Source organism: Diorhabda sublineata, chromosome 11 (genome assembly GCF_026230105.1).
Source record: "Diorhabda sublineata isolate icDioSubl1.1 chromosome 11, icDioSubl1.1, whole genome shotgun sequence".
NCBI classification, from domain to species: domain Eukaryota; kingdom Metazoa; phylum Arthropoda; class Insecta; order Coleoptera; family Chrysomelidae; genus Diorhabda; species Diorhabda sublineata.
In genome coordinates this window covers 13,600,874-13,741,545 of record NC_079484.1, presented here as the reverse complement: position 1 = coordinate 13,741,545, position 140,672 = coordinate 13,600,874, and the positions used below count along the sequence as shown (strand labels likewise).

Sequence of the window (140,672 nt, the reverse complement as noted above, 5' to 3'; positions counted from 1 at the left end):
TAAAATGATCGTGATCTCTAACAATAATATCTGTAGAGGAAAAACCCTTTTCACATATGTGACACATTGTTGTCACACGTAAATCTGGTTTTTCTTCCATAGGTGTAATAGTTTTAATATCTGATTTAATACTTTCAGCTAAATTCGATAATTCATTTGCAAACCAATCCATGCAATCTCTACCTCTGTAGCTCTTGAAAAAACTCAAGTCTTCGTTGTAGCTACATTTTACATAGTAACCAGCACTATATGCTATATGTTTTTGATATTTATTTGTCTTATTATGAAGCTGTGTTTTATCTGTAAATTGTTCTATCATGCACTCAAAGTCGGCATAAACTACAAAAGGCGTAGTTTGTTTATATATATAATTTCTAAAACTAACAGATTCATATTTTAGAAAAGACATTTTATAATTATTTAATTCAGAGCATAATTTCAAGTGGACATTCAATTTACTTTCACTACTGAAATAATTTATGCAGCGATTGCAAATAAATTTTTTATATGTAGTTTTACTTAACTGACTATTAATTAAACGTGGCAAATCTTTGATCCAGCAGTAGTGATATGTGATTTCTGAATTGTCATTATCTATAGGAGGTGCTTTGGAAAATATGTATTTTGAATTAATAAAAGATTTACATGTTTCTCGTGTATTGATTTAGCAAGTCTTACTGGATATACTTTGTAAAATGGTTTTTTATTATTTATTTCAATTAAATCCAAGGCATAGACATTGACGGAAATGTTATTAGATTTTTCAAACTTTGAAATTTGATGCAGGGGCATCGGAGCTTCCAAGTCTTGTGTATTCAAGACTGTGCTATAATATGGATATGAGGAAGTGAGTTCTTTATGATTTTTGGCTGGGTACAAAGCACTAACAATTGACCAATAAAAACATGCTTGGTCAGAATTTTTAATGTTTATGCACCCTCGCTTTTTTTGAATAGGTTCTGGAAGTTTAATATAAGATGAGCCGTTTCCAATTTCAAATTTATTGATATTTACTTCTAAAGAAATAATTTTACTTAATGCAAAACCAGAGTCCCTCTCTTGAAATTCTGATAATTTAAAATTAATTTTATCTTTGACGTTCTCGAAAAACCATCGCTCTATATCGGTCGATACATCGATAATAGAATTTTTAGTCATAAAATAATGGAAACTAGAAATTTCATTTTCACCAGATTTTTTAATGAACTCTCCACAAAAACAAACATAAACTTTAACAACAGAATATTTTTTCCTAAAAATTTCCCTTATTTTATTTTTAAAAATTATTTGACAATCATTTAAAAATTGCGTTAAGTCCTTATGATATAAATTTACTATAAGTCCGGTTTTAATTCTTCTTGTAAATGCAGAAGCTACATTTTCCCATTTAACCCTATTTTTCAGTTTATTATTCAGCCCCATACCTATATTCCTATTTGAAATAAGTTGTTTAAAATGTTTGAAATGTCCTATGTATGTTTGTAATTTCCTAATTGTACCTACATGCAGTCCTCCTTTTTTAATTGTCAAATTACATACTTTAATTTGTTTTTTCAATCGATTCAACCAAATTTCCACATCTCTATCCGTTATCTTATCAAACAATATTTTTCTGACATTTTTAATGACTTGCAGTAAATTTTCAGATTTTTTTACAATATTCATGGTACTCACCTCTCTCTCTCTCTCTCTCTTTGTGTGTCTTAGGCACGTCTGTAGTTCCTCAATTTCAAATGACGCTAGCCGTTGATTTTTTTCAACATCCACTAATCCCTTGAATATAATTCCGTATTTTTCCTTTTCAAATTCTTCAATGACTGGTTTGTAGACACTTGTGACTCTTTGCGGTAAAAACACTACTTCTGTATCTAAATCCAATAAAACTGATTCTCCGAATTTGGAATTGACTATTTTTGCCTTCTTTATAGCCATCAGAGTATTCAAAGGTATTTTTGTTATTGGTTTTCTCTCTGTAATTAGAGACGTTGCGTTAATTTTTTTTAAATCCATCTGAAAAGAGAGAGAGCGCGTAAATAATCATCGAGTATTTCTGGTTGCGAGGGAATAAGTTCCGAGTTCAAATCAATTTTCCATAGGGAATTTTCATTAATAATATATAAATGGTAATTTTCAAATTCACCAGCCATGGCAATGAACATATACTCCGGTGTTATGGCGCATAAATTTTTATCCGATTCATTTGGTTGATGTGCAAGTGTCTTTGTAGTCGGTGGCGGCGCTGATGTGGGTTTGAAAGGATTATTTACATATGTATTGATTGGTCCATAAAGAGCTTCAAGGGCCATTTTATCATCCTCATCCAATTTAGAATTGATACCATGGATACATTATTGCTGTCTCAATATCACTGTGAGCAATTCCTAAAATATGCCCAATTTCATGAATTAATACCATAAGTAGGCTAGTCTGATCTTCTGAACTTGATCCATCCAAACTTAAATCCCACTTCTCATCAGCATCAATATGAAGCTCTATACAACTGTTGCCTTTTGGGAAATAAGCATGTGCCAACACCTTTCCGGGGCCATCAAATGTACTGGAGCACTCACCTCTACCTTGGCAATTTGCTCGAAAATAGTGCTTTCCCCGTACAACTGTAATAGATATATCGGGAGCATAAGGCCGTATTTTGTGTATTAATTCAAATTTAAACTTTGAACTGTTACTCCACACTTCAAAAGCCTTTTTGGTTACTTTAAGATATTCTGGAGTTGCCTGAGGGAAATACCATTTCAAATCAAATTTTGACCATTTTGATTTAACTCTAAAAGAATGATCATCGTCGGAAGCTGCTTCACTCACATTACATCTTGGTCTATTTAGAAGTTGAATTGTATTTTCATCTAATTCTCCCGTTGCAGGGATATTATATCTTTCTTGAAAACTCAACAAATAATCCTCAAGTTTAGTCAAATCATTTTCATTTGCGTACCCGAACCGGTGTAAATACTTCATAGCATACTGTTGGTCGACAACGCATAGTACTGGACATAGTACTGCAGCTAATATAATGATTAACATGATCTTCACTCTTCTGCTATCCTCAAAAAACTAATTTCCAATCACATTAATAACGGAATATATAATTTTTAAAAAACCCTAAGACTTTTAACCGACCTGGTATATCAGCGCTCCCGCTGTTATCATCGCAACGAATCTGTCTCGATTACGTGCGTGATACCTTACATTGACAAAAAATCTCTTTTTATTTATACGTTATACTTTTATGTTACAAGATTAGCGTATAATAATGGTATATATAATTTTTTAAAACCCCAAGACTTTTAACCGACCTGGTATATCAGCGCTCCCGCTGTTATCATCGCAACGAATATATAACTTTACGCATGCGCAAAAACGAAGTCTCTCTCTCTTACACATTGTCTCGCTGCTCTCTCTCTAACACACGGTTTTCCCTATTTCTGTAGTCAGACATACGTTGCTCATCTACTGTTAACCAGTTAAAAAATCAGGTAATTTTTTTCTTTTTATGCCCAAAATTTCCGCTCGCAAAATGGCTGCGGCTTCTTGCAATATATCTTAGTCCTTCAAGTGGGCAAATAACGAATCGTCAATTGTTGAAATGCCTTTAGGGGCAACAACTTTTTTTTTGTTACATACCAAAATTTGAATTTTATCAGCAAATTTTTTGTAAATCTTTTCTTCCAAGTAATGCGTTGTAAATATCGATGTTGCATCAGAGCCTCCACTTAAATCTTTAAACATTTCTAGATACTCTTTATGCAAATAACTTAGAAAATAACAACGTCCTCCATTAATTACATTTTCCTCAATTAAATGACAAATTTCTGTATAAACTGTTGCATGTATTTCTCGGTGAATGTGCCATGAAGTACAGACAGGACTTTTGACGAGTGATCTCTTCTGGTTTCTGAAATTTTGTCGACAAACATCATGATAGTATATTTGACAAGAGGGAATACTTTGTATTTTGACTAAAGTTTCATTGTAAATTTCGGTATCTAGCTTCAATTTTGATAAAATACTTTTTTCAAATTCTTCTTTCTCTAAAATGCGTAATGGTTCATTTTTAGACCGGTTTTACTTCTTTTTTTTGTTACAAAAAAAACAAAAGTTTGGGTTTGTTGAAACAGCAGGATCGGAAGTCTGAACAGTTGATGCTTCCACTAAAACTTCAGATGTTCCTTCCTCCAACGGCTGTTCTGCTTCAGCCTCAATTTCTTTTCCAGCTTCTTCTGTTTCAGTAACACTCACATCTTCTACCAGGGAATCATGTGCGACATTATCACTAATTATTAAGTTATCAGATGATGTAGATGGTTGTTGAATTCCAGACGAAGACGTACTGGGCTGTGAAGGAAGTTTTTTTTGAACATCTGTCGAAAAAAATTTCCTTGTCAGTGCTGTAAATGTCTTATAACAACTACTATGATATGCAGCGTCAAACATTTCGTCCGGTAAAATAATATCTTTATACTTTAAGTCATGCAATTTCCTCAACCTCAAAATTTTTCGGCATTTTGACATGGTTTCTTCAGAAAATAATATTAATTTATCAGTTTATACGGCACTACAAAATACACACTTCAATTTCTCTTTTTCATTCGACATTATGTAAAATAAATTAATTCAATGAACGCAAAATTAACGACAATAAATAAAGCAACACTTTATATTTTATTACATTCACAAACACGAAGCATTTGGATGGGAGTTCACAACTATACTAAAAACATCTGACAAAAACCGTTAGGGTGGGAACTTAACAGAGCCCTCTCAGGTATAAATTTTGAATTCTTTGAATGCTAATAACTATCAAAGAAAATACTGTAGGCTAGAATGAGTACAATAGTAATACATAGGGGAAAAAAAAAGATAGCTTGTACCTACCTTTATGTCGCGAATTTATGCAGAGTTAATTCTAATAATCGATAAGAGACAATCTCAGGGAAGTGAGTAATCGCCTTAATAGTGTGTGCGTTGTTGTTCCTTCCTTTTGGGTTTTAGTTATGATAGGGCGCCAATAACATTTTCTGGTCAGATTTATATCAGTGTGGACCGAAAGATGCACAAAACTACACACTATTTATCAGGAAAATGAAGATTATTGTACGATAATATACGTTGATCGCTAACGTACTAAAAAATGTTCTGGGTTTCATTAACATAAAAAAAAATATACATTAAATATTTTACGAATTTACTGATTAAAATTTGTGAAAGCATAAATGTATATAGTCCTGTTTTATCCAAAATAAAAGTAATTATTCATAGAGTTAGTTATTTAGTTTTCTATAAAATACAACTACTATATTGACGAAGCAAAAACCATTAGTTCAGTGTTCCAAAGGTATAATTAAAACATATAGGCACATCACTTAGATCTTGTGTCAGATATTGAGGAGATATTTAAAAAAGAATTACAATCTATCGTGAGTTCTCGACATATATGTATGTGGTTGGCTTGAATGCTAACCACGTGCTTTTCACATGTCTAGCTTAAGATATTCTCTTCGAGCATGCCAATCCGAATTCATATTCGCTAAACATTGATCTGTCAGTATGACAAATAAGCGAATTCAGGAATTAGCTAGCCATTAGTAAATTAGCAGGCGATGGTGTTTAATTACCAGACCATATTCACACAAGAAAATGAATCTTTTGTGTTAGCAACATATGCTTATGGATATTTGGCGCTCGCCGGAAGGCGCAATGCCATAACTGGCGACAATATTTGAATTTTATATAAATGAGATTCTTTTCGGAATAACACACTATTGGTCTTAATATTTCTAATTATTATTTCTGCTAGCATAACGGTATTATATACCGTTACACCCCCTCTCCTCGGTTTAGAATTTTTTATAAAAAATTCGTAAACGAATACTGAACTAGAGGTTAGTGTACTCTAGGTTAGATAGATGTCTATCTATGTTGAGCAGAAAACCAAAGAAAAATGAATGAATGAAGAAAACAAAATTAGCTAACAAGTTACCATACTATGAGAAAAAATTTTATGATTCATAAGCGCCCGTACTAAGTTTGATTTATCTGTTACGGCTTTCAAAGAAACCTCAATATTGTTACCGTGCACAGGTGGTTTTGAACCATTCGAACAAACTAAATACATATTAAACAAAACAGTAAAGGTACGAAAATTGTTTGTCTAAAAAATTAATATATGGTTCGATAGTTGTCCATTATTTGTATTCGTGATTCTCGAAATAACATAAATGACTACTAAATACTAAATGTTGATCAGCAATATTTACAATGCACAAATAATAAGTTGATTTTGTAATAATACATTATAGTACACACATAAATACATTACAAACTAAAGTCGCCGGGAAAAGAAAAAAATAAAATACATTGTTCAGTACCAATTCAAACAGCGCAACAGAATAAAAACTATTTCATACACTATATTTGGACTCAAAAAAAAAATCACAAAAACAAAAACTAGAGGTTTTTCTTTTCTCGTCTATATTAACACTGTGAAGATAATTCTCGTAATCTGAACATGCTTCGGTATAAGTGTAAGGTGTTAAGCTTGGGAAAAAAATAAGAAACATCTGTAACTCCGGATATCATAAATGAACTAACTGGAAGTACCTGCACCTACTTTTTTGCAGAGGAAAAGATAACCCAAAGGAATAGATATAATTACGATAAAAATGAAAACATGAAAGTTATTCTTTCTTTTCACTACAAAAATGTTAATCACACATAATCATTTTGTGTTCATAGAGATAAAAGGCACAATACATTTTAGCATACACTGTATATGTTTACGAACGATAATTATCAAGTGAGTCATGATGGGAATTTGTCTAAATATTCTTTTAAAAGCATATCTTTATAAGAGACCAAAGGTACAAATTTTTAAAAGAAACTTAATTCTTACCATATACAAATAACTCAAATCTGTCATTAAGACTTTTCTACATGTACCTAATAGTTATTTGTATTACGAAAGAATTCATGTTACGACAGGATCCACCTGATCACTTTGTTTATATATTACTGTTGAATACGGGATATTTCTGTCCATTAACATAATTTCGGCAGGCTACTTCTCAGAACGCTTTTTCAAATGCGGAATGATTACATATATTACTAAGGTACGACACTTGTATTACACGATACAGTAAAATGTGATGCTCTTTTTTTTGTAGGCATATGTTCAATAACACAAATGTTAACTATAGGACGACATTAAAAACAGATATTCATAACTTCCAATAATATAAACGAATAGAATTGTACTTTGTATGTATTATCCGTTTAAAACTTAACTTAATTAAAATATACGACTCGATTTCTTAGTGATTGTAGGTAATTTTTTCTTAAGAATACTAAAACTATTGAGCAAAATATATACAAAGGAATAATCCAATACAGCATAAAAAGTTAGTTGCTATCGCAATCGTTATCTTTTTCGGTTTGAGAATTTTCATCGTCCGAAGTTAAATTGTTTCTGGCAGGTTTTCGTCGAAGTCTGTGAAATTTTCTTTTAAATCAGATACGTGAAAATTACCCAAGTTATTGCCGCTTTTATCAACTATATTGTATATTAGTTTAGACAATACTTTATTAACAATGCATGGGATATATTTCGGCGCAAACTTGGCTGAAAAATCATTGACTTTGGAAGATAAAACGAAATTACGTTTCCAAAGACGGTCACCCACATGAAATTGTATGTCACGCTTTTGCAGATTGTAGTTTTTTGCATTTTTGTCATATGCTTCCTTCAATTTTTTTCTGATGTCCACAAACAATTTTGGTAAATTCTTAATGTCTTCAATGTATTGTGATGTGTCACCAATCGACACTTCATTATTTGCGTCGGTCGAAATAATGCCATACAGATCTCTTGAAAGAGTTACGTTTCGAGCAAAATTCAGGAACGAAGGTGAATAACCGGTAACATCGTGCTGAGCCGTTCTAATAGCCTGTGCAATTTGGTGTATGGATACATCCCAATCTTTATGGTTTTCGTGGATATAGCATCTTAAAGCGGTAATTATTACTTTGTTTGTTCTCTCTGTGTGGTTACTCTGCGGATGGTAATTAGCGTTATATAAGATTTTTTGCACTTTATATTTACTCATTAAGTCTTTGAACATTTTGCTTACAAATTGTGAACCGTTGTCGACAGATACAACCTGTGGTACTCCGTGTATAAGAAATACGTGGTTTTCTAAGAATTTAGTAATGCTGGAGGCAGTTGCACTTGGCATCGGGTGTACTAAACAAAATTTTGTAAACCAGTCCGTAACGACCAGAGCGTATTTATTGCCGTTCTTAGACCTTGGGTAACAGCCAATAATGTCCGCGGAGATCCATTGGAAAGGAAAATTTATATCTTTATATTTACCCATTACCCCTGCTTTTGGTAAATTGCTACTTTTGCACGCTGCACAAATGCTGCACTTTCGAATGTAACGGTACACATCAGAGCGTAATTTTGGCCAGTAATAAGTTTCTAATATGCGATAAAAAGTCTTAGATATACCAAAATGGCTACCGGTGACGTCATCATGACACTGTTTTAAAATTTCTGGACGATTTTTTGCAGGAACAACAATTTTCCAGTTAGATAAGTTAGTTTCTAAAGGTATGTTCGAAAAAATATGTTTATATAAGACGTTGTTTTCGACTTTAAAATTAGGAAATTTTTCGGGAGTTCTAGAAATTTTTTCTAACATTGAACGATACCATTTATCTGGTTTGAAGGTAGAAACATCAATAGTCGAAATCTCATTAACAGAGCGAGAAAGAGCGTCACTAACCAACATTGTGGAGCCTTTCCGGTGTTTGATGACAAAATCAAATTGAGCTAGTCTGAGAGCTAGGCGGGCAAGTTTTCCACTAGGGTTGGATAACTTATGAAGATATTGTAAGGATGAATGATCCGTTTCCAAAGTAAAGACTGTTCCTTCCATATAGCATCTAAATTTTTCAATTCCGAAGATAACCCCAAGAAGTTCTTTTTCCGTTGTAGAAATTTTCCTTTCGGTTTTAGTGAGAGCACGACTGGCATAAGCAATGGGATGATCTAGTCCGTCACATTCTTGATATAATATTGCACCCAGTCCTGTGTCGCTAGCGTCTGTTTGAATGATAAACGGTTTAGAATAATCGGGACTAGCCAAAATTGGAGTGGAAGTTAAAAGAGATTTAATTTCGGAGAAAGCCTTATCTGCTTCAGCTGTCCAGACGATCGGATGACCTTTCTTTCTTCCTTGCAACAGATCTGTAATAGGGGAGCAAATAGACGAGGCATTTTTAAGGATTCTCCTATACCATCCAATCAAACCTATGAGTCTCTTAATTTCTGTGGTATTTTTAGGGGCGGGATAGTTAAGGATAGCTTCAATTTTATCTGGTGAGGTACGTAATCCATTTTCATCCAAAGTGAAACCAAGGTAATTGACTCACATTTTTTCATGTTGATCGTTAATCCAGCTTCTTTCAACCTGTGATACAATTTCTCTAAGATTTCTAGATGGAGCTCGAACGTTGGGGTAGCAACAACTATGTCGTCCAGATAACAAAAGCAATACGGTAGTATAGAGGGGTCGATAATTCTATCCATTAATCTTGCCATTGTTCTGGGAGCATTTTTTAAACCAAAACACATTCGTGTATATTCGAAAGAACCTAGTCCAAAAATTGAAAAGGCAGTTTTAGGTTTAGAGGAGTCTGTTAAGGGAACTTGGAGAAACGCTTTGCGCAGGTCAATGGAGGTGAGATATTTTGCATCCCGAAGCTTATTTAAAATAGAGTCAACCAAATGACAAGGGTAAGAATCGCTCTTGGTGACAGAGTTCAGTTTCCTGCCATCTGTATTGTCCATCCTTTTTTGGAACTAACCACAGGGGTGAACACCAGGGTGAATTCGAGGGTTGAACAATGTTCAACTTCAACAGTTCATCAATTTCTTTTTTAAGGTGGGACTGCATTGTTGGACTCAATGGATATTGTCTCTGACAGATCGGCTTTGCATCTCCAGTATCTATATCATGAGAAATCAAATGGGTTAATCCTAGTGAATCGTTAGGTGCTATGTCTGAAAATAATTCGATAACTCTGTCCAAGTCCGATGCTTGGTGTGAAGTTAATGATTTTTTATCTGAAAGTGTATTTATCGTACAAAGTGACGATAACATAGAGTAAGAAAAATTATGAAAACTTACATCAACTTTAAAAAGTTTCAAAAAATCCATACCCACAATCAGTGCATGTTTTATTCTAGGTATAATTAAAATTTTTAAGTCATGTGAAATATTATTCAAAGATACTGATACATTTATAAACCCTAAAACTTGTTGACTTGTGCCATCAGCGGTAATTACATTCAGTGATTCGTCATATTCCATGGGTAGATTGAGAGAATGCAGAAAGTTTAAACCTTGACTACCCAAAATAGAAGCTGTACTACCACTATTCACCATGGCTAAATATCTTTGTTATTAATTTTAATGTTAAGATACGGTCTATTGTCATTAAATTTTTTTACAAATACTGGACATACTTTGGCATCAGATTTTAAGTTATTTTCCGTTAAAGTATTAAAAGAAAAAGGAGGAATTTCTCGTATTGACTGATCTCTAGATACAGAATTTATTACAACCGGTTTCTCGGCAGATATAGAAAGTTTTTGAGAGATATTTTTATTTTTAAAGGAACTGAAAAAATCGCGTACAAAAGTAAGATAATGTTGCCATTCGTCGAATGAAGTTTTATAATTTAATGTTTCTCTTTCTTTAGGTTTTGCTTTGTATTTGCATGTTTTGTACTTGTCTCTGACGATACTTCTTTTTCTGGACCACTTATGACCGCCAGAGGTTTTGATTGGTAAGCAGTCGAATAGGCGTTTTTTTGTGCGCAAAAATTACATTTGGTTTTCACTACATTTTTCATACCGCAACTATAACAAAATATTCTTTTAATATCACGGCATTGACTATACTTATGGCCGTTTCTGTCACAATTATAACAAACTACTTGAGCTAGAGTTGAGACATTTTGAGAAATTTTGTTTTCCTTGAACTATACTTTATTGGATGTTTTTGCATTGTGTTCTCTGAATGATTGACTACATGATCCGCGAGGGTTGTCGCTTTGGAGCATTCTATATCTTTCTGACCAGGTTTGTGAATCTTCAATTTGCTTGCATAAATTCGAAAGTTCATCAATAGTGTTTGTATCGTGTAAAGCTAATTGGGAAACAAAAGAAGGTAATAAATTTCTACGTATCTTTAAAACACGAGTGGTTTCTTCAGGAATTATCTCTAACCGTTTAAATAAACTCTCCATTTCAGCAATATATAATGTAGCACTTTCCTGAGGACCTTGTGTCCTGTTCGCAATTTGTATTTCTAAATCAAATTGATAGTTACTCGGTAAAAAATCTTTTTTTAATTTAGCAACTAAACTAGCCCATGAGGTAATCTTAGATTTGTTTGTAAGGAACCATGTTAAGGCAGAATCTTTGAATAATTCACAGCTTTTAATAAATAATTCTTCTTCAGAAAGTCCACGAGATGCACGTAACATTTCGATTTGTTCTAAAAATTACATTAATGAACCTTTTCCGTTGAAAAAAACGTTCCATTTGTGTACATCAGCATTTTTATAAACCACATTAGATAAGCCTAAATTCTGTGTTTGAGTGAAATTTTGTGATTGTGAAATACTGTGTGATTGTAAACTCGAATTTTTTGCATCAAAATCAGCTTCCAAAATCAAAATTTTAATCTTTAGTTCATCACTACATTTCATTTCATCTTCGTCAGTAACTAATAAGTTGGAGATTCTGTTTGATATATGATGTAATCGCGCAACGATTTTATTTTGCTCATTACTATTCCCCGTAAATGAAGAAATTAATTTTGTCAAGTCTTCAACAGTAGCGTTTATTCCAACCATATCATCGGCAAAAGGAATTTTATTTGCTTTATTTGAAAAATTACGACCAGCTTTTTCTTGTGCTAATAAACCAGCTAATGTTTTCTTTTTAATTTCTGCTGAACCCGACGGAGAAATACCTCTTAAAAGTAATTCATAATTAACTTGTTCAATAATTAAAAATGACGGATTCATTTTGCAATAAATAAACACTGTCACACGTGGAAACTTTTTTGAAAATTTACGTAATCACCCGGTATAAATAAAATGTCAAATTCCCATACTATGTCCGACACTCAAAGCAAAAACCAGAAAACTCAAAATCCATTATTTATCAAAACGTTTTAAGCCTAAGATACTGTACTATAAAATTTCCAACCTTTAGTTTTTGTGTATCAGAAAAAATGTAACCATAAAATATAAAAACAACTCTACTAACACTTCGCAATAAATCAATATACAGTGCTTTTCAGATAAAAGTATCCACCTTTAATAACTTTTGTAATACTGGTATTTAGAAAAAATCCAAAAACACGTCAATTTATGTTGGAAGGGGCAAGCATTATGGCTTATTTAAACTTACTGGAAAAGCCACCCCCTCACCCCTAGCAGCATCCCCTTTATTTTTTTAAATTACTTTTCATATTTTTTATGTAAAATTTGGATACTCCTCTTTGAGCTGATTTCAAAAATGTATAATACTTGTAGGTTAAAGTGGTTAGTTTATGAGATAAACAATTTTTCTTTTAAGAGCACAAATTTTACTTATTATTTACTTTCACCTTATTTGCCTGTACTAAAATGGGTTGTACAAAAGTTCAAACTCTTTAATCTTTTTAACTGTGCTATTTATTATGAAGCTACAATAAGTGTTCAAAATGAGTACCATTCACTTCCATACAATGGTATAATCTATTTTGAAATGCCTCTCTGACATTGCTTAATACGGCTGAATTTAATTGTCGACATTCATTTTCTATCCTCTCTCGTAAATCATCCAGATATTCTGGTTGGGTAGCATAAACTTTTGTTTTTAAATACCCCCATAAAAAGAAGTCTAGGGGTGTTAAATCCGGTGACCTAGGTGGCCACTCCATCATCTGCCCCCTTCTACCTATCCAACGAGCGGGAAATGTTTCGTATAAAAATTGTCGGACAGGCATAGCATAGTGTGGGGGAGCTCCGTCTTGTTGAAATACCAGTAAATCTTCGGAAAGGTTATCATCATTTTCTATTATTGTTGTAATACGTGGGCCAACCCCTTCCCTGAGTAACTCAAGATATGAATCAACATTTAAATTTTCGTTGATGAAGAAAGGTCCGACAATGGGGTCACCTAGGATACCACACCAAACGTTTAACTTTTGGGGATGTTGTGTATGGAATTCACGCATAATATGTGGATCACTTTCAGCCCAATATCTACAATTATGCCTACTTACTAAGCCATTTAATGACCATGAGCATTCATCAGAAAAGCAAATATTGTTTAACAATTGTGGATTGTTATTGATAATTTGCGTCATTGATTCGCAAAACTCTAGACGACGATCAAAATCATCTTCATTCAACTCGTACACCAACTTAACTTTGTATGGGTGGTACTTGAATTTATGTAGAACTCGGAAAACTGTAGAAGATGAAACACCGATCGCTCTACTTATTGTTGACAACGATTGGGGTTGTTGAGCCTCGGCTGACGTGCCCTAAAATTGCCACTTGGATTGCTTCGTTATTTACGAGTCCCTCTCGCTTATGCACTTTATTGCAAACAGACCCTGTTGTGGTAAATTTCTCCATCAGTTGAATTACATACTTATGAGTTGCATGTCCTCCGTCATGTAATTCGTTAAATATTCTAGCAGCAGCTCTTGCACAATTATTATTTTGGTAGTATAAACCTACAATTTCAATTCTTTCTTGCAAAGAGTAAACCATTTCAGAGAAACAAAATAAATAATGTATCAAATTACACTATCAATAGTGACTACAAATTCTAGTTGACAATGTCAAACTTCAATAAAAAGTAGAGTTTTTTGTTGTTTGGATTTTTTAAGTAGAATAAATAGCACAGTTAAAAATATTAAAGAGTTTGAACTGTTGTACAACCCATTTTAGTACAGGCAAATAAGGTGAAAGTAAATAATAAGTAAAATTTGTGCTCTTAAAAGAAAAATTGTTTATATAAACTAACCACTTTAACCTACAAGTATTATACATTTTTGAAATCAGCTCAAAGAGGAGTATCCAAATTTTACATAAAAAATATGACAAGTAATTTAAAAAAATAAGGGGGATGCTGCTAGGGGCGAGGGGGTGGCTTTTCCAGTAAGTTTAAATAAGCCATAATGATTGCCCCTTCCAACATAAATTGACGTGTTTTTGGATTTTTTCTAAATACCAGTATTACAAAAGTTATTAAAGGTGGATACTTTTATCTGAAAAGCACTGTATATAATATAACTGTAAACCGAAAAGTAAGAAAAACAAAACCACTAAGCCACGTTGAAAAGGCGCCAATTTGTACCTACCTTTATGTCGCGAATTTATGCAGAGTAAATTCTAATAATCGATAAGAGACAATCTCAGGGAAGTGAGTAATCGCCTTAATAGTGTGTGCGTTGTTGTTCCTTCCTTTTGGGTTTTAGTTATGATAGGGCGCCAGTAACATTTTCTGGTCAGATTTATATCAGTGTGGACCGAAAGATGCACAAAATTACACACTATTTATCAGGAAAAATGAAGATTATTGTACGATAATATACGTTGATCGCTAACGTACTAAAAAATGTTCTGGGTTTCATTAACATAAAAAAAATATACATTAAATATTTTACGAATTTACTGATTAAAATTTGTGAAAGCATAAATGTATATAGTCCTGTTTTATCCAAAATAAAAGTAATTATTCATAGAGTTGGTTATTTAGTTTTCTATAAAATACAACTACTATATTGACGAAGCAAAAACCATTAGTTCAGTGTTCCAAAGGTATAATTAAAACATATAGGCACATCACTTAGATCTTGTGTCAGATATTGAGGAGATATTTAAAAAAGAATTACAAACTATCGTGAGTTCTCGACATATATGTATGTGGTTGGCTTGAATGCTAACCACGTACTTTTCACATGTCTAGCTTAAGATATTCTCTTCGAGCATGCCAATCCGAATTCATATTCGCTAAACGTTGATCTGTCAGTATGACAAATAAGCGAATTCAGGAATTAGCTAGCCATTAGTAAATTAGCAGGCGATGGTGTTTAATTACCAGACCATATTCCTTCAATTAAGAAAAAACTATTTGTGAAAAACGTTGAAACTGAATAATTACATTGGGAGAAATTTTAGCTTGAAATTATACAATATTCAATCTAAATAAATCGATTATTATGAGAAAAACATTAGATCTGAATTAGTTATAAACTGTAATTAGAAAATATTCCTACCTTGCGTTTGCCGGTAATCGATGCACATTCGCTCAGCACGGCGACACAAGAAATGAATCTTTTGTGTTAGCAACATATGCTTATGGATATTTGGCGCTCGCCGGAAGGCGCAATGCCATAACTGGCGGCAATATTTGAATTTTATATAAATGAGATTCTTTTCGGAATAACACACTATTGGTCTTAATATTTCTAATTATTATTTCTGCTAGCATAACGGTATTATATACCGTTACAAGCTACATAGACAGTCTATGCATACATCTCTGACCGTGTAGTGACTAAGTTTTGTTATCTGCTGGAGTGTGTACTCAATGAAAACGTCTGCTGTGGCGAATATAAGTTTTTAAGACTCTATTAAACAAAATATATCAATGACAGATCTGGTCAACTACTTTGAAAATTTTATTTTTTTTAGTACTTTCATACCTGTCTGCCATAATGTTTAACGCGTGATAATGATCTGCCATTGTTATTTTTCGATAATAATAATAATATATTTTTAAATTTCTAAATGGCAGACGTGGTCAACTGAATTTAAAATTTGCTAAAAATCACTACCTGTCTTACCTGAGCGCCCGCCGCGTCCACCACTCTGGGCTTAGTGAGTCCCCATCTCATGTATGGTAGGTATAGGGGTCTCAATGTACAAAAGCCCAGGTCTGGTCAAATACATACAGGTAGCTTTTCACTGGCTCTTAGACCAGTTCCTAGTACTAATAATGACCTTGAAAAAAAAAGAACAGAATTAGAGTGAATGCGTAGTATTATATCATGGAGAATAAAATGAGAAAAAACACTTGTTCCTCACGTATTGCATGCTTCATATACATACATATGCTCGCCCTGTAGGTAAAGTTTTGCTGTCTGCCATTATAAATATGAGATCCTAATACTGTCAACAATAACATATTCAAATTTCAGATTTATTAAAATACTTTTGTAACTTTTTATTCCAAATTTATCATTTTTATTTATAAAAATACTATATTTTAACCCTTAACTACTAACCTACCAAATATGTAACGTTGTCACTAACCATACGTCTCAGAGACGCCTATTATAAATGTAGGATATAATTTTAATTTATGGAATTTTTTTATTAATTATTGAAATATGTATTTTATACATTTATTGATATGAAAATTATGTTTAGAAATCAAATTAAAATACAAACTTTAGTGGGGACCAAGATTTATTAACGGAATTTAAAATGTTCATTATTTTGATATTATCGTTTAACCATTCGAAACAAAAATTAAAATACTCAAATTTTTAATGAATTTATTATTATTCTGTATACAGAAAGAGTCAAATTAAAATATATCTAAAAACTAAGTTCATAACATTAAAACTGAAAAAAATGACAATGCCTAAAAATCATCAATTTGACGCACAATCTGTACACATTTTTATCGCACACTCTAGGCAAATAGGATTTTGGCAATTGTAACAAACATACGCCGTTCTTCTCTTTTTTTTTTCTAAGAGCAAAGGGAATAGTTTTTTCTTTTTTTTAACGTTTCCACTCTAATTTCCGGTAGACTTTCAGTACTTGTTTTACCTAGAATATCAAAAATACTTATTCGCAATGTTTATCTTTAAATTTTTCGACCTTCTTTCTAAATGAAGCATTACCAATTGCAGAGCAAGTTTTTTTATAAAATCAGGCCTTTCTTTCTCGTAATTTTCTGGATAACTATTATATAAAATAAATGAATTGACAGTGCTTATATCAAAGAGCCTATAAAATAAGGTAAGCGGCTCCTGCGACTACAAGAAAATTTAGAACATTTTACATCAAGCGTGTCTACTCCTCCTTTTGTTGAATTGTAATCAAGAATTATATGCGGTTTTCCAGACTCTGGATCTTCACTCTTATGGTGATGGGAAGATGATACTACGAGAACAGCCTTATTTTTTTTGGTACGTAAGAAACGAGTGTTATATTTCTGGTAAAACTATCTTTTTTCTATTGGGTAAAAATTGGGATGGAATTTCCTTCTTATTTTTTCTAATAGTGCCAATACATGTCAACCCTCTTTTTTGCAGTATGTTCACAAGTTCTATAGATGTGAACCAGTTATCAAATGTCACATTTCTATTTGTAAAATATATCGGTTGTGTAAGGCGAAGAACACTTTGAGCTGGTTTGCTAAATTTTTTATCCTCATCTGGTAAACCTCTTCCATCTGAATCTTTACCTGTATAAATATACGCATTGTAAAAATATCCAGTTCTTGCATCCGTACAACTCATAATTTTTTACCCAAATTTGTCAGGTTTATTTGGTATGTACATTTTAAAGTGACACCTCCCTCTGAAACCTACCAGCATCTCGTCCACGCAAGCTGACTTTCCAATAGTGTAACAATCTTGGCATTTCTGGACAAAAATATTGATTATTTGTGAAATTGCAGCTGCTGGATCATCTAATTGTCTTATTTTTCTATCATCAAGATTATCAAATCTGAGACAAGTGAGTAAAAAAGCAAATCTCTCTTTACTCATTATGCACCTAATTATTTCTCGACCAGTTCCATCTGTAGCAAATAGAGTATTTATAGATTCATTCAATTTTGTGATTGGTCCATTGAAGTATAATATTGCAGATTTATTCAGTGAATAATATTTTCCAAATTTCAAGTGGACTTGGTTTTTTACCTAATTCTTTAGCTAAAGGACGGAGTCCTGGCAAGTGAACAATAATGTTTTCTTGCAGGCGGCGTCCCCTGTTGGAAATAATAGACTCACTGGACTATTTAAACCTATTCTTTCCACAATAATACTTGGAAATTGTATTATCATTAGCACTCTTAGTAATGTCTTCCTTACTTTCAACTGTAAAGATAATAAGTAATAAACATACACTATACCATTGCTTAAAAATTATTTACCTTCTTCTTCAGAATCCGAATTATGTTCACTTTCAATATGCATTTCTTCCGTACATTCATCTTGAATTTCGCTAACATCACTTCCACATTCAACAAACCCTTGCAACAATTGTTCTTCAAAATTATTTTCTAATAATTTTACAGCCTTAGATGTGGTAGGTCGAGAATCCATCGTGATTTGAATTAAATAACCATACGTCTCATGGACGGCTGTGATTTTTTATTGTAACGTTAACACTAACTATACGTCTGAGAGACGGTAATCGATCTTTCATTCAAGATATTTTGAAAACAGTACCACACACAGTTATTAATTTCTGGCTACTGAATAAATACTTCGTGATGATAAATTACGAGAAAAGACATTGGCCAAAGTTAAAAGGGAGGGGTCATACAACAAATCGGATAAAGCCGTAACGTCTATGAGACGTATGATTAGTAGTTAAGTGTCTTAATGACAGATTTGTTAAAATAATTTTAAAATTCAGGTATTTTTGTTACCTGTACCACCTACGCGGTACTTACCCTACGGCAGCTGGGCTTAGTCCCCATCTCATGTACGGTACGTATAGGAGTCTTTGGTCAAAATTGAGGGTTTGTTAAAATATGTGTTGTTGGCCGATCACTGGCTCTTAGACTGTATATTAAGTCTTGCGATAAAGATGATACATGATGTTGAAAGGTATCGCAATTTCGCCGTTTACGATTGTAACCTCCAAGAATCGATGAAAAAAATTGGAAATCATGGGTGGTGTTGAAGATTCACCTTTTATTAGCCGTTGACTAGTTAAATAATCAGGTATTTTTTTTTCTTTTTATGCCAAAAATTTCCTCTCGCAAAATGGCTGCGGCTTGCAATATATCTTGGTCATTGGTAAGCAAATAACGAACCGTCAATTGTTAATATGCCTTTAGGGGCAATAACTTTTTTTTCTTACTTAACCTAACCATAATTTGAATTTTATCAGCAAATTTCTTGTGAATCTTTTCTTCCAAGTAATGCGTTGCTTCAGTGCCTCTACTTAAATATTTAAACATTTCGAGATACTCTTTATGCAGAAATCTTAGAAAATAACAACGTCCTCGATTTATTACATTTTCCTCAATTAAATGACAAATTTCTGTATAAACTGTTGCATGTATTTCTCGGTGAATGTACCATGAAGTAGGAACAGGACTTTTTAGGAGTGATCTCTTCTGGTTTCTGAAATTTTGTCGACAAACATCGTGATAGTATACTTGACAAGAGGAAATACTACTTTGTATTTTCACTAAAGTTTCATTGTAAATTTCAGTGTCTGGCTTAAGTTTTGATAAAATAAGTGCGTAATGGCGCATTCTTAGACCTGTTTTGCTCCTTTTTTTTGTTACAAAAAAAAACAAAAGTTTGGGTTTGTTGATTCAGCAGGATCGGAAGTCTAAACAGTTGATGCTTCTACTAAAAATTCAGATGTTTCTTCCTCCAACGGCTGCTCTGCTTCAGCTTCAATTTCGTTTCCAGCTTCTTCTGTTTCAGTAACACTCACATTTTCTACCTTTTCTAATCATGTACGACTTTATCACTAACCATTAAGTTATCAGTTTATGTGGATGGTTGTTGAATTCCAGACGAAGACGTACTGGGCTATGAAGGAAGTTTTTTTTTTGAATATCTGTTAAAAAAAATTTCCTTCTTAGTGCTGTAAATGTCTTATAACAACTACTGTGATATGTACAGTCAATGCAATTTCCTTAACCTCAAAATCTTTCGATGCTTTGACATTGTTTCTTCTGAAAATAGTAATGATTTATCAGTTTTTACCGCACTACAAAATACACACTTCACTTTTTTTTCATTCGACATTGTGTAAGATATATTAATTAAATAAAAGCAAAATTAACGAAAATAAATAAAGCAACACTTTATATTTTATTACATTCACAAAACACCAAGCATTTGTTCACAACTGTACTAAAAACAGTTGACAAAAACCGTTAGGGTGGGGACTTAACAGAGCCCTCTCAGGTATAAACCCTGTATTCTTTGAATGCTAATAACCATATAAGAGAAAATATTGTGGGATAGAATGAGTACAATAGTAATACATAGGAAAAAAAGATAACTATATAGTTAGTCTATGCATACATATCTTATTGTGTAATAACTAAGTCTTGTTATTTGCTAGAGTGTGTACTCAATGAAAACGCCTGCTGTGGCAAATATAGGTTTTTGAAGACATAATAAACAAAATATTTCAATGGCAGATCTGGTCAACTACTTTTAAAATTTTATTTTTTTAATACTTTCATACCTGTCTGCCACAATGTTGAGCGCGTGATAATAATCTGCCATTATTATTTTGCGATAATAATAATATATTTTTAAATTTCTAAACGGCAGATGTGGTCCAATTAATTTAAAATTGGCTAAAAATCACTACCTGAGCGCCCGCCGCGTCCTCCACTCTAGGCTTAGTGAGTCCCCATCTCATGTAAAGATTCTTCGTAAACTGATGTAATCTGCGACAATTCATTGAATGTTTTTGATGTTGTTCCACATATAGGTATAACATTTCATTGTAGACGTAGTTTGAGTTACGGCATTACACACTTTAGCGTCAACCATCGTTAGTAACAACGTGTGCTTAACAGTATACAATCTTTGTGCCAGTACAATAGTTGATTCTTCTAACTGGTTTGCTGAATTTTGAATATATGTATATAAGACAATTTCCAATATATCTGTGGTTTTGGTGACACAGTCAATCAAACCCAATTGTGTTTCTCTGTAAGAAAAGAGATTTATTGTTATTAACATGTAAACTAAAAATTACATGAAACAAAAGTATGCACCTATTTAGTACTAAACAAATATTTCATACCTGTAAGAAAAGAAACGACATTTAATGTTATTATTAACAATGTCTGTTCCAAAATCACAAATTAAAATAAACTTAAAAATGAAATTGTTTTCCAGCACACAATCACACAACACGACATTCGAGGTTATGCCCTGCTTCCCATCGATGACAGTGACAGATCATCTGTCACAAACGGACTTTATGTGACGTACGACAAAATAACACGCAAAAGAAAATTATATTTTTCTTTACATCTCCCCTCCCAGCGAAGATAGGAGACTATATTTTCACATGCATGTCTTCAAAAGTAGGCAGGAGCTGGCGTTAGCTTCGAGATGTGGAAAAAGTTTGACTCTGATCTTCTATGGTCAGTGCTTATCTTGAAGATTGAGTTTGAAATTTTTTCTATGATTTTGTAGGGTCCAAGTCTCAATTCATCTAGCTTCTTCCTATTGAGTTTGTTTCCATTTTCTACAAAAACAGTATCACCAACTTTGAAGTCTATATTTTTTCTGTTTTTGTCATAAATTGTCTTGTTGTAATTATGTGATTTGATTGTATTTTTTAGTGCCTTTTCTCTGGCCTGTATTAAATCGTAGTCAGACTTCTTTTGTTTCAGCTCATCTGGCAAAATCGTGACATCTGTGCCATAAAGAAGGTACTTTGGAGCATATCCAGTAACAGTGTGTTCCGTTTCATTGTATTTTTGTACACAACTGTGAGCTACAGATGTCCATGCTTTTTTCTTGTCATGTTCGTTCATCCTGCACCTTATTTTATTGACAAATGTTTGATTTAATCTCTCGTTTAAGCCGTTTGAGAAAGGAGAGTTCACTGCTGTAAAAATTATGGGAATATTATTTTCATCCAAGAATCTCTTGAATTCCTTAGAGTTGATACCTGGGTATTGGTCTGATAATATCAATTCAATGTTATCACTCTCTGCACAATTCTTTATCAGCTTTATGAAGTCATTTGCATTTTGGGTACTTGATGTTAGAATATATGCATATCGGGTGAAATGATCTGATAAAAGGTGTAAATATCTCTTCGTTGATCTGGAACCTCCGAAACCTCCTATGGTGTCAATAGAGCATATCTGAAAAGGTTTTGTAGCAGGACCCAAATGAGACATCAGTCCATATTTATTATGTCCTCTTGATTTATTCTTTAAACATACTATACAACCCTCACAGATTAATTTTATGTTTTTAGTCATATTTTCTGCTGCATACACTGAGCTAATCATTTTCTGCATCTGTTTAATTCCTATGTGGCCTAGATCTGTATGTACATTTTTCATGAGTTCTATGCTCAATTCCTCTGATATAATGATTTTTTCCTTTTTCTTTACTTGCTTGTAGTAAACATTATTTCTTTTTACTAACTTTCCTTTTCTGCATTGTATATATTCATTTTTAATTTGATCTTTTAAGATATCTTCTAGTGTTATTGTATTCACTACTTTCAACTGATCCTCTAGGTTTTCATTTGGATCAAGCACTGGGTTCCTGCTCAGGCAATCAGCTTCAGTGTTGTATCTTCCTGGAGAATATTTAATTTGGAAATCATATTGTGATAAGTAATATGTTAAATCGCCTAGTTCTTCGTCAGTTCTAGACCTTATGTTCATGTTCTCTAATGGCTTGTGATCTGAAAAGACAATGAATTTCCTACCCATTAATAGATGTTGCCAATACTTTACACATTCTTTGACTGCCAGGCATTCCAGATATATAGCTTTCTTTCTTTTTTGGACTTCATTTAACTTTTTAGAAAAATATGCTACTGGTTTTTCTTCATTATTTCCTTGTGGCTGTTTTAGTATTGCTCCTACTCCTAGTATACTGGCATCTGTGTATATGTGAATAGGTAGGTTTGGATCAAAGATTGTCAATACCGGTTGAGAACATAATATTTGTTTCATTTCATCAAATGACTCTTGGCATGCTTCGGTCCAGTTAAAGGTTTGTCCTTTTCTTAAAAGGTTATGTAATGGTTCCAACTTTATTGCTATATTTGGCACATACTTATGATAAAAGTTTATCTTTCCCAGGAATTGCCTCACATTTTTCTGATTCTTTGGAATCGGGAAGTTTTTTATTGATATTAAATTGTCTTTCAACGGTCTAACTGAATTATTTTGTATCACATGACCCAAGTATTTGACTGTATCCGCTGCAAATGTGCATTTAGAGAATTTTAGTTTCAAACCTTCATTTTTAATTGCTTGAAAGAGTTGTTCTAGATGTCTTACATGATCCGAAAATGATTTTGAAAATAGCAAAATATCATCGATAAAACATACCGTAAACTCTTCCAGCTTGTGCTTCCGTATGATATTGCACATTATTCTCTGGAATATAGCTGGAGATGTTTTTAATCCAAATGGTAAGCAGGTCCATTGGTAGTGCCCCTCCTGTGTCACAAATGCAGTTTTGTATCTATCAGTTACACGCAAAGGTATAGACCAAAACGCTGAATTTAGGTCTAGTGTTGAGAAAAACTTGCAGTCCCTTGTCTTTAATATTAGGTCTTCAATAAGAGGGAATGGCTGTGACTGAGGCACAACTATTTTATTTAAGTCTCGAAAATCAATGCACAATCTTGATTTTTTATCTTCTTCTCTTTTATATGCTAATGTGACCGGTGCTGCGAATGGGCTATATGATTCTTCTATTATATTTTTTTCCAATAATTTTGCAATTTGATTCTCAATTTCTTTCTTGTCTTCAATTGTGCAACGATATGGACGTTTACTACAATATTTTTCTGTTAACAGGTCTATGTGTGCTTCATAATCCGTTACCTTTCCTATGTCAAATTTGTCCTTTGCAAATACTGACTTATTTTTTGATATTAATTCATCAATCAATGCCTGTTTTTCAAAGTCTAGATGATTAATACAAATTTGAAAGTCTTTTCCACATATGTCTTCATTGAAGTTTATTAAATTATCAGGTTTTATTTTTATAGAAATTATATCTGAATCTGTTTCCTTAGAAACTGTTCCACTTCTTTGTATGGGTATTTTCTGACTAATTTCTAAGTTTGCATTTTGAACTAGGTAAAACTCTTTTATACAATCTAGTCCCACTAAGAAGTTATAATCGAAATTTTCCTTGTCTATTACAAAAACATTCATTTTCTTTTCCACATCAAAAATGGCTATATCTATTGTAATTATGCCATTTGCCTTTTTAACGCCATTAATCGTTTTCAAATTAGTATTGTTGTAGTGACTGGTTTCCTTATTATTTATTTTTAACAATCTTGAATTTATCAATGAGACATTAGAGCCTGAGTCATAGATCCCAAAAACTTCAACATTCTTATTGAGTACTAATTTGACTTTGATCAATGGCGGCACTATTAGTTTTTTTGATCTTCACACTGCAATTCACATTCCAATTCTGAATTGTTAACGAGCTTTATTTGCTTTTTATCCTTTTCTGTATCTGATTTTGTTCTAAACCAACAGGAATCTTCTGAATGATAGCGTACACCCTTTTTTAATTTTTCACAAATACTACATTTTTCTTTTACTTGCTTGGTATCGTCTTTTTTCTTAATATTTTTTTTCTTTGCAACCAAATGTTCTAATTTTCCAAGTTCACTAAACAAGTCTTTAGTATGTAAAATTTCTTCCTTGTTGATTCGATCAGTTATAAAATCTGGTAAGCCGGCGGCAATTATATCAATAAGTGTCCCTTCATCTATTGTTTTTCTTACTTCTAGTAAAAGTTTTTCTTTTTTAACTGCATATTCTAATAAAGATCCATATTGATATTTGAACGATAAAGCATACTTGCTAGTAGTCCAACCTTTATTTGCATAAGTCTGTATAAAGCTCGATTTCCATTGTAACCACTCGGAATGTAAGGTAAGTTTGATTATCATGGAAGAATACCAATCAGTGCACGATTTTTCAAGAAATAATCTAAAGATTTCAATTCTTTCTTCGTCTTTTAATACATTGAACCTTTCACATTCTTTTTCAAATACTTCCATCCACTGATTTGCATTTGAACTCTTTCCATCAAATTTTTCAATTACAAACTTGTCAGCTAGCTTCTTTATGCTTTGTTTTTCTTTTTTCTCCTGGTTTTCTATTAATTTCTCTAAAATTTTGGCTATAGGATCTTCTGAACACGTTTTGCTTACGACAGTCAATTGTTCTTTGGTAGTTTCCTCTAGAAATTGGTTCTGAAAAATCATATTGCCATCCTCATCAACATATGTTTTTAATATATCCTCTGTTGTTTTTATCCAAACACTTCTAGTTTGATGTCTTTTTTTTAATGTATTTTTCACTGTGATAAAAGTTTTCGAAGTTTGAATATATGTGTGCTGTGAAATAGCTTGGAATTCTTCAGGAATGAGGAAATATTTTTCATCTTCAGTCACAATTGCGGTTATGGCGATATAGTTTGACTTTCCGTCTGTTGTTGGTTTCACTTGAAAAGTAAACTTCAACTTTTCCATTTTGTTAACAATAAATGTCGTTTTATAAGACAATTTCCAATATATCTGTGGTTTTGGTGACACAGTCAATCAAACCCAATTGTGTTTCTCTGTAAGAAAAGAGATTTATTGTTATTAACATGTAAACTAAAAATTACATGAAACAAAAGTATGCACCTATTTAGTACTAAACAAATATTTCATACCTGTAAGAAAAGAAACGACATTTAATGTTATTATTAACAATGTCTGTTCCAAAATCACAAATTAAAATAAACTTAAAAATGAAATTGTTTTCCAGCACACAATCACACAACACGACATTCGAGGTTATGACCTGCTTCCCATCGATGACAGTGACAGATCATCTGTCACAAACGGACTTTATGTGACGTACGACAAAATAACACGCAAAAGAAAATTATATTTTTCTTTACATGTATTGAATTTATTCATTCGTAATGTCTGCATTTTCCTTGACAAACCTAATTCTGATAGAACGGCTAGGAGGGTGTTGGATTCTGCCAAACTACTCGCTTCTCAATTAATATAGAAGTTAATTGCAGTGGCCAAAGAGAACTTTGAAATATATTTGCATCAGAGTCATAATCATTTACGAAGTTCTGTTTGTATTGTGACTGTTGGAATCCATCACATCTCCATTTATAAATCATCGTTAATGAATTGGAATCCTCTTCATTTAAGGTTTCTAAAACAACATCTGAATGTGTTAATAGACAAGTGACAGTATAATTTAACATTGCTTGTAAATTTATTTCCACAGAGGTAGACGTTACAATGAATGAATCTTTATCAGGGTATCATTGTATTTCTTATATCATATTGTTTTCTTGTGAGTCCAGCTTCGGCAAACATAGCTAGTGCTTGCAAAGGAGGCAGTGGTGGAGTTTGGTCTTTATTCTTTTGTTTTGTATAAGCCCCCTTGTATTTATTTGTACGGGATGTAGAGCTGGCTATATCCTTTAATAAATCGTAAGCTTGAGGATTACCTTCAGCTCGTAATTGCATTTGTGTTGCATACATCAATTCCTTTGAGTCCGTAGTAGCACGTAACTTTTCTGTCTTACGCCTACGACTGCCCTCACTGGAGTCTTCAAATTTCTTTAATGGTAATCCTTGTCGCATTTTCACTAATCGTAACAATAATTTACCCTGAAACCATACTTCATCATTTTTGACAAAAAAAGCTTCTTTTCTGTGCGCTGCCAACCATTTTTGTTTAAACTGTGACTGAAAATGAGAAAGCTTGTGATGATTTCATTTATTTGCTTTTCTGAGTAATCGTCATATTTTAACAAAATATTTTGGGCATTGATGGTGTCAAATACATTTTTTCTAATCATTATTTTGACTCCTGAAGGTCCTTAAAGAAAATGAATAATATTAAAAATTATCATCAACGCAAATAAAAACACTCAAATTGAACAAACAAAAACAACAGACTTTAAATGGCATGTACACGCACATCCGCGCAAATCCGCGATTTCCAATTACATATTCTTAATGTTGAATCATTCCTTTGTAAATTGATGTAAAAAAATGATTGGATATTCTTGGAAGTATAAGAAAAACGTTTAAATTGTTTCAAATTTTACATTAAAAACACAAACAAATTTTATACGTTCCGTTGTAGTCTAACTAATTCATAAACGGTCTAATTATTGCTAAAAAATGATAAATATCCTCTTACTTACCTGCTTCAGAGAGATCCATAATCAAAATTGTCTTAAAAATTCAAAACTCGGGAAAAATTACTTTCTTACACAGTTAAATATACGGATGACAGTTAACAAGTCAGAGTACAATTACAAGACTGGCACCTTTTATTGTGGCGTTCCTAGTTAATACATAATTCAGGCAAAGGGATTGACCTTATACGTTGTTGACAACCTAGTCAATTATCTCCGGCAGTGATTATTTTTTGACTGAGATAACTTTCACAAAATGAACTTTTGTGAAAGTTATTAAATCACAATCACTATCGTTATCATCAACCAAATCATCACCTAAATCAATAATATTATCAACTCTACGTCGTTTGATAATGTCGTCGTCTTCATCAGTAAACGATTTCAAATTAATTCGAAGACGTTAACGTTGACGGCCACATTATCAATTCGATTATCGGTACGATTGTCATTTCGATTCAAGGAATCTAGAATTTCGAAGTAAACAACGTTTCTAGTAAAACATCGTCTACCACGAAACTTGAACGAACCTTGTTGGTTACCTTCGTTCACCAATATACGAACATTATCAGCGGAGCCGACACGCGAAAATGCAACATACAACTGACCGTGGGTAAAACAGGGGCCGTTTAAGTAGACTACGGCTTTCGTCAATGATTGACTCTGAGATTTGTTTATGGTAATACCATAAGCAAGCCGAACAGGAAATTGCGTGCGAATTATATCTTTCGGGAGCATAGTATCGCGAGAAATAATTCTTATTCGAGGCAATAGGACTCTACGTCCGATATTAACCCCAGTCAGAATTTCACACTCGATAATATGATCCCCCAAAGATATAATTCGTACCCTAGCTCAGATACATAGTCCATCTTCGATATCAATATTACGAAGAAGCATAACAATAGCGCCGATTTTTAATTTTAATTGATCTAATTAAGAAGATCGGTGGTCAAGTGAAAATCGTCATCTTCTTCCCTTTTATATTCGTCTACGCTATAGTATACTTTAACCTCATTTTCCAACATCCTATCAAGGATCATTTTATTAATGTCATTAACGGCGGCATTAGTAGGACAGAGAATAGCATGTGTGCCATTTTCTATCGAACTAAAATCGTTTCCATAAACAAAATCAATCAATTGATCGATGTTGGATACACGAAGCATATGAGGAATTTCGATAAGATCGTCCAGTAAAATGCCAGAAATTGTCGAATTAGGATGTAAAGTGACGTATTGAATTTTACCGTCTCCCAAATTCAACAACCATTCGGCGAAAGTTCGATTACCTAATTCTTCGTAATTCTCATCGTAATGTCTAGCTCTCATATTGATACTGAGATGGAAAGTACGAAACGAAGACCAAAGTACGCTCCGTTTTAGACACGCATTCACGATGTCTTATGGCCCCCTATAATTACCGGTAAAGTCTGTCTAAAATCTCCACCGAATAAACAACATTTGCCACCCATCGGTAAAGAACTTTTAGATAGATCTTTTAAATATCTATCGACAGCTTCAATAGCTAATTTAGGGGTCATAGGAGATTCATCCCAAACGATCAAAGCCACTTCATTGAGTATTGCCAGGCTTTGTTCTGATTCCAAAGACAACCCCGGCATGGTTTCAATCGTTATATTAATTGGTAATTTGAAAGCTTTGTGGACTGTAGTACCGCCGATCAATAAATTGGCAGCAATACGGGTCCATGCCACAGCGTGAATAGCTTTCAAAAGACAATTATACAAGAACGTTTTTCCCGTTCCTCCAGGTCCATCGACGTAAAATAAACGATGCTACTTTTAAAATTTTCAGAAAGATCCTTTTTTGATCGACGTTGAGATTCATAGGATCGTACTGAAAATTGTCGTCAATTTGAGATTGATTATTAAGATGACGACGACGCAAAGCTATAGGTAAATCGTTATCGTAATTTACACCATAATCATAATTACGATCGCAGTTAATATCATTATTAATGTCGGGAACACGGTTAAAAGCAGCACCACCTCTATTATTATCGTGGATAGGACGTATACCTAACGCTGCAATAGATAAATTTGGTCTATTTCACTTTAATATTTCGTTTATTTCTTTAAAAGCTTCTTTCTCCGCTCTTTGATACGAGGGACGTTTCAGATTCACGAAATCGTCAATCATATCGTCGGTTTGGAAGAAGACTATAATATCTCAAAAAATGGCATTTTTCAGGAGAGCCATTTAAAGTTTTCATATTGATTGATAATGCTCAGTAGGTAATTTCATATTTCTATGATTCAATAATCAGGAGGAACAATGTGAAATGTCTGCCGTGTTTGGATTATTGCATGTCTAAAAACCTCCCCCTTATCTGCCACTTTCATCCCCTCTTCTTAAATGTGATAGTATTCCCCAAAAAGAAATTCAAATACTTTTGAAGATAATATTTTGTTATAACAGGAGTTTGATAAAAAAAACTAATGAATTAAAAAATTTTTATTGTCTAAATCACAGAAAAACATTGTGTTTCATAATAACATGATTGTTAATTGTTAAATTGTTAATTTTTTTTAACCAAATTGAATTACAAAATCATTGTTTGTTCTCTCCCTGTAGATAAGATTACAATTTATTTTTGCAACTTTAAAATGTTAATGATAACGTTATTATAGACTAGTGTAAGAACCTTGGTAAGATGATGTTAAAGCTCAAAGTTAGTCCTAGAAATAGTTAAATTCAAATTCGTAACACAAAATTCTTGTATAATTTTTTGAATTATTGATTAGTAAGTTGTAAAAAGTAATGAAAACAGACATGTAGAAAAAAATGAATAGTTCAACTACAATAACATAACCTCACTAAAAAAAATAAAATAAATATAAGCAATTATAAGTTATCAAAAAACGTTTTATAATACTGAGGCATGACAGCGACAGATTTTTTAGTCTTAGCAAAAAGAGCCAACAAACCTTTCTTTTTTTTTCTCACTTATTCCCACCTTCTTCTTGTAAGCCCTTTTCAAATGTCCAAATGTACCCTGTTCAGGAATTGAAGAAACACGCTTGCCACCACGCTTTTTCTGCTGCAAAACATCCACGCACATGAATTCCGATTGCGCATACGACGTTTTAACTAGAAGATGTCCAGGGTTTGCCTTGGTTACCTTAACAACGCTCACATCAGCAATGCGAATTGTTTCATTATTCTCGTTTTTAAAAATTTCCTTTATTCCCATGTCCTTCGACAATTCTTTGAAATCGAAAAAATCTTTAAAACCCATTTCATGGACAATGTACGGCTTACCATTCTTTTTAGCTTGCCTGACCAAGCTTCGGCTTGTTCGCACTATGCTAGTGATTTAGTCTAGTAGCAAGTAATTTAGTAGCTAAATTACTCGCTACTGGCCCAAAATCGTTCGCACTTCGCTTTAGTGTTTAGTTTAGTTCCAGTACAGTTTACAAGTGAGTGGTGTCTTGTAAGATGAACAGCCTACAGCGTAATAAAGTGAATCAACTGATTAAGTTAATCTTATCAGCGATTTCAGAAGTGGTAGAAGAGGAAATTTGTGTCATTGGTAAAAAGAAGCTGTGGATAAGAAAATGGATCGATAGAAGAGACAAACTAGGAGCTACTAATTGTCTTCTGAAGGAATTAGCATTGGAAGATCCCAAAGAATACTGCGATAGTTTGAGAATATCTGAAAGTTGTGTAAATTTTCTGTTAATGAAAATTCAATCTCAAATTCAGCGTGAAAATACCCTTTTGAGAAGTGCGATTCCTGCAATTACAAAATTACAAGCAGTTCTATACTTTCTTGCTACTGGATGCAGTTTAAAGACACATACACATGTTTAGACTCGGAAAATCAACTATTTCCGAATTAATCATTGAAGTTTGTGAAGCAATCTATGAATCACTAAAGGAATTTATCAAGGTAAGATTAAATAAATATAGCTAGATACATTATGAAACATTTATTTATTAAGACAATAATTTTCAACATTGTTTGATATAACTTTTTATTATACAATAAATGCTTTGTTTGATTCCATCAATTTTGATTATCGACATTAGCGTTTTGCATTGCTGTAGAAATTAAATCTGACGTAATGGTAACGTTACTCTCAGTTTCGTTGTTGTTTATATGGCCAAATGGAAACATATTTGAGGAAAGCTGATAGTCATCAACATGTTCAGTAAGATGAATAGGTAAAACGGCCGAAATACATTCAGTCGCTCGCTCTTCCAAATTATAGTTATTGGTCTCATTATAATACATTGGAGAATCGCTAGATGGTGATTCTGTAGCATACGACGACTGCGGCGTCCCGGGGATTCCGTTTTGTTCAGATGTAAGGTGCTGACGTCGAATTCTATTTAAATAAAGTTGAATATGTTCTTGTGCTTCTAATGTCGATAGTAAAGGCAAAGATTTCAGTTGAAGACCGACGTGCTTACCGAAGACGTCAAACTCATTTTCTACCACTTTTGAGTTAGTAGAGTTAGCTATTTATTTTAGTTGTCTAACCATGCTGGAGAGCTGGGCAATTTTTTTCTTTTTTGCTGGAGGTGGAGGAGGAGATGTAAATTCTCCACCGCAGTATTATTTTGTTCAGTATCTGTACCATCAGTGTGTGAACTACTGGATGCCTGAAACAAAAAAACCTGTGAGGCACTCATGGGAATGGCCCAGGGGGGAAGCATAGCTTTATTTGGCTTTGATTTTATACGTGCAAAAGCCGAAGTGCATAATGAGATAAACGTAAAAAAAAAATAGAAAATAATGTTATAACGAAGTATTCATATTATTTCATGAAAATACAAAATAAATTGTAGGCAATCGTGTATAATAATTTATTTACAAGTAAAATATTATTTTTTTGATATTCCCTCATGTTCTATGAAAGATACAATTGGTTTATGGTAACTTAAGTATGATACAAATGTCAAATGCCGCACAAGTCATTTTGTTTTCAATTTAACCACTCTGAGAATCCTTTCGGTTATTTAAACAACAGTTTTTTCATTTTGAAACGGTTTTTGATTAAAATTGCTGAAAAAGTAAAAGTGCTAGATTAACATTATACGGGAACGAAATGTAGCTGGGCTCTTCCTGTTTAAAACCTTATGCCAACAAAAATCGTAGCTCGTTCCGTCAAAGAGTTACAAGGAAAAGAATGGGTGAAAACATCAAATCGCGTCGTCCGATAGTGTCTCAGAGACTGCGCAATGCGCCGCGCGGTCCCCACTCCTGTTATTATTGTATATTATTGCATTTTCATCCACTTCTACGATATGTTCCAAGTTTCAAATCTCTAGCTCATTTCAAAATTATCGTCGTCTCGCTATTTTCGTCTGGCTCGTTTTTTCTGCCTTCATTCCTCTTCCCGCGAGGTCCAAAGCCTCCGATAAAAATGCTATGCTTCCAAAAATTTTATTAGCATCAAAGTATTCATGATTTTTTTTTCAGATTCCTACTACTACTACCTGGAAAAAAATTGAAAATGGTTTTCGAGAACAGTGCAACTTTCCAGGATGCTGTGGAGCAATCGACGGCAAACACGTCGTCATTAAGGCACCCCCTGAGTCAGGAAGTTTATACTATAATTTCAAAGAGACAAACAGCATTGTCTTAATGGCTGTTGTAGATGATAAATATTGCTTTAGTTATATAGACGTTGGGTGTAATGGAAGGGTTTCTGATGGAGGCGTATTTCGTAACTGCAGTTTGTACCAAGAATTAGAAAACGGTGTTCTACCAGAGGGTCATGTCCTAGTTGGCGATAATGCATTTCCCTTGAAAGAATATTTATTAAAACCTTTTCCAGGAAATCGATTAACACTACAGCAAAAAATTTTAATTATCGTTTATCTCGGGCTAGAAGAATAGTGGAAAATGCGACAAACCAAATCACAGAACAAACAGTATGAATACACAGTAGATACAGAAAATTATGAAGCAGGAGCTGTCCTTCCTGGTAATTGGAGAAATGAACCTCGGAATGCAACCGCTACCAATTTCTTTAAGTAACCGTTCATCCCAAAGATCTATAGATCGTCGGGAAAAATATGCAAATTATTTTGTCGGAAGCGGATCTGTCCCTTGGCAGGCGCGAATGATACATTGAAAATTAGCAGCCCACCAACACCAGAGTTTAAAAATATTGTATTGCACTGCAATAAAATAATAGGTATGAGTAGATAAGTAGGTACGTACCAGATTACTTTCACTTAGTGTCATCAGTGAGGTTAAGTTTCGCAAGGATGCATCCAATGTGTGTCAGTCCCAACGCCTGAATTTTTGGAGTCCTTTATTTTTTTTGCTACTCGCCCGAGAAGAATAGAGTAAAATGGATCGACTAAACTAAATTCATTACTAAACTACTCGACTAAATTTTTAGTGTTCAGACACATTAAGTTAATAAATTACTTACTACTAGACTAAATCATTAGCATAGTGCGAAAAAGGCCTAAATACTGCTCTGGTACGTAGATGGGAGCTCTTTTTTTAAACTACCTGATTGACCGTTCAATTACAGAATGAATGTGATCCCCTTCATTTTGCGTGTGCCCGGCTACAAGAAATTTGTGCGTGATGGAATTTATATTTTCCAAAACTGAAACAGCATTGATATACAAAGCAAAAATATACCGATTTTTGTTTTTCCCCACACAATTATCTGAGTAGAAAATAATATCTATTTTTCCAGTCGCTTTTTCGTTACAAGTTTGCAAATAGGACCAAACGCAGGAACCTATTTCAATGGCCTCCTTGTTTGCAAGACCTTCATGCCACATGTAGCAGAAAGCGTCAGTCGTTTTCAATTCATAAATTGATAGATTGTGAACGTTCAATTTTGATACATAATAAAATGAAGAGGAATCACCTTGTGGGCATGGAAGAGCTGCTTGTAAATCGCATACTGCCACGACAGCATTGGGCGATTCCTTGTCAGTTGACTTCTCAATTCTTGCTAGATCTTTCTCTTGTATGTGTTTGTTATAGTCTTCCAGCAGGTTTTGTTTCTCTTCTTCTGTGCAATTTCGAAAACCTTCACAATAGTCACAAGCGTCTTTTTTGGGAACGAAAAGGAGATATTAAACTCCTCCTTGAAAATCTTATAACACATCAGGTAATTGACATGTGGCTTCTTCACTTCACATAACTCCAAATAATCTCGATGAAGTTCTCTCACAGTTTTCCCTCCTTCTATATATTCCATCTTTGATTTAGACCGGCAGTAATGACTTTCCATTCGGGGGATAGAGCGAATGTGATTTCTAACTTCATCTTTAATGGTGTCAGAAAGAGCCTGATGGTTATTATGTTTTCCTCGCTTTTCAGGTTGAATTACACCAGCCACTGATGAACTCTTTTTCTTTAAAGCAGTCTGAATCACTTGCGAATTAATTCCCAATGTTGCCATGAAAAAATATTTGCAAACACGAATTTTTTCTCCTGATGAAAACGTAAAATAAAAGGCGTTGTTTAGACCACGACTTTTTTGTTGTTGTGTAGGGTATCTATATTTCGGATTTATCCTATCTATGCAAGATACTATGAACATCGTTTGTTGTTGCAAATCTGCCATTGCCCAGTACTCTCTGAAGAGTGTCTGTCGTTGTTCATCTGATATCTTATTCGCACATATTTTTTTTTGTGGGTGGGAAAATCTTCTAAAGATGCCTGGGAACATGCCCAGGTGTGCCGGATTCGTCCGTTATCCAGACGCCTACCTGCTAAAAACCCACCCTCTTCTCCGCTGACGCGAGCGGTACCGCGCTCAGCGAGCATCGCTTCACCCACGTCAGCTTTGCCCTATTCTCCTTTTCTTTCTCCTGTGAAAAAAAAAATAAAAGAAAAAAAAACAAAATGAACAAAAAATAAATAAATGAATAAAATAAATAAGAAATTTATCCTAGTTGTATAAATAAAATTATTGTATAAATAAAATAAAATTAGAAAGCTATAATGTTAGGTAAAAACAGTAGGGCCGAGTAAGGGACTTAACATAACTTATAAATAAAAAAAAAATCCTACCACTATTGTATAAATAAAATTTAAAATTGCTGTATAAATAAAACTTGAATAAAATAAATAAATACTAAATAACTAAAAAATAGGACTACATGAACTGTATAAATAAAAATTCTCTTACCCTAAATGTATAAATAAAATGTTAAAATTGTTGTATATATAAAATTTAAATAAAATAAGACTACCTGAAAAAACTTAACCTAGCTGTATAAATAAAATTCTCTAACCCTAAATGTATAAATAAAATGTAAAATTTTGTATAAATAAAATATATAACTAAATGAATAAAACTGTATAAATAAAAAGAAACTTTCCAACACTAGGTGTATAAATAAAATGTAAAAATTTGTATAAATAAAATAAACTAATAGATAATTAAAATTATTGTATAAATAAAAAAGGACACATACATGGAATAAATAAATAAATAGGTAATTAAAAATTTTTATAAATTAGAAAAACACATTTAAAATACTTCTAAACATAATTCAACCGTCACGTTCTCTATCCTCTTTCTCTTTAGCCTTCATTAGTCCCGTCACAATTTCAATTATCTGGTCGTAGACTTTTTTTTGCTCAATGGCAGCCTTCATAACGGCCGCACAGTCAAAGTCGCCTCCCTCCTCCTTGGACATTTCTGTGGACTCGGCACTCCAATATCACGTGACGCGGGTCCTCTGTCACACCGCAGCTGGGGCATAGATCATCTCTAGTTTTTTTTATCCCATGTGTGTATTTTTTGAACGACCCATGCCCCGTTAGAAACTGTAAAATAGTAGTTGGTTCTGCGGTGTGCACATTTGAACCAGCTTTTCACGTCCGGTATTAAAGTCCTCGTCCACGCGGCTTTGACCTCTTCCTCTTGCCATTCTTGCTGCCATTTGTCCAAACTGACTTCCCTTTCCAATTCTTTTATTTTTTTCTATATTTTCATTGTCAGTTTGGACCCTTTCGTATATCCTGACCCTCTCCTCCACTAATATATGAATAGGGACAGCATCCGCTATCACCTGCAGTGCGATAGCCGATACCGTTCTATACGCGCTGCATACCCGAAGCAGCGGTTTCCTTTGAGCCTTTGTGTACTGCTTTTTATATTAATTTTTTTTCATGACTTCCGCCCATACCGGGGCCCCTTATAGGAGGATGGAGTGTATAGCCTCCAAAGTAACTCTCCTCCTTTGGCTACCGAGCCCACCTACGTTTGGTAGCATTTTCTGCAGGGCGGAAGTCCTTTCCTCCGCTTTCATTACCGCTGCTTCTACGTGCTTCGAGAAGGTCATTCTATCATCAAAAGTCACTCCCAGATACTTAATTGTTTTTTAGGAGTAATGATTTGGCCTCCGAGACCAAATTTTATTTGGTCCCGGGTCCCTCTAGGTCCCCTTAACACAATAATCTCCGTCTTATCTACTGCTAATCGTAGGTCCATCTGCTCAATCCAGCATTTTATTCTGTCCATGTTTTTGTTTACTATATTAACGATGCCCCAATTCATATCGCTTTCCGCTAGTATTGCCAGGTCGGTATTTTGAGTACCGTATAGTATGTTCCATAGGGTCGGTCCCAACACCGACCCTTGGGGTATCCCTGCGGTTAACTGTATTTGTTGCCTTCTCGATACGCATACTCTTCTTTCAGTCAGGTAGTCCTTTACTATGTTGACTAGGTATACTGGGGTCTCTATTTTATTTAGTTCCTGTATTATGAGTCCCCAGTTTGCCGAATTGAATGCATTTTTTATGTCTAGCATTACTAGGACTACCCACCTTTTTTTGGAAGCTTTCGCCGCATCGTGTACCCACTTTGCGGCGTCAACTGCTGATCGACCTCTGCGGAAGCCGTATTGCTGTTTGGAGAGAGCTGTTTTGCTGTCCAGGAAATTTTCTAATCGCATTTTTATTAGAATTTCGTAGTATTTTCCCAGGCAGTCTAACAAACATACCGGCCTATAAGAGGCCAGCGAATCGGGGGGTTTCTCAGATTTGAGTAACAAAACCAAGTTCGCTATTTTCAGTTCCTTGGGAAACTCTTGCCTACACAGTAGTTCGTTAAAGACGGTTTTTAATCCCGCTTCTAGTAAATCGGGCAACGAGGCAATCCTCCCTCAGCTTCTCTATCTCGTCGTTCCACCAATATGGCACGTGCCGATTCTTATTATTATTGTTTGTTTTTTTATTTTTCCTATTCATTGTTATTGATTTGACAGCTGACTGAAGTGTGTCATAGTTCATCACCTCACCTTCCTGTATTTTCTTATTTATTTCGTTTATTACTTCTTTGATGTCTATTTTGTTTTTATTATTTATAAAGTTCATTTTTTTGGTTTTGATTTTTATTTCGAAGGTGATGAACCTGTGGTGGGTAAACACCTGATCCTCGAGGACATCCCAGTTTGCGATTTTCCTGGACGACCCCTCACTAGCAAGAGTCACGTCACTGTGACTCCTGCTAGCGCCTCTTACGAAAGTTGGTTCTCCTTTATTTATACATATTATATTGAGTTGGACCATCCTGTCATCCCATAGGTCGCCCCTCTCATCATTGATTGGGAAACCCCACTGGGACGATTTCGCGTTGATGTCCCCAACGATCAAGTGATTTCTTTGTTTGATGGCGGCGTTCATTATGTTTTTTACTTTTTTCCTGTATTCTGTGACAGGGATGTTGGGGGATATATAACAGGCCACTATCGCAGTTTCGCTGTTAAGCTCTACCACGATGTGGCCCGACTCTCGAATGATTTTCCGTACCCCAACATCCCTGTTTCTAAAGAACACCGCCACATCCTTACTTTTGTCCTGTGCCCACCCGCATCCCTCAGTCAGTTTCTTGTTTGGTTGGGAAACAACGAGAAGATCCGCTTCGAGCTCTGCAGCTTTCACGTGGGTTAGGTCATGCGCTAGCCTGGCCCTCCCCACGTTAATCTGCAAAACCCTGATGCCGTCCTTGTAGTTGTTAAGGGCTATATTTTTATCCTAAAATGACGATTGTATACCTAACCTGACCTAACCTAGCCTATTTCTAACCCTAACTCCTTTCATACACGGCTCCCCTATATTTCGGACAGTCCATTGTATCTGTCCAATGACCCTTTTCTTCGCATGAGAGACAGTACGCTTCATTTTTGCATTCTTGGGCCCTGTGCCCTTCCTTAAAGCAATTAAAACAACTTCCACTCCTATCCTTACCCTTACAGGAGTATGTGTTGTGCCCGTATTCCAGGCATCTATAGCACCTTAGGGGGATGAATCTTTCTTTTATGGTACATAGTTGCCAGTGTACTCTTATTTTATTCGTGGCCCTTACCACAGCCGCCCTTTCTTCTCTCACCGCGACTGTGGCTGTTTGGCCTCCCCCCCTGCTGTCCCTCATGCTTCTTATATTTATGTCATCGTCCTTGAGGCCGGTCCACTCACAGATGGCCGTCTTAAGCTCTTGTGAGTTTATCGACGGGTCCACCTCCATTACCGTAAAGACGGCCTCTCTCCTTTTTATTGTCATTGTCATGTCCCCCATTTTTTCTGTTAGGGCACCTTTCAGCTGCCCCCTGTCCCTTGAGTTTAACCAGGAGGTCCCCCCCCGGTTTTCTTTACCGCCTCTACCTTAATGCCCAGTTCGTCAACTTTAATGTTGGATTTCATGTTCCTTAGAACCTCCGTGTACTTAAGGGAGCCGGTTTTGATGAAGAATGATTCTCCCCCCGTACCCCCATTATTTACTGCTTCACCAGCTCTAGATATAATTTTGTATTTAATTTTTTTTTCCTATTTAGGAATTCTATTATTTTTCTGATTACTGTTTTATCTAATCCCTCCCCTATTACAATAGCCACTTCCTTTTCGGCCCCACTGTTTATTTCCTCCGATATTTGTTGACAAATGTTAAATGTTTCCCCCCTCCCCTCTTCTTCGTCACTTACCTTTGCAATATGGTTGTACCATCTTATTTCATTTTTTTTGTTTTAATTTTATTTTCGATGGTTTCCCACTCCCCCTTACCCAGTTCTTCCCATACCGTCCAAATTTCTTCTTTCGTTCTTCTTATTGTGTCCGCTGTTTCTCCGTTGTTACCCAGCTTTCCTAGAATTACGCATGTTTCCCTCCGCTTCAGCGCTTCTACTACGCTACTCTCATGCCATACTGTCTTGGAGTAGACTTCCTCCTCCCATTCCTCTTTTGCCAGACTGGCCCATTCCTCGAATTTTCCCTCTGCGTTAATTAGTGCTTCCTTTAATTTCTCTGTTCTTTTTTTTCCTTATTTTTTCTTCTTCTTTTTTGCATTTTGATTTTGCTTTATCTTCAATTATTTCCTTGAGTTCTTTTATTTTTCCTAGTACGTTTTTCTCCGTCGTCATATTTTCAATTTCAACCAATTTTTCTATTAACTTTTCCTCCCATATCTCCCCATCCCCCTTCCTTTCCTTTTCCTCTTCCTTCTTCTCTTCTTTTTTTTCTTTCTTTGTTTCGCTTTCTTCAATCTTACTTTCTTCCCTTACCTTTTTTTTTACTTTTTTTCCCTTTCACCTCCTCAAACATAATTTTTCTCAGGATGTCTCCCTCACTAGTATCTGTGGTGGACGTATCCGCTTTTTCTTCTTCTTCTTCGATTATGGTTGATTGTTGTGTTACCAGGTCCTTACTCCTGTTAACTTTTTTATTCTTCTTCTGCCTTAGTATTAACTCCTCTTCGAACTTCCGCCTTTCCTCTTCCTCCTCCTTCTTACCTCTTCCTCTACTGTTCTTCTCTTCTCCTCTACCTTATATCCTAGTTTTTGTTTTTGTGATTTTAATTTAAGTGTTCCATATGGTTCCCACGAGTTGGGTCGAAAGAATGTCCGGCGGGGCAGTGCGCCCTTACCCCGCTAAGGCTAAAATACTCTGGGGGGCACACGTTCAAGACTGACTCCGCGCAGCCATTCATCCCGTAGCCACGGTAGCTCACAACGTAGGATTACGGATTCTTTTCTCGAGGTTTACTCCTCTATGTCTTTTTGGTCTGCGGGCAATTATTGGGGAACGGCATTTGTTCCTTATTCATCACCTATCCGAGAAGGTTGGTCGGTCGTGTTTCCTCTTACAAATGGTTGAGCGACTCATGACCGACCACTCCTTTCGGAGACACCCTATGAGCCATTGGGACGCGTCGTGTCGGGTAGACCAAACCCCATTCCAGGGAACTCGTGTTGAGGATTTGGGCTGAATCAGTTCCTGCCTCCTCAACCCGACCTTCCTGAGCACGATATTGCGGTTTTCGATTGGATGGAATTTCAATTTCTTTAGAAAGGTGTTTATTACTTCTAAAGTATCGCTTTGTTTTTCGCAGTAGTCAGAACTAGCTAACGAATTAATCTCACTCACGCATCCGACGCGGCAATGGGTCGATCACTCCACATTACATTCGCACATATTAAACGGCATTTTTCAACATCACAAGGTGGGCGCATGGTTTTGGCCTTTCTGGTTACCAATGTTCGATCTTTTGTACCACCTGCAAGAGTTGTGGTTTTTATTGAAGAATAAGATTGACCACTATTCCTCATTGTTTTTGCAATGTTTTTCATCCATTGACCGGGATTACGTTTTACTCTTCGAACATTTTCTCGTGGATGATGAACGTTTTTGACAAAACGATGTTTCTTCTTGTTACCTGCGTTGTACTGTTTCACACCTTCATCTAGAGAGCCAGAGCTAGAGGATGAAGAACTACTATTTGAAGAATAATTTGGGTCTTCGTTAGTATCATCTACAGAACTTAGGGAAGAATTACTTGAGCTATTACAAGATGAACATGTCGAGCACGAAGAAGACGAGGAACTTGATAAGCTTCTGTTTTTGATCTGCTTCGCTTCGTCAACACTGGGGATAGGGGAATTGTTTTTTTGTTGGGAGCTGTTGCTTACCTCTGTAGGATTAATTAGCGCTTGGATTATTCTCCTTTTCAGATTCAAGATCAGGTAAAAAATGTTACTCTTTGCTTTTTTGATCGTAGGGATTGCTGTGTCATCCTCAGTAATGCGTTTTCCGTAGCCGCATGTTGTGGGTCGATTCACAACTTCTTGATGACTGTTGTCGTCAATAGGAAATGGTGGTTTCACATTCTCATTTTCTATATTTTTGACGGAAGGACAGTCATGAACTTGATCATAATTTTTTCTCACCAAACTGACGAGGTAGTGTCCGCGGCTTCCCTTCATTTCCTGAAAAAAGTACCAATATTTGCTTACTGGGGTGAAGATTAAAGTAATCCTAAAATTATGTTATGTTATTTGTTAATTTTTAATTTGGGGACTCCTAGGTACGTGCATTTATATCATTACAACATTGGAATCCCATTTCTAAAAAAAAAAAAAAAATTGAAAAAAATACAGCAGAGTCGCGCTAATCCGAAAATCCGGTTAATACGAACACTATTTACTTGTGGAGAGAAAAAAATGCGTCTAAACCTAATAAAATTTTGTTTCAAACAGTTCAAAAAAGCAATTTTCAATGTTAAAGGACGAAAAGAAAAGATGTTTTATCGTGGATTATTGTTGTGAAAATAAGGAAAGTAAAAAAAATACGGCTACAAAATACAAAAAACTGTACGGAACGTTAAAGAGTTATACTTAATTATGTAAATTACAACTATTATGTAGTGTATAAATTTAAGTAATCTTAACGTGTTTAGTGAGAAAATTCGTTAGTCACAAATAAAATACGTTAGTTTCATGTTAGTACACTAAAATGGCAAAAATTCGAAAATAAATGATTGTTTCTCCTTGAAAATACGAATTCATTTGAGATGTAAACATAGTAAAATTTTATAGCTGAAAATACGGAACAATAGAACATAGAATGAAACCAAAGAAAAAACAGTTCTCAGTAGCTTACAAGAATTGCTAATCTGGATTCATTCAGAGAGGAGAAAAAAAACTACGTTACTGACTCATTCTCGAGTACAGTCAATATTACAGAATCATGTTTTCATTGAGTTATTGCCCGATGTTCACGTATTGTCGGTTAATGAAAAATTTTCGTAATATGAACAGGGTTTGATTCCAATTTGTTCGAGACTCTAATATAATAATTTTTAAAAGATTATCTATAACTTTTATGCAAGACTGTCAAATTTTGACTTACAATTAGATAACGACCTGAAATATTTTGTTTAAAACTATAACAACACTGGACTTAAGTATTTATCTTAAAATTGAGTAACATTCGTTTATGAAAGAGTGTAATATGTCAAAATGTAATAATATTGCACAAAAAATAGTAGTTAGCAGACTGCTTACCTTTTTCGGGAAGACAGTTATATTTTGGTTTGTAATAGTTTTGCTCAGAAAAGTGCGATGAAACTCTTTTCTTCACTGTCCACTTTTTGAGATATAATAGTCTTTCACAAAACAAATGAACTTTCTGAAGCGACTTGCTAACTGAAATGTAATGGTCTTTCTCAAAACTTGTCAAAAGGGAGGGGAGATGTCATAGTTTCAAGCAGAGCGCCCAGGCGGTTTGCATAAAAGTACAAGTTAGAAAAGTGTTCCACATAATTTCTCACACGATTTTGAGTTATTCTATCGATAAAACATAAAAATCACATTTTTGAGATGTAACAGACTTCTTCCAAACCGACGATATATTAACAGAATTGATGTCAAATGGCGTTGTATTCCGTAAAACCCTCATCGATTGTGATACAACAGTAGAGTGCAAATAGCTTACGCATTTTACGTGGGTGCTGCTTTAGAACGGCTTCCCTCATAGCTCGTTCGAATTCTTCGGTTCAACGAATATAATTTTTTCTACGGCATGCTTCTTCAAAAGTGTAGTCGTACCGTCATTATCAATTTTTTTTAAATCATCATACGTTATCGCTCCTTTGGTTCGTAATAAGAGCAGTCGGAGGAAAAAAGTTCCATTTGGCCCGGGAGCGGCGATATATCAATCATACAGCCGATCTGCTTACTTACTTGACGCCTGGATTGCCATTTGCATTCTTTATTATTCCAGGTGTAATATCGTAATATTGAGGAATATCGTGATACAAGTACGAGCGACAACGTCGTGTGAATTCAATTCAAAGTAAGCTTCTAACTTTATGCGTGATTGCAGACGCGCTTCAAAGTTATTAGCTTCTTCTGAGCCTTTTTCTATATATTTATGTAGATATTTCATCGTATAAAGGGAACCTACCACTTCGATATTGATATTTACTCAATAGATAAGCATTATAGGATACAATTCGTCTATTTGTTACCCGACAACGATTAGCATCTACATAAATAGTCCGACAATCGTCGGGACGTTTGTATTCTGGTCTCTTATTATCACCCATGTGTAGGGAAGTATGGGTTCTATAGGGTTTGGAATAAAATTTTTCACATTGGCCATTCATCAAGCATTTGGCGAACATATTTAATTGTCCACAAGGTGCATGGAAGCGGAAATATCTGACAAGGCCATATAAGATGCGATGCGTATTTCTATCTGGTATATACGCTTGTACAATAGCATCGACGGTTTCGACGTCCAACACTTTGTCATCGGTTTACATAGTTAAAACTATGTGGGTATGAGGTAAGCCTCGTTTTTGAAATTCGATGACGTAGTGGTAGTTTTTAACGACACCAAATATTTGTTTTTGTGTTAGGTCATCTATTAATTCCAGCAATTTTGCGTGGAATACTCTACAGACCAGATCCGATCTGTTCTCCCATTTTTAATGCGGATCAAGATTATCTATAATTTCGGGCCACCAAGGGTTACACGTCATCGTTATGAACAGATCCGGTTTACAGTGGCGGGCGATGACCGTCATAGCATCCAGATATTGCCTTTGACGATTCCGTTCGCTACCCTGAAATATTGATGGTAATATAATATATCGATTTGCCGATTTGCGCTAAATTGCGTTCTTGACGATTGATATTTATACGACGCAAAACTGTTTCTTGGGCGACTCGAAATTTTTCTTGGTTTTGTCGCAAATACCATAATCTACTAGATTCTATCTTACACCATGCATCAACAATATATTGTTAATACAATTTTCCTCCGCATTGTAAGGTAGGAAAACCTTCACGAATTTGTGTACGGTACCTGTAAAATTCGCCGAATGTAATGCTTTTGGTTTTGTTATTTCGATTTAGTCTTTTGTCAGAATAGACAGTGAGTAACCATCGGATCTGCCAATGGAGAGAGATTTTTTAATTCGTGATGCCTCATATGAGGCTGAGACGCAGAAGGGTTATGTGGATACAAAATTAGATCCACTTGGAGGAGGCTCGTCCCCTTGAAAGACTGCAGCTATTTCGCTGCGGCTTTTGGGCAAATTATAATTTCGACGTCGATTATTGATGTTTCCTTTGGCAACGATACCCACGATTAATCTACGTTCGGAGTCACCGTCTTCATACAATTGTCGTCGCCGACGTTCTTCGCGGATAATTTCTCAGACGGTTTTATAAGCTTGCATATATTTATTACATGTCCGTAATGATTTTCTACTATTCTCAAGGTAGCCGGAGACACTCTAGATTGTAAAAATTCGTTACGATATTCGAGCGCCTCCTCGCTATCGAGAAAATAGTAGTGATTCAAAGTGGGGTTCCTAAGATCTTGAGATTTCGGTATCCCACCGAGCATATGATAAATTTTTCCGCAAATACTAAAGCACCAATGTCCTTGTTCCCCTCGAAAATCAACACAAGGCTGACTGGTTTTAAAAGAAGCCATCGCAAACAAACTGTTGATCGAACGAATTTCTTGTCTAAACTCTGCCGAAGTTGAGTACAAATTTTTTATTGCCCTTGGCCATTGACTCAAATTCGGAGAGTGTAGACCCCGACCTTGCAACAACTCAAACGGACGTTTTGGCGATTTTTCTTCTCGCCAACAAAAAATAGAGCATCGCAGTGAGGACACATTTCATTTAGCGGACCTATATGAAATGGATTCTCACCGAGTTGCTCTAATTGTTGCGTTGTTTGAGTCATCGCAATGCGATGAGTTATTCGTGGTATCTGTGATGTCTTTGTCTTTGCTGAGATGATTGTCGAACGGGAATAGAAACAGGAAGTGGCATCAGTTCATCGTCGGACAATTCCGGTTGTACGGAAATTTGCGAATTATTAATCGTAGAAGAAATTATGTTACGAGAAGTTTGGAACGAATTGGAGGAAGATTATGAAGGTAAAGTTGAAGAAATAACAAAGGAATCCAGTTCAACGACTGATAAGGAACTACCACTTCTTGAACTCCTTTGAGAACGTGTTGAACGTTCAGTCAAGGGAAATCGAGGAGTCATAGTATTATTTGTCAGATCAGTATATAATCGGACCAAAGATATAGTACGATAGCGATTTTATTTGATTGATCTTTTTATATATTTTTCTTATATGTATACTAAATTTAGTGAATATGATTTTTTTTTTCAATGGCATTTTTAAAAAATAGATTTATACTTACTAATAATTTATTATTTTCATAATTTCTTGAGATCTGTAGAATGAAAAAAGACCAGTAATATTTTTTTGAAGTATATTCGAAAAAGAATAATAATTAATTTCATAATTCCTAGTATAATCAGAGTAATTGATTGATTATGTATTCCTCGACTGGTAAATAATTAGTTGAAATTCGGCGGTTTCAAGTTGTATTGTTTCTTATTGGAAACGTGGCAATGAAACACTAAAGTGGATTAACTTGAATATATTTTTTCGAGCTTTCGAATATTTACGAGTATGTATTAATCATTTGGGAATAAAATTATGTTCATATACAATATAAGAAATATGTATAAAAGTATAAAAATAAAATTTTTCACCTACAATAATTAATTAAGATTTTCGGTGGTTTTGAATTGTATTAATTCTTGTGAAAATTTTAAATTCATAGGTTCCAAAACTCTGTATTCAAATTGACGTTGATAGAAATATTTATTAATTGAAATATTGATTCTGGTTACTATAGGAATTTTTATTAATTTTTAATTGGTTAGATAAGAAGAAGTTGTAGTGAATGATGTTCAATATTGATTGGTTAATTTATGGATAACATTAAATTTCAATAGGCTAAGTCGTTATGAATATAACTAAATATTTATTGGTAAGAATATAAATGACAATTAATTTTATAGGTTAGGTCGATATGAGTGAAGTTGAAATTTCTAGGTTATGTGAGGTTAGTTGGTTAGGTGGAGGTTAATGGAGTAGAATTTTTATACATTTTGTTCTCTAAAAATCTGAGAGATATGCATAAATTACACTTAGTTTCTAAAAATAGACGTTTTTTGTAGTTTTTTTCAGTTGTCAAAGCTTTGGCATATTCATTATTCATATTGTGTCCTATATGATAGACATGAGTTGCTAATGAACATCTACCAAGATATTATTTGACGTTTCGACTTTTCTTTCGGTCTTTATCAAAATATGATATTGACACTGATAATTTGAACCTCAAAATAAAAATAAAATCATAATAGAAAATGTTCTAATAAGAAAAAATAATTTTTCTTTAGTTCTTACATATCAAATATGGAGCAGTACTCAATCAACTCAACTCAATTTAAGTTTTTAAATAGTTCTAAATATTGAGAGGTTTGCCCTACGTAGACAGCGTCACAATTAGTACGAGGAACTCGCTATAGAAAATAATTTCTTCTGTTTTTTGGTGTTTTAAATTTTAATTTAATGAAATATTTGGATAACGTATCATGTCTTTTATGGCTTATACTAATATCATATTTATTGAAATAATTCGATAAATGTTGACAAAGTCCTTGCACATATGGCGAGGACAAATATTTTATGTTTTGATGTTCCGTTTCTGTTTTGTTTTATCAATTTATTGTAGTGTCTGTTTATCCTTTTCTTAAAAATGTTGTTTATCATTTTTCCGGATAACTCTTTTCTTCCAATGCAATTTTTGCTTTTTGAATAGCCAAGCTCCAAATTCAGGATCTGATAGTTGGATAGATTTATCAGCTAAACTTATTATCACCAATCTTTTTTGCAATATAAGATGATATGAATTGAAATTCAAATATCTTGATGACCAAGTTGGTTCTGTATACCATTCTGTTCTTATGTTATTATTAATTTTATACAACGTGACATCAAGAAAATTGATTATGATTATTATTTTCTTCAATTTCGATTGTAAATTAAAGTTTTTCGCCATAACAATTGAAATCTTTATTTGAAAACATAAACACTTTTTCTTTTGTTTAAATCTTTATCAAAATAATGTTGATAGTTTCATTATTTATTTTGAATAGAATAACAAATTGTATAAAATTAGAAAATTCAACTATAATTCTAAAAAAAATTATATTTGCGATGGATAAAAATTATCAATAATATTTAATATAATGTTTAGATTATAGTAGAAATTATGTAAAATAATAATTATAAAGGAAAAATCCATAAAGATAATTGAACGATTCACAAATAGAAATTCCAAGTTATATCAGGAAATTTAGAAAAGTTGCAGAAAAGTAAGTAATGAAGTGTTAAAAATAAATTCAAATTTTCAAGTATTTACTGAATTATTTATTGTTCTAATAATGGAATAATAATAAAAGATTATCTAATATATCTCGAAAAATAAAGATATTAGATTGTTATTCATTTCAGATTTAAATAAAATGAAAAATTAAGAACAAAAGAATAAATTATTTTAAAAGAATATTATCTCATATATTGTCGAAATAGTATTTCATACAATATTGTTATAAATATCATAAAATAGAAAATGAAAAATATTATTTAGAAAGAGATATTCAAAATGTGTAAGTATTTTATAAAATAGAAGATAATTTTACCTACAGATATTAAAAAATTTTATGACTAAGAGTTGATGAAATTATCAATGGATGAATAATTGATATATAAAAAGAATTGAAATAGGTATTAACAATATTGAGAGTGGAGTGAATTATTCCATTGTGTTTATTATAATTTGATTTAAAGTACATATATTTAAAATAAGGAAAGAATAGAAGTGAAATAGTGAAATTAGATATGAAGGAATTTTCATTAAATTTTATTGATATGATTTAATAAGAAAATATATATTTTTTTAAATTGACTGGATGATGTACTGCGAAATATTAGACAGAAAAAAATGATTATAGAATGAGTGTGATATAAACTATTTTTCAATTCATATATAGGAAATGTAATAACTTTCAAGGTCAAATTATAATATATTTTAATTAATCGTAAATCAAAATTCGATACACTTTTTAGTCTTAGAAAAATTGACATTTAATGTTGAATTATTAAGTGAAACACTGTTAAAGAATTTTTCCAATTAGATACATGGATAATTGAAAAGCAATGCAAAAAAATATATTTTTCAAATTTACAAAATTATTGAAGGAAACAAAAATGAAGTTGAAAAGGCAGTAGACTTATTGATATAATGTAAAAATTTTAGCATGGGATAGAAAATTGAATTGAAAATGATATAGAAACAGTAAAATGGCGGCTTATAATATATATGAATTAATGTTATAAATAAGAGGAAGTAGACCAATAAATAGAATTAAATTTTTGAAAATTATCACTAAATAGAGGAAAAATAATGATGATTTCAATAAAATTCGCCAAATAATATTTTTTTTTAAACCAAATACCTACTAAACTCCAACTATACAAATAACAAAATAATAAGTTCAAGCAAAAAGACTGATAACTTGTCAAATAAACGGTAATATAAAAAAATAAAAATTGATGATAGAGAGTGTTGGACATTGGCAGAGAAATAATTTTATAAATAAGAAAATGCGAAAATTTTCTAAATATCACTAATGAAATTATAGTATCAATTGAATATGATAATCAATTATAAAATGATTAGGTATTGAAATTTTATTCAACATTATTATAAGTGGATAACTGGTTATAACCGTAGAAGGTTTTCTTTTTATAAGTTACAGTTAATGTTATACAACATATTAAATATAACAGTAAGGAAAAAATAAATTTCAATAGGAAAAAGTATATCAATAAATCATTCAATCAAGATTCTAAAAAACAAGTAATATTACAGGATAAATCTTATACTAGAATCTTTGGAATGAACTTTTTTCACTTATAAAATTAATTATTCCAATGAAAATATGTTATATCAATAGTTTAATCAATTATGTAGTAAAATTAATAATAATAAGAATCATATAAGATTGTTAGTACAATTACGGAACAGCATTATAGAAATAGTTGAAAGATTTACATTATAAATTCAAAGATATTTGAAAAAAGTGACATTCATTTTTGAATCATCAATAGAAATATTATTATGAAATGTTTTCAATCATATGTGTAGTTAATTAGGTATCAACTCAAAATTATATTTTTTATAAAATATAAAAATCATTGAGGCAAAGTAAAATGAAGATTAGAAAAAATGTTAAATAGCTGAAATATATTCAATATCTGATAGTTGCTAATAAATTATTTATAGGTACAAGAATAATATTGATTTTCAATCAATAAAGAAGTTCATCTTGATAAATTATTCGATATACAGAATCACAAAATTAATTAGGTACAAAAGAAAAAAAATAGAAGTATGTATTAAATAAGAACTGTAATATATCGTAGAAATCATGGTGAGATACCAAAATAAAACATTTTTCTAATAAACAGAATGTAATATATTGACATAATCAGAAATTTCAATATAAGTGATAATAAAATAGAAAAAACAAAATGGCGGCGTATAATGTATATGCATTATGGTTGAAAATAAGATAAAGTATACCAATATATTAAATTGAATGTTCATAAATTCATAAATACAGTGATAAGTGGAAAAATTTCGAGATAACTCACCAAACAATATTTATTACACAAAAACTAAATATTCCAATACGCAGTATTAGTGGTGACGTCACAATTTGTAACTGTTTCCAAACAAACATAGATCAGTTATTATTTCCTTATATTCGAAAAATAATAAATTATTTTAACTTGTATACATTCACTAGGACGTTTACTAAAGTATATATTCGACTCCAATCAAAACAGGTACGTTTTACCATATAATTTGAATAAAAAGATAAAACTAACCTAACCTCACTATTGTAATCTTGTTAAATATAATTGTTTTAGATAAAATGTACAGTTTGAACTTTTATTTTGCGAAATCATGTCGTTGTGAATGAAATCAACCTTCCTAAATAATTTCACGGTATACTTAAGAAAATTATAAAATTTCTGAAAAATGTGATTTGTTATACCTACTAAAATATCTGATGAGTTATCATGAATTTCTACTTATAAGTGGAATTATTCAGAAACAGTTAGTTTCGTTTACAAAAATAACAATTGTTCTAATTCTTTTCTCATGTTTTATATCTAATTTTAGCGTTTTTCATCTAAATAATAATAGTGCAGTGTTGGGCACCTGGCTGTAAGCATTACAATGTCAGAGAGCGTTGTAAGTTTTATAGATTTCCAAAGCATCCAAAAGTAAGAAGCAAATGGGTAAAGCTAACAAGGTATATAATGATGAATTTTATAACTGTTTAAAATTTTATTTTTTCACAATATTTGTAGAAGAACAACAGAACCAGGTCCCGGAGCTTTTTTGTGTAGTTGTCATTTTGTAGATGGAAAAAAAGAAAATGGGCCAACCATTTTTTTACACAATGAAGGAAAAATGTTTCACGACAATATCCCCAGAAAAAGAAAAGACCACTTCAAGATGGGTTGGAGTAAGTAGATACCTTTAGTGATTTTTTTATTTCTATTTATTGTTTTATCCATTTGCAGATTGCAAATTGAACCACAAGCATCTACGTCAAAAGAAACAGACGACTTCTCTCAAAGCAACCATGTTATGACAGAAGCAGAAAACTATTTCTTACGACAAAGTCTAGAAAAAGCTACAGGTAGTCTCTCTCACTTATCAGAAACATTCTCCTTTGATCATATTAGGAGTGATAATAACTTGGTCATTTTATATACTGGTTTGCCTACAACAGATGTATTCATGGCTCTGTATCATTTGTTGGAAAAAAATGAAATAAGATATTATTTTAAATGGAAGGTAGAAAAATGAGAAAAATTGATCAGCTGCTCATGACTTTGATGAAATCGAAACAAAATTTTCCACATCAAGATTTAGCAGTAAGGTTTAATGTTTCACAAGGCACAGTCTCAAATGTTGTAACAACATGGGTGCATGCCTTTCATGAAATTTTATTCAAACAATTCATGTCTGAAATACCAGATAGAAGTAAAAATCAGTTGTGCTTACCAAACTGTTTTAGTAGTTTCACAAATTGTAGAATTATAATAGATTGTACGGAAGTTTATACTTGTATAAATCGCCAAAGTATGTCTTCCCAGAAGTTGACGTACAGCTCATATAAGCATAGAAATACATGCAAAGGATTTGTTAAAATTAATCTTTAAAATAATTTTTTATTATGTAAAAACGTGGCAACGCCGCCCAACATAAAGTTTTTTCTATTTTTTTGTATTAATTAGAAATGTGTTGTTGATATATCGCCATTAAAACCCAACTAACACATGTTTTAATATTATTAATAAATAATACAGTCCACACATCAACAATTAGTTTATTTGAACCAGCAAAGAATTTTAAACATTTTGGTCCTTCGAGCCGGATAAATATAAGATAGAAAAATATCTAAACAGTGTAAAAACTATCTGGAATTTAACAACAATCGAGTGTGTCCAGTGGCCCAGAGAAGAGGCGAAGAAAAATATCGAGCGAAGTAACAAGCGATAGTGACTAACTGACTGAACGACTGCAATTCAGGTACTTTTTCCAAACAATTCCTATTGTATTCTATTTTTTCCTTTATCTTAGTATCATTTGTTCTATTTAATCAGAAAATGGTCGAACCTCTTCAATAAACTATTGAAAATTGATTCAATTATTTCAATAAAAATTACAATTTAAATGTGTTAAGACAATTTTAGCGGTATTTTACATCGCAACAAGATATGCGACGTATTTTTCTTACAATTTTCAATTGAACAGTTTATAATAATACAATTTATTTTCTATTCAGTCTAGGCAATTTATAATACAATTTCATTAGTTTGATTTATAAAAATCACATGCAATTATTTTAAAAGATACAAATTACTACTTTACTTACAATTTTAAGCCTAGTAAGAAGGTACAAACAATGTTAAGCAATTGAAGTAGCTATTTCATCACAATTAAAGTGCAATTTTCTGTCGTAGGTTATTTTTTGATAATAAATTACAATTTAAACTGCAATAATGCCCCCAATAGAGAATATTGACCTCACAATTTTATACCGTAAAAGAGGTACAATTAAACAAAAACTTACATTATTAGAAAAATTCATAGATAAAATTAACGAATCAGTTCCAGGATTTAATGAAATACAAATGCGATACGACAATCACTTAAATTTATTAGATGAATTTGACAAAATCCAATCGATTATAGAGTCTAAATGTAAAGAGGATGACTTGGATGAACAATTCAATGAACGCGATACATTTCAAGATAGATATTATGCTGCTTTTGATTTTTTGAAACAATTTATACAAACTTTACAACCACGTCTAGATACAAGCGTTGAACAAAATTCAAATTCAGTTAACAACATTTCGTCGAATAATTTTGATCCTCTTCAGAATGTTTTATTACCAAAGTTAAAATTACCTAGCTTTGATGGAAAGTTTCATCATTGGCTTCAATTTAAAACCAATTTTAAAACTATCATATGTGACAATACAAATATGAATGAGAATCAGAAATTTCAGTTTTTAAAGGCGTCTCTAGAAGGGTACGCTTCTCGATTTATTGAAGGTTTTGACAGTACAGACAAACCATTTGAAAGAGCTTGGAACCTTTTAGGAGAAAGATTTGATAAAAAACAATTCTTAATCGATAGCCATTTCAAGTCTATTCTAAGTGTGCAAAATATTGTTAGAGAAAATTATATACAATTCCGTAAGTTATTAGATGAAATTTCTAAACATTTAACATCGCTAGAAGGCTTAGAGTTAACTAAAGATATTTTATACGACTCCTTTATTATTTATATTGTGTCCAATAAATTGGACAAAAATACGATTCGTGACTGGAAAGAAATGAAATATCATTCTGAATTATCAACTTTGGACGAATTTATGAATTTCTTGAAAGACAAATCTGACATTTTACAATGTTTGGACGAGTCTCAACAATCAACTAAATCCATACGCAATTTAAGTAAGAATAAGAACAATCCAGTACATATGCTTTTATCAACAAATAAATCATAAAATTAAAAATTTGCACTTATGCGAAAATTGTTTACTTGCAGGTCATGATAAACAAAATTGTAAACACGGCAAATGTACAATATGCAAAAGGAAGCACAATACACTGCTTCACAAACAATATAATGTAGTACCCCCGGCAAATAATCCTTCTCATGAACCAACAACTTCGATGAATGTAGTTGTAAACCACAATAATTCAAACACGATTTTAAAAGCGGAAACTTTCACCAATTCACTGTTATCTACCGTCTCATGTCAAATTAAAGACAACCAAGGCAATTTTCATCAAATAAGAGCACTGCTGGATTGTGGAGCTCAATCCAATATAATAACTGAAAGGCTATGTAGTTTACTAAATATACCATTGTTACCTACCAATGTCTCAATTTCTGGAATAGGTAAATCTGTATCTTATATAAATTAAAAATGTTCTATTTATCTTATTCTTGCGTTAATGATCATGAATATACAATTTCATGTTTAGTCCACCCTGTAATAACTGGTAATATTCCATTTGCTTATTCTAATTCTAGTACATCAAAGATACCGGAACATGTTCAATTATCTGATCCCAGTTTTGGATGTCCACAAGAAGTCGATTTATTGTTGGGCGCCAATATATTTTGGGATTTGTTATTAAACGAAAAAATAAAATTGGGAAATAATATGTTAGTTAACACTGTATTTGGATGGATAGTAACAGGTGCGCTTCCAATTGATAATAATAAAACAATCATGTGTAACCTTTCAAGTCATATTCCTGAAGATGACCAGTTAAAGAAATTCTGGGAAATTGAAGAAATAAAAGGTAGTACTCAATTTTTATCTCAAGACGATATTGTGTGTGAGTCTTTATTTAACAAAAATACTTTCCGCATAGAAAACGGTCAGTTTGTAGTAAAATTCCCGTTAAAACAATCCCCAGAACTATTGGGCAGGTCTAAACCCGAAGCAATTAGAAGATTTAAGACATTAGAAAAACGGTTCGCGGATGTTCAATTTAAACAATTATACACCGATTTTATTCAAGAATATGAAACTTTAGGTCATATGACTAAATTAACTATTGAACCCGATGGAATTAAATACTTTTTACCACATCATGGTATTTTAAAAGAAATGAGTACGACAACTCGTTTACGCGTAGTTTTTGATGGAAGCTGTAAGACGTCTACAGGGTGGTCGCTTAACGATCTACAATATATCGGCCCTAAAGTTCAGAATGACATTATAAACATTCTTTTACGATTCAGAACATATAAATTCGTGGTTTCCGCTGATATATCAAAAATGTATCGGCAAATTCTCTTAGATCGAGAACATAGACCTTTACAACAGATACTATGGCGTGATAACCCCAAAAGTAACTTTTGCACTTATCACTTGAATACAGTTACATATGGAACTCGATCCGCTCCATATCTGGCTATCAAGTGTATTAAGACGCTAGCGGAACACAATATGAATCAATACCCCAAAGCCTGGGAAACAATACTAAAGGACATGTACGTGGACGATTTGTTGACCGGTTCTAACGATTTAATAGAATTACAAAAATTATGCAAAGACATATATGATGTCTTATCATCCGCTAATTTCATTTTAAGAAAGTGGATTTCTAATAATTTTCAAGTAGTTTGTGGCTTCAAAGATAACAATATCTCAAATGCAATTTTAGATATAGGTGATAAAGAAAGCTGTAAAACTTTGGGAATCCAATGAGACAATAAAAATGACATTCTAAAATATACAATTAAACAATTTACCCATCGAAACACAATTACTAAACGTCACATTCTTTCAATTATTGCTCAAATTTACGATCCTTTAGGGTTATTGAGCCCTTCAATAGTTATTGCAAAATTAATAATACAGAAATTATGGTCCCTACACATTAGATGGGATGAGCCTATTCCACAAGATATAGAACAAACTTGGTATCGATTTCAGAATGAACTTGGCAGTTTAAATCAATTATCTATTCCTAGAAATGCTATTTATTTAAACTATTTACTTACAGATGTCCATTGCTTCTACGATGCATCGAGAGATGCATATTCATGTTGCATATACTTACGTAGTGTTGACGATAGCGGAAATTATAACGTTCAATTACTATGTGCCAAAACCAAAGTGTCGCCACTGAAGACAATAACAATTCCAAAACTTGAATTGTGTGCTTGTCTTCTAGGAGCACAACTAGTAAATACTGTGATCAATGCCCTCAATTTAAAAAATATTCATTATTGCTTGTGGTCCGATTCTCAAGTCGCCCTATGTTGGATTAACACGGAACCCAATTTATTACAGACCTTTGTTGCTAATCGCGTATCTAAAATACAATCTCTCACGAACATTGAAAATTGGAGCTATGTTAGTACTAAGGAAAACCCTGCAGATTTAGCATCTCGAGGTATAATGCCTAAAATGCTGATGTCAAGTGCAATTTAGTGGAAACGACCTCAATTTTTATTGTTACAATCATCAGATTGGCCAATTACTAATTTTTCAATTTCTAAACACGATCTCCCAGAACTGAGAAAATCTAAAACTATTTTGATCATATCACAACATACAAAAATTTGTGATTTATTCACAAAATTCTTTTGTTTACAACGATTAGAAAGAGTCACAGCATATTGTATGCGTTTTATCAATAACGCACGAAAATCTGATACCAAAGTTATTGGCCCATTATCAGTTGAAGAATTGGAAAACACCAATACTATTTTAATTAAATTATCTCAAATGGAATCATTTTCCGAGGAGCTAGAATTACTTCGTAAAAACAAGCAATTAGATGCTAAACATAAATTTGCCTCATTAGCGCTCTTTATTGATGAGAAAGGAATCATCAGAGTTGGGGGACGATTAAAAAATACTTACTTACCATTTAACATCAAACATCCAATCTTACTCTCAAGTAAACACAATTTTACCTACAATTTTTAATCATAAACATAGTCAATTGTTACACCCAGGACCACAACTACTATTAAGTTCGGTTCGACAATTCTACTGGCCTGTTGGTGGTTCTATATTAGCCAAACAAACAGTGAGAAATTGCGTGAATTGTTTCAAGTTCAATCCATTTTCCTGTCCAATGTCAAACCTACCGAATGAAAGAATTAGGCCTACGCTTCCATTTGAAGTGACCGGAGTTGATTATGCCGGCTCATTCTATATTTTGAACAAACCAGGCAAAGGAGCTAAACTTAATAAATGTTATTTGGCTATTTTCGTTTGTTTTTGCACTAAGGCAATACATTGCGAAATAGTAACTGATTTAACTTACAACAATTTCTTAGCATGCTTAAAACTCTTTGTATCTAGACGAGGTGTTCCCAAAATAATATATTCCGATAACGGGACTACATTTCACGGCACTAATAACTTATTGAAAGATCTTAGTAAATTTTTATTTAACAATCAGGCCTCTATTGTCAATTCTACCAGTCAATATAATATACAATGGAAGTTTATTCCTCCGTACACCCCAAATCATGGCGGATTGTGGGAAGCAGCCGTTAAAAGTTGCAAATTTCATTTGAAGCGAGCTCTTATTAATAATAATGTGACTTACGAAGAAATGTGCACCTTAGTGATACAAATCGAAGGTATATTAAACTCTCGACCATTGTTTGCGCAATCAAATGACCCTAATGACTTGTCACCCATTACACCATCCCATTTCTTAATAGGTCGAGATCTGACCTCGATTCCCAACATTGACTATACTAATACCAACAAGTATCGTTTGACTCGATTAGAACACATCCAGAAACTCTACCAACAATTTTGGCGAAGATTTTCAAGACAATATATTTCTCAGCTACATCAGCAGTACAAGTGGAAAAACGCCCCATCAACTATTTCTGTGGGCACTTTAGTCTTAATAAACAACACCCTATATCCACCATGCCAATGGCCAATGGGAATAATTAGGAAATTATTTCCCGGAAGAGACGGCATTACAAGAGTTGCTGAAGTCCAAACCCATAAGGGACTAATTATTCGTTCCATCAGACATTTGTGTCCATTACCAAGACAAGAAGACATAGACAATTAAATCGATTTATTGCAATCTTAATACAGTGATAGACTTTGTAAACATAGGTATATATTATCAAGTAAATTTCTACAATAAGCTGTTTTGAAGGCATCCCTTCAAAGAAGGGGCTATTATGTTAAAATTAATCTAATTTTTTATTATGTTAAAATAAGTCGAAAACGTGGCAACGCCGCCCAACATAAAGTTTTTTCTATTTTTTTGTATTAATTAGAAATGTGTTTGTTGATATATCGCCATTAAAACCCAACTAACACATGTTTTAATATTATTAATAAATAATACAGTCCACACATCAACAATTAGTTTATTTGAAGCAGCAAAGAATTTTAAACAGGATTAGTAGGTGTTGCACCAAATGGTGTAGCTACATTTTTATCATGTTTATATCCAGGTTCAACATCAGACAAAAAAATTGTCAAAGATTGTGGAATCTTAAATCAACTTAAACCTGGAGACTTGGTATTGGCAGATAAAGGATTCCTAATTAAAGATTTAATGCCTCCCGGAGTTCATATTAACATTCCCCCATTTCTTACAACTCCTCAATTCACTACAGAACAAGTTCATCAAACTGAATGCATTGCTCGAGCAAGGATTCATGTGAAGCGTGCTACAAGGAGAATGAAGGTGTTCAATATATTAAATTTAATTCCACATTCTTTGTTACCACATGCTGATGCTGTGTTTCAGGTAGTAGGGGCTTTAACAAACTTGCAGTATCCTTTAATTAAAGAAGTTGGACCACTTTATTATGAAGGGATTCAAAAGATTGATCATATCGTTAGATTTTGTATAAATAGTTTTTAAGTCTTATGAACCTATTTAACTTGTGAAACATGTTTATCTTTGCATTGTATCAACTTGTCTGTAATATATACATTGTTATTTTAAATCTGTTGTTTTACTTACAAATAAAGTTATTATAGCTAGTTTTATTAAACAGTTCTTTTTACTGAACCTTAATTTAAACATAATTACATATGTGTTTTCATATTAATTGAGAAGAATATATGTAGTCACACTTTTGTAAACAAAATGCCTTAAGGGCAATTAAAATTTGAGAGCCATGGATAGAAACTCTGAAAAGTGACGTAGTGTTTGAAGTTTTCACACTCTAAATAGCTTATTGTTAATCATTTACATTCAAAACTTTCTCTCAATTTAATTCCCTTTGCAGGAAATGAATAAAAATTCAGAATTCTGTTAATATTTTATTACGATAAAATAAATGGTATGAATTTTGAAATATAAAATGTTTTTAAAATATTTAATTTTTTTGTCCATTGTTCACTCCTACCAATTCGTACAATGATACAGTCACTTGGTACCCATATTACTTAATAGCACATATCCTTTTCAGCAATATGTAACGCACCTTGTATTTGGTGATAATAGTGATGATTCTCGTTAATTATCATCAAGTTTTCTTCAAAGTAAACTATGTAGTTTTTGTCTTTTAACACTGGCCTCAATTTTCCAACATTTCTGTGTTTGAAGGGACACTTTACTTCAATTAAGCATCTTTCGCTAACAAACCCATCAGGACTAGCACCCAAAAATCCAAAATAGTCCATGCAAAATCCGGCTGGATCCACTGATAATCCGGTAATTTTTTGAAATAAAGCAATTGCTGTCACTTCATGTTCTTTTCCCCACTTTATCGCTTGTATACCATCCAGCTCGTACCCTTCTAGTAGGCTTGAAAATAAAGATTTTGAGAATTTGTTCCTCCTGCACGCTGACAGTATAGAGCCAAATTTACTACTAGTTATTCTGTACTTTCCAGCAACTAGCCAATTTTCATTAATTGACTGTCCTCTAGTAATTTGTTCAACTTTATTTATAGTATCGATATCTACTCAGCATTTTGATTTTAAAAATGTCTCTTTGTCAGTAGCCTGTATATACTCTAGTGAATATAAAATATCTTCAATATTCTTTATTATGCTTGTCAATTGTGATTGCTCAGGCATAAACAGCCATGTAAATCCAACTGGATTAGAGTATCCTAATTCATTCCTAAAATCTGCCATTTCTTGGGTTGATGCTGGTCTCGAAAAAGCCTGATAATTAGAAAATTTTGGTTTGTAGAGATCACTAATCCTCACAATTTTTTCTCCATCGCCAGTAGGTTTGCGCTGATTCCACACACAGGTTTTGTCAGTAACACTGATGTTGTTGTGTGCATGAAAACATACAGCTGCCATGTGATGGCATACTGCTTGTCCCCTGGGGCAGGAGCAGGTGGCATCCAATATACTATCCTCGTAATCTAGGAAACCTGAAAAATAACATGATTATGCAAAATAACAACGATCTTTTTGATATGACTTCAAAACTCACCTCAACATTATAAGTTCTATTCTTCATACTGGCTGTAACTTCACCTCGAAGTAGGGCAGGGGAAACAGCAGGATCGAAAATCATTTTTTTCACATTGCCACTGCTATAAGAGTTTTCACCTCTTTGTAGTTGGGCGATATTGTCCTTAAAAAAGGTTGCTATTGCAGATAATGTTATAACATGCGTTGATGACACTAGAACAAATAATCAGTATTATTTAATTTGATATATTTCAATATTATTCCAATAATATACATTAATCCAGTGAGCATAACCTAAAATATAGCTTTTAAAATGAGAAAATACTGTATTTTTTGTCAATTTAAATTATTATAACTATTTTTATTTTATCAAGTGAATACGATTACTTACTTTTTAACAATTTTTTTCCTTTAATAACTCCTATAAAACGCTTAAATAATCAAAAATCTAGACACAAATGGAAAATAGTATGGCTACCAGGTTTCTTTAGATACAAAGAATGTTTGTGACGTCACACTAATGCCGCGTATTGTGTGCGCGGACGTAAACAGAGCGAGCATACAGGTTGGTGACTTTATAGACACTCTTAGTAATAGAATAGGATAGGTACATTAGTTAATAATATAAGGAATAAAGAAATAGACAATAACTTAAATCTAATTAATAAAACTGGACTCAAGCGGGATTTACATTTACGAGTACTCGGATCCGAGTTATATTTGCGAGTTGAGTTCAATCGTTTACATTACGTCCGAGTAAATTCAAATCTTTTTGTGTTTAAAAATGGCTCCTTCAAGAAAAAAACGTGCCGCTGTAACTTTAGTATTGTTTATGGTGTTTAAAAAGAGGAAAGAATATGACAAAGTTAAACGAAATAGAACTATTTGGGTTAAACAACATTTACAAGAGCGCCACAGACTTGGAATTGAAGAAAATCTGCTAAAAGATTTGTTAACCCAAGACGGGAAAGATTTTAAGAATTTCATGCGGATGGACTACGAAACATTTTGTATGTTACATATAAAGGTAAGAGAATGATTGGGTATACATGACCTAGCAATTATTATTTATTTAATTTTAGGTTTCCCCCTATATAAAAAAACAGAATACATATTTACGAAGTGCTATAAGTTCTGAATTACGCCTTGCAATAACATTAAGATTTCTTGCAACTGGAGATAGCTATAGGTCATTAGAATATCTGACCAGAGTATCAGCTTCCACAATAAGTTTATTTGTTCCTCAAGTATGTGAATATGTATATGAAGTGTTGCAGCCCCAGTATATGAAGGTATGTATTTAATAAAAGGTTGCACTAATTTTATATATTTATTATAACCAAACATTTTTCACAACTTTTTTTTTATATTAATTCTTAATTTCTAACATCTTTTAATTTACAAAAATCATTAGATGGATAAATAGTCTTCCGTAATACTGGCACTTTCCATTGCTTCAAAAATTGCGTTACTCCCACGATATGTGACGTTGTCAAGTGATGCTGAATAGGTTGACTGAGAAGAATGACTGGAAGAAGGTGTCGGTATATTATATTCTTCTGGAGAAAAAGGAGATGTCAAGCCTGGGGAAACTGTCCTATTTGAATTATTTTTACTGGATATTTTGCGCTGATTCAATATCTTTAATCTTCTATGTGTAATGAGCTGCTGAATGTCCAATTATAGTTGCAACGCATCTTCTAAAGGCATTTCTTTAAGCTGTGCCACGACGCTCTCTCCAAACTTATCAAATTCCGTCGAATCTTCCTTACATATTGCACTTAGACTATTTACAGCATCTTCTAACCCTCTATCTATACATTTGTTTCTTGGCGACGAGCTCGTTTACCACACTGTGATTCCGAATTGGTACTTCGGGGAGTTTCTTGTGTGATTGTTGTATTGTGTTCTTTATTTGTTGATTTTTCCACCTAAAATAATTAAATTTGTAAATTAATGTATACATTCATTTCTAGTTTCCTTGCACAAAAGGCGAGTGGGAAAAAATTGCCAAGGAATTTGAAAACAAGTGGAATTTTCCATATACCATTGGTGCTATAGACGGCAAACATATTGTAATAGAAGCACCGCCCAATGCAGGATCCTACTATTTCAATTACAAGGGCACACATAGTATAGTGTTATTCGCTTTAGCAGACGCAAACTATAATTTTTTATATATTGATGGAGGTATCTTCAAAAATTGTATATTAAATCAAGCATTGCAAGAAGCCACTTTAAATCTACCACCTGATAAATGCTTACCAAAGCCAGTACCGTATGTTATGCTAGGGGATGAGGCATTTGCTCTTTCAAAGAATCTTCTAAAACCATTTCCAAGGAGCAGGCCTTTTGACCCAGATATGCCTGAAATTTTTGTTTTTATTTTGTTCTTTCTTATTGTAAGTAGTTGTTTTTATGTCTCTGAAACATAATCATTTGGAAATTTTCGATTCCCATCTGTAGTTTTTTCAAAAATGACTGTCCTTTTAGAAGGACTGTAGGCACTTGAATACTATAATTTTATTTTCTATAAAAGTAAAATTTTATTTAAAACAAAGTAACATAAATTTATTCAAAAAATAAAGTTTGATTAGATTTCTTTCACATGGTAAGGCTTAAAACATACAACATGTAATGCAGCATCACACTTCTCACACTTGGTGGAGACTTTTTTGTGGCACATGCGACACCTGGTTTGCTTCCCTTGTGTCACAATTAAGTGATCAATACGATCATATCTCATCTCACAGTTATGTGATTGTGACAACTTCGATCTCTTTTCGTCAAATTTTCGTTGGTTTCCTTCTAAAATGGTCATGACTATTCTCCTTCGAAATCCTAGATGATCCAGTTTTCCATTTTGTTCCCTGTCAAGTTGCCATGCATTTTGAACCGCAAGATCTAACATGTGAAATATAAGAGGAATGTACCACTTCTTTCCTCTCAAACCTATTTTGTAGAGACATATTTTGATCTGCCCTGTCAACGCCTCCCATATATTTGTTATAAGTAAATATATTATGAGGTTGGTCTACCTTAATTTTCTTTTTTTCTTTGAGAGAATAACGACTAACTGAATGAGTAGGGTGAACAGGCAAGGCATTGGATGCTAAAGTGACAACGTTATTGTCATGCCATTTAACAACTACAGTGTTTTCTTCGTTAGTTTTGTATTCAATAAAACCTCTACTTTTTTTCTTGAACTGGGATTTATTTGCCAGTGGACATTTTGACGTGCGATTTTCTCTTATGGTTCCTGTTATCTTCAAATTTCTTCTAGTCATTTCACTCAGAAGTGGTATAGTCGTAAAGAAATTGTCGCAAAAAATGTGATAGGGAAAGCTTTGAATAGAATTGATTATGTCGGTATATTGCAGAATCACAGATGGTCCTAAACCCAGTTCCTTATAACAGGGCTTTATTTCTGATTTGGCACCTGGGTACGGCTCTACCCAAATAACATACCCTTTGCTGGTACAACCTGTCCATAATTTGTACCCATAACGTATGGGTTTATCACGTATGAATTGCTTACAGCCATGGCGACCATAATAAGGCACCATGGCTTCATCCACACTGTGATTTTCAGTTACTGGTGCATACTATTGGAATAAACTGTTCATTTTATTTATCAATAATCGTACTTTGGCAAATCTGTCTGTCTTGTCTAAATTCGTGTTATCACAGCAATGTAAATTACTGAAAATATATTCAAAACGATCTCTAGATAACGAATTTATAACAAGCTGATTTTGCGTGTCAGAAGAATTTTCCCAATACATTCTACGTCTGGGTAATTTTTGATAACCAGACAGTAGTAGGATGGCGAAAAAATTTTTCATTTCTTCTTTTGTTATGTTTCCAACCCTATTTTTGCTTGTAGCGTACATATTAGAATAGTAGACAAATAAATCTATAACTTCGTCACCCCAAAATAACGAAAACAATTCAATAACCGAATTTTCATTTTGAACAATTTGTGGTTTTGGAACTTCTATATTATTAGGTGTTAAGTCTTGGTTTCTCCAAGCATAATTTTTCTTCACATATATATGTTGGGAGTTTTTCAGAAGACGTTTTACATCCGACAATGGCAGATTTTCTTCATTATCATCACTACCTGAATCGCTTTGTAAAGAAATATTAACATCTTCTTCAACATTAGGTTCAAAAATTTCTGCCTCGGCTAGAAGTTGCGATCCAGGCAAATTGTTAATATCTAAATGATCTTCATCGCCTGAATCTTCATTAGTAACTTCCTCGCAAGAATTTTTGGGCGGCATAATTGTAAGCGATATTTCGTCATCAAATTCATTGTGATCATCTTCTTCAATGATTTGCAATAGTTCATTCAGAGTGAGACCCCTGTAAAAGAATATCGGTTTGCCTACTGTCCTTCTAGAAGTACACATGATTTTTCTGATACTGATTGATTAAAAACGGTTCTTTTTATAAGCAAGCTGCATCAGCTAAAACCTGATACATGCATGTAAATGTATGTATCAATTTGTCTAAAAGTAGAAACTATTGATAAAATCGTTTTAACCGCATGTGTCTTACATAACTTCTTAAAAAAACAATGCCAAGAGGTTACCCTAAATTACGAGCTGGAAGATATTCCAACAAGTATGAGAGGAATAGCTCATCAAGGAAGTAACAATGCGAGTGAAGTCGCGCATTCAATACGTAACGAATTTGCAGAATATTTTTAAAATGAAGGCCAAATTGATTTTAAGTGGAAACATATTTAGAAATTATTTGATTTTGATTTTTCAACATATGAAAATAATTTATTGTTACTTATTAATAAATGACTAAACACTAAATAATGACTTTCATTTATGAACTCACGCATTTTACAACTGATGGCGTGGAATTTGTCTTTCTCTGCGTAGTGACATCATCCAAAAAAGTCATACTACCAAACCAAGATAAATTTGGTGTGTAAATATCCTCCGTACCAGACCCTGTAAATAAAAATGCAAACAAGTTCTATCTTTGCTTTTATTATTATTGTATTAAAGAAAAGAAAATATTGCTTAACTGGTTTTTTTACCTGTAGATTTTGATATATCGACTTTTTTCTTTTCCTGAAGGTACGTGGAACGAATGTTATTTAATTTTTTCTTCACTTGTTCTATGGTAATGTTTATAATATCCGCCATTGCTTCATAGGCGTTATTTCTTTTGTTAATATCACGGTATTCTTTACACTTCACATCCCATAAACAATCAAAAGATCGATAAATATCAATAAATTGTTCCATCTGTTCCGCCGAAAATTTAGTTTCCGCCATTTTAACTCTCAATAACCACGTTTACTTGGAGACAGGACTCGGTTTGCGCTCTACTTGATACTAACTCGTATCCATAGATAAAGGATAGTGGGATAGATAGGAAACTGTTCACATTATATTTGAACATTGCGACTAGCGCCACCTTGCGGGTTTAGGAAACAGCAACGACTAAAGATTTGGCGGAATGTTTCAAATTTTCAGTTCAAATCAATGTTCAGGTTATTTGGATTACGAAAAGCAAAAATAAAATACTTTCCCTACAATATATTTTTATTAACACTAAGTATATAACTAGATAGGTACTTAAATTATATTCAAACATTTGAGATTTTTCATTTTTTTTGAATATTTTAATTGCTTTTCAAATTTTTTCGCAGCATATATTTTCATCTTATCTGATGATTTTTCAACTTTTTGTTTCCCTTTCACAATCTTATTAATGTTTTTCAACCATACAAATAAATGAAATTTGGAAACATAATAAAGAAACGATTTGAACGTATCATGATCTTCACAACGAAAAACATCCTCTGTAAATTAATTTGTTTAAACCTGAAAATAAAAAAATATTAAACTCACATATTACAAACACAGTATATAATGGACTAAAAATTACATACTGAAACATAAAAAAACTAACCATTTTTAAAATCTGATTATGCCAAAAGTAAGGTATTTAAAGTAAGGTATTTTATGAAGCATTATTTATTAAAAATCAAATTTCCTAAAAATTAAAAATGGTTTTTGTTTAATCTATATATCTTTTATCATTTATTTTACAAAAAAACTTACTTGAAATTTTTGTTGGAGTACACATCATGACCTGGGATTGCATATTTTGTTCTGGTGTAATAAGTTTAGATGAAGAAACTGGTAAAACTTCTTCACAAATCAATTTTGAAGTTGATGGTATGGAGATGTTAACTGTTTCTACTTCAGGTGAACCTATTTGCTCTGATAAACTATGCTTTGAGCGTAGTTTAACCATTTTGGCAGAAGAAACTGTAAAAAGACATATTTCTTTCATTTATCGTAAATACTTATAGTTATTATTAGTATTACTGCTTCACTGATATCCATGAGAAAGAGAAAAGAAAAGAGAAAAATTTATAATTAATAGATTTGGAAATTGATTAAACTCACCTTCTTTCCTGTTAGAAGCATTAAGAAATAGAGAAGGAATTGCATCCTGTTTTAAGGTCGATTTATTTCTGGTTCCAACATAGCGGGCTTCTGCACTAAAGTGAATAGTACAAATAAGGTACGACTTTCGGACTCTTTCCATAGGCTTCACCTTTAAGTCTTCTCGGCCAATTGCATTAATCCAAATATCATAGAGCTACAACAAAATTTTATTTGTTAGTTTTCCTGTCTTCTGTGAACTATTATTACTATATATACCTATATAACATTATGTTGACTTAATTTTTCACACCTTTAAATATAAGCAAAAATAGGCATGCCAGATGTTATGCCGTTTTTGTTAACCATTGTTATTGTTAACTTCAGGCCACATAAAATTTCTCTAAAATATAAACCCTGACATGGGCAAGAATGTATGACATGCACGTTAGGATAAAGTTAATGGCATATTTTTTTACTTACTATTTGATCTTTTGGAAAAATATGCATTTGGGCATCCTTGTTATAATTGTTACAGCCATTAACGCAACAGTTAAAAACCATGTTGAAAAAGTTCTTAATCAATAAGCTTAAAATCAGAAAAAAATGGCGGAATCCGAATAATGAGAGAATAACACAAAACTATAAACGCACAAATCAAACTATCCAATTTACTAAACACCAATAATAACCACAATAGTAATAACGAAATAATAAACTTGTTGCTGTACCTCTCAGCTGATAGATCGATAAATAATTGTATACCATGCGCAATCGCGGAGCTGTGTTGCGCCCTCTGATGAGTTTAGGAAATAAGAATATGTAGTGAACTTTCACGCTCATTAAAGTTACCAGAGCATGCTCGTATCCAAGTGGGAACACTGTACAAGTAAACATTTACATTTCAGAGTTTGTCTCCAAGTAGGGTAACTCGGATCCGAGTACTCGTAAATGTAAATCCCGCTTTAGAATAAGTATAGGGATATTAGAGACATAGAAATAAAACTCAAATTTGAGGGTGTAAGGACAATATTAAAGACTTTACGGCTAAAATTACATTTTAAAGTAATAGGAGCATAGAAGTATTATGTAGGTAAAGCCTACATTACGGGTTACTTATCTCACCTAACATTGAAATCACCGCTATAAATAGGTTACTGTCGTGACCCATCGTTGGAATCTCTATTAATAATAGGTTCCTATCGAGGCCTATCGGTGGAATCTCCCAGATTTTATGGCTGATATATAAATGGAAGGAAACTCAAGCAAAATTGACAGCACTATAAGAAACATGGCCGATGACGTAGACGATTTCACGATGAATACGGGAAATCTATTACCACCTTCACCTCGAACTAGAACCGAGAGCGACAGTTAAGTTCGATATACACTCGAGTTAAATGAAAGAACAAAAAAAAATGAGATTAGATACAAGCTACAAAGACGAACCTCTATCCAGATCTACAACTGACCTAAATACCAAAGGAAAATGAAGCGAATACATGAACAATCTACTTAAATATTCAATTCAAAAATCCAGAGAACTAAACAAATCTATAAAAGACTCAATAACACGCACTACTCCAGAAGGCAAAGGAAAAATCAGCTTCAACAAAAATGATCAATCAACAGTCATAGAAGCAGCAGATAAGTGAAGCGGTCTGGTTAATAATCTCATCGGATACATAGCAACACAAGAAAAAGAGATCTCAGAGATAATCAAAGGAAAAACAAACAATGAAAGTTACCAACAAATTATTAGCGAAAAAATTATACAATTGAAAAACTCCATTTTCGAATTGACTAACCAAACGAAAACAACACAAATAACAACAAACAAACAAACCCACAAGCTGAAAACCATGACCCACACTTTCCGACACTGAGAGCACCTACAAAAACTTACGCGGAATTAGCAGCAAGACCTAAGGCACGAGAACAGCCTCCTAAACCTTGGTCAACACCACCGCAAAACAAAAGAAAATACGAAATACTAGTAACCATGAGAGATGGACAGCACGGGCAAACTATGGTTTGGTTTGGAAGGACCAACACGGCAATAATCATAGGCACGGAAATAAAAGATAAGCACAAACAGATACTAAATAAAATCAAGACTAAAGAATCACTTAACACTAAAGACGCAACAAGACAAACCGACCCAGCCATCATCCTAACAGGGATACAAAAACAGATATAAATACAATTAAGGAAGGGCTATTATTAGAAAACCAAGAACTACAAGAAAAACACGGACATCTACTCGATAACATAAAAATACTAACAAGACCCTGCCAAAACCAATGGAAAGGGAACGTAGTAGTACAAGGACCTTCCGAACTAATCAAATACATCCTGAAACAAGGGTACGTATACTACGACCTAACAAGGATCCTCGTAGAAGAATACACGTCAGTTTCTATATGCTTCAGATGTTGTAGATACGGGCACGTAATGAAGTACTGTAAGGAAGAAAATGTAGCGAACAACACGACGGTAACAGATGCGACAACCACACACTCAATTGCATAAATTGTACAGTTATGAAACTATCACCACGGGCACACCAAGCTAGAGATCCCTCATGTCCTATATACAGGAGAAAATGGGAAAAAATGCGACAACAAATAAACTACTAACTACTACTACTAATCAAAAAATTACAGACATGCTTAAATTTATCCAACACAACACGGGAAGAGGTATACAAGCAACAGACCAGACCTTACAAAAAATGACAGAACAAAACATAGACTTCGGACTTATACAAGAACCAGGCAAAAACATTTGGAACAGTCACAACTATGAAATAATAGCACAAGACAAGACATCGAAAGCCCCCATACTCATCGCAAAAAAATTGAAACCACAGACTACCATCATTACAAACAGAACTGATCGAAACACAACAACAGTTCACCTCAATATAAACCATAAAACTATGACAATATGCAACATTTACGACGAACCAGGAGGCAACTTAAACAAAAGGACAAACAGAAATAACAAATACAAAGAGACAAAAATGACATGATACTCGCCGGCGACTTTAACGCGAAGCACACAAGCTGGGGAGGCGACATAAATGACGAAAGAGGGCAAGATATAGTAGATTGGACGACAAGACACAACATATACATACACAATACATATGACAGCCTCCCAACTTTCCAGACAACAAGAGGAAAGAGTTGGATTGACCTAACAATGACAAAAACAATTATTATACATGACTGGACGGTGCAAGAAGAAGACACATTAAGTGACCATCACTATGTGTGCTTCAGCCTCCAAATACAAAAAGGACAGATACAACAACGCACACAGACTAGAAATGACATCAACAATATAAATACAGAAGAACTAAGTAAATTATACAAAACAAAATAAATAAATCTACAAACGAAAATAATAGAAATCATTCATAATACAACTAAAACGCACAACAAAACAAAAAAGACAAACCAAATATGGTGGACACCCGAACTACAAAGATTAAGACAAGCAACAAATCACCTGCGTAAGAAATATCAACAAGAAAGAGACACAATAAACAGAAGACATGCAGAGCACGAATATCTTAGACAAAGAAGACTATACAAAAACACAATAAAAGAGACAAAAAATACAACAATAAGACAGTACTTTACAAATACAGATCCAGACGGTCCCTGGAACACAGCATACAGGATAATCAGAAACAAAAATAAGTCTAATAATAAATTAAGCACAATCAAAAAAGATGGGACATGGACAATAGACAGAAATGAGACCATACAATACCTACATCATAAATACTTCCCAAACGACAACGAAGAGGAGGACGAAGAAGAACACAAACACATCAGACAGAAGAAATCAAAAATAATTTACGAGCGACGAGATAACCATAATCATAAAAGACATAAAAAACAGAAAAGCGACAGCAACAGACGGGATCAGCAAAGAAATAATTGACATTCTACATCAAGCTGACCCCACTATACTGACAAACATGTACAACGCGTGTTTACAAAACGGACGATTCCCGAGCTACTGGAAAGTGGCAGATATGGACTGATGCATTACATGGAAAACGAAAACAAGATAAACAACAGACAATATGGATTCAGGCAAGGGAAATCAACAGTTGATGCTATAGGACAAATTACGGACAAAATCATGAAAAATAAAAGAGACAAAAAACACACATGTATAATAAGATTGGACCTACAGAACGCATTCAACGCTGCCTTGACACCGACTATTATATAAATACTGAATGAACCAGACACACCGGACAATATACAACAATTATGTAAAAACTTCCTACAAGAGAGAAAGATACGAACAGAAGACATAATGACAAACACGACAAGAGGCTGTCCGCAAGGTTCGAGTCTAGGCCCAGCGTTATGGACAACTCTGATGGAAGGATGATTCGATGAAATAAGACGACATGGACAAACTACTGACGGGGACATAGTTCAAGCTTTTGCGGATGACCAAATTATCTTGATATCAGGAACATTGTTAAATATTATAGAACACAAATGGGCAAAGATATGGTCATCCTGTGAAAGCTGGGCTAAGACAAACAAATTGACGTACAAAGAGAAAAACAGCGGCAATTTTCATTCCCTTCAAACCAACAAGACCACCAAGACTCAGAATAAAAAATAGAACACTTACATTGAAGGATAGTTTAACATACTTTGGACTTACCATTGACACAGGACTTTTGTGGCTGCAACACGTCAAACAAAATAGACAAAAATCAACAGACATTGGACACAAACTATTTATCGTCGCGGGAAGAAATTGAGGTAGAAAACCAAAAATATTGAAAACAATCTACCAAAGGGTAGGTGAAGCCCATGCTACTGTATGGGGCAGAGATATGGAGAAGGCGAGCGAAGGACAGCAGAGTCAGCAAGCAGCTGGCAAAAGCAGAGCGACCGTTTCTGCCGGCTATCACAAAAGCTTACAAAACAACACCAACGTCTGCGCTGTGTGTGCTGGCGGGGATTTCACCCTTGGACATAGATGCATACGCAATCTACAAGACGTACACGGATAACAGACAAGAACTAAGAAAAAATAAGATAAGAACATCAGATTCACCACACCAGAGAAACCTAGCAATGAAATATACCGAACACCAGATACCAACCGACATCGATGTTTTTACAGACGCCAGCAATATAGGTAACAGTAATTCCATTGGCGTATACATTAGAACAAAAAACATAACAATAAGTAAGAAATGTAAAATAGTCACAACACTAAACATCAATAAACTCGAAGCAATAGCATTAAACATAGCCATAGACATAATTGCATTACATATAGATGAATACAAGAACAAAACGATTACCTTCCACACGGATTCAAATAACATTATGTAACAACTAGGAAACGGGAATAACAAAGACAACACGATAATAAAAATAAAACAGAAATTAGAACTAATAACAAATAACAACATCAAGTCTACGTAACTAAACAAAACAGGAGACACAGAGGAAAGCTATAAAAACCCAGAAAATAGTTATAAAACCCAAAAATTAGCTAGAAAAACCCAAAAAATGAGCCATAAAAACCCAAAAATTAGCTAGAAAACTTAAACATTAGCTAGAAGAACTCAAAAATCAGCCATAAAAACCCAAAAATTGCTAGAAAAACCCAAAAATTAGCTATAAAAACTCATAAAATAGCTATAAAACCCAAAAATTCATGGGTTTCATAGCTAATCTTTGGAATTTTATATCTAATTTTTGGGTTTTCATGGCTAATTTTTGAGTTTTTCTAGCTAATGTTCAAGTGTTCTAGCTAATTTTTGGGTTTTTATGGCTAATTTTTGGGTTTTTATGGCTAATTTTTGGGTTTTTCTAGCTAATTTTTGGGTTTTATAGCTAATTTACGAGTTTTTATAGCTAATTTTTAGGTATTTCTAACAAGTTTTGGGTTTTGTGGCTAATTTCTGAGTTTTTCTAGCAAATTTTTGAGTTTTTATGGCTTATTTTTTGGATTTTTCTATCTGATTTTTGGGTGTTCTAGCAATTTTTGGTTTTTTTTGGCTAATTTTCGAGTTTTATGGCCAATTTTCAAGTTTTTCCATCTAATTTTTGGGTTTTCTAGCTAATTTTTGAGTTTTTTTGGCTAATTTTTGGGTTTTTATGGATAATTTTTGGGTTTCTATGGCTAATTTTTGGGTTTTTCCAGCTAATTTTCAGGTATTTCTAACAATTTTTGGGTTTTGTGGCTAATTTCTGAGTTTTTCTAGCAAATTTTTGGGTCTTTATGGCTTATTTTTTGGATTTTTCTATCTGATTTTTGGGTTTTCTAGCAATTTTTGGGTTTTTGTGGCTAATTTTCGAGTTTTTATGGCCAATTTTCAAGTTTTTCTATCTAATTTTTGGGTTTTCTAGCTAATTTTTGAGTTTTTCTGGCTAATTTTTGGGTTTTTATGGCTAATTTCTTGGGTTTTAAAGCTAATTGTTCGGTTTTCTAGGCAATTTTTGGGTATTTCCAGCAATTTTTGGGTTTATGTGGCTAATTTCCAAGTTTTTCTAGCTGATTCTTGAGTTTTTCGAGCTAACGTTTGGGTGTTATGGCTGATTTCTGAGTTTTTATAGCTAATTTTTGAGTTTTATAGCTATATTTTGGATTTTTAAAAATAATTTTTAGGTTTTTCTAACAATTTTTTGGTTCTTGTGGCTAATTTCTGAGTTTTTCTAGCTAATTTTTAGAGTTTTCCTAGGTATAAAAACTATAAAAACTGAAAGAATAGCTATAAAACCCAAAAATTAGCCAGAAGAATTCAAATATTAGCTAGAAAAACTCAAAATTTAGCCATAAAATCCAAAAATTAGCTAGAAAAACCCAAACATTAGCTATGGAAACCCAAAAATTGCTAGTAAACCCAAAAATTAGGTAGAATAACTCGAAAATTAGCCATAAAAACCCAAAAATTAGCCAGAAAAACTCAAAAATTAGATAGAAAACCCAAAACTTAGATAGAAAAACCCAAAAAATAAGCCATGGAAACCCAAAAATTAGCTAGAAAACTTAGACATTAGTTAGAAAAACTCAAAAATTAGCCATAAAATCCCAAAAATTGCTATAAAAACCCAAAAATTAGCTATAAAAACCCAAAGAGTAGCTATAAAACCCAAAAATTTATGAGTTTCATAGCTAATCTAATTTTTGAGTGTTTCTAGCTAATGTTTGAGTGTTCTAACTAATTTTTGGGATTTTATGGCTAGTTTTTGGGTTTTTATGGCTAATTTTTGGGTTTCTATGGCTAATTTTTAGGTTTTCCTAGCAAATTTTTGGGTTTTATAGCTATTGTATGAGCTTTTATAGCTAATTTTAAGGTTTTTATACCAATTTTTGGGTTTTCTGGCCAATTTCTGAGTTTTTCTAGCTAATTTTTGGGTTTTTATGGCTATGTTGGAAGCCGACCGACTAGCGAACTTGCACACAACAGACCAGACGACGTAATAATAATAATAAAAACCAAACAAGACATCAGAACAGAACAATCTAAATTAGCGCTAGAAAAATGGCAAATAAAATGGGACAACAAAACGACAGGACGTAAGACATATAACATTATCAGAACAATAACAACAAAATTACCAGGCTTTACATGGAAAACGACACAACTACTTACAGGACACGGACACATGAATGCATATTATAAAAGATTTCGCCTACAAGACACGGATGGGAACTGCACGCACTGCAACACCACAGAAGACCAACAACATATAATAAACATTTGTTCAATATAACAAAGACAGGATGCTTGAGAAACCTTAACAGGCAGACTAAGACAAAAACAGATGACATACCCAACCCTCAGACATTGACATCACAGACAGACAAATGATCGGATGGATAAATGAATGGGGGGAAACTATGATCATGAACGACAACATACAGACATCGACAGAATGAAGAAAATAACAGCAAAATAACCTGTGAATAATGAATGTACAATAAAGAAAAATACCCCCAGCTAATTTTTGGAGCGCGGTGCTGGGATGGGTTCTCTTGACAGAGGTTCCAACGGGATGGCGTAGTGGTTCTTGGCCTAATGCCGAAAGGTGGGTGGGCCCTTACTCTCGCTGTCTGGAGCCCATACCCTACGAGGTGTGGACCCCACACAGCGGTGGCATAAATCACAGTACTTATGTCCCTATCCACTATCTAGCGAAACCACTGCCAAGGGAACGGGCTTGGAAAAATTAGCGGGGAAAGAAGACCCTGTTGAGCTTGACTCTAGTCTGGCATTGTAAGGAGACATGAGAGGTGTAGCATAAGTGGGAGATGGCAACATCGCCGGTGAAATACCACTACTTTCATCGTTACTTTACTTACTCGGTAAAGTGAAAGGCATATTCTCGAGCCAAGGGTAGGGCTGGGCTGTTGATAAAATATCGATATTATTATTTCGAAATATCGATATTTATTACTAATATTTTTTTGGACGATATATCGATTGTTCAATATTGAAATATCGATATCAATGGTAGATATTTTTTTAAAATAAATTTCTATTTTTATTTTTTTTTTCGTAATTTATTTAATCTACAAAATTATCGTAAACTTAATCTACCGTATTTTATTTATGAAAATTAAGTTAGCCGACATTCAATAATTATTGATTTTTTTTATTAATTAAAAATTAGAATTAAAAAACTATTTTTCAAAAATTCCAGGTATATTTTTTAAAATTTTCTATTCGTGAAAATTTTTGTTTTAATTTTTTAAAAATTATTTTTTAATAAAATAAATTATAAAAATTTTCAAATGTTGTTTGTTGTCGCTGTCAGCGTTCACAGCTTACCATAGTTAGTATCTTTACCTCTAGGCTCTATGTAGATTTGTCTGTGGTTAACATTGAGTGAAGTTAAAAAGAGAGGTTAGGAAAAATTATTGTTTTATTGTAATGTAGCGGTTGAAGCAAGTGTTTATTCATATTAATTTATTAAATATCTAGTTACATACAAATAGTTCAGTGCCGAAAAATGTCTTCTGCGACCAATTCTTCCATTGTATGGACGTATTTTAAAATAGTTGATGCAAGAAATGTTTCCTGCAACTTATGCGGGAAAAATTATAAAACCAGCAGAAATACAACCAATTTAGCAACCCACTTAAAAACGAAATATCATCATGCATATACCCAACTAACTATAAACAAAAGACAAATATTAAGACAGCCACGATTAATAAAGCAGACAAAAACAATAATATGTCGGTAGCGTTGTTACATTATCGAGACCACATACTGGACTTACTGAGAGTAATAGCTTCTCTGACAACCAAGGGGGTCTAGTTATTGAGGTAATGTTTTATTTGCAATATATTAGTGTAAATTTACAATCATTTTCTATAAAGTCCAAAATCTCTAAATTTATGTATTAGGTTAACCACCAAGAGGAGGATACTCAAAGCTTAGATAATATTTCGGTCTTTTCAGGATCACCAAAATTAAAACAACAAACTGTTGTTTGAAAAAAGTGCAAGTTGTGATGGTTAATATATTTGAATTTGTTTTTGTAAATATAAATTTTATACTTGAACTTGTTTATTAATATTTTTTTAAATTTTAGATGGAGGCGAGCGCCATATTGCAATCACCCAAAGTTTAGTCTACATGATCATTAAGGATAATTTACCCCTTTCTTGTGTTGAAAAAGAGGGACTACAACAATTTGTTCGTACATGTCCTCGATATAACTTACCATCAAGATTTGAAGTAAATATGTTAGATCTCTCTATAGTTTCGATTCCTAAAAATCGTATAATATGCTTTTGAAATTTAATACTTATTACAAACAATTGTTTATTTTTAGGTAACTGATTTAATAGAACAAATATATAGTACAACAAAAGCTATACTAGTTAATCATTTACAAGAAACAAGGTACCTTACCATGAGTAGTGACATAGCTACAATAACAAACTCCACAAGATGCTTTCTAATCGTTAAGCTGTCCCTACACTATCACTATCAAATGCTTGACCAAATTGATTGTATCAAGCGTGATTGATAGTTTAGAAGCCCGTTTGACGCTTTAACCAAGCGTTGACGGTGATTGATAGAAATTCTGAATGACTCAAGAGGTTGATGAAGCGGCTTGATAGTGTAGGACAATTTCCGTCAAGCATTGCGTCAGTCACTCGGCGGAAGCCATGGCGTCAACTTCCCAACCCGCGTCTCCCGAAAACTTGGATCGGGAGTTTATTAGTTTATTGATTGATCTGTATCGTGATTGTCCGGAGTTGTGGAAAGTAAAAAGTAAAGACTATTTCAATAGAAATAAAAAAAGTGCGGCACTGAAAAAATCGTGGGTGGATTGAGAAAGTTAAAACCGGATTTCACCGTGAGAAAATTAAAACAAAAAATAAATGTTCTCAGAACTAACTTAAACAGAGAGTTCAAGGCCATCGAGAGTAAAAATATTTCAGGGACGTCTACAGATGACATCCCTGAACCCTCACTTTGGTATTTCAATGAAATATACTTCATAAAAGACCAACTGGAAATCGCACAGACTGATACTTCGGAGGTAAGAATTTTATTTTATTTTTACAGTAGATATTCATATTTATTTTATATTACGAGTAATGTTATTACTTATTCATCTACATTACACAAGGCACTTGCTTTGCCACGGAACTGACCCAGACGTGTTGAAAAATTCGCAGAAGTCATCCCTTATTCTTTTTGCCTCTACTGTAGAATTGCCTTTGGTTCTTTGAAGTTGTACCATCTGTACAATGTCTTGTCTCCATGACCCATGTTCCACAGCACCAGTCCGGACATCGTATCTGTCAATATCCTGAGGTTGCAAATACTTGGTTCTGTTTTTTGAGCATAAATAGTTGTGCAAATGGCAACTTGCAATTACGATTTTTCTAGCTTTCATTGGTTTAAATTTAATGGTGTTTTGAAGTATTTTGAATCTCTTCGTTAATATACCAAAAGCATTTTCAACGACTCTTCTGGATCGTGAGAGTCTATAGTTGAAAATCCTTTTCTCATTCGTCAACGCAGCTCTGTTGTAGGGCTTCATGAATTCAGGGAGAAGTTGGAAAGCTTCATCTGCAACGAAGACGTACGGAAATTGTTTATTAGGAGTGCCTGGTAACTCTCGAGGATCAGGCATGTTAAGCTGGTTCTCAGACAACTTATGCCAAAACAAAGTGTTCTTCAACACACCACCATCTGACACTCGGCCATTTGCTCCGACATCGATCATCAGAAATTTATAATTTGCATCAACAATAGCCATAAGCACGATGCTGAAAAAACCTTTGTAATTAAAATAGTAGGATCCAGAATGGGGAGGTTTTTGGATTGATACGTGTTTGCCGTCAGTGCGCCCGACGCAGTTGGGGAAATTCCATTGTTCTTTGAATTCCTGTGCAACCCGTTTCCATTCATCCGTCGTTTTTGGGACCTAGATGAGAAATAAAAAACGAAACTAGCATTATTTAACATTGTATAAATAGTATAACACTGTAAATAATTAGTTACTTATTAAATTTCTGTTGTGCTTAAACTCGTAAACTTTCGTTCATTGTATTTTATGTTTTTTATTTTTTTAGGAACCATCGATTCCTCATGAAGACTCGCAATCACAAGTCAACTCGGAAAGTGTCGAATCCCCTTCTGACGTGGTTACACCCCGAACTCCCAAAAGAGCTATCACGGGTAAAAGAAGGAAAGGTGTCCCAGACAGCACTGATCAATTAGTGGGACTAGCGACTGAATATTTTAAGCGACCTAAGACTGAAGAAGATATTGTCGCTAGGAGGTGGGCTATGAAATTAAAAAAGTTAGCTCCAGACCAACGACGCTTCGCAGAGAAAATCATAAATGACGCGCTTTTTGAAGCAGAAATGGGCACCTTGACAAGGGAAGGAGTGCGTTGTGAAACGTTCCCTCGTTGGTCAGCCACGTCACCTGCGTCGTCATGTTCTTCAGTAAATAGTTGGCAAACGTACCCCCAGTCAGTGCCGTCACAGCACACTTCAACAGAAAGCCTATCATACCAACGGCAACACCATACAACGTCTCATGAAGATAATGCTGCTACGTTCTTCTCCTCATTTAGTTCAATGTGAACTTGTGCCCCTAATGTTTTCAGTTCAGTACTAATGTTCATAAATTGGGAAATATCTGTATTAATTATTTGTAAATTGTAATTCTTTCCTTTCTTCCTTAAAATATAAAGAGATTTACTTGGCTATAATTACTAATCTGAATGTTTTTTTTTAGGTATTAATATAGTAAGTAAGTAATCAAGTGTGCTTACTATTACTATACTGTTACTTTTCAGTGATATACAGGAGAATATATTAAAGATTGTTTTGAAAATATAATGAGCGAGTTTGTATATAATGTATATTCATAATAAATCCATTGAGCTGAAAATAATGAGTCGATTAATCATTGTATTTTTTTTCTTGGAAATAAAACCAAAAAATTTAATAATTTCCACACTTTTATAATTAAGGCGTTTTATTATTATTGAATCTGAAGGATATCGGAGGTACTGTCTTAGGGAAAATATATCTGCTCACATCCCGATTATACAAGGAGAGTTATGAAGCTCTGAATTTGAGATTTAGGAACGGAAATTGCATTTTCAGAAAAACCACATGATTCGATTCAATAACTGATATATATGTTTTTGAGAGTCCCCGACAACGAATACATGATATCCAATTATTTCCAGCATACTTTCGATACGAATCCTTATTTTCTATATTTTGGAACAAAACCAAGAAATTTTCGAGATAATGTTCGGGATGTTGTTGTCATCCTTGTGTATAAAATTGAATAAATTCGGAAGTATGAGAGGTATCATGGTATTTATGGCATCAATCGATTAAGGAAACCTCCATATCACTCATTAGTTCCATTGCAATTTTTCATTCCAATACATACGCGTATTATACAGGGTGAAGGTTGAGACAAAAAAATCCACATAAAAATTCATATTATCTACAGATCATCAGCTGAAAAGTGGTAATGAGGGAAAATCGGAAGAAGAACATAGTTACTATCGTGGAAAAAATATACCTTCTTTTCTTTGATTATGCAAGGCGAGTTATAAAGCTGTGAATTTGAGCTTTTTGATCGACATTTCAAAGGGTATTCCTGTGGAATGAAAAAAAACCTTTCGACTCCGATTTCAACCAGATTTTGCACATAAGTGTTAAATGATATGGGGATAATATTTGATTATTTTTCACATGCTTTCAAACGAACCCAAATTTTCAATATTTTGGCGCAAAACCGAGAAATTTTCGGAATATTGCCGTTATCCCTGTGTATGAGAATGAACAAATTTAATACTATACGAGATATCGTTGTCTTTACGCCATTAATCGATTGAGGAAACCTCCAATTCACTCAACAGTTCTATTGCAATTCTTCTTTCCTATACATTCACGTATTTAATGGGGTGGAAGTTGACAAATTTTTTTTCTCAAAAAAATCAACATAAAAATTCATATTATTCACAGATTAGAAGCTGAAACGTTTTGTTGTAGGAAAATCGAAAGAAGGATATAGGTACTGTCATAGAAAAACTATACCTAATTTGTCTTGATCATACAAGGCGAGTAATAAAGCTTTGAATTTGAGCTATTGAAACAGAATTCGACGTTTCTAAGTGTATCTACCGCTGTGAAATGACAATGGAGAAAAAACCTTTTCTCTCCGAATGTGACCTAATTTTGCACATGGGTGTCAAATGATATGGGCGTTTCAAGAAAGTTGTCAGTTTGAATAAAAAATTGTGACGAGGTGTTTGATTTTGTTTTAATTTTAGTTTAATTTTTATTTAGAAATTCATTCTACTCTACGCCTCTGGCAGTCTCTCTTTTTTCGTTACTTGTCGTTTTTATGTAGCGATACGAGAACGAGTATGTGTATTATATAGACCGAAGTAAGAACGTTTTTGGTTCTAATAAAAGAAGCTTTGCTTCTAGAAAATAAATGGGACTTTGTTTCATTTAAAATAAATAAAAAATTTAAATACAAAATAAAATTATACACTCCACTTCATTCAATACAACATTTTGGTCCTTCGAGCCGGATGTTTAACAAATTATAAATAAATAAAAATTGTGTTGTGCACAAGAAGATCCTTTCAAATTACCGCATCAGGAAGAAGAAACCTGTAAGTCCTTTCCATTTTATTATTTATTCCTCCTCATAGTGTCGTCGATTTCTGATGGAAGAGTTTTTTATTATTGCTTTGCAGTAAATAATATATAGTTCAATACAATTGCAAGATAAAATATTTCAGGTTAACGTTAAACAAAACTATAGGTATTACCTTGTCGGTAAGGCACACTTATTTGACGTAAATTTAAAGACAGGTAAAAATTGGTTTCAACATAGGAATATAGTATTGTTCTTTACTTTATTATAAAAAAATTGCCTTGTTTTCTTGCCCAAATATTATCAATCAATATTAAGGTATCGAGATGAATTCACAAGTAATTTGCAATTAATATAAATATCGATTAATACACAACAAATTATTTTGAATTATTCATGTTGTATCTTTAGAAAGGTATTTGCAATATTTGCATCCTAGATCCTAGTAAGAAAGTAATATACTCCGTTTTTTTTTAATTAGCCAAGTAGACAAAACATTCGAACGGCGCCAGCGGAGCGGCTAAGTACAAAATGGTCGCAGTTTTTCTGTAAAGTTATTACTAGTAAACAAATCAAAACTCATTCCATAGGCGCGCGATAAAAATAAAATAAAATGGCCGAGTCGGAAAAAATGAAGAATTTATATAAGAAAAGGTCTATTATCAAGGCATCAGTTACAAGGTTTGAGAATTTTTTGAAGGAAATCGAACAAGATCCCTCAAAAAGAATTTACGTAGCCGATAGATTCGAAAGATTTAAAGTATCTTTAGACGATTTTGAAGCAATTCAATCGGAAATTGAGGAAAATTTAGAAGATACGGAAAAAAATCAAATTGTTTTTGATAAGGATCGTAGAGAATTTGAAAACAAATTTTATGAGTTACTAAATGATGCTAAAACCTTGATGAACACGAACAATGGTGTATCAGGTATTGAATCCTTGATAGTCGATAGTTCTAGGCCGCGATCAGGTATATCTCATAATCTAAGATTACCAAAAATTTCCTTACCATCTTTTTCGGGCGAAGAAAATTGTTGGTCATCATTTCACGACCGATTTAAATCACTAATTCATGATGATTCGAGTTTGTCTACAACAGAAAAACTCTTCTATTTACAATCAGCAGTAAAAAGTGAAGCTGCAAAATTAATAGGTGACTTAGAAAGTACTGATTCAAATTATGAAATAGCATGGTATATGTTAAAAGACAGGTACGAGGATACAAAATCTTTGATTAAAATCCATTTAAAAAATATTTTTGATTTGCCTAAAATCAATAAAGAAAATTTCTTTGACTTAAGAAATTTCTTAGACATATTCAATTTAAATTATAGAGCATTAAGGCAACTAAAAGAACCCGTAGATGAATGGGACAGAATTTTATTATTTTTATTAGAAGAGAAACTTGACAAATATACACGTAAGGAATGGGAAACTAAAATACATAAAATAAAATCCCCGAAAATTGATTTATTTATTGATTTTTTAAAGGAAAGATGCAGCATAAATAAAAATATAAATAATAATACCAATGTAAAACAGAATAAAGTGTTAAGTCACGCTTCTTTACAGACTAAAGGTCAATTTTGTATATATTGCAATAAATCTGATCATTTAATTTATAATTGTGAAAGTTTTTTGCGGTTAGATGCAGTCTCTAGGCTAAATTCAGTAAGGAAATTAAAGGGTTGCGTAAATTGTCTTCGCAAGGGCCACTTTGCTAATGTTTGTAGAGGATACAATTGTAGCATATGTAACAAGAAACATAACGTATTATTACATATAAATGAAGCTAGTAATGCAACTAAATTTTTTAATACTAAAGAAAATTTGTCTAATACAACAAATAACGAAAATGAACTTGAAATTAAATCTACAATCGTCAAAAGTGGTGAAACTGCATCCGAAATTAATAGTTTGAGTTCTACAAGTATTTTTAATAAATGTGTTATTTTATCCACTGCATTGATAGATATCTTATGTTAATAATAAACCAGTGCGGTGCAGAGCTCTTTTGGATTCTGGAAGCCAAAGTTCAATTTGTACGACCGAGTTAGCACATGCATTGAATTTACCATATAAATATGTTTCAATTCCAGTAGTAGGTATAAATGCAACAAATTCTACGAATGTTTCTAAAATTTTTTAGGCAAAAATAAAATCAATTCATACTGAATTTGAAGCAAATTTGCCATTTTTAGTCATAGATCAAATTACAGGTAAGGTACCACAGTTTAATATAGATCTTTCAAACATTAAAATTCCTAAAAATTTATTGCTGGCTGACATTACTTTTGATACATCAGCTAAGATTGACATTTTGCTTGGTTGTAATATATTTTACGAACTTTTATTAAGCAATCAAATCAAGTTAGGAAAGAGGCTACCTATTCTACAGGAATCGCATTTGGGGTGGATCATTTCAGGAAATTTTACAGCCCCTTCAATGGCTACATTTTGTAATCTTTCTAAAATAGACGTTCAGGAACAATTAGAGTCCTTTTGGAAAATTGAGGAAGTTTCTAATACGAATCAATCCGTTTACTCAGTAGAAGAAAATAATTGTGAGGAGCATTTCGTAAAAAACTTTTATAGAGAAGGTGATGGCCGATTTGTTGTTAAATTACCTTTCAAAAAAAAACCTATTTTTGGCCAAACTAGGGATATAGCTCTAAAGCGACTGAAGTCTGTAGAAAAAAGGGTGCTGATAATAGTTACTTGAATACGGAATATTCTAAATTCATGAAAGATTATTTCAAGTTGGGGCATATGTCTTTGGTAAACGAATCTTTAGGGTCAGAAGTTAAATTCATTTTACCTCAACACTGTGTACTAAAATCTAGTTCTTTGACTACTAAAGTACGGGTAGTTTTTGATGGTTCCTGTAAATCAACTAATAATATCAGTCTGAACGACGTTCTGATGGTGGGTCCAATCATACAACCTGATATATTTAATACATTGTTAAGATTTAGAAAGCACCAAATTGCCTTTACGGCAGATATAGAGAAGATGTACCGACAAATAAAGTTACATCCCTCGGATCGACAATTTCAACATATATTATGGCGAGAAGATAAGTCCAAATCGGTTCAAGAATTTGAACTTAATACTGTAACTTACGGCTTAGGTCCTAGTTCATTTTTAGCCACCAGATGCTTGAAGCAACTGGCTATAGAAAATTCAAAGGATTTTCCCGAGGCAAGTCACGTTATAGAAAACAATTTCTACATGGATGATTTAATCTCAGGAACCGACAGTGTAGAAGACGCCATTTATTTAATCAAACACTTGATAAATATTCTAGATTCTGCTAAATTTCCACTTCGAAAATGGACGTCAAATAGAACAGAAATATTTGAAAATTTAAATCTGGATCTCTCTTCCTCTGAATTTATGATTAAGGATGGATCCAGTACAAAAACGTTAGGAGTCTTTTGGTTCTCCTTAGAGGACGTTTTTAGTTATTCCGCTAACAAATTAAGTATAAAAACTTATACCAAAAGATCGATTTTATCTATAATATCACAAGTTTTTGATCCGTTGGGATTAATCGCCCCGGTGACAATAACGGCAAAAATTTTACTGCAAAAATTGTGGTCACTCAAGGTAGATTGGGACGATGTTTTACCGGATTACTATGTTAAATGGTTTTTAAATTTTTATGACAACATATGTGAAATTAATAAATTAAAAATATCACGTTGTCTGATAATCAATAATGCCATTGACTTAGAACTTCACTGTTTCACTGATGCCTCCACAAGCGCTTATGGAGCAGTAATTTATATTTTATCCCGAAATAATATTGGCTATAAGGTAAGTTTAGCTTGTGCAAAATCCAAGGTAGCACTTTTGAAAACAATTACCCTTCCCCGTCAGGAGCTTATGGCAGCACTTTTAGGTGCACAATTAGCTTCAAGGCTACTGGAATCATTGAATTTATCCTTTGATAAAATAATGTTTTGGTGTGACTCCACAATTACATTAGCGTGGATAAAAAGGGAACCTAGTACTTTTAAGACTTTTGTAGCTAACAGAATATCTCAAATTCAAAGCTTAACGATGGACAATGAATGGAGATATGTGCCTTCTTCGGAAAATCCAGCCGATTTCGTATCAAGGGGAGTACAACCTTCAGAAATTAGATCATATAAAATGTGGTGGAATGGGCCCTCCTTTTTGCCGCATTCTAGTCAATGGCCTTTAGCTCCAAATAATGGTATTACAAATTTACCAGAAACAAAACTTTCTATAAATTTAACCTTGGGAGCACAGATATGCAATGATTTTGACATAATATCTAAATACTCTAATTACACAACTTTATTGCATGTGACTGCGTATTTATTTAGGTTTGCATCGAATTGCAAAAAGTCAGTAAAACTCAGAAATTTAGGTGAACTAACTTTGGAAGAAATTAATATCGCTAAATGTACTTTGATAAAATCAGTACAGTACAAGAATTTTAAACCAGAAATAGACAAACTCAAATCAGGAAAACAGATTTCACATAAAAGCAAATTGCTTCCTCTTTCACCATTCTTAGATTCCGAAAATATATTGAGAGTTGGTGGCAGGCTGAACAAATCTGATCTATTTTATAACCAAAGGCATCAAATTATCTTACCTTGTAAGGATTATTTCACAGAATTAATTGTTAATCATGAGCACAAAAGGCTTTTTCACGCTGGTACTCAAACAGTACTAGCTACCATTCGAAATGAGTTTTGGCCTCTTTCTGGTCGCCAAGCTATCCGCAGAGTTTTACGAAAATGTGTAAAATGTTTTCGAGTACAGCCTACTGGACTAATTCAAAAAATGGGTGAACTACCTTCATCAAGGGTTAACCCATCAAAGCCATTTCATACGGTAGGTATTGACTATGCTGGCCCATATTTAATAAAGGACAGCAAGCTGCGTAACAAGAAATACATTAAGTCTTATATATGTTTGTTTATATGTTTTTCTTCCAAGGCCACTCACTTAGAACTAGTTAGTGATCTTACCGCTGATGGCTTCCTTAATGCATTCAAAAGATTTATTTCTCGTCGTGGTTTATGTAGGCACATTTATTCAGATAATGCAAGTACCTTTGTAAAGGCAAATAAGGATTTATTAAAGTATTTTGAATTAAGCCAATCTCTAGTTGTTCAAGAGTTTATAACCGATAACTTGATTACTTGGCATTTCAATCCTCCTTACTCTCCTCATATGGGAGGATTGTGGGAACGTGCAGTTCGCTCTACTAAACACCATTTGAAACGTGTACTTAACAACACTTACCTTACTTATGAAGAATTTTATACTCTTCTATCTCAAATTGAGGGCATTCTAAATTCTCACCCTCTCCTTCCTCTTACCGAAGATCCTGATGATCTACAGCCTTTGACTCCAGCACACTTCTTAATCGGTACTGCGATTCAAACAATTCCAGAGCCAGCTGTTCCTGCTGACCATAAAATTCAGTTATCTCGATACAAGCACATTACTATGATGATACAGCACTTTTGGACTAGGTGGTCCAAGGACTACTTGAACTTACTCCAGCAGCGACCCAAATGGAGAGGTACTCAAATTGACTCTATCCAAGTGGGATCTATGGTGCTCTTAAGGGAAGATGATACCCCTCCAATGAGTTGGAAATTGGGACGCATAGTAAAGACCCATCCAGGCAGTGATAGACTTGTTAGAGTAGTGACAGTAAAGACTTACAGTGGTATCACTAAACGTGCCATAAATAAGATATGTGTTTTACCTATAGACAATTAAGGGTTATTTGGTTGTACTTATTTTTTACTTGTATATAATTTTATGCTATGTTTATTTCTTTAATGTATATATATATATATATATATATATATATATATATATATATATATATATATTTTTTTTTTTTTTTGAAAGCTGGTACTTTCAAGGCCGGCGCTATGTTTGATTTTGTTTTAATTTTAGTTTAATTTTTATTTAGAAATTCATTCTACTCTACGCCTCTGGCAGACTCTCTTTTTTCGTTACTTGTCGTTTTTATGTAGCGATACGAGAACGAGTATGTGTATTATATAGACCGAAGTAAGAAGGTTTTTGTTTCTAATAAAAGAAGCTTTGCTTCCAGAAAATAAATGGGACTTTGTTTCATTTAAAATAAATAAAAAATTTAAATACAAAATAAAATTATACAGTCCACTTCATTCAATACAACACGAGGCTTAAATTCGTGAAAATCCATGAAAATTGAATTTTCGGAAAAACCACATGTTCGAATCAAAAAGTAACAAAAACTAATAAAGTGTATTGAAGTAGATGGTGGGCATTTCGAGCATTTGCTTTGAAGTTGTCTATTTTTGTTTACAAATTTGTTATTGTTATATATTTAAGGAATAATAAAATTTTTTATGAAAAACTTAAAATTTATTGAACTTTTTAGAAGCAAATAACTTGATAACCGATTGAGTTACACGAATCAAAGAAGAGTAACTTTTTTTTGTAGAATTTAATGCTTTTCAATATTTTTTTATTATTTTAGTTGTAAGTTTGGCCCAAAAAACGTTTATTTCGATTTAATTAACCCAAACAAGTGAACCTGGCGCCCTCTATTAACAATGTTAAATTAGAGGAGAAATTATGATTCCTCATGCCAAAAAACGTGAAATTGCCAATTTTAAAAGAGAAATTGTGAAAACATGAAAAATTATCGCGAAAATCAAAATTTAAACTTTAACGTATCTCGGAAACTAGCAATATTTGCATAAGGCATGTTGAGCAGAATCATCATATTTTGAGGTCTAGAATCTACAGTTCAGAGATTGGACATTCTTAATGAATCACCCTGTATATAAAAATGCATAATATAATTCAATACTTATGACGATTCTCCCATTGCATATATTATTGTATTGAAATATTACAACGTATTTCCATAAAAAATAATGTTAAATATATTTTACTCTCGTAAAACGAATATCAAACATATTTATTTATCATTTATTCAATCATTTCTATATAGATAACATGTTTTTTATTTGCCTTTTTCAAATTTATTGTAGAATTTAATTAGAATGATTCGTAAACTTCAATTATTATCCCCATTGTATCAAATAAGTTCTCAAATATTCGTAACACACAGTATATGAATCAAAACTTTCATAATCATTTACGGATAAATTAATACCTAGACAAAAATATTTAATTCAATTCAACTTCCTTTATCATCAATTTTTATTTGTCTATGTAACCATTTATTTGGCAAGTTGATTCTTATACTTTGCAGCTAATATTTTGTATATATGTTGTTAAATATATGTAGTTGTGTTTGGTTTTTTTTAAAAAATATTATTTGGTAAATTGTATTGAAATCATCATTAAACTTGATCAATACTTTTTCAATATCCGTAGAGAATTTATTAACAACTAACAGATGTTAGCAAAGTACAGAAGTAAACTTTTTGATGTAGAACTATCAATTGTTCCAAAAATCCCATTTCATTACTATCATAATAACTTTATATAATTGTTATAATTGGTAATTTCATTACATAATTGATTATACTATTGATATAACATATTTTCATTGAAATAATTAATTATAGGTGAAAAAGGTTCATTTTGAGGATTCTAAAATAAGATTTACATTGAAATATCATTCCTTTTTTAGAAACTAGATTAGATGATATAAATTTCCCTATTGAAATTGATTTTTTCCCCTCCATGTCATCTTTAATATGTTGTATAAAGTTAATCATAACTTTTACAGTTATAGTCAGTTATCAACTTATAAAAATATCAATTAATATTATACTCCAATAGTTAAATCTCATTTTCAATTGATCCTTTAATTTCATTACTATATCCAGAAAAAATCCATTTCTAAAATAATAAACATTGAGATTTGACATTTTTGTAACATATTAAATTATGTTTCATGGCAATGTTTTGTTAAAGTTCTAAACCTCTGTAAGATACAGTTTTCACTCTTAAGTATATATATATTTATGTTTCTAATGTTCTTAATTTTAGGTCTCTTCTATTCAAAAATTAGTTTTTTCAATAATTTTTAAAAGATAGATAAACATTTACGTTTCACCTTATATTTTGATAGACTTAACATTAATCGAAACGTCAATATTCATCTATTTTTTAAACATTATTAAAAAAAAACTAATTTTGAAAGGGGAGAGAGGTCTTTATCAGTGATAAAGAAAAAGTTGTTTATAATGATAATTATTAAATTTCAAACTATTTGTTATAATTTTTCATTTTCAGTCAATGTTTCAATTATCACCAAACAAGGTTATATTCACAGAACCAAAAATTTTCTCTACTTCTATAATTTGTAAACTCTAATTATTTTTCTTATATAAAATGAATGCTCAAATATTCCTAATATACGATATATGAATCATGTGATGTGTCATGTGAATCATGAATTGATTAGAAGATTAGATTAAATTATATATATCTGTCGATATATATGAAATAGTGGAAGAGATAGTGAAATTAACGAAGCAAACCAGATTTGAAGGGGTAAATGTGGAAGATGTCGAAGAAATAATTCAAGAAGCAGCGGCTAATCTTTCTAATGAAGAGCTCAAGGAGTTAACTGAACAAGAAGAAAACAAAAATGTTGACAGCAGTGATTCAGAAGAAGAGCAAAAAGAATTTTCGATGGCGTTTGTAAAAAGGAGTTTGTCTACCATAACTGAAATAATTGATCAATTCATTGAAAATGATCCGAATTTTGACAGGAGCTCAAAAGTAAGGCGTGGTGATGCTCTATCCATTTATGAAGAACTTTTAAGAGAATAACGCAAAAGAAAAAGGCAAACAACATTAGATGCTTTTGTCACAAAAAGGCAGAACACTGAAAACGCGGAAGGCTAACTAAATATGACTGACTTAGAATTTTATTTGTTTTTTTTTTAAGAATATTCGTTTTGTTATATATATTTTGTTTTTATTTTTGCAAGAAATAATAATGTGGTCTTAATTTGGGCTTTAAGAAATAAATGTTTGGTTCTATTTTTATTAAAAAAACATATATATATATAAATATATATATATATATCCCCTTTTATAGCGTTATACGCCTTTGGGTTCCTAATCTCCAGGCCTGTCTATCTTGCCAGTCGTCGACTGCTAGGTTCCTTTCGGACATTGCTCTAGTGATTCCTTGTAGCCATGTTCTAGGTGGTCTTCCCCTCTTTCTTTTTTCTTTGGGGGTCCATTCTAATATTATTCTTGGTAGTCGTTCTCTTCCCATTCTCTTAACGTGTCCGTACCAAATCAACTGTTTCTTTTCTATATCTTCTACTAAAGTTCTTTCTACTTTCAATTGTCTTCTTATTTCCTCGTTTCTTATATGTTCCGTTCTAGATATTCTTGCTGCTCTCCTCCAGAAATCCATTTCCACTGCATTTAAGTTATTTTTTTGCTTTTCTGTAAGTTGCCAAACCTCTGAGCTATATGTAATTATTGGTTGTAAAATGGCGTTGTATATTCTCTTTTTTGATTCTGGTCTAATATTCTTTTGCCACAGCACTGAGTTCAGGGCTCTTATTACTTTTCTTCCTTTGGTTATTCTGTCCCTAATTGTTTCCTCGTTTCGTCCTGTTGTTGTTAGTTTTACACCTAGGTATATGCATTCCTTACAGTTTTTAATTATTTTTCCCTCTAGATCTAAATTCCCAGGTGAATCTTCTGATCCTATACATATGTATTGTGTCTTCTCCGTGCTAACCTGTAGACCCCACTTTTGGTATTCTTCTATAAGTTTTCTAGACATGTACTCCAGATCTTCTTTTTCCTGTGCTACCACTACCTGGTCATCGGCATAGTGCAGTGTATACAAGGTGCTCTCCCCAATAGTTAGTCCCATTCCTTTACATTTTTTTTTTCCAAACTCTTAGGGCTTCATCTATGTATATGTTGAACAGAGTTGGGGATAAACAACACCCTTGTCGCAAGCCTTTGGTTGTTTTGAAGCCGTCTGTCACCTTGTTACCTATTTTTATTTTTGCTGTTGTGTCTCTGTATAGTTCTTTTATAGCCTTTATTAGAGTGGTATTTATGCTCGTTCTTTCCAGAACCTCCCATAATTTTGAGACAGGTACTGTGTCATACGCTTTCTTCAAGTCTACCAATAGTAGGTGCACTTCTTGTGATCTTACGGTTCTCTTTTCGATTATTTGTGATAGACAGAAAATACTATCTATCGTCGATCGACCTGCTCTGAAGCCGTTTTGTTCCTCGGATTCGTATGGGTGATATTCTTCACAAATGATCTCCTTTATTATTTTTCCGTATAACCTACTGAGCGTACTAGTCACTGTAATGCCCCTATAATTATTGCAGTCTTCCTTATTTCCTTTCTTGTATATGGACGTGATCCATCCTTCTTTCCACGTTTGCGGTATTGGTTCTCCATTTAGATGTCTATTGATAATTTCTGTTAGGATATTAAACAGCCTATTTGTTCCTGCTTTTATTAATTCTGCAGGTATTCCCTCTGGACCAGGAGCGCGCCCATTTTTAAGTAGTGTTATAGCTTTCTTTGTTTTTTCTACGTTGATTTTTATTGGTTCACCTGTAATCCGTATGTCTTCAGCCGGCATGTTACTATATTCAGATCTCTGTTCTCTGAGTAATGAGCGGTAATAGTCTTGCCATTTATTTGGTGATATGGTGCCTATTGGGATATTTTCTTTTCTGCCAGATCTAACATTATCTATAAATCTCCACGATTCCCTGGATTGGCGTCCTCCTAAATAGGTATCCAATTCCTTGCATTTATTTTCCCAGCTGAGGTTTTTGGCCTCTATCGCAGCGGTTTTAAATTTTGATACAGCTTCACTATATTGTTCCTTATGTTCTGCTTTTTTAGTGCTTAGCCAGGTATGATACAATCGTTGTTTTTGTTCTTTTAAATTTTGCAGTTGTTCAGTCCACCAATAATTTCGTGTTCTCTTTTTCATTTCTTTATATCCTAAGGCTTCTTTGGCTGCTTTGTGTATGCTGTCAATTACTACTTTGGTAAGATTGTCTGTTGGTTCTTGTTCGTACTCCTGTGGGAGGTTTTGGTCCAGTCTTTGTTGGTATAATAATTTTGTGCTCTCGTTCATAAGGCTTTCTATATTATAGTTTGGTATATCTATATCTGTTAAATCTTTACTGTTTTGCAGTTGATTCTTTTGTTTGTTGTCTTTGATTATTGGCATTATTAACTTAGCTTTTATCAGATGATGGTCACTTCCACATTCTGCGGATCGATATACTCTGACATTGTGCACTTTTATCTTCGTTTTTTGTTTCATTATAAGATAGTCGATTATTGATCTTAGATTTCTAGTTATTTGCGTCCATGTATATGTGTGTATTTCCTTATGTTTAAAATACCCATTCATTATTCTTAGTAAGTTATGTTGACAGACATCTATCAACCTGGAGCCATTATCATTCCTGGTATTTTCACCGTAGGGCCCTATTATCTCATGCTTCGTTTCTTTGCCAGTTCTAGCATTTAGGTCTCCCAGTATTATGATTTCTCGATCGTTACCTGTCTGAGATATTAGCTCATTTAGCGTTTCATAATACTTTTCTTTTTCATCTACCCGTGCGTCTTCATTAGGTCCATAAGTAGCAATTATTGTTATTTTGCAGCCTTTTAAATTGACATTAACTTTTATTGTTCTATCGCTTATTGCTTCCCAGCTGGAGACGTTCTTCTTATACTTCTCATGTATAAGGAGCGATATACCCCTTTTTGCATGTTCTTCTTTGTTAACGCCGCTGTATATGTGGATATATTCCCCGAGTGTTTGTGTACCTTGTCCTTTTTTCTTTGTTTCAGAGAGAGCAATAAAGTCCAGTTTATGTTTTTTAATTTCTTGTAAAATGTCATCTACCTTCGTTCTAATTCCCTGTATATTCCATGTTCCACAAATCATAGTCCGTTTTCGTTGCCATTGTCGTTTTCCATTTTGATCATCCATATTCCGAGGCCTAGTTTTCGGATTTTTAGCCAAAAGAAGTTTTTTCCAAGTGATAGGGGGCTGGCCTATCGACTTGACCCTCCTCCTTTACCCGGGCTTGGGACCGGCAGTTGTGTCCAGCGGGCTACTCAATCCACCACACCGAAACACACCAGGCGGAGTTTATTAAAAAAACATACTTTTTAAATTTAATTCCTAACCAATTTCCTAGCTATCTTCCCCTAACCCCAATATTTACATGTAAAGATAGCCTCGTTTAGCGCTGTTTCGCATTACGCTCTACTTTGATGGAACGTATCCCCCGCGTTAAGCGGGGTCTTACTGTACTTCAATACATAAACAAAAATTCAGTCTATATCAATTCCCTCTATCATCAATTTTTATTTGTCTATGTAACTGTTTATTTGACAACTTGTCATTCTTTATTTGTGTTAATGTGGTTAGTCAGTTGAAAATTTCACAGAAGGCCTACTGCTCTTCTAACCACTGATCGTTGCTTAGTAGCACTTTTATATTTCGCGCATGTATCAGAGCACGTCTCACTCGTGTCGAGGTCCATTTTTTTAGTGGAGTGGGTAGGGACACGCTATCGAGGTTTGTGTCACTATGCATATCACCATGGTGATACTGCGCAATGCCACGGCCCACCTACCTTGCGGCATAAGGCTAGTTTCCGCCCAGAATCCACCGAGACCACTGCCAAGAGAACCCATCCCATCTCCTCTACTCCTGAAAATGAGCGGGGAAGAAGACCCTAATTTCTTTTCTTTATTGTCTCAATTTAAAGCTTACAATTATTATTCTTATACAATTCTCAAACTTATATAACATATGTATATCTAAACATTACATATAATTGTTAAAACTTATATACAATCGTTTGTGTTAGTCTAGTCATTTCTGTCTTTTTGTCTGTTTTCGTTGTTTCCAGGACTCGACAATTCGTTCTTCCCAAGCTGTTGTTTGGGGTAGACTTCTTTGTTTTGGTGCCATATTGCTTGCAGAGCCCTTTATTTAGTCTGGTTCATCGTCATAAATGGTCTGTTGCGCCCATTCGTTTAGCCATTCTGCGATCGTCTTGTTGTGTATGTCTATGTCTGTGGGCGGGTATTGAATATTAAGTATCCTGAGTCTTCTTATAAGTAGGGTTCTGGCTTGCAGTGTGTCGTGTTCTGTGCAGTCATTTCTTACATGTTGTATAGTCTCCGGCGTTTGACAATGTATGCAGTTCCCGTCTGTTTCCCGTAAGTTGAAGCGCTCGTAATAGGTTTGGATATGTCCGTGTCCGGTAAGTGCTTGTATTGTTTTCCAGTTTAGGTCTGCGTGTTTATGTTTCGTATGTCTTATCCACTCGTAGGTTTTGCGTCCTGTTGATTCGTTGTCCTCCCATAGCCGTTGCCAATGTCTCATTGCACGGGTATGTCGTTCTTGTTTGTACATGTTTTTGGTGAAAAGTTCAGTAGTCTGTTCCAGTTATTCGTGCGCATCTTTCTCTAACCTATCTGCTATTTGCATTCCGTGATGTTGTCTGTTTGTGTATTGGATCGTAATCCTTCTTCCCGTTTGTTCAAGGTCTTGTTTATTTTTGGTCAGTTTTGCTGTGATTTTTGTGTTAGTGTGTGTGTGTAGTGTGTACATTGCGTTCTTTGAGTCTGTATGTATTGTTATTTCTGTCGCTGGTGTGTTGTGCGCTAATTCAAGTAGTTTTATTGTTCCCATGTATATTGCGTACAGTTCGAGTGTGTTGATGTCGCATGTAGTGGTTATCTTTATTTTATGATGTTGTTGTATGGTATTTTTTATGTATATTCCTATGGTTGAACTCTCATCTTTTTTGCTAGCGTCAGTGTAGATGTGGAGTTGTGTAGTTTGTTCTTCTTGTGTCTCGTCTGTTAAACGCAGGTGTAGTGGTCTTCTAGTCGGGTGTGGTTTGTCTATTGTGTAGGTATGGAGTGTGTTTAGTAGCGGCTTTCGTCTGGTGTATGTTTCCCATCTCGCCCCGGCGTCCGCCTGTAGGGGGGTTACCCCCGCAAGCACATGCAAGGCCGAGGTGGGTTTTGTCCTGTATGCTTTTGTTATAGCTAGTATGTAAGGTCTTTCTGTTGCTCTTAATTGTTTAATTATTCTGGAGTCTTTGTATCTATGTCCCCATATTTCTGAGGCGTAAAGTACCATGGGTTTTATTGCATGTTCGTATATGTATCGAAGTATTATTGGCTTTCGTCCCCATTTTCTTCCCGTGACTGCTATCAGTTTACTCGCTATGTCATAGGTTTTTTGCCTAATTTTTTGATGTGGTCTAGGAATAGTAGTCCTGTGTCAATTGTCAGTCCTAAGTATTCTATGCTGTCCTTGATTTGTACTGTATGTCCGTCAATTTTTAGTCTCGGTTGTCTCGTTGTTTTGTAGGGTATGAACATAATTTCCGTCTTCTCTTTGTTGTAAGTCAGTTTCTGGTTTTCAGCCCATTTTGTGCAAGAGGCCCAAATATTATTCCATTTCCGCTCTAATGAGGTTCCCGTCAGTAGGATTATTTGGTCGTCCGCAAAGGCTTGAATCATGTCCTCCATAATTAGATTCCATAGAGCCGGTCCGAGGCTGGAGCCTTGTGGGCACCCTCTGTGTGTGTCGGTCTCTATGTTTTCGGTTCGTATGTGTCTGTGCCTAAGAAAGTCGGTGCATAGTTTAGCGATGTTTCGGGGTATATTTTTTTGTCTTAGTATGTCTACTATTTGTGGTGTCCAGGCTGTGTTGAACGCGTTGCTCATGTCTAATGTTATGACCAGTGTATGTATTTTGTGGTCTCTGTTGTGTCGTATTTTTGTTATTATTTTGTCAATGGCTTCTGTGGTTGTCCGTCCATCTCTGAAACCGTATTGCCTATCGTCAATATTGTTTGTCTGTTCTAGGTAGAAAGTTAGTCTTTTTGCTGTCATTTTGTCGAGAATTTTCCCTAGTGTTGGTAGCAGGCAGATTGGTATTTTAGAGCCGTTCTTTTTTGGTAACCACACCATGTCTGCGGTCTTCCAAATGTTAGGAAAGTGTCCTTCTTGTAGGCATGCGTTATATAGTGATGTTAATTCTCTGAGGTTGTATTCGTTTGTTATGTTTATTATCTCTTTAGGTATATTGTCATTTGATGTCGCTTTCTTGTTTTTCATTATTGCTACTGTCCACTGTACTTCTTGTTCTGTGAAGATCGGATCTTCGGGTGTGGTGAAGTCCCTGGTCATATTTTGTCTTTTTTCTGTTTGTAGGGGGGTGTCGTTTTGTATGTCGTCTGGAGGGAAGTATATTTCGTGTAATGTCATTATTGTCTCCTCTCTTGTGGTTGTCCATGTTCCGTCCTGTTGTTCTATCGTTTTGAGGGAGTGGTCGGTTGTGGTTCCTGCTCTTAGTATTTTATATGCTGTTTCCCATGGGTTATCCGGGTCATTGTCGGTGAGGAATTGGCGTAATGAGTTTATTTTATTTCCTTTTATCTCTTTTTTTGTATATTCTTCTTTGTTCTCTGTATATGTTTAGTTTAATTGTTCTTTCTATTGGGTCTTGTTCTTGTTGATATTGTTTTCGTTTCTTGTTCGTTTTCTGTCTTAGTCTGGTCCGCTCTTGGGTCCACCATATTTGAGTTTTTCTTTTTTTTTAGCCCGTTTTCCATGATATTAACATAGTTGTTTTGGTATTTCTGTCCAGTCAAGATTTTCTGTAATTCTTTTAATTTGCTCGTTATCCGTGTTGTTAAAGTCATATTTTGTCTTTCTTGTTTTTTGTCGCTCATCTCTCATGTTTTGTCTTATGTTGTATGTTATATATGCGTGGTCGCTGAGTGTCTCCTCGTTGTGTACAGTCCAGTCCGTTAAGGTTACTTCCTTTGTTATAGTTAAGTCTACCCAACTTTTCCCTCTGTTGCTGATAAATGTCGGTGGGCTGTCGTGTGTGTTATCAATAAAGTAGGTTTTCGTCATTTGGCGTCATTTGTGTCTCCTCCCCATCCAGTGTTTTTGGCATTGAAGTCTCCTGCTAGTATAAAGGGGTTTGTTATTTCCTCTATTTTCCTTATGTGTCTATCTAGTCTTTTATTCCTATTGCCCCCTGGTTCGTCGTATATATTGATGATGTGTATTGTTATGTCTTGTAATTGTAATTGGATGGTTGTGGTATTCTCGTCAGTCATAGAGGTAATCGTCATCGGTTTGTACTTAGCCTTTGTGATTGTGCATGTTTTACTATGTTTATTGTGTCTCGTCATTATGTAGTTAGGAGGTGGCTTTATGTCGTGAAATGGTTCCTGTATTAGGATTATGTCGATGTCTTGATCATTGCATGTTTGGAACAGCTGGTCTGTCGCTCTTTTACCTCTTCCGCTGTTATGCTGTATAAATTTTATTGTCATCTATGTTGGTGTGTGTTTGTGTGTTTCTAATTTGTCTTTTGTTTTGTGTGTGGGTGTGTTTTCGTAGTTAATATTGCGTCTGATCTCGTTCAGTTTTTTTATGTAAATTGGGCAGTTTCTATCACTTGCTTCGTGCCTAGTTTGTGGTAATCTAAGCATTCTGCAGTTGTGGCAATCTACATCTATCGTTGTGCATGTTTTTGGGTCATGCACGTCTCCGCACCGGAAACAGGTGTATGTTTGGTCAGTGCAGTATTTGGCCGAGTGTCCGTATCTACTGCATTTGAAACATAGGGTCATTGAGAGGTGTTCCTGCGTGTAAAGTTTCGTCAGGTCGATGTAGATGTATCCTTTTGACATGATGGCCCTGAAGATGTCCGCTGGGCACTGAAGCAATATGTTTTCCTTGTAAGGGTTGCGACATGGTCTACCTCCGAGTCTCTTGCATTCTGTTTTGATCCTATTCCCGAACTGCTGTTGTAGATCCTCGTTTTCATTCAGTAGATCTTCGTCTTTATTCCATTTGTACGCCTGTGATTAATACTATCGGGTCTTGTTGTGTCGTCATTGATTTTGTTTTAAGGTTTATGTTATTTTCTAATTTTTCTTTTATTTTTGTTTGTGTATCTCTAACTTTATTTACAAGTATTATTCCAGTTTTGGTTCTTCTTATGGTTTCTATCTCTGATGGCTTGACTATTTTTTTGACAATATCGAGAGCTTTCTGAGGGTCCTCTGTGTCGTTTTTGACCAAGGTTTCGAAAACTCTCGGTATTTTCGGGGGGGGGGGGAGTTCCAGGTAGGTATTGGTAATTGTGGTGCTTGTGCAGCTAGTGAGGCATATGTCCTTCTTGTGGGTGGTGTCAGGGGGTTTAGGGTGTTATTCTGATGGATGGTTTGAGGGTATGGGGGTGTTGGGGTTGCGGTCTGTGTCTTGTTAGGTAGTGTTGACATTTTATCCAGTCTAGTTTCTAGGTCGTTTATTTTGTTTAAGATGTCGTCTAGTTTGTCGTTATTGTTGTCCTTCTTGGTTTTTAGTCTATTGATCGTTATTTATTGATCAAATGCTACCGCTATAAGTGTATGAATCAGTTGTTGCATTTCTGACATTGCTTCCCGTACGGTGAGTTGGTCTTTTTTGGTGAAGCTAATTTTTCCCCTGGCTTCCGGGGACCTCCTGGTTATGGATTGTTCTACTGCTACTGTCAATCTTCTTGCCCTTTCCATTATCTCCGTCATGCTTGTTCCTTGTTATGGTCTTGTGTTTGTCTGTCCCGCTTCTTCTTCTGAGTCTGTTTCTTGTTTTCTTTTGTATCCTGGTGTTCTTTTCGGCGATTGTACTAGTTTTCTATATTTGAAAACAGGTTCACTCTGCGCTCCCGATATGTCTTTTTTCCCGCTCGTGTCCGTGTCACTTTCGTTTTCTGTTAGGACCATGTTTATAATTGCGTTAACGAGAGCAGTATTTGTTTATCAGTTTATGATTAAAAATGTCACTATATCACTGTGTGATGACTTAACCTAGTAAATGCTTTGTTTACGCTAAATATGTCTATGTTACACCCTATAACTATGTTTTATACGATAAGATAAAAAAAGCCGAATTTGGTAGGCGCACCAAGTTCGGCTATTAATGTTTTAAGTTTTCTACTTACACTGAGTCCAATGTCTCTCTTCCCACTCTTGCCCTGGGCGACTGCTCAGCACTTTGTCACGTGTCCGCACTTATCGCACTTTGTTACCACTTAACCTTGACGCAGGCCGTCAAGGTTGCATATTTTTGATTTTTAAGCCCTACTGGGGCCCACTGGTCACTTCCACTGGAGCCCGAGTTACTCTTATCGGACACCTTGTCAACACTTAATTAGGCGCACTAACCATGGCGATAGCGTCAAGGGTGCATATTTCTGAATTTTGAGGCCTATTTGGGGCCCTCACGAGATCACTGTCAACCAACACCACTGAAGCAAACGTGTCCGTTCTCTACCGAGTTCGGATATATAGTGAGTGGGTAGGGACAGTGAGAATCTCGTTAATCCATTCATGCGCGTCACTAATTAGATGACGAGGCATTTGGCTATCAGAATTGTGTCTTTTCGCGGTAAGCCGCACGGACCTGGACAGAGACAGTTCTCAACACTTATCATCATGCAGTCAAAGTGGCCTGTCACATACAAGGTCCCAAACCCCACCTCTTCCATTCGACAGTCCCTTCAGTGGGGACTACGTGCCACCCTGGTTTGTACTCCTTTCCAAAGCGGGGCGAAGACATTGTATTTCCCAGCTGTTATTGGCTGGTGCGCGTATGAAAAGAATCCAAGACATCCCCAGTCCCCGTTCCCAAGTACCAGGTCTGGAAGTGCATAGTGGTCTTCGATAGCCGAAGGTGTAATAATAAAAAAAATAAAAATAAAATATTAATTCTACCTATATCTAATGGTAGTACACCTTCGGGCGAAAATCATATGTAGGCTTCTTAGGTGGAATAGATGTTTCATCAGACTATTTAAGATTGAGCCATAAAATAGCGATGAATGGAAAGGCTGCCAATAATAGTTTTGGTAATGTAAGATCTGATGTCCTGCTTAGAAAAGCCGATAATACTTGAGATGATGATGAGGAAGTGTGGCTCGCTATAAATGGCGTTCTTATTCAGAGCAGCTAGGGAAAGGGAGCTAGGTCCCTCCCAGCTGACGGCAATGTCACACACTATGGCTCTTGAACCCATCTGGAGCACGAGATCGGGTTTCTTTAATGCGCCGTCGATACATCTAATGTGGGGTTCAACTTCTACTACCGATCCTTTCTTCTCAGCAATTTTTCGCGTATGCGTAATGTGACGCAGGACATTTTTGCAATACATTGCTAAGTACTCATTATGGGACTTGTTGGGATAAGCAAGTTATACCCAGGCCGCCACCTCTTATAGGGACATGGAGATAAACATCAGCACATGTTCGGTTCAGACCCAGAAACTTTCTAACGGATACTCTGATGATCGTATCAGCGGCTTTCAAAGTCTTCTTGGTGACTATGGCGCTTTGTAATTGATCTTGTATGCGCGGCAACAAGAAGTGTTTAAAGATATTAAGTTTCTGTGCCGGTTGAAGTCCTGCTTTGTTTATTCTATCGAGCTGGATTTTGAGGTCGGAAATGGTGGATCGAGTCTGTCCCATGACTCCATATCGCCTGCCCAGGTATTTAAACATATCCTGAGGTGTTAATTGGCGGATGAACTGACCCTCTGCCACGAATAGAGGCTTTAGAAAGGTCCAACGACAAGATGTTATATGGCTTAAATCTACGTTTTCTTTCCTTGATGAGCGTTTGAAGTGAGACGTTATTCAACAGGACACCATCGATCTTCATGAAACCTCTTTGGTTGGCGTGTATCGGTAACATCGAGAAGCGCTTACTAAGGACACGATGAAACACCCTGACAATGACCGATGATATTGTGATCGGTCTCCAGTTATTAATCAAGCGTCGGTCCCCCCCTTTCGGAATAAGTGTCGTTCTGTTCCCTCGGAGCACCTCGGGAGTAACTCCAAAGATAAACATGACATTATATAATAGAACCAATCTCTTCACAGGAGCCTTTTTAAGAGCTAGTAGGGGCACTGAGTCTGGACCAGCCGCCTCTGATTTTGATGTCTTAATGGTCCAGAGGATATCTGACTCTGTAAATGGCTGGTCCAGGTAATGTTCCTCTTTTTGATCTAAGATTGGTACGTTATCTAGGAGGGAGGGACTTCCGAATATGCCCCTGTACTCGGACTCTTTTGACGCAATGTCAGGTAGTACATCGTCCCCCCAGAGCGGTTTCCCGTCTAGGTTATCACGCGCCAAAGCAGCTCGATCGGATAAATATCGTTGTTGGACGACTTTGTATTTATATGAACGCTCATGGTTCCTGTTATTAAAGCCTGGGTCCCTGCGGTTTCCATTTGCCTTCGTTTTGGGCTTCCCAGTCCCTGCTTCTTTGAAGAGAGCATTAGTATATTCATTCACCTCTTTTCTCACTCCCTCTCTATGGCGGTATAGGTTGGTGAATTGAGAGTAAAGGAATAATGTGCTATTATAAGTTTTCCATCCATCATTAGCGTGCCAGTAATTATATAGAAACGTAGAGATAGTATTATGCCGGTGTTCTATCGCAATGGGTACGAACTCCTCAGAATTTGGATTAAGACTTAGACGATCTTTAAAGCTTGAGTCCCTGCCTCGATCTCTAGGACTCTCAAAAAGAGAGAACTCCACTAACATCACCCTCTGCTTCCTCTTGGGGCCGCGCGTTTTCGTTCTCAAGTTGTTCGAGAACATCTTCGCGGGCCTCGATGTTGTCTTCTTTTCTGAGGAATTCGAGGAGTTCCTTGTATCTATCCTGTTTTCGTCTATATTTGATGGAGTCGATTGTGCGGTTAGGATAGATACTCTGGAGATGTTTATTGATGAAACGGCCAGTATAGGCAAGTTCATGTTTGGCCATTTCTATATAATCTTCATCCTCGAATTCAACGGGGGCATTAGGCTTTTCGTAGAGGTTCTCAAGCTCCTCATTGTACTCCATGGGGTGTGCTCTCTGCATGTGTTGTCGCATTCCAGCGTAAGATTTATATGTTTGTTTTCATATGGAGCAAACATTGCCGTGAGCCAGGGGTGCACTCCGGCAGTGTAGCCGTCTTAAATGGGTCTGAAGCCCAGTATCAGTGGCGAAAGTTTCACCACATATGCACAAGACCATAGTTCTAGGACTGAAACTAGGTCTGTTGCAAGTTCAATTCAATTGTTATGGGATAATTGTATAGACAGGAAAAGACTTGTCTACCACTTAGATAAAAAGTCGGAAGGTGTACTATCCCTAAAACTAAAACCCCCAGGAGTCTGGAGTTGGGCCCGGTCCGAAAAAGGAGCCAGATAGGTGATCGTGGGGCAGTCTTCGGATGATCCCAATCTCTTAGAATAGACAAGAGGTTGCCGTGTTGGATCAAGACCAAGACCGACTCTACCATGGGGAGGTGTACAGAACTTGATTAGTAGGGGCTGCAAACTTTAAAAACTCACAACCGGGGTTTCAAAGGCTCTGAATTAAACAGTGTAGGTCGCCCTGTCGCTTTCGAAACGCCTTCAAAAATTCCGGTCGCAATACTCTCTCCGCTACAGTTCCTAACCCTTAAGAGAGTCATAGTTACTCCCGCCGTTTACCCGCGCTTACTTGAATTTCTTCACTTTGACATTCAGGGCACTGGGCAGAAATCACATTGAGTCAACACCCGTTCCAAGACGGTTCCGCGGGAGGCCAAGGCACGGGACCGAACTCTGATCCACAACCATCACAAACTCCAACCGAAAGAAAGAGATGCTCCAATTACTTCACATCGCCCAGGCCCGGCACGTCAGCCGTGACCCACTTCCTCGCCAAGCTCGACACGCCCCGATCCTTATCCCGAAGTTACGGATCCAATTTGCCGACTTTCCTTACCTACATTATTCTATCGACTAGAGGCTCTCCACCTTGGAGACCTGCTGCGGATATGGGTACGAACCGGCGCGAGCCTCCACATGGCCCTCTCCTGGATTTTCAAGATCTGGACACCGCTGCAACTGTGGTGCTCTTCGCGTTCCAAACCTCTCCCGGTTAGAGGATTCCATGAAACTCGAACGCTTATGCAGAAAAGAAAACTCTTCCCGGATCTACCGACGGCGTCTCCAGGTCCTTTTGGGTTTTTATACGTTTATTAGTGTGTATTTTTGTATGTACGTAAATAAAGCTACACCACATCAACATCGGCTTTCGCCTAGGGCTTAGGATCGACTGACTCGTGTGCAACGGCTGTTCACACGAAACCCTTCTCCACGTCAGTCCTCTAGGACCTCGCTGTAGTATTTGCTACTACCACCAAGATCTGCACCGACGGCGGCTCCAGACTTTTAATTAACTGAAACCGTGTTTTTGAAAACCAACTTTATTTCTGACATAAATTCTATCAACAACTTCAATTACAAGACTGATGTTTTTTTATTACAATCGTGAATTTTATAATCTTTTAGTAAACACAAGCTAAGCAATTCTACAATAAAATAAGTTCTTAATCAGCACAATATACTGTTCACCTAAGGGCAATGGCGTAGGTGACACCTCCCCTTTTAGAAGGAAGCTTCTCCTGGAAGCTGGATCCCATCTTCTGTTGCCTGCGGGTGATTCTTACTTGTCCTTCCTGAATGATTCCTCTTATACAAAATCCACAAGAAGGCCAAGATCAATGCTATATAAAGAAGAATAGTCCAAATACTGGGAATGTGAAAATTAGTGTTTCCCGTATTTATTGGCGTTACCAGTTGATTTGGAATATCCTTTAATTTTAAACCTTTTAAATCAATCTTCATTGGAGAAACGTGTAATTGATTTAATTTCAAATTTAATTCATTTATTACAAAAGGTTGTCCAAACGTTTTTTGTTGAAATATTAACTCTTGGTTCCTAAATATAATTTTACATGATGAATTTTCTATTAAATAAATGCCTTTAAGAGTTCTCACTTCAGTTTCTTGCTTACATTTTATGATTAATTTTTCTTCTTCAGGAAATATTGTCAAAAATTGATTTATCTCCGGAATAATTTCAATGTGATTCTCAATTATTTCAATTTTTGTAAATCGACAATATGTAGAATTTCCTGCTAGAAATATGTTTTCTTCGCATCCATAATTATTATTGTCTTGCAAATGGTTAGGACATTGAAAAACATTGCCGCGAGTACAAATGTCATTTAGAGGTTTAATGACATTATTTGATTTAAGTAAAAATTTTGAATTAGGTATTAATGTTACGTATTCTGATTCAATTTCTGTAGGTGTAGGCAACTTATAAAAAAGTTTAAATAAAATATCATAGTTAATGGGTATCGATAAAAAATATTGTATTTGGTTATTTTCTACTTTACAAACTACGTCTATGACGGCTTCAAATTCTAAAATATTTTTATGTTTTAATTCAAAGGGTAAATCCGCTTGGTAGTAATAATACACTTTTTGCAACTCTACAAATAAATCGTGAGATTTTATAATACTTGGATGTAAGTTTACAGAAGGTCAAGGAATTTTCAACCGTTTCTAAAATGTCTGGAATTACATTGAATGTGATAAGAAGTTCGTTGAATAACTCTTTCAAATATTTAATATTTTCCGCATTTGCTTGAATATCTAGAATATCTCTTATCTCAAATATTTTCGTTTTTAATAATTTTTCATTATACTGAATGTCCTGAATTGTCTTATTAAAATTATCAATTATTTGGCGACTAACAGAATATTTCATTCTTATTTGATTTTGCAAGTTTTCTTGGTTTTGTTTTAAATGTTCCATAATTGAATTAATTCTTTCTCCATCTTCAAAATCCAAGTTTCCTGTTATTGTTTTTACTATTGATCCAAGACCGTTAATTAACCCTCTCTTTGGTGTATCTAAGGTAGAATGAATATAAATGTTATCAAATTTTTCTTCTATACTATTCCTAGTGTACTCTATTATATTTAAAATATTTTCCCTTTAAGAATGAAAAAATGTATTATTAGACATACTATACTTCACGTGATTATATTGTATACTTAACTTATTATATTCTACGAGTAGTGGACTTAAATTATAAAAATGAACAAAAGTATGACTGGATTTCTGCAGCTTGGCATATCCAAGATTTATGGGAAGTATTCCCAAGTTATGGGTAACATCTTTTATATTGACTGTTGCGTCTCCGGCGGTGACGAACCTAAAATAAATTTATAAGGAGTCTTTTTAGGACGTTTTATGTTTGAAAGATGAATATTTTCTGAAGTATTTTTGTGTCTAGTAGCGATTTTAGCTGTTTTTAGTCGGGTATTTTTGCTTTTGATTTCTTCACTTTTATATTTATTTTTGGTTTTACCTTGTGCCTGTTTATTACGTACATACACTTTAGTGGGTATTGTATCTGGTAATTCTTCACGGCTTTTATTTGCTTTAGAAATTACTTTTGATTTATTTTCCTGTAATTTTTTATTTAAATTCGAGTATATAATTTTCATTTTATCTTTATGATTTTGTATATAATTATTAACTACTTGTTGATCAATTTCTATATCGAAAGGTGTGTTACTGGTTATGTGTCCGGTAATTATTTCGTTTGGTTTCAATTTTGTTACAGAATGAACGCTATTAGTATAGGCTAATAATGCGTAAAGGATTTTATTTTCAATCGTCTCATTTTTAAAATCTTTTTGATTATTCAAAAGTCTGACGTGTTCAATAATCGTAGAGTGGAATCTTTCAGCAATTCCATTCGATTCTGGATATTAGGAACTTATGAAATGAATTTTAATTTTATGCGTTTCTAATAGTTCTTTTACAACAGAATTTTTTAACTCAGTTCCATTGTCCGAAATTATTTGTTCTGGTATACAGTGGTGTGTATAATATTTAATTAGACTATGAGCTACCTCCATTCCTTGTCTAGATTTTAATTCATACATTTGACCATATTTGGAAAATGAATCTATTATCATAAGAAATTTACTATTTTCTAAGGTTATCGTATCTAAATGCAAAATTTGAAAAGGTTTAGTAGCTGTGGGGGTAACATTTAAAAATGGTTTTATTGGTTTTCTATCATATTTGCTTAACTGGCAAACTTCACATTCGTTTATATAAGTTTGTATAGATGCTCTTTGATTTGGCCAGTAATTCAAAGCTTTTAATTGATTTCCAGTTTCATCTAGTCCTCTATGATTAGTCTTACCTTCGTGGTAATTCTTGAAAGTGATTTTGTAGAACGACGCGGAATTTTTCATAAATTGTGTCTTCGAAATAAATAAAATATTTAGTTTTTTGTACTATGTATTCTTTCACGAAATTAATGTCATCTTGTTCAAAATTGTTTTTAGATAATTGCACAACAATTCTTTGTTTATTTTCATACAGTTTCATAATAGTAGGTACGGCTGGTTCGAAATTTACTTCTGAAAATATTAATTGGTTTTTATCAACATTTATCGCTGAATCTGAAATTGGTATACCAATTACAGGATTTTCCTCATTTGTATGAACAGTTATATCTTCGTCGTCATTCTCATTATTATTACTTTCATTATCTGTTTCAACTATTAACGATACATTGTCGTCGGGAGTTGATGAGAGTTTTTTATTAAATTTATCCATATAAACTAATAATTTTTTAGAACATTGAGGTTCTTGTAATTTAGTTTCATTGATATTTATTTGAATTCTGGATAAACAATCGCTATTGGTATTTAAAGCACCCTTTTTGTATACGATATCATAATCATATTCCTCAAGTTTCAAGCTCCATCTAACAAGTTTTGAACTTATATCTTTAAGTGAGAATAACCACTGGAGTGGTTTATGATCGTTAACTATTGTAAATTTTCTGCCAAAAAGATAGGGGCGGAAGTATTTGGTTGCCCAAACTATGGCAAGAAGTTCTTTCTCGATTACAGAATAGTTGCATTATGAATCATTTAGGGTTCTGCTGGCGTAAGCCACAGGTAAATCAGAGCCTATTTTTCCTTGGCTTAGAACAGCACCTAAAGCATAATTGCTGGCGTCTGTGGTAAGATTAAAGGGTTTTGTAAAATCTGGATATTGAAGTATTGGTTCATTCATCAACAGATTTTTACACATTTCAAAGCATTCGACGTAATCTGTATCATTTACATTGATAAATGCATTTTTTTTCAGACTAATAGTTAATGGTTTAGTTAATTTTGAAAAATATTTTATAAATTTTCGGTAATACCCTAGAAGTCCAAGGAAACATTTTAATTGTTTTGAATTTTTTGCTATTGGAAATTTTTGAATTGCTAAAATTTTATCTGGGTTCGGTTTTACACCTTCTGGCGTGACAATATGTCCCAGACATGCTACTTCTTTTCGCAAGAATTCGCATTTATCAATTTGTAATTTAAAATTAGAATCTCTTAATCTATTGAATACTTCTTTTAAATTTGTGATGTGTTCTTGTAAAATGGTACTGAACACAATTATATCATCAAGGTACACCAAACATTTTTCGTCCTGTATACCCATTAGGATATTGACCATGACCCTTTGAAAGGTTGCATGAGCTCCTTTCAGACCTATGGGCATGCGCACATATTCATAGTGCCCATTTTCTATATTAAAGGCTGTTTTCGGAATATCCTCCTGAGCAATTTCGATCTGATGGAAACCAGAAGCGAGATCTAATGTTGTAAAATATTGACAACGTCCAATCTTATCTAGTAACGTTGTAATATCTGGCAATGGATATCGATCTCCAATTGTGATCTCATTCAGTTTTCGATAGTCCAAATGTTGCTAGATCATGGAGAATTGGATGGTCTAATAATATTATCACTTAACATTTTCCGTATTTGATTTTGAATTTCCGTTCGGTGAATCTCAGGGTACCTGTATGATTTTGAATAAACAGGTATTTCATTAGAAGTTTTAATGTGATGTTTTATTTTACTTGTGAAGGTGAGCTGATTTCCTTCAACATGAAAAATATCACTATATTCTTCAATTAATTTTAATACAGATTGTTTCTCTTCGGAATTCATATGTTCAGTTCTAACTTTCGGAACATCAAATTTAACATTTTCACAATAAATTTCATTAAAATGTGAGTTGAGGGTTTCTTCGTATTCATCGAATGTCTCAACACTAATAGAAGGGCTTAAATCTACTCGAAAGTTGGATTCTGAAGGATTTAAAATTGTACATAAAGCTATATTATTTTCAACTTTTTTTAAACATTCCGGGATTTCTAATTCCCCAATTCGTGTATATGGTATAATAACATTACCATTTTTTACATTTTCAATATTTAATTTAATTACTTGTTCACAACGTGGAGGCACTACTATACAATTCGTGGATCCAGTTTTAATGTCAAAGTAATTCAATTTAATTTGACTATAAGGAGTCATAATCAAATTATTATTTAAATCGATAATTGCATTAAGTATTTTAATTAGGTATTTAAATTATCCAATCCTAACAAACAATCCAAATGATCGTGAAATTTGAAAACGCAATATTCTAAGTTGAGCGGTTGCCTATAATTAAACATTTTATAGATTGGAATGAGTGTGCAGAAATTTTGTTGACTGCTACCAAAGGCAGATTTTACATGGAAGGTTTTTTGACATTTTTTGAAATATTTCTCAGCAACTGCTGGTGTCACAAAGGATCTTGTGCTACCAGTATCAATTAAAACTCTAAGATTTTGTTCTGGAAAAATTATATAGGGTAACACGCTTTCTGAATTATTTAAGTTTAACAATTCGATAATGTTTGATTTGGTTTGGAGGCTGGTGACTCTAAAAAATTATCGGATTTCTCATTAGTGCAATCAGAATCGTCTATATTATGGAGTTCTTCCGAGATAAAATTTCTAGGTTGATTCGGATTGTGTTGGAATCCATTTTGATAATTTTGAGGTTGGGGTCTAGATGTATTTATTGTAGACATACTCATTGGAGTTGGGTTAGGAAATCTTTGGTTCTGGTTGGGTTTAAAGACGTTTCGACCATTATTAGAAAGGTTTGTATTATTCCTATTAGAAGGAGTGGATGGATGATTTTGCGGGTTTGATGCGGAATTTCGATTAGTATTTTGATAATTCTGCATAGAATTTTGCCTAAGAGGTGGCTGCCTTCATGCCACATTATTTTGGAAAGTGGTTTTATTTTTATATGAATTATTTTTCGTATTCAAGGATGAAAAAACATTTTCCGGATGATTATTCTTGGTCATATAAACTTGAAAATCATTTGTAAGTACATTCAAATTTTCTGGATTTTTCATACGCATGTGCCTAAAGGTTCTTTTAAACCGCGTAGCAATACTCTGAGAGCCAAATTTTTAAAGTAATTACCCAAAATTAAATGTTCACTAACATTAGAATGTGTCATGAGATAAGAAATTTGAGGATTTAATAAATTTTGAATTCTATTATAAAATTCGAAAGGCGTTTCATTACCTTGTTTCATTTCTGAAAGTTCTATATTTAAAGTGTAAATATCTCTTTTGTCAGCGTAAGTATTAAGAAGTGCATCTTTTAGATTTTCCCAAGTTCTTATCGTACAAGAAGAAATGTTTATGGCTGCTTCACCTTTTATTTTTGCTAAGATGCTGGACATCAAATATTCGTTTTGAAAATCCCCTACATACACAGTATTATAAAACTTACTAATTTCTCTGAAATTTCTATACACCTAGGAAGTAATGCATTGTTTCCATCAAATTCGGTTATCATATCAAGATACACTTTTTTTACAATAGGCAATTGTGGAGTAGCAATTTTATTAAAATTTTTCGTAGAAAAAAGTTTTGGTGATGCTAAGTTAAATTTTATTTTAGTATTAACAGAGTTTGATCCTGAATTTGAGTTAATTGAATCAGAATTTGAATCAGAATCGTCAGATGTGTCAAGTAAAGAATTAATATTTCTTCTATCTATATGACATAGATAGAATGAAGATCCTTTCCATTGGCTCGGACTGCACAGGAACAACCAATATCCTCTTGATTCTTCCGGTTTCTGGCACAACACAGATCTTCTAGTCGAGTTACTCAGTTCGCCCAACTAAGAGTTCCAATAATTTAAATTTACTTATTCGAATAGTCAACAAATCGTAGAAACGAACTGAATGTTATATGCTTTAACTTTCGATTGACTATCCTACTGACTGCGCCACTTAACTTTTAATTAACTGGAACCGTAAATTCTATCAACAACTTCAATTACAAGACTGATGTTTTTTTATTACAATCGTGAATTTTATAAACACAAGCTAAGCAATTCTATTTGTTACCCGACAACGATTAGCATCTACATATATCGTCCGACCATCGTCGGGACGTTTGTATTCTGGTCTCTTATTATCACCGATGTGTAGGGAAGTATGGGTTCTATAGGGTTTGGGAAAAAATTTTTTACATTGGCGAACATATTTAATTGTCCGCAAGGCGCATGGACGTGGAAATCTCTGACAAGGCTATATAAGATGCGTTGCGTATTTTTATCTGGTATATACGCTTGTACAATAGCATCGACGGTTTCGACGTCCAACACTTTGTCATCGGTTTGCATAGTTAAAACTATGTGGGCATGAGGTAAGCCTCGTTTTTGAAATTCGATGACGTAGTGGTAGTTTTTAACGACACCAAATATTTGTTTTTGCTTTAGGTCGTCCATCAATTCCAGCAATTTTGCGTGGAATACTCTACAGACCAGATCCGGTCTTTTCTCCCATTTTTGATGCGGACCAAGATTATCTATAACTTTGGGCCACCGAGGATACACGTCATCGTTATGAACAGATCCGGTTTACCGTGACGGGCGATGACCGTCATAGCATCCAGATATTGCCTTTGACGATTCCGTTCGCCACCCTGAAATATTGATGGTAATATAACTATCGATTTGCCGATTTGCGCTAAATTGCGTTCTTGGCGATTGATATTTATACGACGCAAAACTGTTTCATGGGCGACTCGAAATTTTTCTTGGTTTTGTCGCAAATACCATAATCTACTAGATTCTATCTTACACCATGCATCAACAATATATTGTTGATACAATTTTCCTCCGCATTGTAAGGTAGGAAAACCTTCACGAATTTGTGTACGGTACGTGTAAAATTCGCCGAATGTAATGCTTTTGGTTTTGTTATTTCGATTTAGTCTTCTGTCAGAATAGACTAAATCTTGAGAATAACCATTATCTCCTTTGGGAAATAACAGTGGGTAAACCATCGGATCTGCCAATGGAGAGAGATTTTTTAATTCGTGATGCCTCATATGAGGCTGAGATGCAGAAGGGTTATGTGGATACAAAATTAGATCCACTTGGAAGGGAGGCTCGTCCCCTTGAAAGACTGCAGCTATTTCGCTGCGGCTTTCGGGCAAATTATAATTTCGACGTTGATTATTGATGTTTCCTTTGGCAACGATACCCACGATTAATCTACGCTCGGAATCACCGTCTTTATCCAATTGTCGTCGCCGACGTTCTTCGCGCACCCTTTCTCCGACGGTTTTATAAGCTTGCATATATTTATCACATGCCCGTAATGATTCTTCTACTATTCTCAAGGTAGCCGGAGACATTCTAGATTGTAAAAATTCGTTACGATGTTCGAGCGCCTCTTCGCTATCGAGAAAATAGTAGTGATTCAAAGTGGGATTCCTAAGATCTTGAGATTTCGGTATCCCACCGAGCATATGATAAATTTGTCCGCAAATACTAAAGCAACAATGTCCTTGTTCCCCTCGAAAATCAACACTAGGCTGACTGGTTTTAAAAGAAGCCATCGCAAACAAACTGTTGATCGAACGAATTTCTTGTCTAAACTCTGCCGAAGTAGAGTACAAATTTTTTATTGCCCTTGGCCATTGACTCAAATTCGGAGAGTGTAGGCCCCGACCTTGCAACAACTCAAACGGACGTTTTTGCGATTTTTCTTCTCACCAACAAAAAATAGAGCATCACAGTGAGGACAAATTTCATTTAGCGGACCCATATGAAATGGATTCTCACCGAGTTGCTCTAATTGTTGGTTGTTTGAGTCATTGCAATACGATGAGTCATTCGTAACGGTACAACAGCGTGTCTGCGACGTCTTTGTCTTTGCTGAGATGATTGTCGAACGGGAATAGAAACAGGAGGTGGCATCAGTTTATTGTCGGACAATTCCGGTTGTATGGAAATTTGCAAGTTACTGACTGACATGGAGGTACGACTTATTGAACTTCTTTGAGAACGTATCGAACGTTCAGTCAAAGGAAATCGAGAAGTCATAGTATTATTTGCCAGATCAGTATAAAATCGGACCAAAGATACAGTAAGATAGCGATTTTGATTTTGAATTCTTCTACTACTTCTTTTAATGTAATTGAAGTTTTGTGAACATAATTTTTTTTTCAATGGCATTCTTAAAAAATAGATTTATACTTACTAATAATTTATGATTATTTTTATAATTTCTTGAAATCTGTAAAATGGGAAAAGTAATATATTTTTTGTATATTCGAAAAAGAATAATAATTAATTTCATAATTCCTAGTATAATATTATATATATTGTTATGGTATGATAATAGTGTGTTGATGTTTATTTTTATAAATTTTATTTTAAATAAAATCAGATTTTAATTTGGGCGCCATTAATAATTATTTGAATTTCTTTATTTTATTATGTTATTATTATTTTTTTTTATTCTCAGGGTATTATATTGTGAGGTCAAATTAAAAAATTTTATTGCGATAAATTGTTATGGTTATAAGGTCAGATTATAATAGTTTTAAGACCGGGTCTGTTCTTTATAATGAATAAAATATTCAAAATATACAATTTCTTAACTAGCTATTACAATTATTTTATTTTACAAACATTCATTCATTCATTCATACTCATAATTACACTCATAAAACTAAATTATATGGAAATATGAACTCAAATATTATATACTAAAGGAAATACTTAAACTTAATAGAACAGTACCTTAAGTGTTTGTTATGTTGTATTTTTAATTTTTTTTTTTTTTAATTGGAAATTGTTACGGCCTTGCAGAATAAACAGATACTCCGCTGTAGTTCCACTCCTGTTCTTTTCCTTTTCACAACTTCTTTATCTTGGAAATTGTCCCTTTGTGAGTATTCTCACTTATTTCACTTTATTTAATTGTTTTCACTAATTTCTTATTACTACACTTATACAATTATTAATTATCAATCCTTTGAATATTTTATGCCTTTTTTATCAAGATTTTAATTTTTTTTAAATTTCAATTAAAATTATTTTTCTCTCTTTTCTCTTGCCAAAAAAGAATTTTCTCTGGTTGTTGATTTTTTTCTTCATTCTTTTTTTTTTTTAACAAACTTTTTTTTTTCTTTTAACCAATGATATTTATTTTAAAAGTTAGTTACTAAATTGTCATTTCTAAATTTTTAAATTATTGTGACTTTATTCAAATAATATTATTCTATAATTTCTTTGTTGTATTTATTTCATTCCTATGTTATTAATATTATCATTGCAGTTGTCAAAATTTTTATATTTTATCATTTATAACCTTAAAATTTATGTTGGTATGTCACACAAAATTTTGAAGTTGGTGCTCCTGTTTTTATCTGTCAATTTATGGATTAAATTCTTTGATTATACAGGATTTGTCAAAATTAAATAATAATTTAGAATATAGTGTTGGCCAAAACTTAATATAAAGAATGTTATTCATTTTATTGTGATAAACTGCTCTAAATAACCGAATAACAGAACTGAACTTATTGCTTTATTTATATCTTATTATTATTTAATAATTTATTTTGGATATATTCATACCATAACAATATATATAATATATTATTCATTGACTGGTAAATAATTAGTTGAAATTCGGCGGTTTCAAGTTGTATTATTTCTTATTGGAAAGGTGGCAATGAAACACTAAATTGGATTAACTTGAATATATTTCCCGAGCTTTCGAATACTAACCAGTATGTATTTATAATTTGGGAATGAAATTATGTTCAAATACAATAAAAGAAATATTTACAAAAGAATGAAAATAATAAAATTTTTCACTCACTTTATTAAGATTTTCGGTGGTTTTAAATTGTATTAATTTTTGTGAAAATTTTAAATTCATAAGTTCCAAAACTCAATATTCAAATTGATGTTGATAGAAATATTTATTAATTGAAATATTGATTCTGGTTACTACAGGAATTTTTATTAATTTTTAATTGGTTAGATAAGAAGAAGTTGTAGTGAATGATGTTCAATATTGATTGATTAATTTATGGATAACATTAAATTTCAATAGGTTAGGTCGTTATGAATATAGCCGAATATTTATTGGTTAGAATATGAATGACATTTGATTTTATAGGTTAGGTCGATATGAGTGAAATTGAAATTTAAATGTTAGGTGAGGTTAATTGGTTGTTAATAGCGTTGGATTTTTATAAAATTTGTTTTTTCTAAATCTAAAAGATATGCATAAATTACATTAAGTTTATTTGAATCAGTTTTCTTATTAAGACATTAATCATTTTAGGCAATATACACTGTTTCTAAAAATAGACGTTTTTTGTAGTTTTCTTTTAGTTGTTAAAACTTTTCCCAGATTTTTAATTCATATTGTGTCTTACATGATAGACATGAGTTGCTAATGAACATCTATCAAGATATTATTTGACGTTTCGACTTCTCTTTCAGTATTTATCAAAATATGATATTGACACTGAAAATTTGCGTATTTATATTAATCAATAGACCATCTCAATCATAAACATCATAATAAGAATAAAATCAAAATAGAATATGTTCTAATAAGAAAAACTAATTTTTCTTTAGTTCTAACATATCAAATATGGAGCAGTACTCAATCAATTAAATTATTAGTAATTTTATTAAATTTACAAAATAGAGCTATAAATTTTACTTATATTATTTGGGTCTCTTTCATCAATTATAGCTTTTTCGATTTTATGAATATGAATCATTTCTAAAAATTCTCTTTTCGTGTATTAATCGTAAATCAAAATTCAATACAGTTTTAAGTCTTAGAAAAATTGAGATTCAATGTTGAATTATCAATTGAAACACCGTTAAATAATTTTTTCAATTAGATGCATGGATAATGGATAATTGGAAAGCAATGCAAAAAATATATTTTTCAAATTTACGAAAAAAATTGAAGGAAACAAAAATGGAGATTGAAAAGGTAGTAGATTTATTGATATAATGTAAGAATTTTAGCATGGGATAGAAAATTGAATTGAAAATGATATAGAGACAGTAAAATGGCGGCTTATAATATATATGAATTAATGTTATAAATAAGAGGAAGTAGACCAATAAATAGAATTAAATTTTTGAAAATTATCACTAAATAGAGGAAAAATAATGATGATTTCAATAAAATTCGCCAAATAATATTTTTTTTTAAAATCAAATACCTACTAAACTCCAACTATACAAATAACAAAATGAGTTCAAGCAAAAAGAATGATAACTTGTCAAATTAACGGTAACATAGAAAAATAAAAACTGATGATAGAGAGTGTCGGACTTTGGCAGAGAGATAATTTTATAAATAAGAACATGCAAAACTTTTCTTAATATCACTAATAAAATTGTAGTATCAATTGAATATGATAATCAATTATAAAATTATTAGGTATTGAAATTTTATTTAACATTATTATTAATGGATAACTGGTTATAACCGTAGAAGGTTTTCTTTTTATAAGTTACAGTTAATGTTATACAACATATTAAATATAACAGTGAGGAAAAAATCAATTTCAATGGGAAAAAATATATCAATATATCATTCAATCAAGATTCTAAAAAACAAATAATATTACACGATAAATCTTATACTAGAATCTTTGGAATGAACTTTATCACTAAAAAAATTAATTATTTCAATGAAAATGTGTTATATCAATAGTTTAATCAATTATGTAGTAAAATTAATAATAATAAGAATCATAAAAGATTGTCAGTACAATTACAAAGCAAAGTAAAATGAAAATTAAAAAAATGTTAAACAGTTGAAATATATTTAATATCTAATAGTTGCTAATAAATTATTTATAGGTACAAGAATACTAATAATTTTCAATCAATAATGAAGTTTATCTTAGGTATAAAAGTTAAGCCGCGTTTACACCGGAGTTAATAACACAAGTTCTTAACATTTTTGTTATTAACATATGTTAATAACAAAAGTCATTAACATATGTTAATAACATTTTCTTTTGGCTGCTAGTTTTGTTATCAACAAAAGTTAAAAACTCCGCCATTATCAACTCTAATGCACAGCCAGCAGTTCTAGGTGAGACAATGGTGCGAGAGGATGACGTGGTTTTCGCTGCAGCTGCGTGCGTTGTTTTGGCTTCCGCTGCTCAAAGGAGACGTAGGAGATACTGGGTGAAACCGTCCCTCAGAGCAAGGACTGTGTAGAAAGAAAGACTTGCGGTCACTTTGCGGTTTTTATCTACAGGGGACTCGTTTTCAAGTTTATATTTATTTAAAATATCAAAATCTACAATTTCATTGATGGTTCCACAAGTACTAGATGGTTTGATTGATTGCTTCAAAGAAAATGTGAAGGTAAGTAATTACATACCAGAATATGAAAATGAAAGTACTGTCACTTTGCATAATGCATAAAACTGTCGTTTTGCATAATAGTTTGAAACATGCAAAAACATAATTTTCAAAACCGTCATTATGAATAATGTTATGAATATGTTATGAATAACGCGGAAACTTTTTTATCGACCTAGTTAGTCTACTCACCTATAGGTGTCGCAATGTGCACTTACTAATAACTTGCTAATTTGCTGATAATGAGTACTATATGGTACTACTTAATTGCATTAAACAACCCAAAATCATTGTTATTTTATATTTAGGTTAACATAAAAAAAGTGTACAACATTCATAATTACATGTAAAAAATGTATTTAAATAGAAAGAAACGTTACAATCAATTAGTTACAGTTGGGTAAAGTTAAGCATGTTACAGAAATCGCTTGTAGTGAAAATGTTCGTTGCATGGAGCTGAGTACTTTCAGGGTCCGCGTCATGCGGGCTCACGGATGAATTCATACTTGGCGTGGGGCTGTTTGTTGCTTCTAGCAAACTTCCAGGGCTAGAAGTTGCATCCGACGGTTGGAACTCAGACATACCAATTTCAAACAAAACTTGATTTATTTGATGTTTCGCAACCATTTGCAAACGACGGTCTTTTATTTGACGAAGCTGGCAAGCTACGTTCTCCCCGAATACCTGTAAAAAAGGGACTATTTTATAACTATAACGTCAATATTCCTACCTCACAGTGATCTCTTTCTACGATCTTCTTCTCAAGCCGATTCATAACACCATATGCCTCCTTAGCCATCATTTGGTTTGTTTTCCGTCTTTTTGGTTGGGCTGCTTTCGGAGCTTGGGGTGGTGCCATAGCATGCTTAGCTGCTAGGGCTTGTGCGGCGCCAACTTGTGGAGGCGGAGCTGGGGTGATTTCTGTTTCCTCATCTTCTGTTTCCCGATTGTCATCTTCTTCATCTTCGCGCTGAAAAAATAAATTATTTTAATATAATATATTAATAAATAAATTTTTTTAATATTGTCTTTTTCAGGTACCATCCACGCCTGAGGAATGGCTACACCATGCAAAAGAATATCTCCGACTCTGGAACTTTTCTCACTGCGTTGGCGCCATGGACGGCAAGCATGTAATGCTCCAAGCTCCAATACATACAGGAAGTGATTACTTTAACTACAAAGGATTCTTCAGTATAGTCCTGCTAGCTTTGGTCGATGCTAATTATTGCTTCTCCTACGTGTCTGTTGGATGTCAAGGACGATTGTCGGACGGTGGAGTGTTTGCAAACAGTGCGTTGAACGAGTTCTTGGAAAGCAATACAATCAATCTACCTAACGCCACCCCTTTACCGGGAAGAACCCTACCCGTCCCATACGTTAAAACCAACCATTATGAAAACATATCCTGGGCTGCATGAGAAAGGTAGTGAAAAACGGGTATTTAACTATCGACACTGTCGGTGTAGAAGAGTGGTGGAAAATGCGTTCGGAATTATATCAGTCGTGTTCAGGGTACTAAGAAAACCTTTGTTGCTCGAACCTGATCGTGCACAAAAGGTTGTGTTGGTTTGTATCCATCTACACAACTTCCTCAGACGAAGCAAGTCGTCAAACGGAGCATATACCCCTTCAGGCACGTTTGATCGAGAGGACCCTTCAACAGGACAACTAATTCCTGGAAAGTGGCGAATTGTTGGTTTGCCATCAGAAAATCTACTTAGATTAAAGAAAATACCGAAAAAACCATCTGACATCGCAAAACTAGTAAGGAATGAATTTTGTGCGTATCTTAACAGCCCTGAGGGTTCAGTGACTTGGCAAAAGACGTACTAAAAGGCCATGGGGCATATGTCACTCACTACCATAAGTGGAAATCAATACGTTAACGTTAATTATAATACATTTTTATGAAACAATTCTTATAGTTTTTACATCTATTTAACAATATTACAATGCATATAGTCAAAATGTACAGAAAAGTGTGTCTTGTTGTATAAAAAGTAGCTTTGAATTATATATATTTCTTATAAGATAATTATTTGTGTTATTTTACTAACCTCGTTTCTCTCCAAGCCCACTTCACTCATTGGTCTGGGCACGGTTTTGTCCCTCAAAAACAATAGATGTTCGTAACCAAACCACTTTACTTTTGCGTTGGTTCCAGACCCACTTTTTTGTTTCTTGCTCTCTCGTTGAAATTGTCCTATCACTTTTGTCATCTTGTTCTTAACTTCAACTTCGTCATGCGTAGAGCTTGGCTAATTTCTGTCCAAGCACAGTTTTTTAAGTTTCTGTCTTTGAAGTCAGCATTGCTTGGGTCCCACAACACTGGGCGCTCTCGATACAGATCTATCAAATTGATCACTTGCTCCTGATTCCATTCACTTTCCATCATTAAAATAAACAAAAATACTTCACGTCAACAAAACAGCAAAACACACAAACTAACCTCTCTGTCTCCACATGTTTCGTCTGCTGCTGTAATTTGTTGAGGGGCCACTGGCGCACTCTGTGTAGCAGGATGCTGGGCAAGGGGGTTGCGGGGAAGAGAGGAGCCTGTTGTTAACAAAAGTTAACGCGCTAAAAGAGGCCATTAACTTTTGTTATTAACATTTGTTTAAAACATAACACATTTCCTTTGATCTTTACCGACTCTGGATGGATAACATAAATCTTGTTAATAACATGGAATTTTCTGTTGAAAACACGAGTTATTAACTTTTGTTAAGAGAAATTTTTTGGCGATTCAGCTAAGTTAATAACTTTTTGTTAAAAACTCGTGTTATTAACTCCGGTGTAAACGCGGCTTTAGGTGAACTGAAAAAAAAAGATATAGAGGTATGTATTAGATAAGAACTGTAATATATCGTAGAAATTATGGTAGGATACCAAAATGAAACATTTTTCTAACGTAATATATTGATATAATCAGAAAATTTCAATATAAGATTGATAATAAAATAGAAAAAACAAGATGGCGGCGTATATGAATTACGGTTGAAAATAAGATAAAGTATATCAATAAATTAAATTGAATGTTCATAAATTATTAATGAGTACAGTGATAAAAGGAAAGATTTCGAGAAAACTCACCAAAATTTCTTACACAAAAACTAAATATTTCAATAACAGAGCAATAACTAACCAAAATAACCACACTAACACAAATAAAGAATGACAACTTTTCAAATAAACAGTTACATAGACAAATAAAAATTGATGAAAGAGGGAATCGATTGGACTGAATAATTTTTGTTTATATATTGAAGTACTGGTTTATCAATTCATGATTCATATGCTGTATGTTAGGAATATTTAAGAATTTATGTTATATAAGGAGAATAATTAGAGTTCACATATTATAGAAGTAGAGAAAAATTATGAATTTTTTGGTTCTGTGAATTTAACCTTGTTTGGTAATGATTGGAACATTGAATGAAAATGAAAAATTATGACAAACAGTTTGAAATTTCATAATTATCATTATAAATAACTTTCCTCTCTCATCTTTCAAAATTAGTTTTTTTTTTAAATAATTTTTGGAAAATAGATGAAAATTGACGTTTCGATTAATGTTAAGTCTATCAAAATATAAGGTAAAACGCAAATGTTTATCTTTAGAAAATTATCGAAAAAACTAATTTTTGAACAGAAGAGACCCATTAGAAACATAAATATACATACAGAAAAGTCAAAACTGTATCTAACAGAGGTTTAGAACTTTAACAAAACATTGTCATGAAACATAATTTAATATGTTACACAAATGTTAAGCCTCAATGTTTATTATTTTAGAAATGATTTTTTTCTGTATATTAGTAATATTATTGTGTTAATTGAATATGACATTTAACTATTGGAGTATAATATTAATTGATATTTTTAAAAGTTGATAACTGACTATAATTGTAAAACGTTTTTTTTATAAGTTATTATCAATTTTACACAACATATTAAAGATGACATGGTGAGGAAAAAATCAATTTCAATATGGAAATATATATCATCTAATCTAGTTTCTAAAAAAGGAATTATATTCTAATGTAAATCTTATTTCAGAATCCTCAAAATGTACCTTTTTCACCTATAATTATTTCAATGAAAATATGTTATATCAATATTATAATCAATTATGTAATGAAATTACCAATTATAAAAATTATATAAAATTATTATCATAGTAATGAAATGGGATTTTTGGAACAATTGATAGTTCTACATCAAAAAATTTACTTCAGTACCTACTGAAACATGTTGTGGGACTAGGAATGGAAGGTTCAGTAAGCGTATTTGGTTGTATATCACAATCGTTTTCGTTATCAGTCTCGTCATTGTTGCTACTTTCATTAATATTTTCATCTTCTGAAGAATTTTCTTTTTCAATCCGGTTCAGTTCTCCTGATTCTATTTCATCTTCTCCGTCACTGTCTCTAGGTAAAGTTACACTTCGTCCTGGCAATATATTTAGTCTTTTACCTCTTGGTTTTTTGGTTTTGTTTGGTGGAGGTGTTAGATTTTCTTTTATTAAATCGACAAAACTTTGAGACCAAGCATCAGTGTCATTACCAGTGTCACTTTTGTAGTCGGGGAGTTTTTTTAACACCCTCTCTCTATCCAGTGGATATATTCCAGCCGATGCGAATCCCGCTGTAATATTGTCCTTTGACCGTAAGCCCAGTTTTTCAAAAGTCTCGTGTAATAAACGCGGAAAATCGCTTTTTTGAAAAACTCCTCTATTGGATGATTTCCAACGTCGTAAAACAGCTCTCCACTCGCCTTTTAGTGGTCTGAGGAACGCAACATCAAGTGGCTGGCACATGTGAGTTGAATTCAGTGGTATTAATATAAAATGAATATCATTTTCTCTGCACTTTTTTATGACATATGACGATATATGACTAGACAGGTTGTCACCGATTAAAACTTTTTTGACAAATACGGTAAAGCCACTTTTAGGAACCAGTCTTCAAAACAAAACTGGTCGAACCAGCCACTTTTGCTGCGATTGTACACTGCACCGGGAGGACGATTTTCGATCCATGTAGGGTACAAATGCTGAGCTTTGTAAACAATATATGGCGGAAGAATTTTCCCGGAAGCAGATCCAGCTACCATAACAGACACACTGGTTTTGGAACTATCCATTACAATGTCACAGTGTTTACTTCCTCTTTTTGTGACAACCCTGATCTTTCCAGGGTCGTCTGATAAATTTGTCTCGTAGTTAACTATTTGTTTACAAGGGACATTTTCCAGTGCTACTTGCAGTTCATCATAGTATGCATTAACGACTTCTGACGTCACTTCGGCTCGAGCTCTTTTGATATTACTGGCCAATCTCACATTCAATTCAGCATGCCGTTGTAAAAAAAGTTTGGCCCATTCCACTCCAGGTAGATTATTTTTAAAAATAGAAACAGTTGTTCCTTGTCTATCTAAATAATGCTTCACTAGTTTTCTTATGTCAATAATTTGTAAGAGAAAATTCTTCTCCTGTTCTTCACTTAAAGCTGTTTGCCCACCATATCGTTGAGTGCATTTAATGCCTTTAACATGATTATATAACGTAGATTTTGGAACGCTAAACATTTCGGCGGCCGCTCTTAGAGTCATTTTTCTTCTTTTTTTTTACAGCTTCCACAGCCTTAACCATCGATTCAGGTTTATAATTTTGGTAAGGCTTTGTTCCAAGCGGTCTTTTATACTTGCGCACCATTGTCCAACTTCACCCTGTAAGAGGTACATTTTTCCATAGTACGGCCCTGTTTCTCAATCAACGTTAAAAATGTGACCTTCAACACTTATTGTTGGTTAAATACATATCAAAGACTTTGCTGATAAAATTTCATGCACGAACTATTATAGAATAATTTTCCCCAGCAGTTTTAAAACAAGTGTTTTAAAATTGACAAATTTTATAACAATATTTCAGAATTTTTTTTTTCATAACTTACCGAATGCGTCCACACATAACCACGTTCTTACAAAGCCTGATGTGTATGGTTAACGCTGCAACCAATCACGCAACGAGACAATGTATCTCTTTGATTGCCTAGATATATATATATTTTAAATAGGTCCTTTGTCCAACTTGACCATAAAAGTCCAACTTAACCCCGGGTGACGGTACTTTACTAACATCTGTTAGTTGTTAATAAATTCTCTACGGATATTGAAAAAGTATTGATCAAGTTTAATGATGATTTCAATACAACTTACCAAATAATATTTTTTTTAAAAAACCAAAGACAACTACAGATATTTAACAACATATAGATAGAGGAAGTTGATTTGAATATAATATTTTTGTCTATTTATTAATGTATCGGTAAATGATTATGAAATTTTTGATTCATATACTGTGTGTTACGAATATTTGAGAACTTATTCGATATAATGAGGATAATTGAAGTTTACGAATCATTCTAATTAAATTCTACAACAAATTTGAAAAAGGTGAATAGAAAATATCTTATCTATATAGAAATAATTAAATGAATGATTATTATGTTTGATATTCGTTTTATGAGAGTAAAATATATTTTAACATTATTTTTTATGGAAATACGTTGTAATATTTCAATACAATACAGGAGAATCATCATAAGTATTGAATTATATTATGCATTTTTATATATAGAAAAATATATTTTGTATAGTGAATGGAAAAATCTAGTAATAAATTGATATTTTTGCATATGTTCTTGTTATTAATGAAAGTATGTCATTTTTAATTTGAAGACAAAAAAGGATGTATTACAATGAAAAGGTATATGTTACCAAAATAATCGGGACATTAAAAAAATACTCATTTTCCTATTCCAAAAAAGATATTAGTTTTTGATTCAAACATGTGGTTTTTTCGAAAATTCAATTTTCATGGATTTTCATGAATCTAAACCTCTCCACAATTTTTTTTAAACTGACAACTTTCTTAAAACGCCCATATCATTTGACACCCATGTGCAAAATTAGGTCACATTCGAAGAGAAAAGGTTTTTTCTCCATTGTCATTTCACAGCGGTAGATACCCTTAGAAAATGTCGAATTCTGTTCCAATAGCTCAAATTCAAAGCTTTATTACTCGCCTTGTATAATCAAGAAAAATAAGGTATATTTTGTCAATAACAGTACCTATGTCCTTCTTTCGATTTTCCTATAACCCAACGTTTCAATTCCTAATCTGCGAATAATATGAATTTTTATGTGGATTTTTTTGAGAAAAAAATTTGTCTCAACTCCGACCCCATATGATACGTGAATGTATGGGAAAGAAGAATTGCAACAGAACTGTCGAGTGAATTGGAGGTTTCCTCATCTTAAAAACAACGGCAATATTCCGAAAATTTCTCGGTTTTGTGCCAAAATATTGGAAATATGGTTTCGTTTGAAAGTATGTTGAATATAATCAAATATCATGTAATCGTCGCCGGAGATTTCAGAAAAAATATTAGGTTTTTTCTCCATTTTCATTCTACAGGGGTACCCTTCGAAATGTCGAATTCCGTTGCAAAACCTCAAATTCAAACCTCTATAACTTGCCTTGCGTAATCAAGAGAAAAGAGATATATTTTTTCTATGATAGTACCTATGGTCTTCATTCGATTTTTCCTCATTACCACGTTTCAGCTGGTGATCTGTAGATAATATGAATTTTTATGTGGATTTTTTTGAGAAAAAAAATTGTCTCGACTTCCACCCTGTATAATACACCAATACACCTATGTTTGGGAATGTAGAATTGCAATGGAACTGTGGACTGAGATTGAGGTTTTGTGAATAGATTGATGCCATAAATACCATGATAACTCTCATAGTTTCTAATTTATTCAATTTTATACAAAGGGATGACAACAATATTCCGAATATTTCTCGGTTACGTTCCAAAATATAGAACATATGGTTTCGCATCAAAAGTATGTATAGGAAATTATTGGATATCATGTATTCGTTGTCGGAGATCCTCAAAAACATATCATTTTTGGATCGGATCATGTGGTTTCTTCCGAAAATGCAATTTCCGTTTGTAAAATTCAAATTCAGAACGTCATAACTCGCCTTGTATAATCGGTATAAGAGCAGATATATTTTTCCTATGACAGTACCTCCGATATTCTTCAGATTCAATAATAATAAAACGCCTCAATTATAAAAGTCTGGAAATTATAAAATTTTTTGGTTTTATTTCCAAGAAAAAAAATACAATGATTAATCGACTCATTATTCTCAGTTCAATGGATTTATTATGAATATACATTGTTACTATTATACTTAATTGAAATTTCAAATTTTTTTGTTTTATTTTCAAGGGTAAAATAAGAAGAATATATTTTTTTCAGACAATATCATTGTTGTGCTTTCGGATTCTGTATATTTTCATATCATTATACCATAGACGTGGGACATATAATTTTTCAAGGGATATAATTTACAAAAAATTTAGAATCTTAATTCGAATAAAATTCAAATATTGTGGATCATATGATGGAAAAATTGGAACATGACGTATTTTATACGAAGGAGAAAAAAAAAATATTTTCTAAAAATTCTTCAAGTATGAGGAAAAAATTATTTTTTCCAAAATTGATCAGAACACTAGCAAACCCGGCGAACTCCGTTTCCCCCCAGATGGCTTCGTTTTATGTAACATTTCGTTTGGTGATTAAAAGATGAAGAAAAATTTTTTTTTTTTTTATATTTGACAAGGAAAAATTTTATTTCATTTCACAACAGTAATGAATTCATTTCGATTACAAAAATGAAGTGTTATTTAGTTGAACTTCTCTAAGTAAATGAAAGTGAATCCAAAGTAAATACTGAATCGAAGCGTTATACGTGTCCGCAAATTATCCGTTTCATTGAAGTACTCTTTGGTAAACCACATTTTCTGTTTTTTGGTCTGACGTTAACACAAACAAAGCGGATGGTATCCCAACTCGTGAACACGCAACGTATAACTGCCCATGTGAAAAACAATGATTTTCTAAATTTATCCCGCAAACACTAAGCGATTGGCCTTGCGACTTGTTGATTGTCATTGCGAACGCAAGGCGAACTGGAAATTGCATCGTTTGAATTCAAACGGAAGATCAGTCGGAATCATTGGTATTCGAGGAATACATACATTTTCACCTGAGTTGCAAAGTCGTGGTGGATTCAAAAATTCAAAAAGTCGCCGCAATTCCAGATGATGCTAACGCTAAAGCTATGTCACATCTTGATCGAATAGTGGCCAAAATCAATGAAATGACAAATGTTTTCCCTGTTCCTCCAGGTGCGTCCAGGAAGAATAGACCACCAGTATTATTGTCCACTGCTTGCATTAATGTTTCGTATCCTTTTTTTTTGCTGTTCATTCAGCAACGGCACATTATTTCGAACGAATTCCTGCAATGTATCAACATTGTATTGCAGCTCTCGATTTAATTCTTGGTTGAATGCATAGTGCATCGATCGATTTGGCGCAATCATTCCTACTTCAATCAGTAGCTTGTTTGCAATAGTCAACCATTGATCCTCAATCAGAATCAATCCTTCATTGTAGATTTCATCGGTTATTTGGATGTCAGGATTCTTCGTTTGAATGCGCAAGCGATGCAAGATATCTTCACATATGTCGTCTTTGTATTTGTTCCATAACTGAATTGGTTGTGAAGGAAAACATGTGGTGATGATAATTGCGAACAGCGTTCGTATTTGATGAAACAACTGAATCCGCAAGTGTTAAATCCCAATGAGAATCGTTCTCCAGCAAACCTAATAGTTGACATGATTCTCGATATGTTTGGCATTGGTGGCTATTTACAGTTTTCAAATGCGCAAATGATTTTGGTCCACGTACATTTACCAACTGCGGTCGCAAATAAAAACATTCATCATTTCTAGAATGAACAATATACATGCGACCTAGTGCATCAGTGGAAAACACCTGTGGCCAATCTGGAACTGGGGTTCCTTGTTTGCGACGTTGGAATTTCTTTGTTGATTGATTCCAAGTGTAATACTTGGGCATTTCATCGTACATCAGCGTCGCTGCGAATGGATCTGCTTCACACATTGCAAAGAAGCTAGTCAATGTTGTCGATGGTGGTCTCTCAGCTCGTTGTGCCGCATTAGCTTCAGTGAAGTAAACTCTTTGGTCATTTTCCAAATGCACTGCTAAATGTACAACTGTGGGATATCTTTCATGAATTTGAAATGACAATAATCGCCACAGTGCTTCATTAGTACTGACGTATCTGCCCATTTGGAAGTTGCTGATTTCGTCATTCGCATTTTCCGACGCAATACCAAACACAGCCATGTCGCTGCCTTTTGTGACGTACTTGCACAAATATTTGATTGATTTGGCCGAATGACAACTCTCAACGTTTGCATGTGTTTCGAAAATTCGTGATAGCAGCGGGCAATGTGGTACAATGAATTCATTTCCGATCTCAATCTCTTGATTTTGAACTTTAACTTTGATAGTTCGCCCATTATCTTCTTTTGAACGCCGACGATAAATTGGACATCCATCGTTCCCTGTGACTGTTTCAGCAACTAACGGTGGCGGATATCGTTTTGTGCACTTTCCATCAGCCATGCAAGGCGATAATGGATTTAATGCACCGCACGGTCCATGCACCATCTGTGTCGTCACAATGTCGTGTAGATGGGGATCAGTGACTGGATCAGGAATTTCAGCGATATGATGTCATTCACTTCATTTGAATGTAATTTGTTCAGAAACCAAATTAGGATATGAGCATGCGGTAGTCCACGCTTCTGCCATTCCACCGAGTACATATAACAACGTGTGTCACCAAAAACTCGATATTTAGTAAGCACATCCATCATAACCTTGAGTTTTTGCTGAAATACTCTGGCGATTATGTCATGGCAATCTTGCGGTTTTTGGCCCGGTTCCAACTCACGTTCAATTTCCGTCCACTTCGGATTGCATGTGAATGTAATAAATAAATCCGTAGTTCCATAATTTCGCACGTACGTCATAGCGTCTTGAGCGTATTCGTGCATGTGGCGTGGGCTTCCGATATAAGATGATGGGAGAATCGTCAGACGTCCAATATTCTGAACATCACCATCTGAATGAATAGCATCACGCAAGTGTATATAGTCCTCAGATCGTAGCTTTGCCTGATTGAATCGGATGAACGCTAAACGTTCTGTCTCGACTTTGACATACATGTCGACAGCGAATTGCTGGAATAGCCGACGGCACTTCAGAATGACATTCTCCTCATGTGCATGAATCATCATACGATACGCATGGTAATTCATTACGCTTAGATTTTTATTCGTTGATACGCCTGAAAATGCAAAATTAAATGAATTGTTAATGGAAACCAATAATAGAAATTGTAATTGGATCGACCATCTTCAACGCGATGTCGTATCCGTCTTGCCCTTGCCAATAAATGATTGGATATTGTAACGCATCGTACAAACGATGTGTCCCGTTTACACGATGCATGATATTGCTTCTTCGCTGAACGACAATGTCGCGATTTATTTGGATCGCCAACAATAATTGCATCAACATCATTAACGGTGGGTGCATAGAATCTTCGCACATGTTCACCTGTTGGGGTACAATCAGCTCTTATGACAAACTTGTGTGTATCCGATGGCATTCGTTCATATGCTGTTTTGAACATATTAACCACAGCATTATTAGCGTGAAAAAATGCTTGCAACTGTTCAATAATTCGTCTCTTTAACTGTTGTGTTCCCTGTATATTGCACCGCACATTCAGCTGATCCACCATCGACGAAATGAAATGTATTTGCAGAAATTGATGCGGTTCATCTGGTGTTGGCACTATTGAACCATGCAAAATGATATATTTGTCCTTGTATCTGTAATTTCAAACAATCATTTGTGTAGTGTAGTGTGTGGTGTATATGTAGTTGTTATGTGTTGCAATTCATTGTGTTGGTGTGAGTGATTGGTTATGTGTGTTGTATCTTTTACTTTGCAAGTCGCCATGAAGCCGCCTTCTCGAATGATATTAGCTTCAAAGGAAGTCATGCGAAAGCAGTTATTGTATTCAAGGATGTGTTGAAGAAAATGGCTGGAATCGGGATCACTTCCATCGAACAATGGTTTCAGTGGCTGTGGTGTAAGTAATGGATCCAGTTTGTCTTTTCCACTTGCGCAGCACAATCCAGCCGTTTCTCTTTTGAACTTTAACGCATTGTAATATCGGCATATAGTCGTCATTGGTCTAATATCTATATTTTCATCATCACTGTAGTTCGCAGTGGGATCATATTGGAATGCCAAGCGATTGTATGATGCCAATGATCTTCGTGTGCTCACGCATTGTCTCAATCGGGCATTTTCTCTTATTATATCTTGTCTTTCTTCGCTTAAGTTTTGTGAATACACTTGTTGCTGGCCTGCATGTCTTGTTCGGAGGCGGACTATGGACAGAGTGGTGAATTTAACCTCAAATGCACAATCCACATAATTTACACAGTTCAACTTACCACCTTAAAGACAAATGCCTGCTCTTGAAATTGAATAAAAATTTACACAATACACGTGATTGATTTGATGGTTTCCAATTGAAATGTTAGGAAACGAATAACTTATTTTTTTTACTTTGCTTCACAATTTCACAGTGAACACAATACCGGTTTGTCACATGAAATTAACTGAGCAGAGAACAATGAATAGCTGTCAAACAATGTATCGGCGCAATCTACTTAAAATATTGGTTTGTAGTACATGCTATGTATCAGAGATGGCGCTGTATGTGAAAAAAGATTTTCCCGCTTTCCTGTTGAAATTTTTTCTGAATTTTCTTTGCTATAAACCTCACGGAGCCCGAGACCTTTCCAATGAATGCAAAACCGTGGAAATCGGTTCGTGAGTTATAGCGTCAGGAAGGAAAACCCGACTTATTTTTATATAGTAGATAGAAAGTCTTATCACGCATGTACTCTATATTCGGAATTTTGTGAAAATCGGCAGTAGTTTACTATTTTTTAAACGACAAAAACCAATACTTTTGGTGTTTTTTTTTATCCATGTTATTGGAATTCAATGGTAAAACTGATATTATCATTGGCTTCCTCATCCCCGAAAACCCCTTATCTCAAATTCTTAGCCAAATCGCGGAACAAAATTTAAGAACCCCTCCTTATCCGGTCCTAATGAAATTGTCGAAATCAGTTTTAACAATTTACACCTAGTTTTGGAAAATTTTTATGATCGGAACCGTTCTTCTGGCCATATTTTACCCCTCCTCACAAATTTTCATCCAAATCGGAGCATCTTGAAAATTTGCTATTTAGAGCCGTTCCTTGTACTAGTTAACACGAACATGAGCTGGGTTTTTGAAGAGGAAGGAGACGTCGTAGAAAAAAAAAAATAAAGAAACCGTTGTGTAGAGAACCAAAAATAATGAACAATGAGATAGCTTCGGACCCCCCAAAAAAATCTTGAGGGGGGTAGGGGGCGGCCCCCCTTTTCAAAAATTTTTGTATACTCATCTGGTTATACTTTATGATGAAGGGCTAAAAATATTTCGAGCCTATTTCAATTATAGGCACTCAAAATCCGGGCCTCCGGACATAATTTTTTTCGTTAGCCGAAATACTCGAATAGAAACATGTCGAACATCCCGTGAACGTAGTCCTCTCCAGCTCTGAGCAATCCAAATCACCTATGAGAGTGGGGAGTTACGTCAATGAACATTGTTTATTAAGCTTTATTGTATAACGCCGACGACGCACTTTGTAAAACATATAAATATTGTAAACCTGTAATAAATTCAGATTCTGTTTTTTGTCAATGTATTGAATAAACGTTTCTCGGTGTGTAATTCCTTCTTAATAACGCCTTCTCGCAGTTCAGCAACGTAATTGGCGCAGTCAATAGGATATTTAGGAAATTTAACGTATCGCACGGGAAATATTTCGTTTCAACGATTAACCGAAATATTCGAATTTGTGTTCAGAAACTGTAAATTCGAGTGCATATCGAAGAACTGCAGATAGTTCGAGTGGACATCGAGCAATTCCAGCGGTTTCAGTGGACGACACCAGTGAAGAACTTCAGAAGAGCTAGGAAACGAGGACCACGATTTTCCTGGGCTAAGAACTAACATCGTTCCAACCTTTAGGACCCCTAGAATATGATAGCTTTAGTTCTAACGTAAGTGCTGATTATTATTTCCTTTTTCCACATCTAATAATTTAGTAGTATATATATATATATATATATATATATATATATATATATATATATATATATATATATATAATCGTTAGTATATTTTGATGAGCGAATTTGAAGTAGAAAACATAAGTATATTATTTGAAAGCATTTTAAGTTTTCGACCAAGCGAGGATAAAAATTTTGAAAATAGTTCTAGTGAAAATAGTTTAGAAAATATAGATTTAAAAATGACTACATCAGGTACGAACTACTTAAATTATATTTAGATTCAATTCCAAATTTTGATGGAAACCCTCATAAGCTTAATATATTCATAGGTAATTGTTATATTAATAGTTTTATTTCTGCGTTTGCTAGTAATTCAGATAATGCGTTAAACACATTTTTACTTAGAGTTATTATTGGAAAATTAACAGGTAGAGCTCAAATATTAATTGGTTCGCGCACAGAATTAAAAACATGGGATGAAATCAAACAAGCTTTAAATTTAAGTTTTGGAGATCAACGAGACATTGACTGTTTAGTTCAAGATCTCATTAACCTAAAACCATTTAAGAATGAAACCCTTTATAATTTTGGTATGCGATGCCAAGATTCCAGGAGCCTCATTATTTCTAAATTAAACACTTTACATTTAGACTCAAGTGAAAAACGTTTACATCTCAGGAACTACGATAATTTAGCTTTAAAAACTTTTGTTCGTGGTTTACCTTTACCTATACAAACTAACATACGTTTACGATCACCTGACAGTCTAGAAAAGGCAATGAGCTTAGTTGTAGAAGAAGAAAACTTTTTGAACTCTACCCAAAGATCAAGTAATTTGAATTCAAATGTGTCATTCAAACCTAGTTTGAGGGTTACACCTACTAGAACACAAAATATTAACCATTATCCCACAAATCATAACAATGTACAACCATTTCAACCACCCCGTCCAATAATTCCACCTAATTTAATAACCCATCCTCCAGCATCATACCCATCAAGGTATACACAACATTCTCCTACAAATCCGTTTTACAGTAATTGGCGTCCAAATAACAATTATCCAACTCAACGTCATCCATTTTTCACAAACCAAAACTACAACCCGATACAAAGACCCTCACAATCACCACAGAATTTCAATCAACCTCAAAATATTCGTCCTAATAATCCGCAATATAATCGTCCAAATAATTCACAAGCTTTCAAACCAGAACCAATGGATATCTCTTCAGGAAATACTGTAGTTAAATCCCATTCGAGACCCAAATTCACATCTGCAGAACTTTTCAATCAATCTGTAGATAATTCTGATTCTCATGATCAATTTTATTCAGAAAATCCAAACTATTATGAAAATATCGACGACGCTAATATAAACAATTATTATATACAGGAAACAGAACATTCTTATGTAGGTAATCCGAAGAATTCCAAAGATTTTTACACAGATGCTCACATTACAGAAATATCAAATAATCAGACTCAGGATTTTCATACTCTCACGAGCCCAAGCAAGGTAACTTAATATATGTGAATGCATTAAAAACAAATCTGCCATTTATAGAAATTCCAGAAATAAATGCAAAATTTTTAGTTGACACAGGAAGCTCAAAGTCACTTATAAATCCGAAACTAGCGTATAAATTTTATACGAATTACATATTTAATGAAAATTTTAATATTCAAACTGCTCATAATATTATTTATCACGACGAGGTAGCGTATATTCCATTGTTCAATATTTTTAATCTACAAGAGCCTCACAAATTTTATCTTTTCAAGTTTAGTGAAAAATTTGATGGAATCATAGGCATAGATTTACTTAAACAATTAAATGCTAGTGTTAACCTCAGTAAAATGCAAATTATTACTCCTAATACAATTATTCCTCTAATATTTGGTACAGACGCTAATAATAATATAAAAAGTTATTCTCGTACTCAAGAAGCTGTAAAATTACCAGTTAATCATAAAAATGGCATTGGAATATTAAATTACGAAAAGCTAGGTAATGGCCTTGAAACGCCAAAAGCATAAGTAAAAATATAGTCAATAATTTTGCAATAACCACAATATTAAATTCAAATGAGAACCCTGTCAAGCTGAATATTCATGAGCCTTTTAATATTGAACCCTTGAATTTAGTTGAAGTGAATTTTTTAGACAAACTGGAAGTAGAATCAGAAATAAACTTAGGTAATTCCAATGATAATAAATTGAAAGAAAATTTAAAAAATATAAGATTAGATCATTGTAATAGAGAAGAAAAGGAAGCATTAAGAAAACTTTGTTATGAATATAGAGATATTCTTTATTGCGAAGGCATTCTTAAGTTTTACTAACGATATCAAACATAAAATTAAGTTAACCGACGATAGTCCAATATACACTAAATCTTATCGGTTCCCGGAAATTCATCGAGAGGAAGTGAAAAAACAAATAAGAAAAATGCTGCACGAAGGTATTATAGAAGAATCTACTTCACCGTTTTCTGCACTCATTTGGATCGTACCAAAACGATCAGATGCTTCCGGCAAGGAAAAATGGAGATTGGTAATAGATTACCGCAAACTAAATGAAAAAACAATTCAAAACCGTCATCCAATCCCAAGAATAAGTGAGATTATGGATAGACTAGGAAGAGCTAACTATTTTACATCCTTGGATTTAGCTAGTGGCTTCCACCAAATCGAAGTTGACCCCGAAGACGTACCCAAAACTGAATTTAGACAAGGTCACTTACAATTCAAGAGAATGCCTTTTGGACTCAAGAATGCCCCATCCACATTTCAAAGCGTAATGGACAATGTATTACGAGGACTTACTGACGAAACCTGTATTGTTCACCTTGACGACATCCTAATTTACAGTACTTCTCTTCAAGAACACACACAAAGAGTTAAACAAGTATTTGACAGACTGAGAAAATTTAACTTAAAGATACAACTTGACAAATCCGAATTCCTTCAAAAATCAATAGTATACTTAGGTCACATAATTACCCCCGAAGGTATAAAACCTAATCCTGAGAAAATTTCTGTAATCAAAAACTCCCCGATTCCCAAAACCCAAACCGAAATCAAAAGTTTCCTTGGACTTCTTGGATATTACCGCCGTTTCATACCAAATTTTGCCAAACTGACCAAACCAATGACTAAATGCTTGATAAAAGGAATGCGAATAATTCATGACAAGGAATTCAATGACTCTTTTCAAAATTGCAAAGAAATTTTAACAAACGATCCTATATTACAATATCCAGACTTTTCCAAACCAATGATTCTAACAACCGATAGTAGTAACTATTCCCTTGGAGCATTATTATCACAAGGTACCGTTCCAAATGATAAACCTATAGCTTCACGAACCCTGAATGATTCAGAAATCAATTACTCTACGATTGAAAAGGAATTACTTGCAATCGTATGGGCTTGCAAACACTTTCGACTCTATTTGTACGGACAACAATTTCACATATATACTGACCACAAACCCCTAACCTGGCATTTCAAGTTAAAAGAACCCAACTCAAAATTAGTGAGATGGCGTTTGAAATTAGAAGAATACGACTATAAAATATTTTACAAACGCGGATCTTCAAATGTTGTGTCTGACTGTCTAAGTATAATACAAATTAACGCTTTAGAAACTGATTCAATTATTAATAACCCCGGTGACATGACGAAATTTTAGATTTCTTACGAGAGTTCGAAAACTCTTTAGAACAAGAAAACAATTCTATCAATGAACGAAATCAATCAAAAGTAAATATTATCTCAGACGTACAAATACCGCCTCCTAAAAATACCACTAGTATACCTCCAAATTTACGAGACGAACTCAATACACCCGAACCTAACTGGACGAAACCTTCCACCCCTAAATCCAATTCCTCAACTATTCATTCAGCTTTTGAAACCACTAACCAAGGAATTCCTATATTAGATGAAATTATTAATAACAAAGTTCACCAAATTTATATCAAAAACTAAACATTTCTCAAGATACATTCGAAAATCACAAGATTACGAAAGTTAAAATTCCAGAAAATGGCAACGAACGTTGTATATTCGAATTTTTAGTAGAAAACACAGATCTTAACTACACATTCTATCTCTATTTTAACAAAGACAACATGTATCATGATTTTAATAGAGTTTATTGGAAACATTTCTCTTCAAATCAACCAAGACTTATCAAATGCACTAAATTAGTTAATACGGTATCAGATGAAGAAGAACAGATCCTTTTACTCAGAAATTACCACGAAAGCAAAACCACACACAGAGGAATTCAAGAAACCTTCGAAAAATTAAAAATAAGTTACTATTGGAAAAATATGAAAAAATCGATTACTAATTACATTAATTCTTGCGCAATTTGTCAGAAAAATAAATATGCTAGAGAAAAACCTTATGTTCCGCTAATGTTAACCGAAACTGCATCAAAACCATTCCAAATTATACACATCGACGTTTTTGTTTACAACGGAAAATCTTATCCAACCTTAACAGATGCATTCACAAAATTCGCACAAGCAATGGACATTCCTTCTAAAACAGCTGTTATAATAAGTAAAGCTCTAATAAAATATTTTACATCATTCGGAGTACCACAATTAATTGTTTTAGATAAAGGTACAGAATTCCATAACGATACTATTAAAGAACTTTTGGCATTACACAAAATTAAAATACATGCCACCACAACTGGTCATCATGAATCCAACTCCATAGCTGAAAGAGTTCATTCAACCTTGATTGAACATCTTAGAATACTACGAGAACTTTACCCCGACGAAGATGATTTAATGGATTACGCAATAATAGGGTACAATAATTCTATACACAGTTCTACAAGTTTCACCCCTTTTGAACTTACCTTTGGTTATACAGATTCTAGAAACCCAAACGAAATTTTTATACCCCAAATTTTCTATAATGACTATGTAGACAATCATCGAACAAAGTTACATGTTTATAAAGATGTACAAGAAAAATTAAAAACAAATAAGAAAAAAATTTTACAAAAACGAAATACTAACGGTCATTCGAATAGTGAATTCAAAATTGGTCAAATTGTATACAAGCATAATCCCAAAAAACGAAATAAAAAAGACAAACGTTTCCTAGGTCCTTTCGAAATTACTCAAATACTTGACAGAAATCGTGTTGAAATTTCTGGAAAATTACTTAAACATAAAAAACTTAAAGCACATAAAGAAATTGTTCACATAAATGAACTAAAAAAACCTCCCATTTCAGTTTCCTCTTTTGGACCGCTGAAGGAAGATTAGATGCACCCAAATTCCATAACCTAAACGATAATCCTGGCCTCCTACCCTTACGACTAGGCACTGCTCATATACAAACCGACTTTTGGACTTTCATACATGTTTATGACATTACAAATATAACTGATCACTTTCTAAATTTAAAGGACCAATATGATAACCTATACGACTATTTTTCAAGTCATCCTAGCATGTTCAACTTCACAAAGTACTTTGATAACTCCTACCACATAATTCGAATAATAGAAAATAAAATCACTTTACAAATAGAACAATTAAACCCATTATGGGGAAAACATGCGAAACGATCTCTTTTTGACGGAATTGGCTCAGCAAAAAAATTTATAACAGGTAATTTAGATCAAGAAGATGCATTCCGATATGACGAAGTTATTAAAACCTTATCTAATAATCAGAATAATATCAAAACATTACCTACACATCAAATTACATTACTAGAATCATTTATTAAATCATTCGAAAATAATTCCAGAATACTATCCCGCAATCAAGAAACATTGAGCTCACGTATTAATGATTTGAAAAAAAGAATTAAGGAATATGAGAACAGAAATGATAGAAACTTACCATTTCTTTTCAATTGAACAAATTGTTTCCTAATTTTCGACCAGTTTTCAAATCATTTATGACATACTCGACAGAATAGTAGTGGCTATAAGCTTCGCAAAAATGAATACTCTCCACAATTCTATAGCAAATCCAAATGAAATACTTTCAGAGATAATATCAGTTAAGAAAAATATTGATGAAAATAACAAGTTTCCATTTGAAACATCGTTGAATAATATTTTATTATGTAAAAAAATTATCAAAATTAAAAGTTACAGTAAATATAATAGTATTACTTTTATATTAGAAATACCGATTGCAGAGTTTCTTGAATATAACTACTATCACCTTTACCCCTTACCTACACCTTCAAACCAAAATTTCAAACTCATACTACCCCAATCCAAATTTCTCCTTTTAAATGAGCACAACTATGCCTCTACGAACTCTGAATGTCAAGAAATAATTAAAGAAGAATTCATCTGCCGAGGACTACAAAGAAGAACAATATCAAGTAACTCTCCTTGCGAAGTCCAGTTATTGAAATACTCTCAATCTACCAATAATTGCCGAGATATCCCGTCTACCATTAGTGAAGTCAAAATTCAGAAATTAGAAACCGACTATTGGATTGTGATTACCCCGTATAGCGTTATAGTCAAACAAAACTGCAACAAAGACATTACAAACTTTCCTGTGAACGGTAGTTATCTAATCGAACATAACAACGAATGTGACATTTTAATAAACAACTTTCATCTAAAAACTATTAAATCCAGAGTGCCTAAATATAAAAACATTGATTTACTGACCTGAAACCTGTGCATTTGGATTCAATCGATCTTAACGAAATGAACAATGTCATGAGTGCTATTCAAGAAGATAAAAAGTCAGCTAAGAAGATAAACTCGTTACCCATTCATTTTCAAAGTATAAGTTTTTATTCAATTTTATTATATCTTATAGTTACAGCCTGCATTATATACCTAATAATTAGAATAAGAAGAAAGAAGAACCAACCCGAAAGGGAGTCAACAAACGAAGAAGATGTTTTGAAAAATTTTCCTCTAATGCCGAACTCTGGTCCATCCCCATAGTTCTCTCTTAGGGTGGAGGAGTTACGTCAATGAACATTGTTTATTAAGCTTTATTGAATAACGCCGACGAGGCACTTTGTAAAACATATAAATATTGTAAACCTGTAATAAATTCAAATTCTGTTTTTTGTCAATGTATTGAACAAACGTTTCTCGACGTGTAATTCGTTTTAAATACGCCTTCTCGGAGTTCAGCAACGTAATTGGAGGAAATTTTTGGTACTAAATTTTTTTCTCCAATTATGATTCTCCATCCATCTATGTGATTATTTTTGCCAGCTAGCGTCATCAAAAAACTGGCACGGTTCGCTATTAATGGTAGGACTAGTTAGAAGCGGCCGCGACATCGCGTCTTCTCCACCTCGGAATTTGAATTTTATATTTCACTCTATATATATATATATATATATATATATATATATATATATATATATATATATATATATATATTGTTATGGTATGATAATAGTGTGTAATGTTTATTTTTATAAATTTTATTTTAAATAAAATCAGATTTTAATTTGGGCGCCATTAATAATTATTTGAATTTCTTTATTTTATTATGTTATTATTATTTTTTTTTATTCTCAGGGTATTATATTGTGAGGTCAAATTAAAAAATTTTATTGCGATAAATTGTTATGGTTATAAGGTCAGATTATAATAGTTTTAAGACCGGGTCTGTTCTTTATAATGAATAAAATATTCAAAATATACAATTTCTTAACTAGCTATTACAATTATTTTATTTTACAAACATTCATTCATTCATTCATACTCATAATTACACTCATAAAACTAAATTATATGGAAATATGAACTCAAATATTATATACTAAAGGAAATACTTAAACTTAATAGAACAGTACCTTAAGTGTTTGTTATGTTGTATTTTTAATTTTTTAATTGGAAATTGTTACGGCCTTGCAGAATAAACAGATACTCCGCTGTAGTTCCACTCCTGTTCTTTTCCTTTTCACAACTTCTTTATCTTGGAAATTGTCCCTTTGTGAGTATTCTCACTTATTTCACTTTATTTAATTGTTGTCACTAATTTCTTATTACTACACTTATACAATTATTAATTATCAATCCTTTGAATATTTTATGCCTTTTTTATCAAGATTTTAATTTTTTTTAAATTTCAATTAAAATTATTTTACTCTTTTTTCTCTTGCCAAAAAAATTTTTTTTCTCGTTGTTGATTTTTTTCTTCATTCTTTTTTTTTTAAAACAAACTTTTTTTTTTCTTTTAACCAATGATATTTATTTTAAAAGTTAGTTACTAAATTGTCATTTCTAAATTTTTAAATTATTGTGACTTTATTCAAATAATATATGATTATACAGGATTTGTCAAAATTAAATAATAATTTAGAATATAGTGTTGGCCAAAACTTAATATAAAGAATGTTATTTATCCAATTGTCGTCGCCGACGTTCTTCGCGCACCCTTTCTCCGACGGTTTTATAAGCTTGCATATATTTATCACATGCCCGTAATGATTCTTCTACTATTCTCAAGGTAGCCGGAGACATTCTAGATTGTAAAAATTCGTTACGATGTTCGAGCGCCTCTTCGCTATCGAGAAAATAGTAGTGATTCAAAGTGGGATTCCTAAGATCTTGAGATTTCGGTATCCCACCGAGCATATGATAAATTTGTCCGCAAATACTAAAGCAACAATGTCCTTGTTCCCCTCGAAAATCAACACTAGGCTGACTGGTTTTAAAAGAAGCCATCGCAAACAAACTGTTGATCGAACGAATTTCTTGTCTAAACTCTGCCGAAGTAGAGTACAAATTTTTTATTGCCCTTGGCCATTGACTCAAATTCGGAGAGTGTAGGCCCCGACCTTGCAACAACTCAAACGGACGTTTTTGCGATTTTTCTTCTCACCAACAAAAAATAGAGCATCACAGTGAGGACAAATTTCATTTAGCGGACCCATATGAAATGGATTCTCACCGAGTTGCTCTAATTGTTGGTTGTTTGAGTCATTGCAATACGATGAGTCATTCGTAACGGTACAACAGCGTGTCTGCGACGTCTTTGTCTTTGCTGAGATGATTGTCGAACGGGAATAGAAACAGGAGGTGGCATCAGTTTATTGTCGGACAATTCCGGTTGTATGGAAATTTGCAAGTTACTGACTGACAAGGAGGTACGACTTATTGAACTTCTTTGAGAACGTATCGAACGTTCAGTCAAAGGAAATCGAGAAGTCATAGTATTATTTGCCAGATCAGTATAAAATCGGACCAAAGATACAGTAAGATAGCGATTTTGATTTTGAATTCTTCTACTACTTCTTTTAATGTAATTGAAGTTTTGTGAACATAATTTTTTTTTCAATGGCATTCTTAAAAAATAGATTTATACTTACTAATAATTTATGATTATTTTTATAATTTCTTGAAATCTGTAAAATGGGAAAAGTAATATATTTTTTGTATATTCGAAAAAGAATAATAATTAATTTCATAATTCCTAGTATAATATTATATATATTGTTATGGTATGATAATAGTGTGTTGATGTTTATTTTTATAAATTTTATTTTAAATAAAATCAGATTTTAATTTGGGCGCCATTAATAATTATTTGAATTTCTTTATTTTATTATGTTATTATTATTTTTTTTTATTCTCAGGGTATTATATTGTGAGGTCAAATTAAAAAATTTTATTGCGATAAATTGTTATGGTTATAAGGTCAGATTATAATAGTTTTAAGACCGGGTCTGTTCTTTATAATGAATAAAATATTCAAAATATACAATTTCTTAACTAGCTATTACAATTATTTTATTTTACAAACATTCATTCATTCATTCATACTTATAATTACACTCATAAAACTAAATTATATGGAAATATGAACTCAAATATTATATGCTAAAGGAAATACTTAAACTTAATAGAACAGTACCTTAAGTGTTTGTTATGTTGTATTTTTAATTTTTTAATTGGAAATTGTTACGGCCTTGCAGAATAAACAGATACTCCGCTGTAGTTCCACTCCTGTTCTTTTCCTTTTCACAACTTCTTTATCTTGGAAATTGTCCCTTTGTGAGTATTCTCACTTATTTCACTTTATTTAATTGTTTTCACTAATTTCTTATTACTACACTTATACAATTATTAATTATCAATCCTTTGAATATTTTATGCCTTTTTTATCAAGATTTTAATTTTTTTTAAATTTCAATTAAAATTATTTTACTCTTTTTTCTCTTGCCAAAAAAATTTTTTTTCTCGTTGTTGATTTTTTTCTTCATTCTTTTTTTTTTTAAACAAACTTTTTTTTTCTTTTAACCAATGATATTTATTTTAAAAGTTAGTTACTAAATTGTCATTTCTAAATTTTTAAATTATTGTGACTTTATTCAAATAATATATGATTATACAGGAT

At 33.5% G+C, this 140,672-nt stretch overlaps 5 protein-coding genes and 1 pseudogene across 5 annotated transcripts; 2 read left to right on the top strand and 4 right to left on the bottom strand.

Moving 5' to 3' along the window:
* Nucleotides 1–30,742: 30,742 nt before the first annotated feature.
* LOC130450461 (putative nuclease HARBI1) lies at nt 30,743–33,152 on the top strand (annotated as a pseudogene).
* A 31,545-nt stretch (nt 33,153–64,697) lies between these two features.
* On the bottom strand, nt 64,698–65,280 carry LOC130450245 (uncharacterized). The gene is made up of 2 exons (XM_056788533.1): nt 65,027–65,280; nt 64,698–64,937 (listed from the first exon to the last, which is right to left on the bottom strand). Exons 1-2 carry the CDS (start codon nt 65,265–65,267, stop codon nt 64,810–64,812), a joined length of 369 nt encoding a protein of 122 aa, XP_056644511.1. The 5' UTR covers nt 65,268–65,280; the 3' UTR covers nt 64,698–64,809.
* Nucleotides 65,281–65,575: 295 nt separating this feature from the next.
* On the bottom strand, nt 65,576–66,592 carry LOC130450246 (uncharacterized). Its single transcript, XM_056788534.1, has 3 exons — nt 66,411–66,592; nt 66,060–66,269; nt 65,576–65,819 (listed from the first exon to the last, which is right to left on the bottom strand). Exons 1-3 carry the CDS (start codon nt 66,550–66,552, stop codon nt 65,779–65,781), a joined length of 393 nt encoding a protein of 130 aa, XP_056644512.1. The 5' UTR covers nt 66,553–66,592; the 3' UTR covers nt 65,576–65,778.
* Nucleotides 66,593–69,419: 2,827 nt separating this feature from the next.
* Nucleotides 69,420–70,346, top strand: LOC130450460 (uncharacterized). The gene is made up of 2 exons (XM_056788838.1): nt 69,420–69,756; nt 69,805–70,346. The coding sequence occupies exons 1-2, from the start codon at nt 69,420–69,422 to the stop codon at nt 70,344–70,346; spliced, it is 879 nt and encodes a 292-aa protein (XP_056644816.1).
* Nucleotides 70,347–89,408: 19,062 nt separating this feature from the next.
* LOC130450459 (craniofacial development protein 2-like) lies at nt 89,409–92,553 on the bottom strand. Its single transcript, XM_056788837.1, has 2 exons — nt 91,045–92,553; nt 89,409–89,426 (listed from the first exon to the last, which is right to left on the bottom strand). Exons 1-2 carry the CDS (start codon nt 92,551–92,553, stop codon nt 89,409–89,411), a joined length of 1,527 nt encoding a protein of 508 aa, XP_056644815.1.
* Nucleotides 92,554–110,264: 17,711 nt separating this feature from the next.
* Nucleotides 110,265–111,302, bottom strand: LOC130450457 (uncharacterized). The gene has a single exon (XM_056788836.1). It carries the CDS (start codon nt 111,300–111,302, stop codon nt 110,265–110,267), a length of 1,038 nt encoding a protein of 345 aa, XP_056644814.1.
* Nucleotides 111,303–140,672: the final 29,370 nt, after the last annotated feature.

Bases quoted from the DNA above. Each gene is read 5' to 3' on its own strand.
- LOC130450245 (XM_056788533.1), bottom strand. From the start codon at position 65,267: ATGGCGGAAACTAAATTTTCGGCGGAACAGATGGAACAATTTATTGAT. The intron at 64,938-65,026 runs GTAAAAAAACCA...TTTTATTTACAG, and splicing joins CGATATATCAAAATCTACAG to GGTCTGGTACGGAGGATATT.
- LOC130450246 (XM_056788534.1), bottom strand. From the start codon at position 66,552: ATGGAAAGAGTCCGAAAGTCGTACCTTATTTGTACTATTCACTTTAGT. The intron at 66,270-66,410 runs GTGAGTTTAATC...GTCTTTTTACAG, and splicing joins TGCTTCTAACAGGAAAGAAG to TTTCTTCTGCCAAAATGGTT. The intron at 65,820-66,059 runs GTAAGTTTTTTT...TTTTATTTTCAG, and splicing joins TACTCCAACAAAAATTTCAA to GTTTAAACAAATTAATTTAC.
- LOC130450460 (XM_056788838.1), top strand. From the start codon at position 69,420: ATGATACTCGCCGGCGACTTTAACGCGAAGCACACAAGCTGGGGAGGC. The intron at 69,757-69,804 runs GTAAATTATACA...CGAAAATAATAG, and splicing joins TATAAATACAGAAGAACTAA to AAATCATTCATAATACAACT.
- LOC130450459 (XM_056788837.1), bottom strand. From the start codon at position 92,553: ATGGATGATCAAAATGGAAAACGACAATGGCAACGAAAACGGACTATG.
- LOC130450457 (XM_056788836.1), bottom strand. From the start codon at position 111,302: ATGGCTTCTTTTAAAACCAGTCAGCCTAGTGTTGATTTTCGAGGGGAA.